At 48.6% G+C, this 130,054-nt stretch overlaps 20 protein-coding genes and 1 pseudogene across 27 annotated transcripts in view; 10 read left to right on the top strand and 11 right to left on the bottom strand.

Annotated features, from left to right (window-relative positions):
* Positions 1 to 15,150, bottom strand: part of LOC120320967 (hormone receptor 4) — a 16,116-nt gene extending 966 nt beyond the window's left edge. The window contains 7 exon segments of the mRNA XM_039371997.2: positions 1 to 951; positions 1,035 to 2,235; positions 2,340 to 2,461; positions 2,538 to 3,926; positions 4,007 to 4,155; positions 4,229 to 7,100; positions 14,643 to 15,150. The exon segment at positions 1 to 951 is cut by the window's left edge and continues 966 nt beyond it. Of these exon segments, the coding sequence (XP_039227931.1) occupies positions 158 to 951; positions 1,035 to 2,235; positions 2,340 to 2,461; positions 2,538 to 3,926; positions 4,007 to 4,155; positions 4,229 to 7,100; positions 14,643 to 14,667 (6,552 nt within the window). The 5' untranslated portion in view covers positions 14,668 to 15,150 and the 3' untranslated portion in view covers positions 1 to 157.
* On the bottom strand, positions 9,982 to 12,195 carry LOC120320969 (uncharacterized protein DDB_G0287625-like). Its single transcript, XM_039372003.2, has one exon. It carries the CDS (start codon positions 11,177 to 11,179, stop codon positions 10,178 to 10,180), a length of 1,002 nt encoding a protein of 333 aa, XP_039227937.1. The 5' UTR covers positions 11,180 to 12,195; the 3' UTR covers positions 9,982 to 10,177.
* A 27,525-nt stretch (positions 15,151 to 42,675) lies between the features above and the next one.
* LOC26536056 lies at positions 42,676 to 49,021 on the top strand. 2 transcript variants are annotated; one of them, XM_015190230.3, is made up of 4 exons: positions 42,676 to 42,828; positions 43,264 to 44,182; positions 44,242 to 44,431; positions 48,782 to 49,021. In XM_015190230.3, exons 2-3 carry the CDS (start codon positions 43,325 to 43,327, stop codon positions 44,326 to 44,328), a joined length of 945 nt encoding a protein of 314 aa, XP_015045716.1. In that variant the 5' UTR covers positions 42,676 to 42,828; positions 43,264 to 43,324; the 3' UTR covers positions 44,329 to 44,431; positions 48,782 to 49,021. The 2 variants fall into 2 exon arrangements, with proteins under 2 accessions (XP_015045716.1, XP_015045717.1); XM_015190231.3 differs by having other exon boundaries at positions 42,677 to 42,828; positions 43,269 to 44,182.
* A 7,937-nt stretch (positions 49,022 to 56,958) lies between these two features.
* Positions 56,959 to 58,203, bottom strand: LOC6524475 (protein KTI12 homolog). The gene is made up of 3 exons (XM_002100296.3): positions 57,862 to 58,203; positions 57,451 to 57,797; positions 56,959 to 57,373 (listed from the first exon to the last, which is right to left on the bottom strand). Exons 1-3 carry the CDS (start codon positions 58,124 to 58,126, stop codon positions 57,086 to 57,088), a joined length of 900 nt encoding a protein of 299 aa, XP_002100332.1. The 5' UTR covers positions 58,127 to 58,203; the 3' UTR covers positions 56,959 to 57,085.
* A 273-nt stretch (positions 58,204 to 58,476) lies between these two features.
* Positions 58,477 to 60,530, top strand: LOC6524476 (protein SMG9). Its single transcript, XM_002100297.4, has one exon. It carries the CDS (start codon positions 58,577 to 58,579, stop codon positions 60,047 to 60,049), a length of 1,473 nt encoding a protein of 490 aa, XP_002100333.1. The 5' UTR covers positions 58,477 to 58,576; the 3' UTR covers positions 60,050 to 60,530.
* On the bottom strand, positions 60,306 to 63,401 carry LOC6524477 (carnosine N-methyltransferase). Of its 3 annotated transcripts, none has more exons than XM_015190232.3 (6): positions 63,165 to 63,401; positions 62,464 to 62,722; positions 61,897 to 62,015; positions 61,685 to 61,825; positions 61,349 to 61,606; positions 60,306 to 61,285 (listed from the first exon to the last, which is right to left on the bottom strand). In XM_015190232.3, the coding sequence occupies exons 1-6, from the start codon at positions 63,296 to 63,298 to the stop codon at positions 60,871 to 60,873; spliced, it is 1,326 nt and encodes a 441-aa protein (XP_015045718.1). In that variant the 5' UTR covers positions 63,299 to 63,401; the 3' UTR covers positions 60,306 to 60,870. The 3 variants fall into 3 exon arrangements, with proteins under 3 accessions (XP_015045718.1, XP_002100334.1, XP_039229968.1); XM_002100298.4 differs by having other exon boundaries at positions 61,897 to 62,066; XM_039374034.2 differs by having other exon boundaries at positions 61,897 to 62,066; positions 63,191 to 63,328.
* Positions 63,402 to 63,547: 146 nt separating this feature from the next.
* On the bottom strand, positions 63,548 to 67,984 carry LOC26534715 (type II inositol 1,4,5-trisphosphate 5-phosphatase). Its single transcript, XM_015190233.2, has 9 exons — positions 67,096 to 67,984; positions 66,841 to 67,027; positions 66,316 to 66,577; positions 66,069 to 66,254; positions 65,672 to 66,004; positions 64,729 to 65,605; positions 64,473 to 64,659; positions 64,187 to 64,411; positions 63,548 to 64,121 (listed from the first exon to the last, which is right to left on the bottom strand). Exons 1-9 carry the CDS (start codon positions 67,201 to 67,203, stop codon positions 63,934 to 63,936), a joined length of 2,553 nt encoding a protein of 850 aa, XP_015045719.1. The 5' UTR covers positions 67,204 to 67,984; the 3' UTR covers positions 63,548 to 63,933.
* Positions 67,985 to 68,109: 125 nt separating this feature from the next.
* Positions 68,110 to 70,777, top strand: LOC6524478 (translation initiation factor eIF-2B subunit epsilon). The gene is made up of 5 exons (XM_002100299.4): positions 68,110 to 68,289; positions 68,368 to 68,492; positions 68,585 to 69,873; positions 69,941 to 70,227; positions 70,287 to 70,777. The coding sequence occupies exons 1-5, from the start codon at positions 68,197 to 68,199 to the stop codon at positions 70,506 to 70,508; spliced, it is 2,016 nt and encodes a 671-aa protein (XP_002100335.1). The 5' UTR covers positions 68,110 to 68,196; the 3' UTR covers positions 70,509 to 70,777.
* Positions 70,778 to 71,746: 969 nt separating this feature from the next.
* On the bottom strand, positions 71,747 to 83,903 carry LOC6524479. The gene is made up of 2 exons (XM_039374019.2): positions 83,596 to 83,903; positions 71,747 to 74,915 (listed from the first exon to the last, which is right to left on the bottom strand). Exon 2 carries the CDS (start codon positions 74,892 to 74,894, stop codon positions 72,066 to 72,068), a length of 2,829 nt encoding a protein of 942 aa, XP_039229953.1. The 5' UTR covers positions 74,895 to 74,915; positions 83,596 to 83,903; the 3' UTR covers positions 71,747 to 72,065.
* LOC6524480 (WD repeat-containing protein 7) lies at positions 75,034 to 83,050 on the bottom strand. Its single transcript, XM_015190234.2, has 2 exons — positions 82,495 to 83,050; positions 75,034 to 81,231 (listed from the first exon to the last, which is right to left on the bottom strand). The coding sequence occupies exon 2, from the start codon at positions 81,104 to 81,106 to the stop codon at positions 76,526 to 76,528; it is 4,581 nt and encodes a 1,526-aa protein (XP_015045720.1). The 5' UTR covers positions 81,107 to 81,231; positions 82,495 to 83,050; the 3' UTR covers positions 75,034 to 76,525.
* Positions 83,904 to 84,026: 123 nt separating the features above from the next.
* LOC6524481 (ER degradation-enhancing alpha-mannosidase-like protein 2) lies at positions 84,027 to 87,763 on the top strand. Its single transcript, XM_002100302.4, has 3 exons — positions 84,027 to 84,465; positions 84,527 to 85,655; positions 85,723 to 87,763. The coding sequence occupies exons 1-3, from the start codon at positions 84,338 to 84,340 to the stop codon at positions 87,421 to 87,423; spliced, it is 2,958 nt and encodes a 985-aa protein (XP_002100338.1). The 5' UTR covers positions 84,027 to 84,337; the 3' UTR covers positions 87,424 to 87,763.
* Positions 87,764 to 88,541: 778 nt separating this feature from the next.
* Positions 88,542 to 89,126, bottom strand: LOC26535682 (annotated as a pseudogene).
* LOC6524482 lies at positions 89,125 to 89,662 on the top strand. The gene is made up of 2 exons (XM_002100303.4): positions 89,125 to 89,290; positions 89,352 to 89,662. Exons 1-2 carry the CDS (start codon positions 89,125 to 89,127, stop codon positions 89,660 to 89,662), a joined length of 477 nt encoding a protein of 158 aa, XP_002100339.1.
* A 168-nt stretch (positions 89,663 to 89,830) lies between these two features.
* On the top strand, positions 89,831 to 91,093 carry LOC6524483. 2 transcript variants are annotated; one of them, XM_002100304.4, is made up of 4 exons: positions 89,831 to 89,980; positions 90,166 to 90,343; positions 90,537 to 90,749; positions 90,802 to 91,093. In XM_002100304.4, the coding sequence occupies exons 1-4, from the start codon at positions 89,978 to 89,980 to the stop codon at positions 91,047 to 91,049; spliced, it is 642 nt and encodes a 213-aa protein (XP_002100340.1). In that variant the 5' UTR covers positions 89,831 to 89,977; the 3' UTR covers positions 91,050 to 91,093. The 2 variants fall into 2 exon arrangements, with proteins under 2 accessions (XP_002100340.1, XP_015045721.1); XM_015190235.3 differs by having other exon boundaries at positions 89,890 to 90,067.
* A 78-nt stretch (positions 91,094 to 91,171) lies between these two features.
* LOC6524484 (armadillo segment polarity protein) lies at positions 91,172 to 100,540 on the top strand. 4 transcript variants are annotated; one of them, XM_039374024.1, is made up of 7 exons: positions 91,172 to 91,307; positions 92,777 to 92,836; positions 95,115 to 96,754; positions 96,840 to 97,040; positions 97,108 to 97,380; positions 98,374 to 98,470; positions 99,811 to 100,540. In XM_039374024.1, exons 2-7 carry the CDS (start codon positions 92,806 to 92,808, stop codon positions 100,086 to 100,088), a joined length of 2,520 nt encoding a protein of 839 aa, XP_039229958.1. In that variant the 5' UTR covers positions 91,172 to 91,307; positions 92,777 to 92,805; the 3' UTR covers positions 100,089 to 100,540. The 4 variants fall into 4 exon arrangements, with proteins under 4 accessions (XP_039229958.1, XP_039229956.1, XP_039229962.1 ...); XM_039374022.1 differs by lacking the exon at positions 91,172 to 91,307 and adding an exon at positions 91,630 to 91,781; XM_039374026.1 differs by lacking the exon at positions 91,172 to 91,307 and adding an exon at positions 92,300 to 92,436.
* Positions 100,541 to 100,668: 128 nt separating this feature from the next.
* On the bottom strand, positions 100,669 to 101,798 carry LOC120321481 (39S ribosomal protein L16, mitochondrial). The gene is made up of 3 exons (XM_039374039.2): positions 101,561 to 101,798; positions 101,409 to 101,474; positions 100,669 to 101,342 (listed from the first exon to the last, which is right to left on the bottom strand). The coding sequence occupies exons 1-3, from the start codon at positions 101,607 to 101,609 to the stop codon at positions 100,726 to 100,728; spliced, it is 732 nt and encodes a 243-aa protein (XP_039229973.1). The 5' UTR covers positions 101,610 to 101,798; the 3' UTR covers positions 100,669 to 100,725.
* Positions 101,799 to 102,027: 229 nt separating this feature from the next.
* LOC6524485 (histone-lysine N-methyltransferase trr) lies at positions 102,028 to 110,710 on the top strand. Its single transcript, XM_039370227.2, has 7 exons — positions 102,028 to 102,622; positions 102,687 to 107,983; positions 108,045 to 108,569; positions 108,660 to 109,255; positions 109,312 to 109,441; positions 109,505 to 109,687; positions 109,760 to 110,710. The coding sequence occupies exons 1-7, from the start codon at positions 102,205 to 102,207 to the stop codon at positions 109,850 to 109,852; spliced, it is 7,242 nt and encodes a 2,413-aa protein (XP_039226161.1). The 5' UTR covers positions 102,028 to 102,204; the 3' UTR covers positions 109,853 to 110,710.
* Positions 110,706 to 111,576, bottom strand: LOC6524486 (COA8 family protein CG14806, mitochondrial). Its single transcript, XM_002100307.3, has 3 exons — positions 111,422 to 111,576; positions 111,099 to 111,362; positions 110,706 to 111,024 (listed from the first exon to the last, which is right to left on the bottom strand). The coding sequence occupies exons 1-3, from the start codon at positions 111,470 to 111,472 to the stop codon at positions 110,809 to 110,811; spliced, it is 531 nt and encodes a 176-aa protein (XP_002100343.1). The 5' UTR covers positions 111,473 to 111,576; the 3' UTR covers positions 110,706 to 110,808.
* An 867-nt stretch (positions 111,577 to 112,443) lies between these two features.
* Positions 112,444 to 113,012, top strand: LOC6524487 (UPF0184 protein CG14818). Its single transcript, XM_002100308.4, has 2 exons — positions 112,444 to 112,613; positions 112,675 to 113,012. Exons 1-2 carry the CDS (start codon positions 112,535 to 112,537, stop codon positions 112,884 to 112,886), a joined length of 291 nt encoding a protein of 96 aa, XP_002100344.1. The 5' UTR covers positions 112,444 to 112,534; the 3' UTR covers positions 112,887 to 113,012.
* LOC6524488 (WD repeat-containing protein 18) lies at positions 112,944 to 114,761 on the bottom strand. Its single transcript, XM_002100309.4, has 2 exons — positions 113,867 to 114,761; positions 112,944 to 113,809 (listed from the first exon to the last, which is right to left on the bottom strand). Exons 1-2 carry the CDS (start codon positions 114,635 to 114,637, stop codon positions 113,024 to 113,026), a joined length of 1,557 nt encoding a protein of 518 aa, XP_002100345.1. The 5' UTR covers positions 114,638 to 114,761; the 3' UTR covers positions 112,944 to 113,023.
* A 40-nt stretch (positions 114,762 to 114,801) lies between these two features.
* On the top strand, positions 114,802 to 115,366 carry LOC6524489 (ribosomal protein 63, mitochondrial). Its single transcript, XM_002100310.4, has 2 exons — positions 114,802 to 115,085; positions 115,152 to 115,366. Exons 1-2 carry the CDS (start codon positions 114,915 to 114,917, stop codon positions 115,299 to 115,301), a joined length of 321 nt encoding a protein of 106 aa, XP_002100346.1. The 5' UTR covers positions 114,802 to 114,914; the 3' UTR covers positions 115,302 to 115,366.
* Positions 115,367 to 130,054: the final 14,688 nt, after the last annotated feature.

A 130,054-nucleotide genomic window follows, 5' to 3' on the forward strand; every position in this document is an offset into this window, starting at 1 on the left:
TGCATAACTAATGAATAGTTAATAGGTCTAATGATCTCCATGACATACTCATAATCGTAATCGTAATCATAATCATAATCGTAATCGTAAATCGTAAGTGGTAATCATAGTGGTAATCATAATAAAACATGCTCTATGTGTACGATTCTAAAATAATTCAGTCATCAGGTAACATTGTTTTGAACACAACTACAGTAACAGAAGCTGAGGTGGCTGTGGGCGTGCGCGGGGGCGGGGGCGGTTGCTGGCGCGGACCTGTGGCAGTGGGCGTGGCCGTGGCAGAGGCGGAGGTGGAGGCGAAGACAGAGGCAGTGACTCTGGCAGTGGCGGCGTTAATATTATTGTTATTCATATAGTTATTGTTGCTGTTGTTGAAGTTGATGTTGCTGTTTCGTGTGGTTGTTGCTGTTGTTGTTGTTGGTGCTGTTGTGGTGGCTGTTGTAATTGTTGTTGTTTTTCTGTTCATTCTCGTATTAAACGGTTGCTTTTGTTGTGGCAGTGATAGTTGCTGTTGTTGTTGTTGTTGTTGTTGTTCTGGTGTTGCTAATGTTGCACGTGATTGTGATTGTGATTGTGGTTGTGTCGTCGTCGTCGTCATCATCACTCCTGTTGCTGGCGTCGTCGACACGGCAGTCCATTGTTGCTGCTGCTGCATTGCTGCTGCTGCTGCACGTGTTGCTAATGAAATCGTCGATGGTGATGATGATGATGATGATGATGATGATGTGGCTGATAATGATAGTGATACTGCTGCTGCTGCTGTTGTTGTTGTTGCTGTAGGAGCGTCTTGTGGGGGCATGGCTAGCAGTGGGAGCAACTCATCGTCGGTCTGAGTTTGTATGTTGACCGTGTTGCTGCCGGCAGTGTTGGTGCCCCTGCTGGCCCCTGTTGCTGCTGTCGCCTGCAATCGGCCGCAACAGTTGCCGTTGAGCAGGCGTGCTGCTGTCCTCGCTGGCAGCGTTATAGGGGGAGGGGAGGAGGGGGGGTACACAAACGTTATCGCAAACACAGGGCTCACAATTCTTTCTGCTTACCATTGACCACTTGACCCTGACTCAGGCCCAGTTGACGACTGCGTCCAACTGTTGCTGCTGCTGTTGCTGTGACCATGCCCATGCCCACTCCTGCTCCTGCTCCTGCTCCTGCTCCTGCACCTGCACCTGCTCCTCCACCTGCTTCTGCTAGCACTCCCAATCCTTTGGTGGCAGTGTTGGCAGTGTGGTTGCTGCCAAAGTTGATTATCCTTCGGGGCAGTTTCGTTAGCTGTTGCTGCTGCAATGCCAGCAATTGCTGCTGTTGCTGTTGCTGCTCCTGCTGCTGCTGCTGCTGCTGACGTGCAGTGGCTATCTCACTTAGACTGGCTAAGGTCACCGCTGTTTTCAGCACATGCGCAGGCGTGGGCGATGTGGTTGCTGCCGTCGTCAACGTCGGCGTTGGCGTTCGCGTTGCTGCTGGTGATGTCGCTGGTGGCATGGAACGCTGTGACATTAAGGCCGTGTGTAGTATTGATGTATATTGTTGCTGCTGATGCTGTTGTGGTTGCTGTTGTTGTTGTTGTTGTTGTTGCTGTTGTTGTTTTTGTTGTTGTTGATGCTCAAGTCTTTTGCTCTCTTCTAAACTGTTGCTGCTGCTGCCTGTCCTGCCGCTGGCCATAGTTCCTATTGCTGCTGTTGCTGCTGTGGCAGTGTTGCTGTTGCTTCTGCTGCTGCTGCTGTTGCTGCTTTGGGAGTAATCCCTGGCAGTGTCGCAGCTGGCCGAGGATCGGGCTATCTGCTCGGCTGCCGCCGTCAAGGTGGCCAACGTGGCCGCCGCTCCGCTCAGCAGTGAAGTCTTCAAAATGGACGTGGATGCCGCGGAGGGTCGGGACGGCACATCCTGCTCTTGCTCCAGCTCCAGCTCATGGTCCTGCTCCTGCTCCTGTTCCAGCTCCTGCTCCTGCTCTAGCTCCGACTCACCTTCCTCCGGATCGCGCTGGGTACCGATCTCGATCTTGATCTTGGGCAAGTTGCGCAGCAACTGGTGCTGCTGCTGCCTGCTTCGACGCCGCTCCTGTTGCTGCTGCTGCTGCCGCTCCGGCATCGGATGTGGACCAGGTGGTTGTGGTGCCGACTGATGGTTGGCGGTGGTGGGCAGCAGTCCGTGCTCAAGCATCTGCTACCTTATGCTCGCCGAGTTGAGCACGAAGGGCACATAGAACATCTTGCTCTCGAGCAGCAGACTGGCCGCAGCCTGAATCTGCAAGGGGATCGGGTTAGAGCAGCGATGAGTCACAGGAAAATACAGATTGATGGCTTCGTTGGAAAAAAAAAGAGTACTACGTGTGATTAGTGGCCACTTACCTCGGGTATGTGGGAGAGCAGTTCACTGAGCCTCGCCTGCGGATTCTGCGGCGACGAGTTTTGCAGGTAGGATCGCAGCACCTGGACGTACCGCTCCTGGATGCTCTCCAGTTCCACTTCTGCTGGATTTACATAACGAACGAAAAACGGTAACATGAGCACTGTATGAATGGGTGTTTTGCAAATCGAACCACGTACCTTTGTTCAGCAGTATGTAGACCTTTAGGCAGACGTACTCCTCCATCTTGAGCTTGATGCGCCGGAACATGATGGTGATCTGGGTCATCTTGTCCACCATGTGCCCAACGTCCAGCTTCAGCTGCTCCATCGCTATCGGCTGGCCCATTAACGTGGTCAGGCAGGTTTGCAGGGTGCTCAGGTGCGAGTTCACCTCGCTGACAAACTCCGGGTCATCCTTGTGAAGTGGCTGGGCGGGCGAGGGTATCGGCGTGCTCAACGGCGTGCCAGTGGGCGTGTTCAGTGGCGTTGATGCCGGCGAACCATGCCTGCTGCCACCACCTCCACCTTCGCCGCGCCGCTTGCCATGCAACGCCTGGTAGGCGGCCGTGGTGAGGATAAGGATCTCGTGCCACTTGTCCGTCAGTAGTTTGGTGTGTATCTCCACGGGGATCTCCAGGTAGAAGGGCAACTTCTTTGTCCACGACACCAGCTTGTGGACTATGGAATCGCCGATGTTGCACAGTTTCTCGCTAATCTCCGACTTGTCCTCGAGGAACTCGCTGAAGTGCGGCAGTGTGGCAATGTCCTCCATCGCATCGCAGTCGATCAGCGTCTGGATCATGCCCAAGGCGTGCTCGTACGAGATCTGTCGGTCCTTGGACGAACTGACCGCCGAGTCGAGGCGGTGGCGCAGATGCACAATCTCGCTGGGATTGGTCAGGGCCGTTTTCAGTATCGTTCCGTTCACCAGGTGCGGCGGCAGTTGGGCTCCACCGCCAGCTCCTCCGCCACCACCACCTTGTTGCTGGTGGTGATTTTGGTGCTGTCCCTGCTGCTGCTGCTGCTGCTGTTGCTGCTGGTGCTGCGAGCTAAGCGAGAGATGCGGCGAGGCCTGCTGTTGCTGCTGCTGTTGCTGTTGTTGCTGCGCCGGACTGTGCATGGGTGGTGCTTGCAGCAACTCCGGCTTCAAAGCGGGGCCGAGGAACATGGGCTTCATGTCCACCACGCTGCCCATCAGCTTGGCCTGCTGCTGCTGTTGCTGTTGGTGCTGCGCAGCTGCTGCCACCGCGGCGGCAAGTTGCTGCTGCTGCGGCGAGAGCAGGTGATGCGGCGACAGCTGTGGGTGGTGCTGCTGCTGCGCGTGGTGCGATTGGTGGCCCTGGTGGTGGTGATGGTGGAGCGGCGAGTGCAACTGCTGCTGCTGCTGCTGGTGCTGGTGCTGGTGCTGTTGATGCTGCTGCTGTTGCTGGTGCTGCTGCTGCGCCGCCGCCTGTTGCTGCTGCTGCTGCTGGGCGGCCTGTTGCTGCTGCTTCTGGTTGGTCTTCTTGTGCTTCTTGTACTTCACCTTGTACAAATTGTAGACGGCGCCACTGTTGCGACCGCCTGGCATGCGATCCTCGCGAACGGCTGAAAGGAAAGGGATTCCCGGATTCCCGGATTCCCGGTTAGGCATCCGCGTGGTTTGGCCAGGGGAACAAAGTACTCACCTTGCAGCACCATGCCCTGCTCGATGCACTTCTTAAATCGACAATACTGACAACGGTTGCGCTGTGCTTTGGTTATCTCGCAGGTGCCGTCCGCCACGCAGGTGTAGACTCGTCGGTTCTGCACCGTCCGCTTGAAGAAGCCCTTGCACCTGAACACCAAGGAACACCAAGATTATTAGCCATGCTAACCATGTCCATTAAGGTTAGCGGGTGGTTACTTACCCCTCGCAGGTGATGATGCCGTAGTGCAGGCCGGTGGCCTTGTCCTCGCAGATCATGCACACGAGCGGCTGTTCGTCCTCGTCGGTTGGCTCGTGCGGCGCCTCCAGGTTGCGTCCGCCCATGCCGCCGCCAACGCCACCGAGACCCGTAGAGTTGCTGCTGCCCCACTGCTGCTGCTGGGCACTGAGATTGAGAGCCTGCAGCTGGCCGGGCGGCAATTGCGAGTAGTCGCCCGCCCACAGACGCTCCATGTTGAGGGCGTGCGGTGTGCGGAAGGGGTGTGGCCGTGATCTCATGTCCTGGATGCGCGTCTGTCCCAGCGAGAGCAGCAGTTGGGCGGCCTCCTCGTTGTTCTGCGGCGCCACCGATGAGGGAGTGAGTGGTCCGCCCACTCCGCCGCCAGACACCGAACCGCCGCCGGAGGAGGAGGAGGGCGTCAGTGATCCCGCCGATGGCGAGGAGAGGCAGTGCTGCTGCTGGCCCAGCGACTGTTGCTGCTGCTGCGCTTGCTGCTGTTGCTGTTGCTGCTGCGACTGCTGTTGCTGCTGCTGCTGCTGCTGTTGCTGTTGCGGCTGGTGGTGGGGCGACTGCTGTTGCTGCTGCGGATGCTGGCCGTGGGACTGACCCGCCGAGGGTGGCGGTGGCTCGTAGCCCCAGACCATGGTGCGCACCCCGCAGCTCTCGCCCATTATGACGGTGGGCGTGCCACGGGGCGGCGTCTGGGAGGGCGTCTGCGGCGACAGCTGTGACGATGACGACGAGGAGGATGGATGCGGCGAGGGGCACTGTACGGAGCCACCACCGTTACCGCCACCCACGCCCACCGGCCGCAGGTTGCCCAGCGGTCCTCCAATCACCTCCGGCTTCACGCCATTGATCCTGGCATTGCTGAAGCACACCATTCGCTGGGCGGCCACTGCTGCTGCGGCGGCGGCTGCTGCTCCACCCGCGGACTGCATCAGATGCGGCAGACCGGCGGCCACCTGCTGGTGCACTTCGCTCTTCACCCGAAACAGGATGGCCGCATCCCGATTGCTGTTCCTCAGCGCTAGGGAAGCGGGATGCATCAGGGCCAGTGCCTGCGGCTGCTGCTGGTGGTGCTGCTGCTGCTGCTGTTGCTGATGCAGATGCTGCTGTTGTTGTTGTTGCTGCTGCTGCTGCTGCTGCTGCTGTTGGTGGTGCTGCAGGAGCGGCGACTGTTGCTGGTGATGCGGCGACAAGTGCCGCTGGCCCACATTCGGTTCCTTCTTCACCCGCACCAGGGAGTGGGGCGAGTGTTGCTGCTGCTGTTGCTGCTGGGGATGCGATGCCTGCTGTTGCTGCTGTTGCTGCTGTTGCTGCTGGCCAAGTAAGTGATGCAGGTGGATGGCCTGCTGCTGGGTGAGATGTTGCATGGACTGGCTGAGCAGGTGCTCTGTGGGCGGGCTGCTCTTGCGCAGTGTCAGCGGCTGTGTGAGTTGCTGGTGAAGATGGTGTGTCTGCACGATGTTGGGTCCCAAACTGCCGTGCGACAGCTGAGTGGGTGGACTGGCGGAGACCCGGCTTAGGTGCTGCTGCGAGGAGCTGATGGACTGTTCTCGTTCCCGCTCCCGCTCCCGTTCCCGATCTCGGTCTCGGTCCCGCTCGCGTTCCCTCTCTCGATCGCGTTCCCGCTCCCGTTCCCTATCCCTTTGTGTGCTGGATGTGGAGGATGGTGAGGCCGGCGGCGGTGGCTCCGATTTGATGCGCGATGGCGTCACTAGAACCGTCACATGGCCCGCCGCCGCTGCTGCTGCTGCAGCTGCCGCTGCTTTGGTCTCTTGCTCCCGCTGTTGATGGAACGCCAGCATCTTGCTGGATACGTTGAGCAACCGCTCCTCCTTCACGGAGCGTATCACACTCATTCCGGCCTCGCTCAGCTTAGCGCTGCTCCCGCTGGAAATCCCCGTGCCCGCCGAGGCGGAGGACAGCACTCCATTTGTGGGCGTGAGCGTTGGACGACCGGTGGTCGTTGTGGTCGAGGGCTTCTCTTCCAGCGAATCCGGAGAGGCTCGACTGCTACCGCCGCTGCCGCTGCCATTGCCATTGTTTTGGTGTTCATTGATGGCCACTCCAGCCGTTGGTCCGCCACTGGTGGCTCCTCCACCCGATGATCCGCTGCCGGCGCCAGCTGGTCCGCCTCCCTCGGGCGTGGCTGGACTGGATCTCGTTGGCTCGGCGGGCGGCGGTGACATCACCGTTGAGGCGGCGGCCGCCGAAATTGCGCTGCTCGACGAATGGATCTCCGTGTGCTCCTGCTTAATGCTGCCACATTTGCCCACACTTCCGTTTCCGTGACCATTTCCACTGCTGCTGCTGCTGGCGGGGCAGGTGGCCGTGGAGGAGGCTCCAGCTGTCGGCGAGGCGGAGGAGTTGCTGGAGGATGACGAAGAGGAGGAGGAGGAGGAGGACGTGTGCGACAGCGAGGAGGTGGAGGATGTGGCTGCCGCTGCCGTCGTGGACGACGTGGAGACGCAGGGTCCTGCTCCCGACGCTGTCACCGCTGTTGTGCCAGCTCCACCCGTTTCGGCCACCGCCGCCACGACCGCTGCCAGCGAGACGGTGACCGCCGATGATGCCGCCGTTAGGGGCAGGGGCAGCGACATGGGCAGTGGCAGCGACATGGGCAGTGGCAGGGTGAGTGGGAGGGGCAGTGATGACCCCGCCGTACCGCTGTCGCAGAGCTTCGGCGACATGGGCGCCAGCAGGTCCGGCGACGAGGTGGACGTGTCCGCTATGGACTCGCCGTCACTGCTGCATCGCGAATCGATTTTGCGCCGTTTGAGTTTGAGGTCTTGAAAAAGGCTCATTTTATCGAGCTCGCTGTACGGGCCACGGCTCAGTGTCATAATTCCTGCTGGGCGAAAGGGTAGGGGAGAAGATACGAAGTTGTTGGTTTAGTTGTTGGCCAATATTTGCAGCAGCATCGTCTGCAGGCTAAGCGTAACTTAGATGTACATATCTTAGGTCTACAAGATCACATTTAATCGATTTCAATATATAGTATACATTACAAAAGAAATCAGCAAACTCCAACTGATACAAACATAAACATTTCGTTTGAATCAAGTTTAAGCAGATATATGTATGAATAATATTTCTAGAACAACGGCTTATGTTTGGGAAATTTTCAGACAACGCATGGGTGGTTGGCGTTGACACGCATAAATAAGTTTGCATAAATTGCTTGCGGAAGTTTCTTTTCTTTCCGAATTTTGTTATTTTGTTATTGGCTCGATTCGCTGATGATGAACACAAACAAATAACCAATCATTTGCATTCGCTTCCCCAAGCGAATAACTGGTTAACGCGGCCGAAACAGCGAAGATCTGGCCGAAAAGATATGATATGAGGAATTCGCTTAATTACACGACGAGCTTCATCGATCAGCACTCTTCGATTTGTGTCTGTTCTTTCTGCAAAATCTGCAAAATGGGTCAAAGCTAAGCTCTCCACCTCTTGCCTCTTTGGTGGCTCCCCTTTTCCCCTTTTCCCTTTGGATCAACAGGTTACACATGAGAACACATGTTGCATGTGCATTTGGATCCAGCATTCTTAAATCCTTACCACTTCTTGCGTTGAAAAGTATGCTACAAAATTGTTCAAAATCCTGAATCCATTACGACTGTAAAACGGACAATTTTTACTCAAACGCGATTCGGAAAGCATTTTTAAGCTTCTTTTTCCCCGTCAGCAAAAATTTGTAAAGCAGAAAAACAAAATGTTTTTTTTTTTAATTTTTGCAACTTTTGACAATGGTACCCCTTACAAAAAAAAAAAAATTAAAATTCGAAAAAAAATATTTTTAACTTAAATTAAATTGTTTAGAGCTGACAAACACGATTCTAAAAATGCACAACATTTTGGAATAGCTCTTCAATTAGCGAAGCTATGAGCATTCAAGTGCAATGATTGTACATACATACATACATATGTATGTATTATATACATAGCGTACAACGTACGCTGTGATATCACTACGATTTAATTGCCTATATTTTGTAGGCCAATAGGTAAGCCGATTTACCACAGTGCACCTGGGCACCTGTATGTTTCAACTTTCGATATCTCCTGCGCTCTCTCTCCCTTGCTCCCTCTCGCTTCCTCTCGCTAGCTCCGTCTCTATCGTCACGGCTGCTCCATCGCCCTTTCCGATGTCCGCCCACGAAGCCACAGAGCTCTCGATCATTCCCATTCCCACTTCCACTCCCACTCTCATTCCCGTTCGAACTCCCCCTTTCACTATCTATCCCATGGCGATCTCTTTACGCACGCACACACTCACACATACACGCACTGGCGCTGAGAGATAAACTATGCAGCTTCGGGCGGCAAAAGTTCTCTCGTCGCGCATTCGGCGGCAATCGGCAATCGACAGTCGGCAGTCGGCGGCAGCGACGACAATGTCGTTTGTGTGTGTATTTTTAAAATTTGACCTATTTTCATTATCAAGCGCAAGATTATTCTAAACAATAAAACCATGCGTGCCTCTCTGGGTCTATATCTTTTCGCCCCTCTGTGTGTGTGTGTGTGTGTGTGTGTGCGTGCGTGCGTGTGTGTGAGCGCGTGGAGCAGACTTCTACACGCAAGTGTAGAAGTATACATACTTCAGATATGTCCAGATACAGGGAGGTGTACGTAGGTACCTGTTACCCAGAAACTGCAACTGCATTCAAGCAAACTACAAATAGACCTTGCATCTAATCTTAACTCCAATCTTAACTAACTGAATAAGTTGATCATGATTATCAGAACACAATTAGTAACTAAAGTGGGATAAACTATTTCAGAATTTCAGATTGTTAAAGATGCAATGCTTATCTAGAGCACTTAACTTGAACAAGCGCGAGGTTTCGACTAAAACATACCCACATATTTTATAATATTCAGTAACATATAGTATATAGAAGCAAATATTGAATCAGGGAGAAAATTGATAGCTGTGTTTTTTGTTTTTTTTTTTGGATTAGTATCTTGTTGGGTCGTTAGGCAATCGTGGTGCTTTCAGAAGGGGGAAAGGCGGTGGTCAAAAGGAAAACTTGCAGCCAAGTTTAACTTTTTCAGCGTGTGTGTGTGTGTGTGTGTGGTTTCTTTAAGTGTACAAGTGTCTAATGTTAGTGATCTTGATTTGGGTTTTTTTTCGAATATAGTCAGAAATTTACCTATGGATGTCATAATTTCGTTTTTTCTGTTCTTTGCCGATTGTTCAAATTTGGATAAAAACAAAAAATTCTCTTGTTTGCCGATCGTTGTTGTTGTTTTGGTTTTTGATTTTGTTGTTCTTGTAGCTGTGGATTTTCTTTTCTTGCCGATGTTATTTTTGCATTTGCATTTGCTTTTGCATTTGCTTTTGTGTGTGTTTGGGTTTACTTGTGGGGGGGTTATCGTTATTTCATTGAATTTGGATTTGGATTTGAATTTGGATTTTGTACTTGTATTTGTATTTGTAATTGTATTTGCTTGGATTTTTGGTATTACTGTGACTCGTTCGGGAAGCATCTAGACTGCGTCCCTCCCCGCCCGCTGCCCCCTGAGCTGCAGAGCAGAGTGGCAGTGGCAGTACGCATTCCAGTGGGTGCTTTTTGTTGGGTGGTTGTGGGTTGGGGGGTTTTGTGGGGGTTTTGTTCTTGTTTTATTGTTTTCTTGTTTTCTTGGCCAATTGCTGGTTGCTCCAGTTTAGTGCACTTCTTTTTGCTTTTTTGGGGGTGGGGGAGTTGTGGGTTTTCGATGACTGCAATTTTGGTTGGTAAGAGGGGATAGAGAGCGTAAGTAATGCGTGTCTCTGTGTGTGTGTGGGTGTGGGAAGGGGTAGGGGGTAGGGCTAAGCCAGGGGGTGGCAGGGGTGGCTGGGCGTGGTGGGTGGTGGTGTCTTACGCATTTATGATTAGGCATGATTTACGGGGTGTATAGAGTATATAGATGGATGCAATACTAACGGCAAATGGGCGGCATACGAGACTTTTTCTTATAATAGTTATTGTAATTGTTGTAATGGTTATTATTATTATTGTTGTTGTTGTTGCTGCTATTGTTGTTGTTGTTATTGTTGTTGGCAATGGCATTGCTGCTTGTGTTATTATTATTGTTGTTGTTGTTGCTGATGGTATTATTGTTATTGTTGCAGTTGCTGTTGTTGTTGTGCGAATTGCACTTGTTGCACTTGCTGGGGCCGCACGTGGCTGCCGATGCAGTTGCTCCTCCTCCTGGCTCTGCAGCTCCTGCAGCCGCTCCTGCTGCTGCTCCTGCTTGATTGTCCTGTCCAGCGCTATTATCCTGCGCTGTGGGCTCGTCCTTGGGGTGATCCGCGTCGGACGGGGATGCAGTGTCGCCGCTCGCCTTGCTCTTATCGCCGCCATGGTGATGATGGTAGTGATGGTGGTGGTGGTGGTAGATGTGGTGATGGCGATCGTTGTTGCCAAATGGTTCTTGCTCATTGCTATTTCCGCTTTGCAAACCGGAATCGCAGACATCGTTGCTGGTCGCGATGTTGTTATTGTTGCTATTGTTGTTGTTGCTGCTGTTGCTGTTGTTGCGGAGATTGGTGTTGTTGGTGCTGCCATTGTTGGCGTGTGGCAGTTGCAGGCTGCCGTTGCTGTTGCTGTTGCACTTCTTCAGCAGCGTCTTGTTCAGCGGCGTCTTGATAATGGTCAGCTTGTTGGCCACGTCGTTGACTGGCTTGGGCTCCTCCAGCTGGTGATCCAACTGCTCCGGCTGGTCGGGCCGATCCTCCGGCTGCTCGCGTCTACAGCCGTGGTTGCCATTGACCCGCTGCTCCTCGTGGCCGCCATTCTGCTGCACGGCGGCATAGCTGTCCGCTGCAGTTGCCTCCGTGGCCGAGGCCGTGGCCGTGGCTGCCTCTAGATCGGCAGCTGCCGCAACAACACTGCTGGCCTTGGATCCAGGCTCCAGGATCAGCGGCTGCTGGGCATTCATCTGGGCGGGCAGCTCTTCTTCTAGGTGGGCAGGTAGAGACGGACAAGCGAACGATGCTGGGCCATTTTGGCTGGTTGGCGTTGGCAATCACCGAGTAGTTTTAAACACATATCAAACGACACTTAGCGATCACAATAACCATTTGTTTGTCAACTTCTTCTTCTTCTTTTACAGCATGTTGCATGTTGCGTAGTCACTGGGTTCGATTAGAAGTAGAAGCAGTCTGCGTCCATTGCCAAAACTTAAAGCACTCGAAAAAAATATGTAAACATAATGAATCGATTGATGTTGCTGCTCCGTTTTTGATCCTCGAAATGAGACTGAGATTGGGATTGAGATTGAGACTGAGATTGGAGCAGAGATTGAAACTGAGACTGAGATTGAGATGAAGATTGAGATGGAGATTGAGACTGAGAAATGAGACTGTGTGTTTTTCTGTTTGTGTGTGTGTGCGTGTGTGTGTGCCTGTGTTTGCGTGTGTGTGTGTGGGTGGTTGGTTCTGGGTGGTTCTGGTTGTCAGGGGTCTTTACTTGTAGGTCTCTTGGGTCAAAACTAGGGGCACATACCACTCTTGGCTTTCAGATTCTTGCCTATACTTTACATATACTGATGTGTTTTTCTTTATCTTTCGTTACCACTTGAAAACATTGACAAACTTGAAAAAAAAGGATTTGGCGCGTACTGAACCGCTGGCTACCGTCAACCGTTAACCGTTTCGCCCGATATCGCCGCACTTTAGCCACTGGCCACTGAAACTGAAAAACTAAACTATAGTTCGAGCCAAGTTCCGCGTCTGAGCGACGGCTGCTGCCGTGCCGTGTTATTTGTTTTTTGTTATTTGTATTTGTAGCTTCGTTTTTTTTTTTTTTTTTTTTTTTTTTACGTTTTATGTTTTATTTTTTGTTGCTGTTGCTGTTTTTGTTTCAGTTTCGGTTTCTGTTTGCTGGAGATGTTGCTCCGCGGCCAACGTGCGTGCATGCGAACGAAATAAAGTGAAATGAAAGGAGTAAGCGAGCGAAAGAAAGCAGCAGCCACGAAATGCTGCTGCTGCCTCTGCCGCTGCCGGCGTCGCAGTCGGCGCAAGCGTCGACTCCCCCTCCGCCCCACTAGCTCCACTTCCACTACTCGCTCGCACTCTCTCTCCCTCGCTCTCTCTCTCTCCCTCCATCTCTCTCTCTACCTCTCTCCGTCTATCGCGATCGAGCATTAGAAGCGTCGACGTCGGCAGCAAACGAAAATGAAAACCAATAGACAAAACGAACAAAAAACACTGAAAGCACACTCACTCTCTCACAGACACACGCAGACACACACACGAACACACACGAAGATACACAGACACACGCTCAGCAGGCAGCGGCGACGTCATAGTTATGCTTTGGCAGCGACGCAGACGCCAGCAGAGGCACTAGGCTCATTTTTGTCCACCTCTCTCTCTCTCACTCTATCCCTCTCTCTATTGCACGCTGGCAGTCTCCCCTTTCCACCTACACCTCCACCCACCTCCACCCACCTCCACCACCCACACACACACGCAATAGGGTTCATTGCAATTGCAACTGCAACTGCAACTGCATTCTAGCTGCCACTAAAAACTTCACTCTCTCCCATCGCTTGTGTGTGCCCTTCTAGCGCCATCTCTCTTGCTCCCTTATCTAAGCACTGCATTCAAATTAGAATTGACTCGCAACAGCAGCGCAACAGCAACAGCAGCAGCACATCAGCAGCAGCACAAGTTGCATTAAGTGTGTGCTGCCAGTGTGTGTGGGTGTACTTGGTGTTGCTGTTGCTGTTGGTGTGGACGTTGACCGGCGAGCTTAGGGGCGGCTTTCCAGGGGGTGGGGCACTCTGGAGGCAGAGGGGGGGGCACTGCCATTAGGGAGGAGCTTTCCTAGCTGCCCCGAAAAGCTCCAACTCTCATGCTAACTCGCCTTCTTCTCCACCACCACCACCCTTCTCCTTGCTGCCTGCCGAGCGAAACTGTGCCAATGCACTTTCCACCGGGCGCGGAGGAGGGGAGCGGAGGGGGAGAGGAAGAGAGAGTAGATTGGAGGGGGGCGGTTTGGGGCACGAGTTCAGAGAGGGGTGCTCAGCAAAAGCTTTTCCTGCCGCCACAAGAGAGCGAGCTGCCGTGTGGCAGTTGCAGCACAGATTGTTGCTTCCTGCTTTCTGAGGCTTTCTGCTTCCAAACCCCAAACCCCAAAACCCCAACCCCCACCTCCCATCCCCAATTCCCCGCATTGCCACTGTGGCAATGGAGTTCTGCGATCGGCGCGGGGTGGGGGGCTGTGGCCGTCTGTGGAAAGGTAAAAGTTAATTCGAACTAGAGCAACGGCAATAGCAACCCAACAATGGACAATGACAAGCGATTGCGCAACGTCGCGAGCGAACAGCGCAGCGGAGCTGAGGAAAAGCAAAGCAACAATAGCAACAACAGCAACAACAGCAACAACAGCAGCAACAGCAGCAACATGAGTAACAGTAACAGCGGCAGCAATGGGGATCAATTGGCGCGGAAAACGAGGCAAACGGACAAGCAAGACGAGGAGGCTTGGATGGACAAAGGACTAGTGAGCCAGTGGACAAGTTCATCATCGGCGGACAAACGGACAAGTTCATCGGTAAACGGACATGCGGACAAACGGACAATGGCAAAATTCGCGGGGCAGACAGCTTAACTGCGAGCAGTAGAAGCAATGTCATGAATTTCGACATGGCCAAAAGCAATGTGGCTCATGTCTCGCATTACTTATTTATTCGCTATTCACTGTCCCCTGTCGAATGTCTGATGTCCACTATTCACTATTCACTATTCACTCTTTACTCCGCGTGCCTTTAGCAGTGCACCCACACCAGCATTCGGCATTTCTCTAATGCCCTTTCCATACGTTCGTTGACCATTGTCTGAAAGCACTTTCGATTTCAACTGCTGCCAGCCGCAGCAGCAGCAACACTAACAGCAAAAGCAAAAGCAAAAGCAACAACGTGCAATAATTGTTTGGCGCACATTTCATTTCCTTATTGCTCACTGACATTTCGCTTCGCACTCACACAACGCAAATGGCTTACGACTTTATAATGAGCAGCCCAGCAGCGGCGGCAAATGTGTTAAGACCTGATTGCAATTGCCGCTGCTGCTGTTGCTGTTGCTGCTGCTGCTGCTGTTGCTGCTGCTGCTGCAAGCTGCAATGCCAGGAAGCCTTTGGCCAACAGCTTACGCCCCCCCCCCCATCTGCCCCTTGTGCGCACTGTGCTAAAGTGAAAGTTTATTGTTGTTACCGCTGCGTTCTGGAGCCACGGATCGCGGGCGAGAGAGAGAGAGATGGCATGCGGAAGTGCAACTTGCAGCTGCGGAGCAACTCTCGTGCCCACGATCGCGCAGGAGAGCGAGAGAGAGAGCAACGTCATCTGCAAGCTCGACTTGGCTGAGATTGGCTTTCTGGCTAAAAACGAAAACACTCACCGGACCACAAAGCCGGGCCAGGCATAGCTGGTTGTTGTTGTTGTTGCTGCTGCTGCTGTTTGTTGCCTGACGTCTTGGGGGCTGCTGTTGCTGTTGCTGTTGTTATTGTTGTTGTAATTGTTTTGCTCGCAAACTTTTATTTCGCACTCTTTTTTTCCTTCAGTGGGCCAGCAGCACGGAGGCCAGTGGCAGTGGCCACATAGTATGCCAGCACTCAAGTCTAGAACTGCTCACTTCAAAACTCACAGCAACACAAACATAAAAAAAATAACAACAAATAGATAGATGCATATACTGTTCTGCAGATTGCTCGAGATTTACTTCTTTGCGCGCCTCAAGAGCTGCGGACCACGAATAAGTTACCACTAACCACTAACCACGAGCCACGAACCACGAGTCACGAATCACGAATCGAACTGAAGTCGAAGCTGCTGGGCCAAAAGTGAAGCCAAAACAAAGCCCCTACTGCTGCCGCGTCGCCGTCGCCGTTGGCAGCGCTGCACTTGCTCCCCTCTCACCTTAACTTTTTTTTTGGGTGTTTTTTTTTTATTTAGTTCGTTTATTTGTTGTTCAAGTTTTCGGCTTTGACTTTTCTTTGATTATTGCAGTCTTGTCTTCTTTTTTTGCTCTCGTGTGTGGAGTCTCGTGATTAATTGAGCATTATTTGCTTGCTTGCTTGTTCGATTGTTCGATTGTTTGATTGTTTGATTGTTTGATTGTTTGATTTGGCTGTGCGAATATTACTCATACGCAGTGTGTGCGCTTTGGCTGCATTGGCTGCTTTGGCGACTGCTGCTACTGCTACTGCTGGCTGACGGATATAACGGAAATGTGCAACTGGCAGCCACCAAAACAGCCGCGTAGCGAAATTGTCAAGCAGACCCACAGGCCCAGAGAGTCGAGCACTCGGCAATCAGCGCTGAGAACTGAGAACTGCCAACTGAGAACTGCCAACTGAGAACTGCCAGCTGAGAAGCGAGAACAGCGAGAGCTTAAGCGAGAGACACTGCTCGAGAAACCCAACTAACATACTAATCGAAACAGCAGCAGAAACAGCAGCAGAAATCGAAAACAAGAGCCCACGAGCTCTGCAGCACAGCAGCAACATCGGCAACATACAGATTGCAATGTGGGTTTTCCTGGCTGCTGCCTTCGAAAGCTTACTGGCACACACTCGGAAAAACAACTCGCGCCCCTCGAGCAGCTGGCCCGGAAAATGAACATAGCGTTCCAGACAGTTGTCTCAGTTACCTCGATCCTGGGGCGCGGGATTCATTTGTCCGGCTGTTGGAGCTGCCAATGTGCCCATGGTGGCCAATGTGGCAGGCGTTTTTTTCTAGTGTGGCGGCTGCTGGGGCAGCTTGCTGCTCTTGGCCCACGAATGGCATCTAACACTTGTGCATCAAGTGCACATGGCTCAGAGCTTTGCTCTCCCTCTCCCTCGCTCCCTCTCCCTCGCTCCCTCTCTCTCCATCTCGCTCTCGCTGCTTCTCTGAGTGCTGCTCTCTGTCTGTGCCGCCGAATCTGAATCTGAATCGCTTGCATCATTGGCCCCCCCTGCAATTTGCACTGCACAAATTTTGCAGTTGCTTAATCGAAAACAAGAGGAAGGAAGTCTAGTGACTCGACTATCTGATACCCGCTGCTCATACCCTTACTTTCATACGGACGGAGAAACGGACAAATGGATCCCGATCAAGAGCAAGATAGTTAGTTATACCCCATCGGGTGGGGAGCGCTTTTTCCCTGCCCCCTACATACATATGCACATACATACGTCTCAACGAATCTAGAACACTCTACTCTGCGAGCAGGGGGTGCGCATAGGGTGGGCTAGTTACCCTTGCACCCGCGGAAAGCACACACCCTCCTTTGCAGAGGCGCCTGCACGGCATCTAGAGTCAACCAACTTTAGAAGGTCATGTGGACTTAGCAGCCGAATATCCTTGGCTGATATTGGAAATGCATATAGCTTATATACACACTGAGCTCTCTGCTCGCTCGCTGGTTTGTTTATTTGTTTGGCATTCGCGAATTGCGTGCACTTTCGTTGCAGCTTATTAACAGGAATCGAGTCGGGCCAATTGCCCAAGTCCACCTTGTTAGCATCGCCATGGATACCAGGAGCATGTCATGTGCAACAAAGCCTAAAGACTAAAGACTGGCAAGCGTGTGGCAGGCGCATCCAGATACCAGGAACTAAGCCTGGTCAAGAGAATGAACGAGAGAAGCTGCAGGACGAGAATGCAGGGAACGGGTTTATTGTTCAACAAGCTCCTGTGTCTCCTTTGTCGATTAGCTCACATTGGGTTGAATATAAATTGAATAGAGCCAGCAGAGGCGAGTTAATTAATACTCGGATTAATTTCCCAATTTCTGGCTTAATTACAGTCCAGCTAACTCGGTAGTTGCTGTTAGTTAAGGATAAGAATATATACCAGATTGGTAGTTGCTGTTAGTTAGGGATAAGAATATATACCGAATTTACTTCAAGTAAATGGTAAAATGCTGCCACTTCCTTGTGTGTGTCATGAATGGCAGCTCCAGCTGTGGCTCCAACTGCCACCGACTGCATCTGCAAGTGTATGTGGAGCGTATGTAGAGCCAGTGTGATGTGATATTCTAATTGCCAGTCATGAGGTTCAACAACTTTCACACAGAAATCCTTGAACGCCATTTGCATATAAAGCCGACTGCAAGCTGAACAACAACAGCAAGAACAAATATTATAAAAATAATAATAACAGCAACAGCAACCACAACAACATCAACAATAACAACAACAACGAAGGCGCGAAGCAAACTATGAGATTACGTATACGCCACCATTGCAACAGACGAGCGAGAGGGAGAGAGAGAGAGAGAGAGAGAGAGAGCAAGTGAAAGAGAGGGGAGACGAGGACTTGGCCAGCTAAGTTTGTAGTTTGTAGTTTGCTTCTTTTTTTTTTGGTGAACTGAAAAACGAAAAACGAATAACGAAACACAACAACGAACTATTGAGGGCAAAGTTAATGGCACTTTATTATTTACCTGTGCCGCGTTCTTTATTTTTCTTGCCATTGTACTTTTTCCTACCGAATATTAATTGCTTGTTCCTTCGAGGAATTGAATGCTTCGATGCATTTCCTATATCCTTCGTATTTCATACATATATGCATGCATTCAGTTTGCCCATCAAAACGCAAAACAAATGGCAATAGTTTGTTCAGATTCTGATTCAATTGGGCAAACATACAGATGCACATACATACATATATTGTGGCAACGAATGTCAAGTGAACACAGAGTTCATGAGAAGCCAACCCCATGGGACAGATAGACAGAGAGAGAGAAAGAGAGGGGTGCACTGCCATAGACAGAGAGGGGGCTAGCGAAGTGGGGAAGTGGAGAAGTGGAGAAGTGTGTCTGGAAAAGTGCAAAATGCTGACAATATTTTCGCTGCTGTTGTTTGTTTGCTTCTGTTTCACTCGCATAATGTTTCTGGGTCACACCACATACATATGTATGTACATACATACATACATACATACATACATACTCGCATATACCATATGTATGCGAACATATATACCTCTAGTTATACATTAATACATTTGAGGTGCAGGGCGCGGGGGCAGAGCAACTGTAACCAGACATCGAATTCACCTGTTGGTGCTTGGCGCTGTTTGGATGCGATGCCATCGCCTTGCTGCCATTCCATTTTGGCCATAAATCTAAGCCATCTATGTGCGGCCCATAAATCAGTGAATCAGGGGCAAGTGCCCAACTCCACTTACCTTATAAAACGAAAGTCCAACGCTGCAAAAGAAATGCCTGCGTCATTCCCTCTATGAACTGCAATTAGACAGAAGACAAAAGGATATTTAGATATATGACTTTAATGTTGAATCACTTGGAAACATAGAGTTTTGGCTTGGAACGTATGGAACTGAATGATACATTCGGTAGATTGTTCTACTTTTGGGGTACCGATAGTCTTGCATAATGCAGATATTCTATATTCAGTTTGTCTTTCGGCAAACTGGGTGAGCGTTTGTCGGTCAAGTGAAGTGTGTTCGCTTCTATGGTGGCATATGGAGCACAGCCATATAGCGATACCCATTATCTCGGATTTCCTCGGGTTGGGGTGTATCAAATTGCCCCCACCTCCCCACCTCCCCAGTTCCCCCTCCCTTTTCTGAAATTCTCATTTCGTTTTAGATTTTCTTATGCTCCTCCTTCGGTATTCATTGGTTCATTCTTTCATTCTGTACTTCTTTCATTCCTTCATTTCGTTCGCTCGTTCGTTCTCACTTTTTAGGTCAATTTTGACAGTAAGTGACAGGCGGCGCAACAACCACTGCAGTTGCCGTTGGCCAGGGATCAATTCGAAACGCTCGCATTTGACAGAGCATCGATGATTTTCCACTCCCCCGCACTGGCTCTTCCCCCTTCCCCCTTTCCCCTCCCCCTTTTCCTTCACACATCCGATGGGCGACGGGCGCTGGGCCAAGAACTTGAAAACTTGTGTGGGCTGAATGAATCCAACTGCTCCACATTTCATCTCTTTTCCATTAGGTTGGTTTTCAGAATTTCAGGCTCTACATATATCACACGATAGTTGATAGTTGCATATACTAGGCACTCTACTCTCTGGAAGCTCTGCCATGGAAGTATTTCAATACAATCCATCAATTGAATTGAGATTTTAGATTTAAGTTTTGAGGATGTATTAATGGCCCACAGCCGCTTGGTGATTATCTATTTGCTATTTTCGAACTGCTTCCGAAAACCAATAATCCCAATCGCCCTTATGCCGCATTCTTCCCATCGATCTTTCGCCTGGGAAACTGTGGCTGCGGCGTTCGTCATGCTTTTGGCCAGCTCTATTTGTGTTCAGCTGGTGACCTATATCGACTACCCCCAGCACCACCCCCCCCCCCACCAACACCACCACCACCATCACCACCAGCGATCCCCTAATTGCGTACAGGTATGAGGCATTGAAAGATTTTAAGGCCTGCGCCAGTTTCTGTGCACGCTAGCCTCGCCTTTTGCTTCTCACACACTCACACACACACGCACACACACGGACGCATTAAACAAAAGTCCACCCCCCTCCACCCGACCAGTTTGCCACCCACCACCCACAAGTCGCACTATCTTCGTGGGGCGACACCTTCAACACATCCCTGGACGCGTATCAAGTTGAAGGTTTATTTTTGTTTACAATCGTTTTTTCGGTTTATTTTGTTGTTGCTGCTTTTTCTAACAATAAGCGGCGCACAAAAACAACACACACACACACACACACGAAAGCAGCAAGTGTGTGTGTACCGCCCCCGCACCTCACACACACCGCCCCTTGATCTACGCCCGCACATCCAACACACATTCAAACACATCCAACAAGTAGGTCGCCAGCGTTTTGAAATAGAGGGAAAAAGTTGTTGCCACTTTTCCCGCTCACCAACCGCTCCCGCTCCCCCTCCCCCCTCCATCCACCTCCCCCCTCTCCGCCCAGAAATCCGTGGTTCTTTTGGCTTTATCTTATCGGCAGTCATCGGTTTTTGAGTTCTATTCCCCAAAGAGAAAAGAACCAGCAATGTTTAAACAAAAAATTATTTCGTCGTTTGCTGTTGTGTGTGTGTGTGCGTGTGTGTGTGCGTGTGTGTGTGCGTGTGTGTGTGTGTTTGTTGCTTCCTCGCACCCAGCATAAAACGTCAACAGAGAAAGAAGAAAATAAGAAAGAAAGGCGGAGCAAGCCGAATGTTAGATGCCCTGCACCGCGCTCTCTTCCGAATCCAAATCTTTTGGGTCTTCTGGATCTTCTAACTTCGTGAACTTTGGTTCCACTTCCTAGGTGGAGCTACTATCCCAGATGCAGTGGCTCCAATGCAGCCGGGCTATGGATATTTCGGATATTCCCGATCGGCGACGAGTCTCTGTGCCCCCAAAAAAAAAAAAACAGCAGTGCTCGGCGATAGAGAAAAATAACAAAAAAAAAAAAGAAAGAAATATATATACTTATAGACAAATAAGTACCAACACAGACAGCGTGCTCGGAATCTGGGTCAAACTTTTTGACGTGTATTTGCGTAGCTATCTCCACGCGTTCTTCGCTCCTCAGTCCGCAATCTACAGCCCGCTAATATTAACCATAATTGTACGAGAGTCTTTCTAATTCTAATTCGTAAAGAACTTCAAAGTACGTACGTATGTATGTACATATGTATGTATGTCTGTGTGTGCACAGCTACAGTTCCATTATAATCCCAAGTGATCAAATGTATTAGCAGATACTTGATTATCAAACACGTTGGCTATGATCCGCCTTAGCTTTCAGATACCAATGTATCATTGATTGCCTTTCGCTGAATCTCTTCTTGGATATATAGTATAGTATAGATAGTACACACAGTATGCTATATGCTATGTGCTATATACTAGCTGCTAGCTGCTAGCTACTATCTACTATATAACATAGTATATGATCTGCGTTGTTATTTATATCTTCAACTGCGCATAACGGAACTAGAACTATTGAAAAAGGGGACCCATAACCATATTTTATGATCCGATTATCCGATTATCCGATCGATCGATGGTTTAGAGCGATATTTGATTTACATGGGAATGGTCGGCATATCTAGATAGCTGCCTTCCTGCCTCAAATTCAAGCCAACTTGGAGTTGCGTGGAAACGCAACTGCTATTTTGGTGCTGGTGCATAGTGAGCATGTGGAAATGGAAATGACGGCCAACGGAGCGTATGCGCAATGCAATGTCGCTTGCTGCTGTTGTTGCTGTTGCTGCTGTTGCTGTTGCTGTTGCTGCTGCTGTTGCTGTTGCTGCTGCTGTTGCTGTTGCTGCTGCTCAAGGATAACTGCTGTCGCCGACGCCGTGACATATACGCCAAGAATGCGCCATAAAAAGTGCAGTCGAGAACAGCCGGCTATTGGATCGCAGCGCATCGGAGAGAGATGGCGATGGCGTAGGAGATAGAGATAGAGATAGTGATAGAGACAGAGATAGAGACAGAGATAGAGATGGAGATGGAGCTGGTGATCGATCGGCTGCGACGAGGGAGGGAGGGAGGCAGGGAGGTAGGCGATGCCGGCCAGACACTAATGCTAATACAATTAACGGTAGTTTATGCTAATTTCAACATTGAACTTAACTTCGAACCGGAGATGCGGAGAGGTGGGGAGGAGCGGGGGGCGTCAGCGAGTGGGAAACTGATATTTACGCCGGGAATGCCAGACAGGTAGACAAAAGCAGCCAAGAACGACGGCGATGGCGATGGCGATGGCGACGGCGAAAGGCAAGTCTCTGGTGGCTGCAGAGAAACAAAATGGTCTTGTATTCTAGACAACTTTCCAGTGGATTCTTTCCAGCTTGGCAGCTTCCAATAAGGCAGCTTCCAATAAGTAGTGACCTTTTCGAGCAGTGCTTTCGCTTTCAAAATGCTTCGGTTAGAAACGATTTTTTCCGGTGTACGATCTTTGGGCTTGGTTGTACCGCTTGCAACTGTGCAACTTGGCAACTATGGCCTAGACCTAGCCAACTGCCCAGCCAGACAGACAAAGGCCCGCATTTTGAGTCCCAACCTGATTCTACGAATCTTGATCTTGATCTCGTTCCCCATTTGGCTGCCAAGCTTTAGCCTTCGCGTGGGGCTACATTGGGGGACAGAGGATAGGATGAGGTGAGGGATTGGGCCAAGGTGAGGGATTGGGTCAGCGAAGAGAATTAAATTTCAATTTGATGAGAGTGTTTATTCCTCATGACATTGGACATATTTATATTTAGCATGTGTTAATGAGCATGGTTTTTCGCCTACAAATCTGCAGATGCATCCGCGACTTTAGTTGTTGTTTCATAATTAGGCTTTCTGGATGACATTTCGATTCGGTGATTCGGCACTAATTGGGCTAATGTAACGAGGGACGTGGTGTATCGAATGAAACTTTGTTAGTAACACAAGCAAAAACCAAACACGGCTAAAAACAAAAAGGCCAGATTCATTATACAGACCCCTTAATCGCAAATAATTTGATTCCGAACCCGAACACATTATGCATGTGGAGTGTGCAGAGCGCGCAACTGAGGCACTCAACACAAGGCAATGCAACATAATCTATGTGCTACGCTGTACATACGAGTGGTATATATATGCTGCGATGTTTACTCCTTGCTGCGTGGCATGAACTTTGCAGTTTGGCAAGGACACGCCACTGCAGGGGGCGGGGTGGCAGAAAGGGGGGGGGGGCTGCTGCAGCAGCAGCAGTTTGTTGGGCGGGAGGGCAGGGTCGGGGTCGCAAGCAGAATCCGTTCAAATTTATAGATTGAACTTGCACTTGGGCGCAAAACAAACACACACATTTACACGCAGCTGCAGATGCAGCAGATGCAGAAGAAGAAGGGGGCAGGGGGCAGGATTTGTTTTTTTCGGGGGTTCTTTGGGAGGGGAGAGGTGGTGGTGGTGGTGGTGTGGCGATGGTGGTTGGCAGAATGACGCGACTTTGCAGCGCCTGCACAAGCGAACTGCGAATGGGGTAGGTCAGGTCAGGAAAAGCTCGCTGCCAACTGACCTGCCGCAACGATTCAAGCGTTGTCCAACTTTTGCCAACTTTTCGTTAGCCCAACTTGCCACTGCGCAGGTGCCGCACAGAGCACCATGCCATGCCATGCCACGCCACCCACCGCCCACCGCCCACTTGTGCAGACCGTTCCAAGGCAACACGTAAGCAAAGGTTCAACGCACCGCCAAGGACATCGATACGCTCCGACAATGCCTGCTGCACATGACAGCCCAGCCGAGTCGAGTCGAGAGTCCTGCCCAACTGTGTGTGTGTGTGTGTGTATGCGCGAGTGTGTGTGCCATACGCCATGAGCCTGCACATGTGATTACGCCGTTAGCGTAAGTGTGTCACTGGCATTGACGGATCCAGCCCGCTGGAAAAGCCAAGGAAGCGACTCATCCCATTCCATCTCCATCTGCATCTCCATCTCCAACTCAATCTTCGAGACGGATGCCTGCTCAAGCGGAAGTAGCGACTCTAGTCTGCAGTCGCCAGTCCTCATCAGTTTCCAGGTGAAAGGAAGTCTGGCCGGGACCGGTCCACCACCTTCCACCAACCACGATCCGTAGAGGAGGCTGGCGCGGATTAACGAAAATCCAGCCTTCAACTTCGCTTCCGAGTGGGCGAAGATGGGAGTCGTGATCGAATCCACTCTGGTTGCCAGATATCTGGATAGGCATCGAGTTTCTTCAGCAACAAAAAAACCTTAGCAACATTTATGTTTGAAATCCTGTGGCAGCTTCCTGTTCGTCGAATGCAATTGGTTGCAGCATCAATACTGCTGCGATCTCCGAAATTCCAAGTACAATAGAGTTGCGCATTAAATCGGCATCCATCTGTGAATCATTTGAATCGTCCGCATGCACTCACCAATTCTATGAATCAAATCGATTCGCATTCGATTTCGATTCATCGCCGTTTTGCTGTTTTGCTAGTTTGCATGGGCGAATTTTGGAGTCTTTTGCGCTTTCGTCTCTTTCTCGACTTTGTTGTGTGGGCGTGGGTGTATGCTGATGGTGTGTGTGTGTGTGTGTGTGTGTGCGGCACTAATACAGGGACACGCTCACCCACACATGCGCACACAATGGGCTTTGATCGTTGTCGTTTGAATTTGTCGTGCGTTGAATTCAAGCGCCAAGTGAAAGTTGCTCAAATGTTTATTATGATTATTGTTGCTGCTGTTGTTGCTGTTGTTGCTGCTGTTGTTGTGTATTTTTACCTATTACTTAGCTATTACTCTGCCTGCTATTACACATTGGCCGGGTGTCAAGACTGCGCCCATCGCCATCTATTCAGCGATGATGAAGCTCATGATGAGCACGCTCATTATTGGCCATATACAAGTATGTAGTTTCGCAGTTTGGCTGAGAGGCGGAAAGGAATCAAATCCCTACTTAACTGCTTTTTTTCCCCATTGCCATGGTCACTTTGTGTGTGTGTGTGTGTGTGTGTGTATTGCTTTGGTTTTTATTCGCTGCTCGGCTGTCTCGCATTTTAAAAATGTAATTGTTAAAATGCAAACAGCAAAAATAATAAAACTTACGCTCAGCACACCATTTTTTTGTTTTTTGTTTTTTTGCACTTTTTTTCTCACTTTCTCCTTTTGTGCACGCTTTTGACATTTTAATTGCTTTTTGCCCATCATTATCAACGGCAACAGGGGAGAGGCACTGGGGTTACCCTGTAACTGCCATCGATCGCACTGAACACAAAGGCCCTAGCCCAACCTCCACATCCACCTCCATCTCCACCTCCATCTCCACCTCCATCTCCACCTCCATCTCCAAAAATCAACGGAGCTATGAACACTCCTGGAAACTCCTCCTCGCATTGGAATATCGATTTGAATATCACAGCATCGCGATTTCTGACTCGTTTCACCTCCACCAAGGTTCATTGACTTGAAGGGGGGCAAACTCGCTCTACCCCCCCTTTTTTTTTTGGGGAGCCAGCAAAGATTATGTAACATTTACCCACTAACGCTAAGAGCAGCAGGAAACCTAGAAAAACGAAGCCAGCGCAGCGAAAATGAAATGAAAATGGGAAAACATCACGAAGTTTATGCTGCACCGGCGATAGGCGGGAGGGGAGGGGAGGGGAGGTGAGCTGAGAGGGGGGGGGGGCAAGTGCACTCAGAGAAAAAAATGTTGTGCACAATGAGTTTTCAGGGATGGATTGCACATACTATATAATTGACACCACTTTTTCCATGTGTCAGTTGCAAGAGCTCAGCCGCGAGTTCCAAACTCCAGCTGCTGAGGCAATTTCCCAATGTCCAATCCCCCCCCACCGCCCCCTCCCCCCGCGGGCCAACCATTGTTGGCCATCAGTTGCTTCCTTGTATGACATAACAATCGCCTAACCCAAGCCAACTGCTGCGCCGAGGAGTGGAGCGGAGTTGGAGAAACGGAGGCGATCTTTACCTCCACGAACAGAGCGAGGTGCAACACACCCAGCACCCAGCACCCCACCACACCGCCCCCTTTTTTGCACAGCGCCCCCCGACTGGGCCAGTGTTTGTGCCACATTCCAGTTTTTTGCTTGCTTTTGGGCTGGAAAATCCCGTTTTTCCCATTCACTGATTCGATCGGACGGCGTAATGAAAATGGAAATCCAAAAGAAAATGTAAGCAAACTGGCATGTGGAGGCCGCAGCCGCAAATACCCTAAGGATGGTGGTTAAAAGGCTGCCACCAGAAGGGGTAGAACTAGTTGCAAGCTTGGGGATCCCCTTTTCAGATCATCATCAGATATTATATCAAAGCATATTTTAATTGTAAACTTCGATGTCTGATCGAATGATTTGCGTGATTAGTGCACACAAAACCATTTCCGAACCATGACCAAGTCAACAATTGAGCGAGTGAGTGGGCTTCGCTTTTCGCCTTCGCTGCCTGGCAAGAGTATAATGTGAAAATGAAAACTAACAATGCCAACTGCAGTTGCAAAAGCACAAGCACACAAGCACAAGCACACAAGCACAAGCACACAAGCAAAAGCAAATGCACATTGCATCGCTGCACCAAAGTCATCGGCGTCGTCATCGTCATCGTTGTTCGCGGCAGCGGCAAATTGCGAGTCTTACTTTCGTTTTTCCTCACGTAACAGCGGCAAAAGGAAAATGGTGTTAGCAGGCAATGTTACCGTTACCGTTACAAGCCAAGCCAGCAAAGGAGAGAGGGCAAAAGATCGGGGAAAAGCGGCGGAAAAGCAGGAGTGCAACTGTTGCATGGCAATCGAATTCAAGCGGTTGCAAGCCAGCGAAGCAGGAAGCGCCACGATCAGCTTTTCCTACCTGCCCCTTTGCTCTTCCGCGCCTTGCAACGGCAAATGGCGCGGAGAGTGGGGCATGTGGGGCATGAGGGGCACCAACACACTCACAGATAGGTAAATTGATGCCGCGAACTGAAGATCGCTCGCTGTAGTTACATTTTCGCATTTCCTCGATCGTGCGAATGAGTCAATTTCCGTCCTTTAATCGTTATTTCACTATTTAACCCAAAATATTGCAGTTTGAACTCAACTTTGTTACGAACAATCAAAGGCTTTTTCCATATTTTCCATATTGATCTGCATTTTTGTTCCTGTTTTGTTACCACAAGAAAATGCCCAATGTTTAGTAGCTTAAGTACTTGAAGCCCAGTTTTTAATCTTTTCTTGAAATTATTTGCAATTTTTAAGACAAGTACTAAACGAGGTATGTTTTTCAATCAGTTATGCAGTAATTTGTGTTTTAGCCATGTTGACTACGGCGTAATTAAGTAATTTCAAGTTAATTGCGGCTAAAAGGTGCTGTGCCTATACCCATATTGCAATTATAGTTGAAATCCCAATCTGAACTTAGATCTTATGCCTTTTTGTTGATGAAAAGTTGCATCCCAGAGTGCAGCATTGCACAGACATCCAATGCAAAGGCGCTACGACCCTGTGACCCTCCATGACCCGCCCCTATCCAATCCAATCCCAATCCCAATGCAAACCCAACTCGATTGCCCGCAGTCGACCAGAGGTCTAGGGCTCCCAGAGTCCCGCCAATCATTATCATTTACCCCGAAACGTTGCCTGCCACGTAATCACCTTGTAAGCCAAGTTTGGTGTAAGAGCCAAAAGTCGTTGGCGATCGGCGATGGAAATGCAGAAAGCAGTGAAAAACTGCACCAGACAACGACGAGCGTCATTAACATTTGGCATGGCAGCAGGGTGGAAAATGCGAAACCCGTTTTCCATCGAAAGCAATGCAAAACGAAAATTAAGTCACCGGCAAAATGAAAAACCGGCAGGCAACGGCTAAGTGCAACGACAACTGCAACTGCAACTGCAATCGCAGGAGGGAGCGGTGCCGCTGCTGGGGCAGTCGATTACTTCATCGCCGCGCACAGAGAGAAAGTGGCAGGAAAAACGCTGCATTCAATGCAACAGAAAAAAACTGCAAGCGACGATCGGCAAGATGGCGTGTTAGTCGTTAGTCGATCCCCGCTCCCCTCTCCCCACTCCCCACTGCCTTCCTTCCCCACGCTAATCCCAACAACAATTTCCCCATTTCCCATTGCGGCCAGCGTTTGTTGCAACTTCAGCCATGATTATGTGGCATTAACTTTTGGGTTACGCAACCAGCCCATGCAGCAATGCAATGGAAATTGCAAATCATATGATGTACCCCCTCCCTGTGGAGGCGCCCCCCTCCCCTACCCCTCCCTTGCCACAACACCGCGAAATGTGTTGCGCAAATGGAGTCAGGCAAGAAAACGAGCTGTGGAAAAACGACGGACGGCGGGAAAAACAAGGAAAACAACATCGACGACAAGATAGCATGGCTTTGCAGGGGGGCGGTGGTGGGGTGGTGCAGTGGGGATGGCAGGGGCATTGGGTGACGGCGATCGTCGTCGTTGAACGTGAAAAGCGGAAAAGTTTTGCGGCAGCTCTGTGGCACATAAAGCATTCGACGCGAAAGGAAAATGATATGCCGACGAAAAAGACAAAAAAAAAAAAGGGGGAAAACGAAACGAAACGAAACGAAGGAAAACCCACGAAACTGACAGGCTGAGTTGATCAGTGGTGGGCAGGCAGAATGTGCTTACACTTCCTGGACTTTCGATGTTTAGAGAATTTATTACCCTTCAATGGGTTTTCTAAGCGACAAATGAGACAAATTTTCAATGAAATTAAAATAGCATTCCGTATCACGCAAATAAGTGGTTCTAGACCACATCAAGCATACGCAGTGTTGGCTTTGCTAGTAAAATGAAAATGCGGAAAGTAGAAGTTGTCAAACTTTTGAGGAGCGAAAATAAAAATAACAAGATGGTGCATATGCAAATCGATAGAATACGAGAGAAACTAGGCAATTGCCCAAATATCGAATAACAATTACCCGCGCACTGCATGCAAAAAAAAAAGGTCCTTCATCAACTCACCTGTGTAGTGTGATCCTGCTGAACTTTGTCCTTCCTCCGCCTGGCATGTCTGCAACGAGAGCGAAAGAGATGGGCAGCTGTATTGAAATGCATGTTTACGTGCCTTTTGCAGTTATATCCCCATCTCCATTCCCACCCCTCCCCACTTTTCTAGAAGTGCATTTCACTCTTGATTTCGTTTTTGGTTCGGCTCAACTTCGTGCGACGCTCGTGTCCCGTGCATTAGGAGAGCGATAGAGCACAACATAGAAAGAGCGCAGAGCAGAGCAGAGAGTGACAAACTGTAAAAGCTCTGCGAATGCACCGCTGCTCCGCTGACGTCGCTGGGTTATTCAATAGAGCTGTGCATATGTGTGTGTAAGTGAGCGCTATCTGCCGCCATCGCAACAAATGCAGGAACAACAACATAAAAACAACAAGAACAGCAAGCACATGGGGCTTTTGCCATGGTATTGTACGTTGCCTATTGCCACTGCAACGGATGAAACGACCTCCTACAGGTCTTTGACCCACTGCTGAGCGCGCTCTCTCTCTCTGCCGCTCTCTCTCTGCCGCTCTCTTTGCAATGTCGCTCTCCCGACCCCACGCCCCCCCTGCAGCCATTCCTTGCCGTCGTTCAGCTTTTCATTTGCACTTTGTTATTATTTCCCTCAGCTGTTGTTGCTTTTTATTGCCTTGCTATTGGCTTCACACTCCACTCCGCTCTCCTCTCGCCTCTCCCCCTTTTTTTTCATTTCTCATCCATGGCTCCCCACTTGCATTTTCTATTGATGCGCCTTTTCGGGCTTTTCCTCGCTTTTCTCAGGCACACAGGGGCAATCCCTGGTTTCCCTGGTTTCCCTGGTTTCCACGTGTGGAAATGGCTTTTTGTTCGTATGGTTGGGTGGACCACCCACCCAGTTGGTTGCTGGTCATCTGTGTGATCCTAGGACTCCCCCTCCGCTGTTCTCCTCCGATTCTACATGCTCTTCTGCAAATGCTCAACTATGCCAACTTCCCCAACGGGATGCACTTCATCCAAACCCCTTTCATATACACATATGCATGAGTGTGTGTTCTTTCCAGCCTGATTCTTCTTCCGTCTTCCTGCAACTCCTGCCAGGTGGCAGTCAGGCTTTCTTCCCTTTTCTTTGGCTTGTTTGCGTTAAGCAATGCCGCATTCTTTTCTGTTTGTAAATGGACTGGTAGCTCCAACTCAGCCCCTCCTGCTCGGCGACGCGGGTTAAGCGCCGGTCGTGGGTGTCAGGTGGAGGCACAGGTGAAGCACGTTGACTTGTCTCGGCCATTAGAAACTGGCGCAGCCTTCGACCATGTAACCACTTCAACTGACATGACACACACACACACACACACGCACATACATCGCACACACACCACAGAGCGTAAACTCCTCGGAAGAGCAAAAAAGAGCAGAAAGAGACGGACAGTGGGTGCCATAGCACTGGCGATAGAGATAGCGATAGCGACAAATCACCGCATTGCTCTATAAACTTTTAACCCAATTCTTGCGCCTTATTTACACAGACGGCGATGACTTTATTTTCATGCCCTCCTCCCCCCGCCCCCCATCCACCGGCCCTTCTTGTGGCTACTTCGTCGGCCATTTCCTCCGCTTTTCCGCTCTTTCCCGTCTGAAAATAGTTTTGGCTCTTCTTGTTATTTATGTGGCTCGATGCAGTTCGAAGTGCTTTTCCTTCTCCATTAATTTTGTATTTTTAACCTCAGCCGCCCAAGCGAGCAGAGAACAGGAAGATATACTATACTATATAGCCAGAGGAATTGGGAGACTTCATGAGGAGGAACTCCCACTTTGCGGATGAGAAATTATGAAGGAAGAAGCGAACTGAGAACTGAAAACGGCAAAGGACCAAAAAACCTTTGAAAAACATAAGCTGCTTAGCAGCTTAGTAATATACGGGAAAATATGTATAGAAAACTCAATAAATCACTTTTGGTACAAGCCTTGATGTCAAGTTCCTTAATGTGCTTATCGCAGAGCCATAGAAAACAAACAAGTAGTTAAACAGATCGACTGGATCACACCCTCTAACTGAAAAAGTCTGGTTGTGAGGGTAAATAGTTTACTGTTTATGATCGTTTAATCAAAATATGTTCTCTGTTTATACATTTCACTACTGGCTATTATAACAACAAAATATTATGTTTTGAGATTAGCCCCTAAAACTTCACAGGGTAATCACCGACTGGGAACATCACGCCATTGCACTTCAATCTTATCTCGAACTCCCATTTCCATTAACCACTCACTTACTAGTCGCTCCCATTCCCTTGTCCCACTATCCGTTTCCATATATATGTATGACTTATATTCAAGGGAAAATTCTAAAGCTTAACCTGTGATACTCTGAAAAGCAAACGACTGATCGATGGCATGTTATGCTGGTGATGCTCATGCCTTGAGGTGTTCCATTAGATGCCAGTGAAGCAAACTATTGGCTATGCATTGTAATTGCCAGTTCTGCGATTGCAGGGTATCATTAAGGGCAGCGTATCATGAATTTTAGATTCGGTTAGAGGGATGGGGGTGCGTGTTTACAAGTATTTGTTTTCCCTCAGTGAGTGCCGTGTGTGTGTGTGTGTGTGTGTGTCTGGGGCCTATGTTGCATTGCATTGCGTTGCATTGCCCTCCGTCAGCAACAACAACAAGAACAACAACAATAACACTGGCAACTGGGAACTGGCAACAACTGCAGCAACTGCAACTGTCGAGTGCCGACTACTGCCCTACATTCAAGGCAACGACTCTGAGATAAGCACACACACTCACCCACACACACACACACGCAGGAACACACACTCACAGTGGGTGGGTGGGCGACGCGGTGGTGCAACGCAACTGCCACTGCCATTCAACTGGCAGACACTTCTGTGGGGCATCCAAATGCTGGATGGGGGGAACGAAAAATAGCGCTTTCAAGTTCCAGACTCTGGTTCCTGTACACACACACACACACACACACATGAGTATGTGTGCCCATGTGTATGTTTATATGTGCCCATCATGTCTGTGTTTGTGCGGACGTGGGTGTATTTGTGTAGACATTCTAAGCGGTCATAGTCCCAGTAAACTTTCGCTGGCTATATGTACATACAACATGATCAAGGGGGAGGGGAGGGGATGAAAGCGGGGTGAGGGAGGGGGGGGGGGGCAACGGGAAGTGAAGTGTGGTGAAGAGTGAAGCAGTGCCGCAATGAGCAAACAGAAACCGAATAAATTGCTACAAATGCGAAATATGCAGACACCATGTGGTGGCAACTCTATAAAGCATTTGAGCATGTGAAAAGGAGGGGGGGGTGGGGGGGGATGATGGCTAATGCTTGCCATATGTGGGTGGTAACTCTAAGGGGCAACGACAACACTGGCAACTTGCTTCATAATTGCAGTGGGTCAGAGCAGAAAGCAATTCCACCGTGTTTATTCACTGTCGAATATTGCTTCCGCAATAAGCGCACCAAGCCGCAACTTCACTTTCCTCTTCCAAAGAAGATGAAGAACACACACTGGCTAATGGGTGATGAGCAAACCGCAAGTGATGGTTACTCTATCAAGCAACCCACTGCAGCCCACACGAATCCAATCCTGGGCCAATGTTGCGCTATATGAGATGTAAGATTGCATCCTTCAAAGGATTGGATTGTGGTTTGCAGGTGGAAAAGTGGGCAAAGACTTAAATCAGAGCCTTCAGACGTAATTTGTACAATACTGCAACATCTAACTTTAACCATTACAAAATGAATGAAACTGAAGAGTCAAGAATATCATGTTGCAAACTGTCGATTCTACAAGCGAACCGAACGAACTTCGCACTTCAACAGCAACAGAATCCCAAAACTTTCCTCGCTACGATGTCAGCTTCCCCCTTCCCCCCTTTCCCCCTCCTTTCCCTTCTTCCGCTCTTGCGGTGACGCATTAAATTTCACCTAAACTTGAATTGAAAATTTTCATGATCAACGGCCATGATGGGGCCCCCGAAAAATCAGAGACAACAAAGTGGAGACTCATCCCATTCGTTTAGTAATCAAGCTGGGGCATCTGCAAGGCAATGGACATGATGTCTTCGTGGGGGGGTGAGGGGGCGTTGAGTGCTTAACTGTGATGGGAAGCAGTGACACACACACGCACACACGCTCAAAGTTGGTTTTTTCTTCGTTTTTTTGTTTTTGGGTAAAAGTGAACGGGCAAGTTCAAGTTTATTTTCTGGAGAGACAACAACGCACGGAAATTAAGCTACCCAAAAAAAAATAAGAAACAAATAAAGGGCGTCAGAATGACGAAAGGGGGCCAGAAAGAGAAAGGGAGAAAGCGCCAGAGGGCGACAGAAACAGCGATACCCATGAGAGAAAGAGGGGCGAGAAAGGGGGGGCTCCTTAAGGTGTGGCAAGTCGTCTCGCGCGTGTGTGTGTGTGTGTGTGTGTAAGATTGGGCTTGACCCCCGAAAAGAAGAGACGATGCCAGCGATGTTTGAACTGTAACTGCAACCGGTTTTCGTATCTCATCGCCAGCTGGGAGGTGCCAAAGGTGGGTGGTGTTCAGCGGGGGGAGGGGGGTGTGGTGGATGACTTGGAGGAAAGCTGTCATAACGCGAGCCCCAGTTTGACTAGGCACTTGAACACTCTATACTTAAAAGTCGATAAGCCATGGTTTTGTTTTAAACAATTACGAATCAGTTGTCAGTTGGCACAAATTAAAACTGCTCTTTATTTTGGAGCCTTTGGAGGTGGAGACTTAAGACAAGCCACACAGAGCATGCTGAGCATGACTAGACCCCCTCTCTCTCTCTCTCTCTCTCTTTCCCTCTCTCTCTCCCTCTCGAGATATCTGTCTCCGTGTCTTGCGTTGACATTTTGGTTGTCTACCAGTTTTGGTTAAACTTGATGTTGGCGTTGTTGTTTTATTGTTGTTGTTGCAAAAAGGGCGAAGAGCCATTAAGCGTTCGTTGACACCGCCGAACGTAGTTAGCTGCTCGAAACGCGACTCCAAGTGGCAGTGGAAGTGGAAATGGAAGATCTTTCCACCAATTCGTGGCATCTCAGGAGAAACAGCGCATACAATTGATTTCCTCATTTGCGGCAATGAGTTAACGATCGTCGGTAAGAGACAATTGTTCAATGCACACAAACGATCCAAAGACAAACGAATGTCGGAAAGATACAATTTCATAGATGGTCGACTGCAAGAACCGTATAGTGCTGATCCATTTTACATCGATCAAAAGTAGTAGGCCCATAAGCCGGGAGGGAAATCCCCCGTTTGTTTGATAACATGGTGAATGAGTGATGTGTATTCATTTCGTTTTCGTAAGTACAGTAAAGTACAGTACAGTACAGTGGAGTACAACAAAAACCTTTCGGCCGCCGGAGTTTCAGCGTAATTGATGTGAAAGTGAAATTTCGTTCGGATTGCTATGGCTTATTTTGTTCGTCGCTTTACTTTTCACTCTTTTCTTTTTCGGTTTTTTTTCGGTTTTTCGGACAGGGGTCAAAATCTGACGGTCATTACGAGTTGACCATAACCTTAAGTTTTTGTGTTTTTCGGGGGACGAGGTGCGGGGTGGTGTGTGAGAGAGAGTGCGATAGAGAGATCGCAGCTGTTTTTTGGGAGGCTGATCGGCGGCGCAATGTTACGAGAAGCGTGATAAAGAAGAGGAAGAAAAGAAAATGTGGGGAAGCAGAAGCCGAAACAGAAACAGAAGCAAAAGCAAAAACACAGAAAAGCGGCGGCAGAACGACTGCGCAGTCGGCGTCAACGCAACGGGTTCAATGGCTGACCCAATTTTTCAGTCACAGAAGCGTGAAAGAGAGAGCGAGAGAGGGGAGAGGGAGTGGGGATGGGTATGGCTACGGGTGATGGGTAGAACGAGAGGAGAGGGAGCGAGAGAAGTGGAGCCATCAAAACGAACGGGAATCGCGCTGTGAAAGCCAACTGAGTGAGATGGCCATATAGAGCAGCTAAGCAGAACGCAGCATAATGCAAGTTCACTGAGCGAGATCACCCCGTCTCGCTCGCTCCTTGCCGCTTTCGTTGCTTCTAACAGTGTGTTGTTGCTTTTGTTTTGTTTTGTTGATTGGCATTCCATGTTGATGTTGCCGATGTTGCTTGCGTTGCTCGTGTTGTTGGTGTTATTCGTGTTGTTGCTGGGGGATTTGTTCATGCGCAAACAGTTCGTTGTTACCTTTATGTAATTTCTTTTCATTCCATTTCATTTCATTCCGGTCTTCCCTCCTTTCTTTCTCTACGGTACTTGCCCTTTTCCACCATTCACTTTCTTTGCCCGCGAAAGGGGCAAAAATAATCCGAGTCGTAGCCCAAGCCATCCCACATACAGTATCTGTTGCGATCATAAAACCAACCCAACCACCCAAAAGTATCACTGCGATTACGTGAAAGTTTATTGAACTTTCGGTTTCGCTCGCAGAATGCAACGGTGCTAGTATGTGTATTTATGTATGTATGTATGTATGTATGTAAGTCGCTCGGTCAACGAGTCAATGGCGCCCGAACAGACACCGAACCGAGAAAAAATAACCGATCCGACCCCAAAAACCGATTCAGTTCGCATCGCATCACGAGTGCAGTTCGTGAGAAAAACCAAAGCGCAACAAAAATAGCTGAACAGGAAAATGTGGAAATCGGTGAGGTAAGGTAAGTTAAGTTAAGGTAAGGTGGAGTTGCAACGAACTGTGATCACCCTAGAATGTTTCAAAAATCACTTTTTCAATGCGCTCAAGACACACAAATGAACAAAAGGCAGGGAAACTGATCCTCGTAGAGGTTATTACGACCCCACAAAACACAGTCCGTGGCAAGACTTCACATTGATTTCGGCCTCAGCCACTTTTCATTGCATAAGTCAAAGTTGCCAAGGAGGTCTTGCTTGGAGCGCAGGAGTCCCAGGGGGAGAGTGCAGTCGAGGGGTGCGGAACATGTCGGTTTGTCGGCCTGTCAAACACTTAAAATCCACTTCCCAGCGTACACTCGAGTGTGTCCCACACTTCAAAGCCACCTCTGTTACCTTTCCGCATGCCCTCCGCATCGCACACCTCAGGTTGCGTCTTGTGTTTTCATTGCAAAGCGTGAAATTTTTGCACTTCCTTGTTTGCATGCAACATACTGTACTTGAATAGCAAAGGCAAAGGCAGCTACAAAGCAGCACTCTCCACTCTACCCCCTCCCTCCCCTGACCGACCTCGACATGGCCCGTCCTTCCTGGTATGCTCCATACTCCTGGGGAGTAGGTAACCACCGACTTGGCTGCTCCGCCTCCGTTCGACGCTGCTCGCCTAGTCGCTGATTACAGGCAAGCACACACAAATGTGCGCACACCGCAGGCCAACGCAGTGTCGCCAATGGCGAGCTAATGGAAAAGCGTATGCTGCCATAGCTTTTCCATTTCCATGGAGCACCGAATGTAGTTAGAGATTCAAAGGTGACGAAAGGATTGTTGAGCAGAAAAGCGGAATTAACGCCAAGCTACTAGAGCAGTGCTATTGGTGCGACCGCGACTGTGGCGGTGTTTGTGTCATTCGCGTCATTTCATGTTCACCAACGCATCGCCAGCCGATGCCGCAGCACCCCGCCCCTCGTCCCTCGTCCCTCGCCGCCCGTCCGGCAGTAGTCGCTCCTACTGTGCCACTGGCTCGTTGGCTCGATGGCTCTTTCATCATGGCAATTGGCGTCACTGCCTCACCGACTGCGACGCGGGCCGCGACTGCGGCTGCGACTGCGGTAGCGGCAGCGACTGCAGCCGGCTGCAGTTTGCATCATCACCTTGTGCCGTTGTCAGGGCATTGGCACAGTTTCTACACACACACACACACACACACACTCGCACACTCGCACAGGCACACAAACACACAGACACACAACGACGACAGCCGTGCACATTTGTTGTTTTCCTTCTTTTTTTTCGCAGTTGTGCTTCAGTTTGCTGTGCTTCTATTTCGCCTTTGGTTTTTTCTCGTTTTTGTTGCTCTTGCACTTTATCGATAACCAGCTGGGCAATCGGTAACGGGACTTGGCTTGATAACAGGAGTCGAATGCAGGTGACGACTGTACCCAATGCAAAGCCATGTTGAATCAAGTACGTATCCGTCATATCCCTTTGTTCAATTACGTATACTTAATATTCATTTATCAAAAACAGCGTGTACGTAATAATCCAAAATTAAGTAGACGTAATAATCAAAAATTACGTATACGTAATATCCTAAAATAACGTATACGTATTATCCAAAAATTACGTATACGTATTATTCCAAAATTACGCATACGTATTATCAAAAAATTACGTATACTTATTATCCCAAAAATAATATAATCGTATCCCAAAAACCTCGTACAAGGAATGTCTCAAAAATTACTTATACGTAATACCCCGAAAAACATACGTATACGTCACTTCGCACAAAGATTTATAGAAATGAATAGTATGTCATAAGGCTAACTCCTAATTGCGGCATAAACCAATCCCGACACTTACCACATTCACCACGGCGGCGGAAGATGCAACAAATGGGGACGGCAACAGCGAAGTTGAGGCGGATAAGTCTGGCGTTTCACTCGAATGAAAATGGCTGCAACAGAGAAATTAATATTAATTAGATAATCAAATTTGAGGAGTCTAAGAGTAAGAGTAAAAGAAATAGATGATAATATAAAAATGATAATGGTATCATGGTATCATAATGGTATCCGGTATTCCGGTTCTTACTGGTAAGTCTCGAATCAAGAATGAAGGTGTTTGAAGGCTTCTCTGCAGACTGACTTTATTAATTATATTTTTCAAATAGCAACAGCTTTTCAAATACAGTTATCTCTGTGGGGCCATGAAAGCCATAAAAAATGGAAAAGCGCAAATCACTTAGATGCCTGCTAGCCTGGGTCCTTTGGCCAAAATTTGGTTGAAAGTTGGCAGCTTTCCCGCTTCCATTTGCGATCCAGCTCCAGGAAAGCTTCGCAGCCCTGAAAAACCCCTCAATACCCCAGCCCCAGTCACCAGTTCCCAGTCCCCAATTCGCAGACCACACCCCCCCCCCCCCCATCCCCCAACCCCCTGAAAATCAATGTCTCCGTCTGCCTGTCTGTGCGGCAGAAGAAGAAGCTTTTGAGGGTCGCGGTGAGGGACAACGTTTAGCATCAGCGCTGGTTGGCTCCGCCATTAGCCAAATTGAGAGGCGGCTCTCTCGGAAAAGCTCGCGCTCGTTGCAAGAAGGCGAATGGGCGAATAAACTACATCTGTTCTGTGCGATTCTCAACCTCAAGTGAACCAAAGCAAACCAAACAGAGGAAGGGCGAGGGGATAAGAGTGGGCTGAATGGGCTGAACTCGGCTGAACCGCACTGAACCTGCCCCACGGAGCTGGGCCATTGGGATAGGTCCAAGTCCTCTGTGTGCCTCTGTGTGCGTATGTGTATTCGTACTCGTGCATACATATGTGTGTGTGTGTGTGTGTGTGTGTGAGTGCTCGACTGGGGCGGCTAAAAATAGTTAAATGCAGTGGCTCGGTCTGTCGGTCACTTGCCAAAACACCCCGACACCCCCTGTCCTTCGTTCGCGAATAACACATATGTATGTAAACCAGTCCCGCTTTTTTTTCTTCTTTTTTGAAAATCTTTGGGTTTGAAAAATACATTTCCGTGTTTGGAACATGGAGTTTTTGTATCTTTTCTCTAGTTGCCACAAATACTTTCATCCAATTTTGAACAGCTTTTTATGCCTTCATACTATTAATGCAATATAAAAGAAAACTTGAAAAGTAACAATATTTATGTTCATTTTTGCCATGTTATTGCTAGTGCATTTTCTGCCGGTGCACCCCTTTATTAACACACACCCCCCCCCCCCCTTCTCCTCCACAAGCGGGCTTTTTCACTTTTAACATTTTATTGCTATGCTGGCATTTTTTTTCATGCTTAGGTCTTTTTTTTCTGTATTTCACATAGAACTGTAACGCCCACCGCCGCGCGCCCCCTCCCCTGCTGCCCCTTGGGCCCCTTTTCTTACCGCCACGCCCCGCACCGCCCCGCCTCATTCAGCATTTTTGTTTTCATGCATAAAGGTTGAAGACCTTTCACCTACTTTTTGTGTGTGCTGCTTCTTCTTCGCTGGCTCTGCGTTTGTTGTTGCTGTTTTTTGTTTCGTTTTTGATTTGGATTTTTCGTTCGAGTGTGTGTATGTGTGTTTGGGTGTGTGAGAGTGTGTGTTTTTTTTTTTTGTTCTTTTGGGGCAAGAGAAAAGTTTGCATTTTAAATAATTCAACGAGCGAGATGGAGCGATGGAGCGATGGAGCGGCAGAAGAACTGTAAATGTCTGGCGGAAGAAGCGGAGCGCCACAGCGAAAGGCAGAAGGAGAGGGAGAGGTAGGGGGAGAGGGAGATAGAACACCGATGTTATGTGTGCGTGTGTGTGTGAGTCATTTGAGTCGTTCTGCGAGTGTGTGCGAGTGCACTTCTCATATATATTTAGAACACTTTTTGTAGTTTATTCGATTTCTGCTGGCCGTCTTTGTTGTTTTGTTGTTTAGATGTTTTGTTGCTTCATTTGTTGTTTTCCTTGGTGTTTCTGTTGTTTCGGTTGCCTTTATGCAGCGTGCACTTGTAAGAAAGAGAGGGGCCGACGCTGAAGAGAGCAGGAAGATCAACCCAAACGAGCTACATACATACGTGCGTTCAACTTTGCATAAAAAATCATGCCAGTGCAAATGGAATGATAGAAATACGGATAGTGATAAGGATAAGGCATAGATCCATCCATGGAGCAGATCCCAACCCTTCGGCCAAAGCCGTGCTCCTCGCTTTCTCCTTTCTCCTTTGCCCTTTGCGTGCTCCGCTGCTTTCTTTTGTTTTTACGCCTTTTTGGCAATGCCAATCGCAAAAATGTATTTGGGTCAATTATAAATATTAAACGCAATTAGCAATGAAATGTTCAATTTCATTATCACCGCAGCTGGCGTCGCTGCCGACGTCGTTCGCTGCCGAACGAAAAAAAGAAGGCATAAACAACACAAAAAGAACGTGAATAAAATTGGCTGACATAGCCGGCTGATAAGAGAACAAGTGTATTGGTGGGTGTGTGATTAATTGGGCTTCGTTCGACCCGAGCCAACTAAGTTCTTCGTCATCAGGGGTTTTAGCCGTATTCAGCAATGTCAAGACTGTAGTAACCTTATTTCGCACCTGTCGGGGTTTCGATCAAAGAAATCCGCAGGATATTGGCCAAACTGCAGGAGCAGAAAACATGATTATGGCTGAAGGTCGATGATATTTGCTTAGGGGCCACAGCGCTCCGGAACTTGCATTTCCCGATTAAACAGGAAGACCACCACATCTTTTAGCTGGCTTATTCGATTCCGCTGCGAGTGCAAATGCAATTGCGTTACTCGCCAAAGTCCTTGACAAATGCCAAGCGCTGACCAGGGACTGCGCCCCCCAACACCCACAACATCCCCCCGTCACAACAACAAACTGCAATGCCCCACTCTCCACCCCTCTCTCCACCCCACTCTCCATCCCGCTCTTGCAGCACGCGAGCACAGATGTTTGTCTTTGACTCGAAATGACCTTAAACTGGGTTAAAGCTTGCCAAAGTTACCTCGATGGGGCGGCTGTAAATTGAACTTTCTGTGCAACAGAGCATGGCCAACGAGCGGGAGACAAAGAGAGAGAGAGAGCGGAAGAGAGAAGCGGTTTGTTTGCCTAAATGCAACTCATGAATCATTCACACGCAACTATGAATATGCAGCAGTGAACCGATTTGAATGCACAACGAATATGCCCGCACGAATATAAACGCACTCGAAAAGAAAAAACCCAGCAGAATTGCAGTCAAATTGCAAAGTTTGTTTATGCAAACATCAAACAAAACAGCAAGCACCTGAAGGAATGCCAGCAACCATTTCCTACTGCAATCCATATCCGATCTAACAAGCTCAAGAAAGCGGCCCAAACGGAAGCTTGTGCTTAAAGTGGAGCCTCGCTAGCAAGGACAGTGGCGCATTCGAGTGGGAAGTGAGCTATTAGTTAGAGATGTGTCTGTTGAAGCGAAAGATAGACCCTCAAAGATATTGCTACCGAACATAACCTCTAACAATGGTATTTATTTACATGCATACAGTTACCAGCTGGCTGCTCTTCTAATTGCCTTGCATGTAATTCATTTTCTATTTGCCAAGAGAAAGTAAAAACAAAACCCCACACTCATGCTCATCACTCACACACCCCACACACACACACACACACGGACACTCGAGTCAATATATTTTATTGCCCATCAAAAAATCAAAAAAAGTTTGAAGCTTCGTTTTCTATTGTTGTCTCCATGCTCTTTCTCTCTCCCCGCACCGCTCCAGACCGCGTTTTCGGGCTTGCGTGTGTGTGTGGGCGTTAAGTCGGCGGCGCAGTTGAAAAGAGAGAATTAAGAGAAGTCTTTTAAGCTGAGTTCGTTCGTGGTGGTGGCAAGTAATCGTAAGTCAAAAAAGCCCCAGAGCAGAACATTTCAGAGAGCGAGCGAAAGGTGAATGACTTTGGGTATAAAAAAGTTGCGCAGTCAGCTCGTTTGCCATCTCTTTTTGGCACCTCCCCTTCTCTGCTCTCCCTCTAGTGTACCCTATATATCGGACTATTTCGATAACGAAAATGCAAGACACTATTTCGGTTTGTTCAGTTTTTATTTCATAGTTATCGTGCACAGTGCTCACTCGTTACAATGACCATCAAAGGCAATAGCTTGTATCAGGTGATAATGTATCATTAATTAAAAAAAAACATATTTGAAAAACTAAAATCAGGCTGTGTGTCCAATAAGTAAGCTACAGTTTGAGAAACAATTCGACTAGTGGAGAGATCTGCTGTGTGGAGCGACCACTGTAGCTCTGGGTACCCGCACTACAGTAGAGCTTTCAGCGAAATTTCAGAGCCAGGAGAGCGAGCTTTCTCGCTCAAGCTCTCGCGCGCGCTCTCAGTCTCGCGCCACTCAACGGCCGACTTCGACTTCGACATCGACATCGACTTCGGCAAACGGCAATGACAGTGTAGCCGTGCCTCGTACTTTACATTCTGCCGCTGCCTTAGTAGGTCAACAAAATTCCGGACAATGGCCTTTCGCTTTCGTCGGCGACTGCGACGTCGTCGTTGGCATCGGCATCGTCGCTGGCAGCGCTGCAACTGGCAGAGCTTCAGAATGTAAATAGAAGCTAAGAAGCTAAGGCAAACGCTGGCTGGCGCCCACCCAACCACCACCCAACCACCTCCCCCCGCCCATTCACCCTTCGATATGGCGATGGCGTCGCGACGATGAACATGAAGATATTTCAGTCGTCGCCGCAGCTGCAGTTGTTGTTTTCGTTGCTTTTGTTGCTTTTGTTGCTTTCGATGGCGTAATATGCGCCTGCAGATGGGTATGTGTGTGTATTAACGGACATACATATGTATATATATACTACTAGTCCCCAATTCCCCAACTGGAACCTCCCCAAGCCCGTGTAACTTGAGACACTAAGCATAATGAATGGCACACTGCAATTCCCAGGGTAGCAAAGCCGTCCAAAAGTATGCAATGCACAAAGACGTCCTGATGCAAGACATTCATTGCGTACTTTTTAGAAGCTCCTTGAGTTTTTTTTTTTTTAGATTTATTGAAGCGACGAATCCATAACATATTCAAAAACCATCATCAAAAATTATAAAAAATGTGAAAAAAAATACTTTTTTTTTTGAAAACACAGTTTGATAGGAAATTTAATTACGAACTTAACGAGGTATGACATTCCATATTCGGACTGATATTTCGAATGTTCCGATCAAAATACTGAAATTTATAGTCGCAAAAACCAGAAAAACGATTTTCGGCCAATATTCAAAAATCATCATCAAAAATTACAAAAAATGTGAAAAAATTGTAATTTCTTTTTGAAAACTTTTGAAACTTTTGAAGAACATAACACACCTGGTAACCACATTAAAACAGCAACCTTTTTTTTCTCCCAATTTTCAATGATTTGGATCACTCATCGAGTTAGCCATGAGATGGTAGGCATCAGTGTCATTGCCTGAAACCCAGTCAGTCACTTCAGTTCGATCCCAAACCCCCTGTGAGATGGTAGCTCAGATCTCCCCCTGGTGAGGAGCAAGTGAACCAAATTGAACAACAAGGCGAAACACGAAAGGAGGAGCAGCAAGCGGAAAACCCTCAGGTATGTGGGCTATGTAGGTTAAAGGGCAGCGTTCGTTGCACTCGCAGACTGAAGGACACCCCGACTGGGTGGTGGCGGCACAATGGGTGGTGCTTCCGCCGCCTTTTCGGGGTGGCCTTACATAAAATCTTCCCCCTTTGGAACGGGTAACGCTGCGAAATGTCGACGCCAGCCAGCGAAGTCACGGACTTTGGAGTGTGCTTCAGGCAGGCGGCGACATGGGCGGAGCCCCGCCCACCACACCCCCTTTGGTGGCTCGCCTACTGGCATTGCTTATGTATGAGAGGCTACACGGCAAGAAAGGCAAATCACTTTGATCAACGCTGGCCATGAGCAGCATTTGCATTTTCATCGACTCTGGGGAAAACTTCAACCCTTTTGTTGCTAGTCGAAATCCTTTCCGCTTACTTCATATTTATTATTCTCCGTCCAAAGCACAGATTCGCCCAATACCAGTGCACTTTTGGCAGAACCACCAATATCACCAATAGCACCAATGAATAGGAAGTCGAGGGATCGAGTTCGTCGGCGGCCCAACAATGGAGCGGGCGATAGAGCCGTGGAAGACTTTTTGGCCGAGCTGGGAAGGTGGTCGACCGACATGCCATCGCGCTCTAGCTCCACATCATCAGTTAGCAGCTCCACTGAATCCACTGGGGTTACTTCCTATCGCCGGGGTCTGCGCCGCGTGAGGGCCATAGTGATCAGTGCGCCGCCATCCATGGGCGAGCTTTTCTCCCAGAATGTGCGGGGGGGCACCCCGAGCACCATCGCCTGGCGCTGCAAAATCGCGTTACTCTATCTGGGCCTCGTCGTGGCGCCGGTCATCTTGGAGCTGGGTCCGCGCATCGAGTTTCCCGAACAATGGAACCAGGCCGGCAGATTCCAGTTCCTTAAGGAGCGCCGTCTGGCCTTGACATTTACGTTGAACACTACGCGCGAAGTGATCCGCTCCTTTCTGTCGGCCGCCGTGCCGCTGTATAGCATGCTCTGCATGGCTCATCCGAATCGATTCCTTCTCTGTGCCCCACAAGCCAGAAGCCGCCACATTGAGGTGCCCGCCAACGTGAGCCTGTTCTTCCTGGGCCTCTTGCCCTATGTGCTCCGTCTGCATGCCGGATTCTATGTGTTCGTCAGGGACACTTGGATGGCCTACAATGATCATGTGCTGAGCATTGCCGAGACCTTTAACTCGTGGCGCATTCTCATCTATCTGAATCAGGTCATGCAACTCGTCTACTCCATCGAACTGGTCCTGCTCATGGCTCAGGGTTTCATGTCCTTTCTGCATGCCCGTCGCATCTACAAGCTGGTCGCCGGTAAGGGCAACTTTTACGTCGCGCAGCTGGAACAGGTGAGTGGTATCCGTTTGGTATCCAGTGTGCGTAATAATAGACAACGTGCCGCCTGCAGGACAAGTCGAAGTTCTGGTACATCCCCAGCAAATACACCATGCACGTTTACCGCGCTTTTCAGGAACGTGTCTACGAACTGGAGTAGTCTCACAAATTCCCCACACAAGCCACACAAGCCACACAAGCCACCAAGCACAAGTTCTGCCAGACGACCCAGCATATAGATACAACAACTTAAAAATTATCAGGTAAGTTCGATCGAAACTCGGGCATAAGTCCTCAAATCTTCATAGTAAGACTAATTTAACTATTAATACAATTAATTCAGAAGCTTTTGGCTAACTTACTGTTGTGTATTTCCGCTTCTCGGCTTGGTAATGTTGCACTTGCTGCTGGTCTTGAAACGGTCTTTAGTTCGAACCTTCGGGCTTGTGGTCGGGTTTATGGTGTTGCGTATATGGTTAATATCAAAGCTGTCAATTTTCTTATTGACAGGTTGACTTTGCAAATAGTGGTGCACAAATTGTTGGTGGCTGCAAAGGAAGAAATGAAGTGAATTTTGTTAGCTCAACTTGAATTTGTTCATAGAAATGCTTATCTAAATGTTGCAGTGCGCAAAACTTGCGTCGACTTGGTTGGTGTCTTGACTTTGCCTTAGCCGGCGCACCAACCTCTGGCGCCCTCTATGTCTGGTGGCTGCTGCTGCGCTGCACAGATGGCGCCAGCCAGCAGCTGCTGCACTAGATGGCGTGCTGGCCTTTGTTTTGATGCAGTTTCAGTTTGTGTGCCAATCGGTTTCATTAACCCCAACGCTATATGTATGTATGCATGCATGCGCATGGCTGTGTATGTAGGGGCGTCTGTGTATGTGTGGGTGTGTGTACAGCGGCAGCGAAAGGTCAACAAAGTACGTTTCATGGACACAAACGCAGGAGCGGCCGCCTCTTTATTGTACTACTTTTCCGTTTCGCTGTTGTCCTTTTAATGGCTCACTTAACTCCAAAAGTTGGCTATTTTTTTTGTAACTTTGCTTACGTTTACGCCCATTGCTGTTGAAAGGTCCGCCCCCCACAACTTTAAGGCGTGCCTTTAGATGCCTCTAGGGGCACAAAATGAATTGGCAAAATCGCGAAATCTCAAATCCTATGTAATCTTCACAATCGCTGCAGTAAACACTCGGTTATATGGGTTCACTGCATCGAGCACGCTCTTGATTTCTAATGCAACTGCAACTGCAACTGCAAAAACGCGGAAGAATATGCAACGCCATCGCAATGCAAAGAGGGGCTGGGCATCGCCGGGAAAATGAGAACAAATAAACAGAAAACGAAAACAAAATGAACTCTGCGAGTCTAGCGATGGCAGACAGCTGCATAAGTCGTAGGCGGAGGGAAGGGAGGGAGGGGGGAAGCGCTTTACAAGTGCATTAAAAAAAGTGTATTAAAAGCTATTAGATCGTGCCCTTTGTTTTGCAACACGTTTGTGGCACCAAAAAGGACCTTCGTCGCCAGCACCTGAACAAATGTATTGCGTAAGTCCAATCCTATCAAGAGGGGGGTGGAGGCAGGTGCAACAACAGTTGGCCGAGGGCAGGTCCATCTCCAACTCCATCCTCTGGCCACCTAGTTGCAATACTCCCCCCGCCGCCACACAGCACATGCCGCATGAAATCCCAGTGAAACGAGACGAGACGGAGGGCACACAGCACAGCGCCACAGGAAGAGGCAATAGCAAAGGCAATAGCAGAGGCAAAAGCAAATGCAAAGGCAAAAGCAAAGGCAAAGGCAAAGGCAAAGGCAACCGGGCGCATGCAAATAAAAATAGATTTTTTCGTTATATAGGATAACGACCACCAACGACCCCAAAGTTGGAGCGTCGACGTCGGACGGTGACGTCGGTCGGGACGCCAACGCCAACGATGAACGATGAACGATGAACGTTCTCGGGCAACGACCGGCAAAAAACAAACGCAAACGCATCCAAAGTTTGCCTACCCCCAAGTAGCTCCATCTGGCGTTGGAGCGTTCGTTCTCTCGAAGAGAGTTTGCTTGCTTCTCTTCAATCTCTTACACACACAACACTCACACACACACACACACACACACACACGCAGCACGTAATAACTCGTAGGGGTTGCTGACCTCTTCTCAGGGTCGCCGAAGGTTGTTGAACTCGCCAGGGCGCAGTCTGTCTCGCTCGCACCCGCTGGGGACCGGCCCTTGTCTGTTTGACGAGGGTCGCTCCCCCCCTACTCCCTCTCTCCCTCTCCTCTCCTCTCATCCCCCTTCGCCATACCCCCTCCCCATCCATCGCACAATCGCTCCTTTTTGCGGCCTGAAATGTGTGCTGGTCGTTGGCCTTTCCTTTGCTTCCCCTCTCTGTCGCTCCTTCGTGACGTAATGTGGCAACAGGGCATTCCCGATGGCGCTGCTTCCTCTCTGCTCTTCCTTGTGGCACCTACCCTCCCCTCGCCACCCTCCGCCCATGGCCTCTCGCGATTGTTGACGCTGCTTTTTGTATTCCCATTTATTCGGTTTTTGTATTTAGGGGAAGCGAAATGTAGGGCTGCTGCTGCCGATGCACTCTTCGTTCGCACGTGTGTGTGTGTGTGTGTGTGTGTGTGTGTGTTGTGCTCGAGTGTTGGTGCATAGTTCAACATTGTCTGAGGTTAGGGTTGAATGCTCGACGGGCCGCGTCCGCGTCTACCCCGCTTCCCTTCCCGCTTGGTTGGCGAGCCAATGCAAACTAACTATTACGGAGGAACCCCCCACCCCCGACGTTCATTTCAATCTGCAGCGTGCGACACGTTTTAAAGGGGGTTTAAAGGGGTTTAAAGGGGAGCAGCTATCGAGTTATCCCTGCTCGGGGCACTCCAGACACCAGCCACATCGGTTCGTTGCCGTTTCGCAGGAGCGTCATATCGTGGCATCACTGTGGACTAGCAAGTACTAGGTACTGCTTAGTTCAAGATAGAATCTGAATAGATGAAGCTGAGAGCATTGTTGTAAGACTCGAAACGATGTTATTGGTACTACGAGTATTGGCCGAGTTGATTAACTCGTGTATTTATAAACGCTATCGGTTGAATACACGTTAGTTTTGTTGTTCGCAATCTTTTTCGCTTTCTACACTAGGCAACAGTGGGCTTTGGTATCTGATTCGTCTAGGCCTTTAATTCTCCTTGCCCACCCCCCTTTGCCCTTCCCCCTGCCCCTTTCCCCTGCCCTCTGCTCCTGACACTTTCTTCACTTTTCGCTGTCGCAGGTTTTATCAGTCGGATGATTGGCGCGTGGTTGGCTTTTATCGGTCATTCGCCTCCTGCGCCAAGTGCGTGAGTGTGAAAGAGGGGGGCAGCGAGGAGCGGCGGAAGATAAACCAGTGGGGCCGCGGTGGAGTGGGAGAGTGGGGGAGTGGGGGAGTGGGGAAACGGCAGTGGTAGTGGGAGTGCGAGAATCTAGGAGAGTGCGTAGTGGTCAGCAATGCGTCACCATCAATCACACGCAGAACGAGAGGGAGAGAAGTAGAGAAGTAGAGAGAAGTATAAAGAAGAGAGAAAGCAGGGGAGAGGCGGCGGGGAGAGTAAGAAGGAAAATGCCATGACCGTGAAGTTTAACGCCCTCCGGCAATTCCACAACGCCAGCGCTCGCGTTCCACACTCTGCAGTTCCACAACTGGAGTTCCACAATTGGAGTTCCACAACTGGAGTTCCACACTCACGGCAAATGCAGATCCATAGTTCGTTCTAGTTGAAGTTTTAGCCAAATTCATTGGCACTTAACCCATTAACTGATGTCGACTTGTTATTAATATATTTAATACATTCTTATATTTCGGTAGCTTGCGCTTTCGGCCAAGTTCTGCCCATGCTAATGGGTCATACTAATTACTCCAATTTCATCTAAATTTCTGTTTTTAATCTCAAAGAAATAGTATAGTATAGCTACACATTGTCTATAGAAGATAGATTGGTGAAGTGTGCTGTAATATACTATATATATGCCTTGTGTTTCTTCTGCTGCGTGCTAAGGAAAATGAAGCGTTTCCCTTTAAACCCAGCGCCACCCGCCCCCCCGCCCTTTCCCCTTCCGCACCACCGGCGACTTCGCAGCGACGTTGGCGTTTTTGTGGTTTGACATTGAACTCGAAATGGATGCGCATCGCTGAGCAACTGCGTTGGCCCTCAGCCAGCAGCCACCCACTCAATCACCCCTCTCTCTCGCACTCCCTCGCATCTTATTAGCCATTTCGTTAGCCACCTTTTCCGTTTTATTTGGCTTTTGGTGTGGAGGGCCAGTTCAGTGAACTTTCGCATAGAAAGCGCGCGGCAGAAATCTCTTTTTTCGGCTTGACTTTCGAGCTTTGCGGAATTCTACATAGATGTGTGTGTGTGTGAGTGTGTGTGTGAGTGTGTGTGTGAGTGTGTGTGTGTGTGTGTGTGTGTGTGTGTGTGTGTGTGTGTGTGTGTGTGTGCAGATAGTGTGTGTGTGTGAGATAGTGTGGGAGCAAAGGCGTGTGAGTTGGGTGAGCTAGGAATTAGCAAGTGAACCATTAAACCATTAAACACTTTTATAAAACGCCCCTAATCATTCTCATTTCAGTGTACAATCGATGGATTCCTTGCCATGGAAGAAAACCCAAGCAAAAAAGCGTACAAAACAAAAATAACAAAAAAAAGAAAAAACACTGACATGTGGCCAAGGAATCCCTGGCGGCTGGCAGAACTTTAGTATTAGTTCAAGGCGAAATGATTTCCACAAAGTCCTGCATGGAAATCATTTCGCTTGAACCCCACGTTATGAAAACATGTAAAAACAATCAAATAAATAAGGCAGCATCAATCTGAGTTTTATTGTACAGTTACGGTCGTGGGACTTCCTTTTTGGGCAGGAAATAAGCTTGAAATTTGGCCAAGAGATAAGGCCAAAAGCAGCGCACGGTGGACTAACGGAATCGCTGCGTGTACGCTTATTATGTATTTGTTATTTTTTTTTATTTATTTGTTTTTGTAGTTCTTCTATGTGCTCCACATCCATACATATTCAAAGAACCGAATTGAGTTCATAAGCGACCGAAGAAAAGACCGCCAGCAACAACAATGGCAAAGCTCAAGAGCGCCAACAACAGCAACAACAGCAGAAGCAGAAGCAGCGTCGACCAATTTTATGAAAGTCACAGTCAAGGTCAACATGCGTGCAAAGAGTGAGCGGGACAACGCAACGAGTGCGAGAGCGAGTGCGAATGCGAGTGGTGGCCGAAAGAAAGAACCGCGGATCTTTTTTGTTGCTGTGTACGGTAAATTGGGGTGGACCCGGGTGGGTGGTACGCACACCTAAGATGATGTCTTGTAATAAAAATTTAAATCCATGTGCCTTTAAATATGTATTTTTAAAAAGCGTTTATTGACAATGGGCAACAGGTGCCTCTGCTCATAGCAACGCGATTCTGAAGGTCCACCTTAAAATATATTCGCACTGCTTTCTATCTTGTATGATAAGCGCACAAAGAATTTAATATACGACGAATGCAAAGCAGAAGCCAAGGAAAGTGTGCAAGCTTAGTGTGTGTGTGTGTGGGTGGGTGCGGCGAAGGCGACGGCGGCGATCAACAAGGAAGTGCACAAAAATCGAAGTGGCCAACGAAAAAGAGCAACAATCGCAGGTTAAAAGCGGAGCCAAAGCAGGCAAGCAAACGAAATCAAATCAAAAGTAATAAAAAAAATGACTCACTTGATCCCCACGGTACACGAACACAGGCGCAACCGCGCGCACACACAGATACAAAATGGCTAGGTCGGTCGTTCAACCTGAAATCGCGAGAGCGACAGCAAGAGCGGGAAAGAGAGAGTAAGAGAGAGCTGAATTTTGTTTGCTTTTTTCTCGCTTTTTTCAGCCGGCCGGTTTTGCTCTTTATGTCATAACGCTTCTGGTTTCGGTTTCCATTGTTGTTGTTATTGTTGTTGCTGTTGTTGTTGCTTAGGGTTTAATGACATTGCCGGTCCGTCTTCTTCTTGCTTGCTTGCTTGCCGTTGTTTTCTTCTTTCTTTCGTACACTTTGTTTTTATTTTTATTCGTATTCGTATTCGTAGCCGCTGTTGTAGTTGTAGTTGTTCTTTGCGGCTTGTACGTTTGCTCTTGCAAGGCAAATACAACTACTGCAGCAACAACAACACAGCCACACTTCACTGTGCCGACTGTACAGTGAATACAAATGCGCACAAAAGCCCGGCCAGGCGACCAAAGTAACCAAAGAAATGCTGAAAGTCCACTCCGCACTTTCCCCCGAAAAAAGTCCACCCCACAAACGTTTTCGCTTCGTAACCGATTTCATGTTCCAATCCGATGCTAATATTATATTTTAAAGAACTGAATTCTAAGTTTAACAAATACATATGGAAGTGCACTAAGTTCATAATTAAAACGATTAAAATTTATATTGCAAGCTAGTTGGACTTATTTGTGGGGTGTGTAACAAAACAGCAACACTGCCTGCAACTTTCTGCTGTGCTGTATTTTTACTTTTTAGTTGTTGTTGTTGTTGCCCCAACGACGCTACTTTGCTTCCTCTGCCGACGTCGACAGCGCAGCTGTGCGGTCTTGTTTTTGCTTTTGGCTTTGCCCTGCCTTTGCCTTTGATTTTGATTTTGCTTCTGTTTCTGCTTTTGTTTTAGCGCGCTCACAAATGTGTGTTAGTTGGCGGTCATTCACATTGAACATGCCCTTTTTGTTGTTTTTCTTTTGGTTCGTTGTGCGCGCTTTCTGCGCGCGTGTGTGTGTGTGTGTGTGCGTGCGAGTATCTGTGTGCAGCAACTTCAACTTAAACTTGACGCTTAACATTTTTGAGTCTTTTTTTAAATCCTTGTCGTATATATCATTTCTACCTCATTACCGAACGTGCGAGAGCGAGAGGCAAGACGGCCGCCTGTTCTCTTTTGTATGCAGTGCAATTTGCATTTGAGCTGGGTCCATTGGAATTGACGTCATTATTGAACGGATTACGCAATTCCGCAAAAACCGACTAATTTAACCATATCAGCTCGAATACCGGCGAGCGAAAGAGACAGCACTCGAGGGGGAAAGCATGGGCGAAAACACACACACACACACACACACACTCTCTTACACACACCGCAAAGCGCGAGAGGGCGGAATGGTAATGGGAGTAGTGTAAAAGTAAAGGTCATTGAACGAACATTGTACCTATTTTCGCTATTCACACACACATCCATACATTTGTATCCGTGGCTGTGTGTGGGCGAATTGTTATTACTATTCGCCAGTTACAAAAAAACATACGAATACGTACGAATGTGCACAAAGTCAACAAATTAAAAGAGAAACCCAAACTTCCGATAGCAGTCGCAAAGAAATGGCAAATACTCTATTAGCAAAGGTATTCAACATATACATATGTACATACATATGCATTAGTACATATCTTACCTCAGGTGAAGGGATATCCCTTAAAGTCCGGGACAAACGACAAATAATATACAAATAAAATGTTGTGTTACAAAATAATATAAAATGTATAGTGAAGATTATGCACAAATTAAAGGCATTTATTGCTCGATCTACGAATCAATAGTTTCAAATTAGAGCTCAAAATTGTAGAACCAGAAGTACTTAGCCCCTCAAAAGAAATTCAAAATACTGCTCACTGTAACCACAGCCAATAAGCTTGTGCGCTAGGAAAGGGCAAACTGAGTAATGGCTCTTCGTATTCCGCACTCGAACAAGTCAACAACCGAGTGGAGAAATTTGAGCGATGAAGTATGTGGAAGTGAAATGGTGAAATGGTAAAATGGCGAACTGGCCCAAAGGGAAAGAGGCAGAGAGGCAGCGGCGAAAGATCGCATCCATCAGATTGCTTGTGTTCGGTTTGGGATTGGATTGGATTGGATTGGATTGGATCGCATCTGGGCAGATATTACGCATTCCCCGGCGTAGTTTATTAGTCAGGACTCGACTGACAGATAGCCAGGTCGTGAGTCCAAAGGTCGCAACGTGATCGTTCCGTCGCTGCTTCTGATGGCCAAAGAAAGCGACCAAAACTGCAAGAGTCGCTAAAAAGACGAAAAGACGAAGCGATGAAAAGTTGCCAACCCAGCTTGGAACACAAAAAAGGTGTCCAATTGTGACCCCGAACAGGATGATTCATCGCGGATTTGGAAAGTGCAATCCACGCGGAAGTCGATTTAAAATTCCAAAAGAACACACGCGCTCAAGGCGTTTCGTAACTTTCGAATGATTGCGGTTTTAATATGGCACATCATGATATTATACCAGATGGTATAATTGGTATTTCTGAACCAGGCAGAACTAGCATTTTCGCAATGAGGGAAACAGCTGAACACGAACACAATCAATCCAATGGCACATAATTAGTAATCATGACTAAGGATAGAAAGAAAGGCGCGTGACAAAGAGGGAGAAAGCAGAAAAGAGTGCGATACGGAGACAATAAGAACTTTATCGAGGCACTGACCCCTGTGGGAGATTTATAAGTTACGTATATGTACATATGTGCATGGCTAGCACCGACTCCCCTATTCCGCTGCCCCTGCCCCTGCCCCTTTCCCTTCCACTGTGCATAATATTGTCACAGCTATCAAATGGCAAAAGGAAAATGTCAGCGGCAAACTAGAGATAAGGCAAATTCCTCTTCATTCCTTTCAACTTAGCCCGAGATTCGATGGGGATCAAGCAACTGCGAACCGAGTGGTATTGGGCAACGGGGAACGCGGAATGAAACGGGTGAGCCAGCGAAACGGATGGTAATCGAACTGATAGGCTTGTTTACGCTTATGTAGGAACTTGGACTTCTCAGGTTGGTGGAGTTCTCATGTGGGCAATGGGCAATGCCAATGCACCTTATCCCAGCGGAGATATTGAGTACGCGCTAAATAAACTTCAAGTTCATTGGCATTGATTAAAACGCAAGGCGAAACGAAATGGAACCGAAGGCATCGAAACAAAATGAAATGAAACAAATGCGATAGCCGCTCGCTCGCTCACGTATTCACTTGTGTATATGCAACAAAAGTTTTTGCAAAACGAGCAAAAGTTTGGAAACAGTGCTTCCTTTTAATTATAAGATGCGATTTTTATACTTTACAAACCCTGAATATTTCCAACAGCAACAAACAGCGTTTAAGATGCTTTTCGGCATTTGACAGCTGCCAGAATTCGGGATACAGGATTGAAAGCCATTGGATTGCTTTCTGGATTCCAGCCTGCATGGGCATTTCCCAATATCCTCCCATAATTGGGCACCCAACGTACTTGTGTTTGTGTTTGTGTTTGCGTTGCCCAAAAACCTTTGCCACCCAAATTACCACCCCGTGCCATCGCCATCTCCATCTCTTTCGCGCACGGGTAAGCCATGTAAAACGGGGGTTACATGACATTGAAACCAATTTTGAAGGTTTCAACTTCAACGTTTGTGTCTCTGGACGGGGTAAGTTCTATTGCTTCGCCCAAAATACCCGAAAATGAAAAGAACATTAACAGAAAAAACAGACACAAAACCAGAATGAAGCGTTGCCCCTTTTTTTACGGGTTCTTCCTCGTTTCTTCGCTGTAATGGCGAAATATACACAAATTTTGGAATCTCTCTGACGCCCTTGTCACTACATTTTTGGTCATTGACCTCGCACGCACACACACACAGATACACAGAACTCGCGCAAGAAGGCCAGTGGCGTGCGGAGGGGATTCAAGTTTTGGGTGCAGAAGCCCCTGAAAGTTCAGAAATCCCAGAAAGCCCAGGTGCCCCCAAATCCACAAGAATTCTTTGAAGTTTGGCACGTTTGTTGCCACAACTATTCCCTAAGACCGATGCCCTAGAATGTCCTAGCTGCCAGGACTCATGAAAACCCCCTTAATTAACTGCCGCCTACTCCCCTGCGCCCCCCGGCACACATGTACATATAGCAATTTGGGACTTGGTAACAAGCGGCAGTCGTAATGCGAAGAAGCAGGGAGCAGAAACAAAACAATGCCCAATGCCCCCAGTTCCCCGCCACCCCCTCGCTTCCCGCACCCTGCGGAGAGTCCCCAAGTTCTAGGCGTTGTTATCGTGCGTTTGCCAACCCACCCGCTACTCACACACACACACACTCACTCACACACACACACACACGTCAACAATCAGGAAGAAGAAACCAGGCAATAAATGTTTGGCGCGGATGTCGCCGCACTTTCGATGCTCTTCTTATAAACGGGAGTCCAGGAGCAGGAGTAAACTATTTGATTTCGATATGCAGCAGCAAAATGGAATTCCCTTTATCCCAATTAAAAGTTGTAAATGAACGTTGACAGTTCAAATACTTGGAAATATTTAGCAAAATGATACAAGAAAACCACAAAACGTATACATATATATGAGATAAACAAGCGCAAACAACCTTTCATTTGCGGTCGCGTTTTTCGCGTGTTTGGCTAATCGCAAATCGAACTTCGAACTTCATTTGACATAGAATTTGGTAAATTAGCCAGAAAGGGCATCTGCCAGCCTTTCATATAATTGGTTTTTTAGCGGCATTAAAATCGTAGTCATCGACATTCAGCATCAACGATTGTTTATCAATGTGTAAATAAGCAGCGCTCGTATTCGTGTTTGTGTTTGTGTTCCTGTGCGTGTGCGTCTTTCGTATCTGTGTGTGTGTGTGTGTGTGTGTGTGTGCGTTCCCAAAAATTTCAATAGCAAAGGTCGATGAACTCGCCATCGGCAGCGCAAAAGAGAGGAAGAGAGAGATAGAGAGGGAGCAGGCGACGGTTTACGTTCATTGTTTTTGTTCCGCATTTCCCAATTCCATTTCTCTGGCCATTTCTCTCGGCTCTCTTCGCCTCTCTCTTTGGCTTTGAGTTTTGCGCGCGCTTCCTCGTTGCGTTTCATTCATAAACAGAGAGCGGCGAACTCGAGCTCGAACTTTTTTATTTCGAGTTATCTCGGCCAGGCCAACGAACCGGCCAACATGTGCTACTGCTGCTGCTGCTGCTCTGCTGCCCCACCTCCCACCCCCTCGGTGAACTTTAAGGCGCGGTGACTAAGCCCAAGAGCCCCCTAAACTGCTGAACTTAAGCTCGGCTGGGTTCTTTGGGGGGAGGGGGGACTGTAGAGCCCCGCAGCCGAAGGCCAATTATAATGCCATCACCCGGATTATTGGCCAGTGATTAAAGTGTTGCGCCATTTGGAGACATTTCCCATGCTAAGTGTATTGGTATTTATGGACAGAGCCTCGAAAACGAAGATCTACATATGTAGAATTATATGGGAAGCCGCTCTAGTCCTATCGATATCGAGCCAAGCCAAATGTATATCGATTTAGGAAAGTTAGGAAGCTAGGGAAGCTGCGAAAGCTCAAGATGGCCAAGGATTAGGGGGGTTGGTGGTCACTGCTTAAATGCTACGGAGGGTCCTTCGTGGTACTCACTTCAATTGGTCCCGTTGCAGCGGTGGCATCTTTGAAGCATTCGGCTGACGCTTCTCTAGTGGCCAGCGCTTGCGAATACCGTTGATCCTGGAGCCGAGAGCGATACGGATATCGATAATGGTGGTGGTGGAACTGGGGCGATATCCATGCTCCGCCGGCAAGCGAGTATCCGACTACCGTTACAAGTTGATTGCTTGCGGTTACTTTGAATCACTCTTCTTTTGGTTTTTCTCTTCTTTTTTTATTTTTATTTTTGTTACACACAGCACAGCAGTTGGCTTTAAAACATTTCACTTGCAATGTAGTTGTTGTTCACTTTAGTGTATTTGCATTCGTTTTGTTTTGGGGGCTTTTTGGTTGCTGCAGGATTTCAAGATCGAGCAGCTGTTGATTTTTTCCAGGACTCTTTAGTTAGATTTGCATTATTTTTGGTGGGTGGGGGGGTAACGTCAACTGCAACGGAACACACACATAAAAAATAGAATTAAAAAAAATAACGTCAGTGCCAAGGTGTCGTTATGCATTTTTCATTTTTGCGCCGCACACACACACACGCACACGTACACACATACACAAAACAAAAACAAGCCAATTTTCTGTTGGATCTTTAAAGATGCTTGCAAATTCTTGTTGTCAACAATTAAAAAAATATTTTCCTTTGCATTTATTCTTGTTGCACTTGTCAAATGGTCGCACACACACACGCAGAGTGCACCTTGCTGCTAGGGCGAGATAGAGAAAGTGGGGGCGATGGATGCCCTTAAAATTTGTTTCACATATCCAATCTCTACGAAGGTCAACAAAATCCTGGCGAGTCAACAAAAAAAACGTAAAAAAATAGTTATTTCGATTTGTGTTATTATTTCTTAGGAACCCACAACGGAAATATCGTTTAATTTTCGAAGCGTTTGCTTTCCGCGCGCGACTAGCTCGTGGGATACACTGAACAATCCACCACCGACTGGCACCACCACTCCACTTGCCCCAATCTCGTGCTGCAGCGCTGCGGTAGAAGAGAGCGGCCGAAGAGCAGCGCGCAAGAGAGCACTCTCTTCGTGCCCTCTGCGCAAGAGAAAAGTTCGTTCACTGAACTTTTTTTCGCTGTAAGTAAAGTAGATTTCATAGGCAAGGGAAATTGTTTTTTTATTTTTTTATAAAAATATCACGATTGAAATAGCTAAATTTTTAAATTGATTTCATATCATAATATTTATTTTGAACAGCCAAAAATGTATTGATTTTTTTTTTAATTATTAAAGACGGCAGAAAATCCACGGCAATGAAGTGCGCCACATGGACCCAGTAGCGTGACTTAATTTAAAATTGAAAACGATCTTCATATTAGTATTTAAGCTACATAGTTTATTAGTTTTCCACATAACATGGTTGCCGCATTAACCCAAAAACATTATCCTGCTGCCCGAAGTAAGAACTTCACTTCAGCATTTGTCTTGCCGCAATCACAGTGCTAGCAGCCGATCGTGTTGGCATTGATGAACTGCACGAACAGGTGCGGCACCTGCTCCAGCGGGGTGGGAGACGTCTGGCTGGCGTGACACGTGCTCGTGATGAACTTCTGGCGCAGGCGGTTCAGCTGGAGGGCGTTCATCGAAGTGGCGACCTTCACGGGATTTCTGCTTCCCGGGATGCGCAGCTGGCCGAAGGCCTTGATCTTGACGGCGCCGAGGATCTCTTTGATGATCTCCTTCACGATTTTGTCCAGTTCGAAAAGGTAGTTGGTCGCTCCTAGCGGTGCCTGCGAATTAAACAAAGCAGTTACTTATGATATTTCGAATGGAACTCTGGCCAGGAACTCTGGAACTCTATGCTTACATTATAAGTACTCTGGTTGGGGGGCAGTGGCTGGGACTCGTACAAAGACTTGTAGATGGCCTCCATGTCGAGCGTGTCCTCGGGTAAGACTACCACCAGAGGACTGTCCCAACGGTTGTTGCTCTGCGGCTCCTCATAGCGCTGGCACAGAGCATCGAAAGACGCTCGGGTATAGGGAACATCCGAGTTATCCACCAGCTGCTCCGTTTCACTGTCGCCGGGCAGCTCATCCGCCGCCGTTCGTAGGCTATTGAAGGTCCACGCCTGCTCCTGGGGTATGCAGCAAAATAGAGTGCATTGGGTGGTCCTCGACACCTTGGACATGCAGTACAATTCGTAGCGGTAGCCTGGATGAAATTTCGTTTGTGGTTAATGACCTCTTGCCTTGCCTGCACCGTAGTGAGAGCTCACCCTTGATGTAGTTCCCGGCGTCCAGGATGACCAGATCCTCCTGGTTGAGGTGCCGCGAGGCTTCCGACTTCAGATCGCTGCGCACCACCTTCTCCTTCTGCGAATCACCTGCATGGGAATTCTTGCCAAAGCCCGCCTTGGGCACTGCCTCATTTTCGCTGATTAGATGCACCTTCCTGCCGCGTTCCACGAAGTGATCGCGCAGCTGGCGGGCACGTGTGCTCTTTCCGCTGGCCGGCAGACCCGTAATCACCACAATGGGCATGGTCCTTAATTAATAATAATAAATAAACAAAGTCGCGCTGGTGGTTCTGTCCACGATGCACTCGCTTACCAACACTAACACTAGTGGCAGCGTGAGAGCTGAGCATCCAGCTGGTTTGTAGCTAATTCTAGCTGTGTGCTAGCCTTTCACCACTCATGCTAAAAAAATATTTGGCAATTAATACAGCTTTTATAAGGAAACTTATAATACAAAAAATGGTTAATATTGTGTACCCCCATTTGTTGGGCCAGTCGATGGTTGCCTTTGAATTGCAATATTTGTCTCCTTTAATGTCGCTGTTTTCGCTTTTTAGCTATATTTGCACGACATCGGGGTTTGTTATGTGCTGACCAGTGTTGCCAAACGAAATGGACTGACGTTGACCCCCACGAACGTGTTCAAGCGGCTTTAAATTAAGTTAAATATAAACCCCAAAAAACCGGCTTCCGAATGGCTGAGCCCCGTCGCCGTATCCGTAACAAAAAGCGGGATGATCCCTGTTCCGGCTTCCTGGCACCCGTGACCATTGCCCGGCGCGAGGACGCCGCCCGCATCATGCAGCCGAAAATTCTGCTGAAGAAGGATCGCGATCGGGACCAAGAGACCTGGGACAGAGAGCGGGACAAGGACCGTCTCAAGCTGGAGAGAGACAGGGACAGAGATACGGAGTCGAGTCCTAGTTGTTACCCAGAAACACCGGCGGCCCTCAAAACGATCATCATCAATCGCACGAGTGAGGTGCGGCCGGCAGACAGGTGCCAGATGTCTCTAGTCGGAGGTGCTCTTGCCCCGGGAAGTGGGCATTTGTCCGGCGTGCCATCCACCTCCGTTTGCGCCGCATTGGCTAGCTCGGCACCAGCTGGCCGGGACAAGGGTAACTGCAGTGGTGGTGCCGGAACAGCTGGCACCGCGTCCGGAGCTGCGAATGCTCTCCAGGAGCTGCAGCCGCCACGCATGAACCGTCCCACCCCTCTCATCGTGGCCAATGGCGTTTTTAATGCCAATGCTCGAAAGCTCTTCCACAAAACCAATACGGATTTCACCGTCATCGGCGTCCTGGGTGGTCAGAGTTCCGGAAAGAGCACGCTGCTCAATCTCCTGGCCGCAGAGCGGTCTCTGGACTACGACTACTACCAACATCTATTCGCCCCCGAGGCGGATGAATGCATCTTTGCCACGCGTCACAAGGCCAAGCCGAACAATGGGCAGAAGAGCATATTGCGTCCTCGCACGGAGACCCTGCAGTTTTTCATCACCCGGGAACGTCACATACTGCTGGACACACCACCGCTGCTGCCTGTGGGCAAGGAGCCGGATCACCAGGATCTGCACTCTCTGGCGACCATGGCGCAACTATTGAGCGTATGCCATGTATTGATTTTAGTCATTGACGGCTTGGCCGTGGAGCAATTGCGTCTGATAAACGCTGCTCTTCGCCTGAGACCGACGTTTCCCTGCAAAGGCTATGTGCGGGATCACTTGCCGCAGGTGGTATTCGTACGCACACGTGCCCAGCGAATAGACTTCGAGCCACAGCAGCGGGAACGACTGGACAAAAAGCTGGCGTATCTATACGGGCCCACGGGTCTGCCCATTTACCGGGGTAGAGGCGATGCACGGTGCCTTAACACCTTCCTGCTGCCGGAGGTGGGCAGCAACAAAGCCACCGCTTTCCACTCGTGCCTTGGCGAAATGGTGCGTCAGTTCCGAGAACGTATACTCGGATCCACGCGGATCTCTATGTGCCACACCAGCACCGAACTCAGCGAGGCCATCTGGTTTGAGATCCTAGCCGAAAGTGCTCGCAAGGGTGCTCCGCATTTCGAGAAGATCTACGCAGAGATCAAGCTGCGCCACCTGGACACACGCTGTCAGTGGCGATCGGACAATTGGCGCACCTTCTCTTCCAGTGCCGAGAGCTGATCCACAGATTGTGGGTATGCGGTTGGTACAGAACTATGCCGGTGGGTGAAGCGCTTTGTACTGGAACTCGCGAGGCACGGATTGCTGTCCAGGGCCATTCAAGGGATGACAGTTCCAGTGTCAATGCTTACCTATCTTTTGATTAAAGACGTGTACAGTGTTATGGCCAATATGTTTAGCTAAATACCGACCGATATCAAGTCTATTTTTCAAAGGAGGTGTTTAAAGTTAACATATGAATCAGAAATTGAGAAAGTGACTGATATACATATTGTTTTTATAGACATATCCATAATTAATAAAAGACTTCAAAAATAATTGTTTAGCATTCACAAAAAATAGTATTTACATTTTTGAGTTAAGGTTTAACGATTAGAATACAGCATGGGAGTTTTTATCAACCGATTAATAATACATCTATAGAATTGGTAAGGTAGTAGTTAAAGCCACTAGATGAACAAATAAAAATTATTTATCTATATTTTTTAAGTTTTTCTTTTGGTATATTTGGTTGGCCTAGTTGGGAGACACTTCCCACATTTAAGTTTGCATGATGAGCATAATGAGCGAGAAATTTTCCTAGAATTAGCAATTTTCGAAAAAATAAAACTCGCATATATAACAGTGTGTAGAGGAGTAAATAGAGGTATAAAGGTTAATCTATAACATCGAAGCAATGTAGTGTCGATTTGAGTTCCCTGTCTTGCCTGTGACTTGGTAGTTAAGATGTTGGTGATGTGATGCCATCTTTAGGTGGGTTTGCACTTGGTTTTGATTGTGGTGTTTAGATGTGGTGTGTAGATGTTGGTTTTGGTTTTGCATCACGTTGGCTGGGCCTTCATCTCAGTATCACCGTTGGCCAGTGGTTTTAATTGCTGTTTTTGTTCCATTTCATTCCGTTCTGGCTGTTGCTCCTCCTCCTCCTCGCTGTCCTCGCGAACAATGAGATCGTGTGGCTCCCTGGAGGCCTTGCGTTTGCCCCGCTGCTCCTCAAACGTATCCGGCTTGCGGCAAACCCAGAAAAGGCTCTGGTACTCGCTCTGCTTCATTGAAGACGGATTCTGGGCGTACTTGGTTCGGATGCCGGTGCGCGATGTCTCGATTACGAATCCGACACTCTCCATGATGATGCAAAGATCCTCGAACGTCGGCTCGATACTGTTTTGCCCGCTGACGTCGCTGTAATGATACAGCAGCGGTCCGAGATTCACCCAAATACCACCAGGCACGAGGATTCTGCAAGGATTATGTAAAAGTCAACATAGCTGGCATACACATAAATGCATTTGTGTAACTTACTTGTAAATTGTGCGTATGAAGTCAATGACGTTATTGGCACAATCTATGAAGAAGCACGTGGCCACGCAGTTGTAGGCGTTCGGCGTCTTGTAGACCTCCAGAAAGTCCCCAGCTGCTATTTCGAAATGTCCTTTGGGTGGATTTTTAAGCGGGCAGACGTCTGGAAACCGAACGGCGGCCACCTGATCCTCGCGCCTTAAGTTATTCACATACTGATGCACCCACGGGTATAGCACGTACTTGTTCTCGTAATCGCAGCTGCCGAAAGAGACAACAGAATACAGTTCCAATTAGAAAGCAATGTACAATGTACCGAGCTGACCGAACTAAACTCACAGGTTGAGGACAAAATTGGAGGCGATCAGCATGAAGTAGGAAAACTCGTTGCCCTCGCACGAGTATCCCAAGCAGGCAAGCTCGTAGGTGAGCCTTCCCAGTCCCGCTCCTGGCACCAGGATCTTTATCTCCTTCAGCTCGCTGTTCGAAAGAAAGAAAGCAGATGAATATGAAATCAATAAATGCAGTGAATGTGCACAGTTGTTACTTACAAATCGCTGGGCTTGTAGTACTCGACGATGCTGTCGATGATTGGTTTATAGGACTGCTCCCGCTCCAAGGCTCCTTCAGTGCTCCAGTCGCGCGCAATCAACTTCAACGTCGACTGGGCCTTTAAAATTTTTAGAGGTTCAACGTCAGCTTCATCGAATGGAATATCAATCTGCGAGTTGAATTAGAGCGGGTGCGAGATACAAGGTGTGGGTGTCGTGTACAGATATGGAAAAGAAACATAAGCGAAAGAAATTGGATTTCCAATCAGTAATAAAAAGAGAAACTGAAGATATTGTGGTGTAACCAAGCATATTCAAATATATGTGTGGTTATAGTCTATTTACATGTACAAATAAATCCTAAACAAAGGAATGACTAGTTTATAGGTAAATATTACTTATTCCTTGTTTTACCAAAAGTAAGAGTAATATTAAACAATTCTAACAAAGCGGTGGAAAAAATAGAACATCAAGTTAATATAGCTAAATTATGGGGGATTGGGATTTGAGGGAGGATGAAGGAGTGCTTCCTAGGTGTAACATTGAACCGCAGCTTTGGTCGATTACCTGGTCCATGTCACCGTGCCTCACATTTGGTGGCGGCTCTTCAAACTCCCACCGGTCCGCCGAAGGATCCCCAGTCGCCTCCTCCGCCGGATAGAGGACGCGCTCCCGCAATATTTCACGGATAACCGCCTGGTTGCGATCGATGCACGTGCGCACGCACTCCAGATGCCCTCGGTACCTGGCTAGCATGATTTGATCCTCGCCAGACAGGCTGTTCAGGTAATCCATGGAGCGCTTCAGCCGCTGGCACGCATATGGCCTGCATGGGAGAAGTTAATTGATTTTCATTATCAGCAAGCACGCTTATCACCAGTGATGGCACCCTAGATTGTTTACAAACTTTATCTCTTATACGTCATATAATGTGATTTCTTGGTAATTAGATATGTTTAACTTTTAAGAATTTAAGCACTATTTTAAAAAATAATTCTTGTTGATTTGACTTGATGGGATACGTTTAAGGATAGGCGACTTCTATGGAGTAGTAGGCCGTTTGAAAACGCTAGCCAGATTTGGCGTGAAAACACCAGCACCGTCAGCACTGGCGGCAAACGAAACGGGAGTTTGTCGGCAGCTTGTCTGCACATGTCGCTGCTCCCGCACCGCACCGCACGGCCCCGCCCCGCCCCTCCACGATTGGTCGGCAGGCGTCTGTTTGGAGCATGTGCTCCAGAGCGGAGCGCAAAAACAATAACAATTACCCATAGTAAAGGAAGGCGTTCTGCACCTTCTGAATGTGCTTCTCCTCCTCCTCCTCGTTGGCGGCGAACGCCCGGGCCAGCTGCTCGTCCATTTTGGGATGCATCGGGAACGTGGCGCAGTCCATGGAGCTCATCTGGGCGCGTCGGCAGCGGTTTCTACGATAATCTAAGCTAGTTGTATCCTGCAGTAATCTGATGCCTTTGCATTCTGTTGTCGTCTGTGTCCAACTGAATACGGCACCGATGCTCTGGTCACACTACAGCAAAGTCGATGACTTTGGGAATTTAATCGATATCATCTATGCTCACGACTCCGAAGCGCGCTTTTTCAATTTTTGAAACTTTATGTATGTAGAGGACGCAGGAAAAATAAGTTCAGAATATTTATACATTGATACTGTATGTAACGGTGTTCATTTATTTTTCAGTTGCAACTGAAACGGGGATGTAAGAGGGTCACTTCATTAATCTAAACTAACAAGCAATCGTGCTGAACGAAACATCGACTTAACGCGTGTGCAGCACACATTTTGAATAACTTATTTACACAATTCATTTATCTTCGCATTGCTGGTTCCGTGTCTCCGTGGATTTGTGATGCAGGCGGGGACAACCGAGTTGGAATGAACGGAGGGCGGGCACAAACAATTAACAGTTAAAACAGAGAAAACATAAATGCTAAGTGCCAACAAAGTACCAACAAGTAAAATAAATAGCCTAACACTATGCGTAACTATCAACAGAGTACATCTATCGCTCGCTTCCGGTTCTATGCCTGCAGACCGGCCCGGTTCCCAGATCCGGAGCCTGTTCCAGTTCCGGCGCCCTCATTGCCGTTGCCCATCGCCTCGACGTCGGTGTCGATGAAGAGCCTCATGAACTGATTGCAGCGGCTGTGGTAGTCCATCCAGGCGGCACGCTCCGTGCTGCGCAACAGAATGCGGCCAAAGGTGGAGGCTGTGTGGAGAGGGTGGAAAGGCGTTACGAAGGTTGTACAATGTTGGTGTATCTTCTTTACCCACCGACTTGATGCAGATCGTAGAACTGACTCTCGATGCCAGCGCGCAGGAACATACACAGGTGCATGAAAACATTGCGCTTGGGAGGGCTCAACAGCGAAATGTAGTCCATGGCCTGCGACTTGTTGGTGCACTCTAGCAGATTCTCGACCACCGGCTCCAGCAGCGCCTGCTCCGGCAGATCCAGCAAAAGCAGCAGCGCTTGCGCAGCCGTCTCGGCGTTGGCAGCTGCAGATCGTACAGGAATATTCAGAACTAGTATGGACACAATTATACGAAGTCTACTTACGGAACGGATCATCCGACCAGGTGTCCAACCAGTCGCGCACCGAATTAAACTGAGCACCGAGGGAGAGACGCGAGTCATAGGACGGGAAGGCGCCCACCTGCTTGGAGCCCTGCCTGTACAGGTAGTCGATCAGCAGAAAGAATTCCCGGGGCATCGTCACACGGTATTCCGGTGATTCGTCATTCATCTGCAACGAAACGTGATTCATAATTAGTATATGAATATTACAGAAATGGAGAAAATGCAGGAAACTTACCAGCTGCTTAATTTGATCTTGAGAGTACTCGCTTAGTGGTCGATCGGTGCGGCACATCGTCTCCATGGAAAGCCCAAAGCAACTGGGCTGATAGTCGCCGGTAACCGTGATGAAAATGTCCCGCCCGTTCTCCACGTGGAGGATGAGAATATCGAAGTTGTCGCTGGCGCGGATCTTGCGCAGCAACCCGGCAATGGTCCGCACATTGGCGTTCATTTTTAGCCGTATGCTTCGGGCGGAGTCGATCAGCAGCGAGTCTTGGCGCGGATCGACGTGCAGCCATGGCTCGCAGATGGCGTGTATGTCCTTCTCTTTGAAACTGAAGTCCACCGGTAGTGGGCAGTTGTTATAGACGTTGAAGTCCCGTGTGCTCGGCTCGTTGAAACGCACTGTTCCGAAATCGATGACCGTCTTCTCGACATTGATCTGCGGCTGGTTGTCGTTCTCCCGTTTGTCCACTGCCTTCAGCACCTCCTCCTGGACCCGTTTGTACTTGATCTCGTCGCGCGTCTTCACTTTCACCTGAAACACGGCGTACACGGGCTTGTGATCGCTCTGGCGAATCTCCATGATGCTGTTGTAGACCAGCTGCTCGATGCGCGTGCCCTTCCAGAGCACTCGATCGCAATAGGCCGGCGCACGCTGCTTCTCGCTGCTGTCGTAGGTGTCCGTGCCCGGATCATACTTGTACGTCGGCCGGAACTTGATCTCGCCCTCGGTGTAGCCCTCAAAGCACTTTCCACGCCGCATCTCCTGACGCAGCTGGTCGTACTGCAGGAGCAACTCGTAGGTCTGGGCATCGCTCAGTGGTCCTGGTCGCTGTTGGCCAGGCGGCTCCTGGATGCGGTAATTCAAATCGCCCAGCCAGAAGATGTGACTGAAAAAAGAGTGAAAGATATGGAGTGAAATAATACTTATCAATGCACTTCTCTTGCAAACTTACTCATGGTCACTGATTGTTCGTCCGTCGTCGAAGCGTATGCCCTCCACTATGGCATTGTAGTCCTGATTTCGCTCCTCCACGTTGCCCATGTGGGCCGCCAGGTGGGAGTTCACAAAGCAGATGTTGCCCTCGTTGAGCTGCAGGCTGATGGCGACGCCGCCCTTGTTGCCAAGCGTATTGAAGATGCCGCGGGCCACCGACTTTGGTCGGCAACGGATGATGTGCTGTCGCAGCTGCTTGCGCACAATGACCGTCAACATCGTGGCCACCAGGCGGTGCGACATAAGGATCTCGTACTCCACGTCTGGGTGAACGCTCTCCATCATATTATCGCTGCGCAAGTAAAAACCAACCAATTAAGCGCGAGCCTATACAAACATATGTGGCACACACTCACATCCACTGCTTCTCGAGGGCCTGCATCTGGGTGGAGTTCAACATAGCCTTTGTGGGTGTGTCCAGCTCCTGCAGTCCAATCGCGTAGATGTCCGGCGGCTTTTCACTGCATGCCAGCCAGGCTCGCAGTGGATTGTTGCTGTCGCAGCAGGTCTTGTTGTTCACATTCCAAGTGGCGCAGTAGATTCTGCAAGAAATGAACCCGTTAGTGAGGTGACTCTCGCTTGACAGGGCATGTGCCAACTCACATGATGTCCTTGTAGACAATGTACTCGCTCTCCCGCTTTTTTAGCTCCTGCTTCACTTCGCCGATTTGCCGGTAGTCGTTCAGCCACCTGAAGTTAAGCACCGTCTCGGGATCATGCTGTGCCATGGTGCTCTTGAAGGAAATCACCTTGGCCACAAACTCCTCGTAATGGTCGCTCTCCGTGGCATAGTAGTAGTACTTGATTGGCCCATCCTCGGCTGTGGACAGGTCAAACTGTTGCGTGGTGATCGAGGTCTTGCTGTCTGCAACAATGTTTTGAAAAATTATGATAAAGACGTGCAAACTTAAACTTCGAGGGGTGCATTCGCTAATTAGTTTGCTTTCATCACAGCTGAAACTATTTAGAATGCTCATTTAATCTTAGGTAAATGCATAGTTATTCTGTCATGTGGCCATAAGAAGTGCAAACTTATTGATTTTGTGACGGCTTGACAAACAGTCACTGTACAATTTGTTGTTTAGCTAACAACGTTAAGCTGCCCGATGGTGCATGCACCCTGCTCACCCTGTCGCAACTGGAAATTGTGGTCGATGGCGAACACCTTGTTGACGATCAGCTCGTTCGCAGCGGTCAGCGGAGTACGCAAGTAGGAGAAGGCGATGATGGCGAACGTGCCGCCCGACTGCGATGTGACCAGTGCCAGAAGGCGATTGGAGTACTCATGACCTTTGATCTGATACGCCTCGAATATCTGCAAGCAAAGGATTTTAGGTTTAATAGCAGCATTTATCGCCTGATGGATTACGGATGATTGCTTACGTATTCTATGGTTTCATCCTCCTTGAAGCGCTCCTTCACAATATCCTTGGTCGTTCTGGTGGCCGCGGTAGCGGTTCCATTGGCCACTGCCTCGCTCAACGTGTCCATTTCCCCCGGCTCCTGCTTACTGATAAAGTATCTAAGACCGCCTCCGTTTTCCCTGCCCAGTTGGATCCTCCTGCGCCGCCTGTTTGCCAAGAGATCGCTGCGCTAATCTCGGAATAAAGGGTAATACTCGAGCGGTTTCTTCTGCGGCGTCGATAAATGTATGCAGATATGGATACGGGCAGTATGGACAGTTGGCTGCGTCGTTGCTCTTTTCTATTTATAGTTGGCGCGAACGCCCAGCGCGATTTTTGTTCGTCTGCTGCGGGTGTTCGTCGGCTGGGAATGGGGAGCTCTTCGATTTTCTGCTGGACTGCGACTGGTAGAGCTGGCTGCTTGGTTTCTAATGACGAGGGCCGAGGACGATGGCGATGGTGAGCCAATGCAACTGGCCGGGTGACCCTGCTCTTGGGCAGCGCGACCGTGGCGGAATCGGAGTTGTGGAATCGTGTTCAGCGCTTATCGCCGCCGTTTGTTTGTTTTCTCGCCCCGCTTTGTTGTTGTTGTTGTTGTTTCTCTCAAGGTGGGTGTAACGCACACACACACACTCGCACACAGTCGCGCACAGAGGCACTTATTCATCGGTAATGTGATGACAATTATTGACAATCCAGCGCAATCTAGCGCGTCTCCAGCGGCTGCTGCGGCGCGGGGTAGGCGGTGCGGTGGGAACACAGCACAGACAGAGTGGCACGCGTGCTGATTACGCCGCTGTGATCATTATATTTATAAGCACTTATTTATTTTCCGGGCGACTTTTGCAGCCGTTTTCAAAGTGTGACCAGAGTGGCAATGCGCCGAAATGCGGCCATTACAATTGGCGTTGGTATTTTTGGTCCAATCAGAAATGGTTTGCGACCCGACTAACACAGCTGACAGTGTGACCAGTCTGCAAGTGCACGGCATGGGCATGCCGCAATCGCAAACGCGCCAGTGGCCAGCAAAGCAATTGTCCAGTTTTGTGGCGAAACTAGCGCCAGCAATACCAAAATAAATATGGCCCAATTCGAGAAGGAGATTGTGCAGGCGGTGCTGATCGCCGACAACAATGTGTGGAACTTCAAGCCCCTCTCCGACGAGGGCTCCACGGTGAGTAGCAAGCAGTCCACTGGCTGCCGCCACTCTTGCGAATTTCCATTCAATTCAATTCGATGCGATTCTTTACAGGCTCTGCTGCCGCTGGTCAACGTGCGGATGCTGGACTATGCGCTTATGGCGCTGAATCGCAGCGGCGTGGAGGAGGTGTTCGTCTACACCAGCCTCTACCGCTCGAGCATACGGGAGCACATCAGGTGGGTGTGGGTGTGGGTCAAGTTGCAGTGGCTACCGGGAATCATGGGATGTTGCGGCTACTGATATCCAATCGATTTTCGTTACATTGCAGGGCCGGCATTGCCACGGACGCAGCGTGGTCCTTCAAGATGACCGTCCATGTGATCGGCGACGAGGGCTGTCGCTGCTTCGGCGATGCCATGCGCGATCTGGACAACAAGGCGCTGATCCGTGGCAACTTTATACTGCTTGGCGCCGATACGGTGACCAATGCCGATCTGCGCCCGGTGCTCGAGCAGCACAAGCGGCAGGCCAAGTTCGACAAGGGCACCGCCGCCACGCTGGTGTTCAAGGAGTGTGCCAACAATGTGCGCACTGGCAACGAGCTGCTGATCGCCGTGGACCGCCGCAACGATCGGCTGCACTACCACCAGCGACTGCGGATGCACCACAAGGAGTCACGCTACCAAATACCGCTGGACGTCTTTCTGGGCAACTCGTGTGTGGCGCTGCATCACAATCTTTTGGATCCGCAGATTGCCATTGGCTCGCCCTCAATGCTGTCGCTGTTCAACGACAACTTTGACTTTCAGACGCGCGATGACTTCGTTCGCGGTCTGCTAATAAACGAAGAGCTGCTGGACAGCAGGATATATGTGGCCATGCTGCCGGCAGCCCAGTACGCGCACAAGGTGAACAACTGGCCGGCCTACCAGCTGGTCAGCCGGGACATCATCAACCGGTGGGCCTACCCATTCGTGCCGGACATTGGCCTTTACAAGCTGCAGCAGCAGTACGTCTTTCATAAGGACAACATCTACAAGAGCCCCGAGGCGCATGTCTCGAAAGTGGCTTTGCTGCAGAACGTGGTCATCCAAGCTGGCAGTCATGTGGACAGTGGGACCGTGATTAGTGACAGCGTGATTGGCGCCAATTGCCGGATTGGCAAGAACTGCCGACTGACCAATGCGTACCTCATGGCCGGCGTCACCGTCATGGACAACTGCAAACTGGAACACTGCGTGGTCGGCGATGGCGCCATCATCAACGTAAATTGCGACGTGAGCGCGGGCTGTGTGCTCGGCGCCAAAAGCGTGCTGCCTGCCAAGACAACGTTGGCGAAGACCCTCATCACCAGCACGCCCAGCAGACGACGCAGCGAGGATGAGGTTGCAGTGGAGCTCAAGAGCATCGGTCCGAATGCCTACATTGTCAGCGATTTGACGACGGGTGATCCCGAGGACTCGGATGGCGAGGACTTGTTGCCGCAGCAAGCGCTCTGTATACCTAAAATGGGAGACTTGCTGGCGCCGCTGGACGAGATCAGCTACTGCAGCGATTTCAGCGAGGACGACGAGGATGGCTCGCGAGCAGTGACACCGCTGCCCGATGACACAAACAGTGAGTGCTGTCTGCATGTGCAATTGAAAGCCATTCTAATCATGTTTTACCAATTCGCGAACCGTAGTTTTCCTGGGCGAAGTAATCGATTCCTTGACACGGGGCTTTCGGGAGAAGTCCAATCCTGACTTCCTTGTCCTCGAAATCAACTCCTCGCGCTATGCGTACAACATGTCCCTCAAGGAAGTTAACTTTAACGTGGTGAAGGCCGTTTTCGGCATGCAGAGCATCGTGGAACCGGCCAACAACAACGTACTAGTCGCCATAAACGCCGCCTTCAAACAATTGGGACCTGTGGTATCCAACTACATTAAAAGCGAGGATGCCATGATGGATTGTCTCAAGGCGCTGGAGGTGAGTCCCCATCATTTTCACAAAAAAAAACCCCATTTACCAATCTCTTCTGCCCGCAGGATGTGTACGAGGAGAATCATCTGGTGAGGGAGAAGATCTCGCAGATCGTGCACTATCTGTACGACAAGGACTTTGTGTCCGAGAGTGCCATCCAGGCCTGGTACGAGCAGTTGGACGAGGAGGAGCATGCTCACCTGCGCCAAAGCCTCGCAAAGCTCGTGGCTTGGCTGGATCAGTCCAGCGAGGAAGATGATGATGACGACGAGGAAGATGATGACTAATCAAAGACTTGGCCTCTATTTTTTATTCCCATTTTATTTAAGTAATTTCCTTGCTTATCCCAATGCCCGGGACCGAGCAAAGAAATGGAAAATAATTCTAAGGTCGCTAGATTTTTCTAGACACATATATTTGCCAAATCCCGATTTTGCGTCCAAGAACTGCTAGTTTTTTTAGCCACAACATTGGAGATAATGGTCGTAATATAAAGTCGGATGCATCGTTGAGCTTTTAATTAAATTCCAAATGGATTGGCATTCGAGCCTGAAAACTTACCTTTTCCAATTTTTTGCTAAATCGTAATTTTACCCCTTACGAAACTGGCGAAATTCGACAAATTATTTATTTTAACAAATCAGCAGGAAAGTAGTGATAGGGATCGTTAGTTGGGTTCATAAGCAACACATAACAGTATTTTATATTGCTTTGTGACGATTTAATAGAATGTTATAATACAAAATCCCAGTTAAGAAGCCATTTTTGGCCAATCACGATTTTCTGCCCAAAAATGATCGGCTTTTAGTTTATAAAAATAGAAGGAACTGTCTGAATATGGAATGTCATACATCGTTGAACTCGCAATCAAATTCCCCATCAGATGGCGTTCACAGATTATGTTCAACCAAAATGTTCAATTTTAGCCATTTTTCGCAAAAAATGATGATGGTACCCCTTATAAAAAATGCAAAATTTTGGAAATTTTTTTTTTTCAAAATTATACAAAATGTGGTAGGGAACGTTAGCTGTACAAAACAGTGTTAGTTATGGCTGTGTGATGATTTTCAAGAAAGTTATGAAGAAAACCCCTCCGAAAAATATCAATTTTTGCCTATTCCTCATTTTGTGCCAAAAATTATTAGTTTTTTGTTTACAAAATTTGAAGAAAGCGTCTAAATATGGAATGTCATATATCGTTGAACTCGCAATTAAATTCCCCATCGGATGGCGTTCACAGATTAAAATGTTCAATTTTGGCCATTTTTCGCAAAAAAATTACCCCTTACAAAAAATGCTAAATTTTGAAACATTTTTTTTTTGTCAAAATCAGTCAAAATTTGATAGGTATATTTAGCTGGTTTAATTTGATGACCAAAACAGTACTTATTCTGATTGTGTGACGATTTTCAAGAATTTTGTGACGAAAAGCCTTCGAAAAATATGTATTTTTATCTAATGTTATGCCCAAAAATATTGGTCAAAATGAAGGCGTTCCAGTCCCAAAAAAAAGCGGATTTGCCCAAAAACCAGTGAAAAAGCGTTCCTTTTTTTTTTGTCCTGTTTATTAAAGACTTTCTATAAATTTGTTATTAAACTTTCTCACAAAGTCAATGCCATACTTAAAAACATTTCAAAGTACCAATGCTTTTTCTTTGAATTCGTAAATACACTTTCTTACAAAGTCGCAGTTATTAAAAAAAAAAACGATAGAGTCAGAAAGCTATGCGGATTGTTTTGTTACATTTCCTATTGCAACGCGTTATTCAAAACTTTTCACTTAATCCTGTTCCTAGGGTAACGTCCATCCAGAAAGATGCGTGTGTTTGCCATCAGGTAATCCTCTACAGCTGCTTCTCGTACACAAACTCCTCTTCCTCCTCTCCTTCCATGATCAGGGGCTCCAAGCCGACCATGTCGTCCTCCTCGGTTTCGGGGGCCGATTGAAACTCCTCATCGGATTCCTTCATCGACTCGATGGTGATCTGCGTGTCCTCGGTGACAGCCGGATTGAGTGACTGCTCCTCGTGGTCCAGGTGCTGCTCCTCTGTGTCCTGATCCTCTGTGTCTGGCCGCTGCTGGTTCACATACTCTGCATTTTCCGACCCGTCGGATTCCAGCTTCTCATCCTTCTCAGTGTCTGTGTCCATGTGCTGGGTATCCAGCCCCTTCTTGTCAACTTCTTCGCTGTGATCCTTCGCTTCAGCCGGCTTTGGCCTGGCTTTCGCTTTCGTCTTGGAGGTGTCTGCGGCGGGCTCCTCCTCATCCTCCCCATGCTTGTGATCCTGCACATGGTCCTCATCCATCTCCTCCTCGGACTTCAGCGATTTCATGTCATCGTTGCCATCCGCCAGGCGATTCAAGCTGCTCTCCTCCAAGCTTCTGCTGATATCCATGGCTATGTACTCCAGTCGCACCTGGACACTCTTCTGGAACACCTCGCTGTTCTCGCTGCAGAATAGATTGCTGCGCACTTCCTCGAGGCAGCCTTCGAGCACCTTGTTAACCTCGCTCACGTCGCAATCGCCGCCGAGATTCTGGGTGACGATCAGCAGCGTGGTGAGGTTCTTCAGCAGCTTTATCATCCGCGTATTCTTTACCATACCCTTGTTGATTTCGTCGACCGTTTGCGACGCCTTGGCGCGGCACTCTTCGCGCAAATATGTTGGCGAGATCATGGCCTGGACATTGGGATTGCGTGTCAGGCTGGAGGACATCTCCTGCACCTTGGTCAGCTCGAACATAAGCTCGCCGTTGATGCGCTCGATGGACACGATATTGAAGGCATACTGCCGCTGAAAGTTGTCTGCAATCTGTCGGCGATGGCGATCACCATTCTCGTCCTGGCTTATCATCTCGCCCATTGCCAGCTCGGCGGTGGCGTTCATTTTGTTCAGCCGCTGGATACGATCCGCCTTCACCGCAATGTACTTCTCCAGCCGCACCAGATGCTCCAGCAGCGTGCTGGAGTAGGCGTGATGCCGCGCCAACTGCTGCCGTATGGGACTCTCGCCCACCGAATCCTGTCCCAGCAGGGGATCGCTCTTGTTCAGCTTCATGCTGAGCGCATTTCGCGCAGCCGCATTATTGCTGGCCAGATGCTTCTGTGGTTTGGAGTAGTACGATCCCGCTCCCGCTGCCGCTCCTGCGCCGCCGACTCCCTTGTCCTTCTTCTGCAGATAGTTGTTGGTCAGATTGGCGGTGAAGCCGAGATTGGTGGTGAAGCCGAGATTATTCGTTTGATAGATGCTCATCAGGTTCGGCCGGAAGTCTTTGGTGAAGCTGTGCAGCGGCAGCATCTCGTGAAAGTTCTCCGACACAATCTCGTAGTCTGGGATGGCATGGGTGCCCAAGCCGGGCCGTTCGAAGGTCACTCGGTACATGGCGTTCACTGAGTCGTAGGCGGCCACTGTGCCCGCAAAGATCCCGTCCTGGGGAGTTCTTAATCTGGCAGTGACCTTGGTGCCCAGCGGCAGTGGCATGGGTATCTTCTCCGGCATGTCCGACAGCAACATAGAGTCCTTGAACTCGCCTGGCTTCCGCGATTGCAGGGTGCGGATCAGCTGGCGTTTGCGGTCCAGCTCCTTGCGCTCCTCACTGAAAAAGTTGGCGGAACAGCGCCGCGGCCTGCCCATCCTCCGCCTAATGTTAACCCACTCGTGGCGATTGAGGCTGCGGGTGCCCAGCCTGGGCGCCAGCTCGTTAACATGGTTCATGAACTCGTCGCGGCATTCGAAGAGCGGCTTGTCAATGTACGAGTAGAACCACTCGGCTATGGCCCACTTGTGCGCCTTGGGCAGCTTGAGGAGATTGCGCAGCCTCAGGCCAATGGACTGGCCCAATCGCTTGTTCGCCAGCGCAGCAGCCTCCGCTTGGCTGGCTTCCTCCTCGGCAGCCGCTGCTGCAGCCGCCGCTGCAGCGGCACCCTTGCCAATGAAATGGGCACCCCGTCCCGTTTTCAGTCCTCCGGAGCCCAGCTTGCTGCCCACCGACTGACTCTTGGAAGGCGTCTTCTTGTGCTTGCCCAACTGCTGCTGCTGACTGCTGGCCGAATTGGAGTTGGATGCCTGCTCGCTGGAACGCATGTAGCGGGAGACCACGCCCTTGCGCTTCTTCAGCACCTTCGATGGGGTTAGCGGGATCTTCTGGGCAGAGCCTCCTCCGCCGGCGGACAGCGGTGGTCGGCCGGGCATTTTCTTGGGTGCCAAGCTCATGCGCAGCGGCTTGTCATCGTTGATGATGTTCTCGTCGTAGAAGAGACGATTCCTCTTACGTATGCGAGCGGGCATTCCGCGGGCGTTTAGGGTCAGGATGGGTGCCTTCTGGACTTTGGGCTTGGGCGGCGGTGCGCTGCCCACGCGTTGCAGTCCCAGCGTCGCTAGGCTGAAGGCCGGTGGCTCTACCTGCTCCTCCGGTTCGCTGGTCTCGTTGCTGTCCGGCTCCTCCTCCTCGTCGTCCTCTTCGTCGACGTGCTCCTCCTCCTCGTCCTCCTGCTCTTCGTCGCCGTCGTCGAGATCGAGATCATCGCGATTGATCTCATCGTCGTGCTCCATCGGCCGGACGTCAATGGCCTCGTCCTCCTCGCTGGGTGCGGACTGCCTACGGATTGCAGAGGCGGATACGGCAGCTGCTGCCTTCCTGCCCCGTCCTTTGTGGGCTACGGCGACGGACATTCTCACTGGGCGACCGGAGAGCTGAAATTCAAGAAGCACAGTTTATGAGGTAAGAATCTAGGCGACTATAACCATGTAATATATGGCTGCTGCAGCAGCAGCGCTGCCCCCCACCAATGGAAAGCACAGGGAACAGGGATTTGCAGATTTTTCTTTGACTTTATTTGTTGTATACTCCGTACATAATTGTTGTAGTTGCTTCGTTTCTTTTGTTTGTGTAATACTTTGATTGAAGGATCTCGTATATAAGTATGCTCGTGTCCCCACATATATATGCTTGTAAATATATATATATATATATAATTCGCAATCGAAATGAAGCACAAATTCAATTAACTCTCTCACATGGTACACGTGTGTTTGCTGTGTTGTATTGGATACGTAAACGAACACATATTGCAAATTCAGTTGGGTATATATATATAAGTATGCATTATTTCTATAGTTAGGATAAGTAGCTCTTCCGTACAGCTGCAGGCATTTCTGTAACCAGGTAACCAGTTGACCAACCAGGTGGCTTCCTAGGCTCCACGTTCTGCAATCCTATCGATGCACATTTGCGCTGCAACTGAACTGTGTCAGCATTATGAACAGAATGCCAATGCAACTTCACAGGACAATAAGACTTTTTACACAGGCTTTAGCAGAAATATAACATCGAAAGTATAAGTTATATGGGAGTTACAATGTGTATATAATGTAGTGTATAAAAAAAAAACTCTTCGCTCACTAGTTATTTACTCCTCGATTTTTGTTTTTTGCTCTGGTTGCTTGGCTTTCGCTTCGTTACTTTGCTCAATACATTTGTTTAGGTTTATTTTAGATATATATATATAACAATACATTAGGCATAACAAATATCAATAATAATAATAATAATAGTAGCATACAATTGTAATAATAATAGTTGTGTAATCATAATAACAGCTTTTCATTCTTTGTTTTTTTTGCGTTTTTCATTTCCTTTGTTTTTCTCGTGTAGTTGTTGTTTGCTTGCATGTGGTTAATTGTTGTTTACTTTGTTAATATTTGGATTTAGTTTTTCTTTTTTCCGCATGGGAAATTAACGACAAACAGAAACGGAAACAGAAACAGAAACAGAAACACGTGTTCTAAGAGTGTGGGTAAAAGTTAGGCACTAAAATTTAAAATGGACGCAGAAAGGGGGGAATAAGGGGCATATTAAAATCGTGTAATACATTAAAATACATACAGATACGGATTAGATACAGATACAGATACAGATATATAGGGTAAGTATATAAATAAATAACAAAATGTGTTGTGAATTTTCGCTTGAAGCAACTTCGCTTAGCTCCTCGTTTGCCCCAGCTTTGTTTTCTTTTTCTTTTTCGTTTCGACTTAATGTTGCTAAGCTTTTCTTCGTTTCCATTACCTTAACTATTCAACGAAACGCCGTACATTACCGCACTTTTATTTTCGAATAATTATTGTTTTGTCGTTTCTGCTCCCCCAGCTCCTCCTCCTGCTCCACCGCCGACTCGTCCTCCTCCTTGTTCTCCTCGTTCTGCTCCTCCGAAGCGCTGCGCTGAAGGCCGCACTGATTGCCAAATAACAGGGTTATACATCCCGCAGGACTCCTCCATCGTCATCGCTCAGTAGACATTTGCTTAGACATTAAATCGCGTCTCGGAGCCGTCGGCCAGCATGAGTGTCACCGTGCGATTGTTGATCCACACCAGCTTGGCCAGGCGCATCGGATTCAACCGCGACACATCCGGAATGGGGGCCGTGGAGTAGCCCTTCGTACAGCGCGTCTGCGACTGGCCCAATCCGAACATCCCCGTCGAGGTCTGCCAGAAGGAGAGGCGGTTCTCCGCGCAGGAGTACGAGACCAGGTACTTGCCGTCCGGCGAGAAGGCCAGCGAGGTGATCGGGTGCGTGTGGGCCGGTATCATCTGGCACTTGTTCTGCCGCAGCTCGTAGATGGCCAGGTTGCCACTGTTGGCGCCCACGGCAATGCGCCGTGTTTGGGCGCAGTGCGAGATCTGGTTAAACTTGCAGATGGCGGGACACAGCTCCGCCAGGCCGCGGCTCTTCAGCTCGTTGCCGTCCACGCAGTGCAGGGCGATGTCCATCACCTCCACCAGAAGGCCGGCAATCTCCGACTGCATCTTGTCGATCAGCATCTCAACGCACTGCAGTATCTCGCCCTTGGCCTTGTGCAGCACGGACTGGGTGAGCGGCGTGTTGATGGATTGCGCGTTCTGCTGCATCGTATTGTATCTGGCCACCTCGCGCGCCATCGTTGTGATGAACGCCGCCGGCCGAGCGGTGGCTATCAAGCGCAAAGCGTGCCTGGCGGTGCGACAGGCATCCGCTTGCGGGGTAAGTGGGAGTTTGTAGTTCAGATTTGGCACTGCTTTGCCCTCGCACGATATCTCCAGCAGGCCGAGCAGCACCTTGGACACATCCAGGTAGGGCTCCCACACGGTGAAACCGCGACCCAGCAGATCAATGGCGGCGCGACGCAGTGGCGTGTATTGTGGTAGCTTGGGAGACGGTGGCGCGTATAGCAGGTGGGCCAGGGCCATTGAGGTGAGACGGGCTAGATTGTTGGCTATGCCGAAACCCTCCACCACGCTGGATTTGCGGCGCTCCCCGCCAGCAACTCCAGTGGTTAGATTGGCTCCCGTGGCCAAGCTAATACTTCCGCGGTGATTTGGCGACTCCTGGGATATATCCTGTCCAAATTCTGCTCCTATAACGCCCAATAGGATTACGGCCGTTGTTTGCTTGCGCTTCAGCTCCGACAAGCTGGATGGTTTGCGTATAATCTCCTCTTCTTCCTCTTCGTAGTCTTCATCTTGGTGGGCATCTCCGCCTGGAACACTGCCACCTGCTCCGCTACCATTCCCGGCACCACCGCCACCGGAGCCTCCAACACCCACTCCTCCATTGCCGCCCGATCCGGAACCAGCTCCTCCGCCCGCCGGCTGACTTATCAGGGCCAACTGCTGTTGGGCACCCACAATGGGCTCCGTGTGCGTGTAGAGTGGCAGATACTGTGCCCAGCTCTCGACTAGCTGCTTGCGGCCCTTCTTGCCCATCCGGGTGAGCTCGCCCAGGAGGATCTGCTGTGCCGCCTCCCTGATCTCTATGCAGTGATGCTGCCAGCGTTTGACCATCATTTCCACCTGCGGGCGCTTGAATTTCTTTGGCTCCAGGGCCTCAATCTTATCCGGCAACAGGAAGCAATGGTGGGTAGCAAGCAGGCTCCAGGCGTGCTTGATCTGGGAGATGTGATGCGCCATCAGCTCCTCGCGCTCCTCCTCGTTGCTCAATGTGGAGTCCGTGCGCTGTGCCAAGCGCTGCAGCTTCTTGTGCTTCTCGCTGTCCGGCAGAAAGGAGGCCGCGCTCATCGATAGCAGCGTGTTGGACATGGCCACCAGAGCGAGAATATGATTGGTGGTCAACGTAGTGCTGAGCTCCCAATGCAGTCGGGATGTAAAAACAGCCGTGAGATGCTCCAGGCGCTGCAACTCCTCGGGCAGCGGGCGCTTCTTGGAGCTGGAGGGTAGTTGGATGCCCGGCGGTATGGCATAGTTGTTCTGCCATGTGGGCAGCAACAGAGACATATAGCCGGCCTTGGAAAGCACGCCGTATGAGATGGGCACAATGGGTCTAAGCAGGCCCAAGCGCGTCTCGCACATCTTGTCTAGGTGTGGATCCAGGCCCCAAGAATGGAGCAGCGAAAGAAGTAGCTGGGCTACCTCCATAACGTGCGTAACCTCCATCTTGGAGGCGATTTTGCTTTTCAGATCCTGCTGCTCCTCGTGCGGCTCCACTGCCTTTTGCAGGCTCTCCACCTTCGCCTGTACTTTCTTCTCGACAATCTCAGTTTTCTCCTTGAATTTCTGCACCAGTCCATGTTTGTCTTTGTCCTTCAGGATCTTCTCCACATCCACGGCCTTGTTCTTCACCTTGTTGAAGAAGTCACCGATCTTCTTGCTGGCATCCAAATGCATTGACTTGCCATCTTTGGGATTCTGCAGGTGGACACCAAGTGATTCCAAAGTAGCTGGTGTCATCTGTGCGTATTCCTCGCTGTGCAATTCGAAGATCAGTCCCTCGATGTCAAAGAAAAGGATGTGGCTCTCCGCATCCTTGGGATTTGTGCGAAGACCCTGGATCACCAGAGGATTACTGCGGTGCTTCATCAGGAAATCGAAGTTTCCTTGATTATGGCCCTGAAGTTGCTGGAGTTGTGTAATCCCACGCTGGGTAGCATGCCGGATTGCATTCATGTTGCGCGACTTCAGGCCACGGAAGAAGTGCACTGCAGGATTGGCCATGCCCATCTCGCTGGCAGATGCACCATTGGAACCGCCGCCGCCGCCTCCCGAGCCGCCATCCTCCGCCTGCTCATCGCAAGCTGAAAGCACTTCCTCTGCCAGCATCCCGTGCAGCACTCGATCGAGATGACCCGTTTCCATTTGCCACACGTACACGCTGCCATCGGAGCAGCCTACGATTAGAAAGTCGTCCAGGGGACGCCACTTAATGGTGACCACCGGAAACAGATGTCTGCTCGCCAGGGTCACACACTTGCGCTCCTGAAGAGACACCAGCGTAACGGAATGGTCCGAGGCCACCGAGCATATGCACTTCAGGATTCTTGGACTACAGCTCTCTGGCGGCACCAACAGTTGTGTGATCTCTCCCGCATGCACGCAAAACCGATGCAGCAAGCTGCCGCTGTACAGATCCCACAGACACACGGCGAAATCGATGCCACCGGAGAGTAGATGCGACTTCTCGTACCGCGAGTGAATCATTGAGGGGCACAGCAGGCAGTTGACCCTTCCACGATGACCGTAGAGGATCTGATGCGAGGGCCAATCGCTGAAGTTCTGCTTGATGCCCACCAGCAGCTGCATCATCACTGTCTGGGTGGCTGGCACTATGACAATGCTGCCATCCTCGCGTCCGATCACCAGGCGACTCTGCTGTGGCAGATAGATACTCGAGGTAAGCTTCACCGGCGACTCTGTGATGCGGGACAGCTGGTCCAGGATGCCCACGGGCGGTGGATCCATTATGGACCACGCCTCGACCAGCGAAGTGCACACGTGCGGCTTAAGGACTCGTGGCGGCATCTGTTTGGCCTGCAGTATGCTAATATTGTCTAACGGCACCTCCGGCACATTCCAAACAGAGATGTATCCCTCGGAGTCGCCGCGCAGAAGATTGTGCTGACCACCGGCGCCCTGAAGCAACTTCATTGCCGGGGGGCACGACAGCACCTTATCGCCAGCGTGTTGCAACACGTAGTAGAGATAGGGTGCATCTCTGACGACACTCTTGGAGTGGAACTCCTTGTTGTCGGGAATGCAGTTCGCGGGCAGCTTATACAAGTAGCCCTTTCCCTCATCCGTCCAGAGCATTACCCGATCGGAGGTGATGAAGTCGCCGCCCTGCCAACGTTCCCTTGCCGGTGCTATTACGGAGCAGAGTACGGTGAAGTCGCCGGCATCATAGATCTGCCAGTATTTAGTACACACCAAGAGCACTGTGCGCTGGTTCTGGGCGCAGCAATTCATGGTGATGGCATTCAGGCAGCGTATCTCCTTGGATTCGTTCTCGTAGATAGGCTCCGCGTGTTTGTTTTCGTTACCCGTCAGAGTCCAGACCTTCACGGTTCCGGTGGTGGTGATGGCCAACACGACATCATCCTTGCGACGCATGGGCCGCAGTACGTGAATAGCGGATATCCAATCCGGTTTGACTTTCGAGCTGAGCACGTAGATCACCTCCAGACTAAACGGGTCCATGACCATGATTTCGGCATAGTAGCCAATGCAGAAGAGGCGCACATCCTCGCTGTTGGCGGTGTGGTAGCTCTGGATTTGGGTGTGCACCTGCGGCAGCTTGACCGCCTCCATGCACTTGCCGTCCGTCAGATCCCAGGTGCACATCTCTCCGTTCTCAGACGAGCTGACCAAAAAGTTGTTCTCGGGCAGAAGCGAGGCACGCACCAAGCACAATACGGGCGCCGAATGGCCCACCAAGAGGCAGCGCGGTGACATCTTGAGGGTGGTGGGCTCCACTTGCCAAAGGCAGATCTGTCCATCGTAGCAGCCGGTGACCAGGGTGAACTGATCGTCCGAGAGGAACACGCTAGAGATGCAGTGCGTGGGCGCCGTGGGTCCCCACAGCACCACAGGCACCACCAGATTGGTACTCACCATGGTGGTGCGCTTTACCCAATCTTTGTGGTGGCTCTCCTTCTCCTCCTTCTTCTCCTCCTCCGCCGGCTTCCTTCTGCTCCCTGCTCGTGCCGCTGGTGATCGTGGTTTTGCTGCTACTGCGGGCTCTGTAAGAATTGTTATTGAGTAAGCATTTGCTCACGTCCACCTAGTGGATGTGGATTATGTGTGGGGCGGCCCCTGTGTGCGTAAGTACTCCAGTTTGGATCGGGTTTGAGTGCGTGGATACAGTGTTACAGTGAAAGCTGCTAATCAGTGACTCACCCAAGGTCTTTCTAAACTTTTTATTTCTCATCATCATTTTATTTTACTTGGTTTCCAAGCAGTTATTAGCAGCTATAACCACAGCCCACACCTATCCAATATGAACTGAAAACAGAATGTATATGGCAATTCTTATTGGAAAGGAAGAATCCCAAAGGGGTAATGTTACCTAATGTTTATTGAACAAGCTCCGTTTCTCATTTCCTGTTTGATTGTTTAAACAGATTCTTTGACAAGAAGCGAAATCTAACTAAGCGAGGTTTACATTTACAACTTATGCAATGTGTAAACATTATATGAAAGATTAAAGGGAAAACAAATTCTACCCTTGGCGACTACCCTTTTTATGTCTATAATTCTGCAAAATGTTGGCAACTAAGAACATTTATAGGAGATTTACAAATTGGTTTGTAAATAGACAAGTATTTATAGAGATTTTCTCTTAGAGTAAACGATAAGATAAGAACTTCCTATTTTTATGGATAGATTATGTGGCAAGGCTAGAGTCTGGAGTCTTGCGAGCAAGTTATCTGTCCTGATAGTGATTTATGTGTGTTATAAATGTGTCAATCTTCTAGAAATCTGACTTTATCGTGTTGATGAATTCTTCGCTGGGCTTTCCCCTTCTAGTTGGTAGGTGAATATGTCGGTCGGTGTGACCTGCAAAGCTCTCTTAAGATAAGGCCGCCTCACAAGTGACTCTCGTTCCCGTTCCCGTTCTCGTTCTTGTTCCCGCCCCCGGCACCTTATCTGCATGTGTGTCCACCTTGGGCAGCCTCCACTGTACTCCACTCCACCTCGGCACCTCGGAATTGGAGTGTCCAAAGATAAACAAGGGTTATACAATATGTGCGGTGGGCGACAGTGGCAAAACCAGAGAAGCGATCCACGGATATACACATGTATATCGGGTTTCGTGCGGTGCAGGGAATATGCAAGGCGCCCGCTGTCGCCAATTGAAAGATCAATTAATTGGGCGACAATTTGGCATCGCAATTTGAGCGGATTTTGCCTCTGCTATCGCACGCACACACACACACCCACACACTGGGCACGCACACAGGGAAGAGCCACAATAATTGTAGATAACTGGGCATTTAGCTAACATTTTTCAGCAGTTTTCCGTATTGGACTGGCTGCCGCGCGTGATTCCTCCGCTATAGATTCCGATTCCGATTCCAAGTCCAATTCCGAATTCGATTCCGAGTCCCGATTCAGTCTGCTCTCGATATGGAGAACTTTATGGTGGTTAGCTACTGGTGGTGACGGTGCTTATTGATCCTGGTCGACGGACATCGCGGTGGCGGAGCAGCGGACTTCAATGTCGATTTCGATTCGATTCTAATTTATGGACACGGGACGGGCGAAACGCACACCACCCCCCGAGCACACCAACACACGAACACCTTTCCGCTGTACAGATTGCTTACAACACACACACGTTGCGTTGCTGTTGCTACTTTGTTATTGCTTTTGCTGGCCACTTTTGCGTACTGCTCATATTTGTTGCACACACTTTCCGCTGGAATCTGCACTCCACGGGATCAAAACACTCCACTGTATTTTCAATTTACTTGCTATTTCCTATTATTTTTTTTGTACACGACTGTGAAAAAAAGCAACGAAAATATTTTATCGACCGTGGGGTAAAAATTTTCGATAGGTTTGCGTGAGCGGACAGGGTTGCAACCGCAGCTCCGGGCGCTCTGATATCGATGCCATGCGAGAGGCGACAGCCCTGGCCCAAAAATTTAATATTTTCCCTTAATTGTTTATAAATTTGCAAATAACTGGGTGAAAACACGATTTCCAGACGCCAAATGGCACACGCTTATGTCTACTGGTCAAAGCGACGGTTTCGATATGGTTTCTGCTCATCCAGAAGCAATCCCGCACGTTTTGTCCCATAATGTTATTACTTTTCGCCCAACGGACAATTGACCATACGCGATTACTTTTATAGGGAGGCCTTTCACCGGGTACAAAAGGCACATAGGCCGTGATGCACTGACCCCGCGAGGAAATAATAGACCTCCTTTCAGGGTTTTCCCCCGCGGAGCATGTTTCGAAACCGAAACAGAAACCATCTCTGCTCATCGACAGAACGCCAATCCGCAGTCGGAGCCGTAACAAAGGCTGCGACTTGCTTGGTCAGCTCATCCGGAAGATGTCCGGGTGTAAAACAGGAGCATTAGGCATTTACTTACCACTGGGTACAGTTGCTTCTATTGCAGGCGGCCGTTTCGCTGGATATTTTGAATTTAAAACACCTTTCACCCGTACAAACACACACTTTTGAATGGCCAAAAAAAAACACTGATTCGTGCTGCCAACTCGGCGCGAATAAAAGAATAAAAGGCGCGCGTGCCGCGCAAAGCAGCCACCAACAATCGGTATATTTTTCAGCACAGACTTGATAATATCTTATATTGATTGGCGTTTAACGTTTTAAGCCCGCTTTCAATACTGCCGCGCTGATTTTTAGGCCGTTCTTCACTGTTGTATTCCTTTACTGCTCGGTGCGGTGGCCACCATCCAAATGCGATCTGACCACCCTTCCGATAGTTCTTCGATCGGCAACAGCTGATTGCACTCTACGGCACGGCATATCTGATTGTTGGCGGCTTGTGGGTGAAATTTACGTGCTTAAGTACAGGCGTAGAACACAGTGTTTGCTAACATATTCGTTGTTCGATGTTACCTTAAAAAGGCACTTTGGTTTGTGCTCTTTTGTCCGTTTGTTTCTCTAGGCCGTCCACAAAAAGCACGCAACAAAAGACAATGCGTAGGGTATTCGCTGGTCGAAGCCACCTCCGAAACAGCCCTTGTTGTGATTTTGCGACAACGTAGCCGCATTTGACTTCCACACATCCCACATCCACGCTGGCTATGGAACACTGACCATGCCCATAATTGAATTAGCGGCCCTGATTAATTGACTGTCCCACGATGCAGCAGCAAACCCAAAACACCGGCTATAAATGCACTCTCATCTGCGCGGGACTCCTCCTCCTGCTGTCCACCGGCGTTGTCAGTGGCCAGAAGCAGTATTCCAAGGCAAGAAAGTTGGAACTGAGGTGGGTCTTGTCTCGAGCCTAACTCGGACATACTAATCCTAACGAGCGCTGCAATTTGCAGGGAGGATGTGCGCCGCATGTTCCAGCACGCCTACGATGGTTACTTGCGCCACGCCTCCAACTACGATGAGCTCCGTCCCCTGACCTGCGACGGCCACGACACTTGGGGCAGCTACTCCCTGACCCTGATCGACGCCCTGGACACGCTGGCCACAATGGGTAATTTCACGGAATTTCGGCGCGCGGCCCGACTGCTCGAGGAGAAGATGGATTTCGACCGGGACATCAACGTGTCCGTGTTCGAGACGAACATCCGCATCGTGGGCGGACTGCTGTCCGCGCATCTGCTCTCCAAGCGGGCTGGCGTAGAGCTAGAGCAAGGATGGCCCTGCAAGGGACCTCTACTACGACTTGCGGAGGATGTGGCTCGACGTTTGCTGCCAGCCTTTGTCACGAACACGGGAATGCCCTATGGCACGGTCAACCTGCGCTATGGCGTGCCCAAGGGGGAGACCTCCGTAACGTGTACTGCGGGCGTGGGGACATTCCTCATCGAATTTGGCACCCTAAGCCGGTTAACAGGGAACAGCATTTACGAGGAGGTTGCTATGCAGGCGGTGCATGCTCTATGGGCATATCGCTCGCCCATTGGGCTCTTTGGCAATCACATCGACGTGCAGAGCGGTCGTTGGACCGCCCTAGACTCTGGAATCGGAGCAGGCGTGGATTCGCTTTTTGAATACCTGGTAAAGGCATCTGTCCTGCTCAATCGGCCGGAACTATTGGAGCTATTTCACGAGGCTCGTGCGGCTATTGATAAGTACATGCGCAAGGAGGACTGGTACGTGTGGGTAGGCATGAACAAAGGCCACGTCACCCTTCCCGTCTTTCAGTCCCTGGAGGCGTTTTGGCCCGGCATCCTGAGCATAATTGGCGACACGGAGCCGGCTTTGCGCACCATCTCAAGGTACATTGGCGTCTGGAAGAAGTACGGCTTCCTGCCAGAGTTTTATAACATCGCTGCAGGAGAGGCATCACCGAATCGGGAGGTGTACCCCCTGCGACCGGAGCTGATCGAGTCAGCTATGTATCTCTATCGAGCCACAGGCAACGAGTATCTCCTGGAGTTTGGTGAGCACATGCTGGAGACCTTGGAGTTCAGTGCTAAAACCAAATGCGGATATGCGACGGTAAGAAGTTTTGTGAACAAGCTGTCCAAGGATTTTAAACTGTAATTGTTGTGGCTTCATTTTCCAGATTCGCAATGTTGTTACCCATGAAAAGGAGAATCGCATGGAGTCATTCTTCCTGGCGGAAACAAGCAAGTATCTTTATCTACTGTTTGACGAGGAAAACTTCCTGCACAACGATGGCTCTGGGGGCGAGCTGCTGTCCACCGAGGATGATGTGTGCGTGGTACAGGCTGGGGCCTACATATTCAACACCGAGGCTCATCCCATGGACATGTCAGCCCTCTACTGTTGCCACGCCCACAACGAGGACATTTACACCTCCCTGGATCTACAGCGCTTTAGTCCACGGGCAATATTGGAGAGGAGCAAAAAGCGTCAAGTAGCTGCTCAGGAACAGTGGGTGCCCCAGTGTCACGCAGAGAACCACGACTTTTATAACAAGGAGCAGGAGAATGAGCAGGCGCAGGAATCTGGAAAAGAGCAGGGACGCGAGCAATCCGGCACCAGCACTACTATGGCCGTAGATATCGAGGTGTTCGACGAGTTTCAACAGCCCGCCGGCGATCTGCTGGTGAGCAACTTCGAGCAGATACGCGAGGAGCGGGAGCTAAACGAGAGTCTGCACAGAAACGTGGTGGCACGAAACCAGTTGACCGTCAGCGATCTGGATGAATTCTTTGCGCAGCGGCGGGAGAATTTTGCAAGCGCCTCCGAAGCGCTTAACTATGTAAGGACCTTCATGGCCAACTATACCATGGATGTGGCCTTTATACGGGGCCTGCAAATGTACGATACTAATATGACTAGTGTACTGGGCATAGGTGCCCAGAAAGAGTATGAGTCTCGAATGAGATCCCTTTGGCAGCTGTACGAACTGGAGCAGCAATATGCGGCCAATATCCAACTGATACAAGGATTGGGCTTGCTAGCATTCCAGACGGACAGTGCTCGGATACCCAGTCATTTGACTGAGGTGCTGGACAGCCTGGATAAATCGGCTCACTTGGAGCATATGAATCCGCAAGATCTCGAAACGAATGTGTCCAATGCCTCCTCGCCCCAGTTGGCAAATATACGAGAAGTTATTCTTAAAGCACGTAATGCTTATGCCATTGCCATGGTCAATACTACGGCCATGCAGGAATTCGCTATCCGAATCTACCTCAGTGGCACTTCGGAGGCTGGCGTACGCATTCACCCACTGCTGGAAGCCGCAGAACTAAGTCAGGAAGCACGGAAAAGGCCACTTAAGTTGGCGGAGGACCGAGCCCTCTTCAGCTACGCCCGTCGAATAGTGGACTTTCGGAAACGAATGGCGGAGACAGTGGACCGATTGCAGACGCTCATGCAGGACATTCCGCCACCCAAGAAGACAGAAGCCACTGCGGACTCTCAGACCCCCAAGGCAGATGCGTCCGAGGTCTACGCTCAGACCCAAGCCCAGATGGCGGCGAAGGCACAGCAGCAGGAGCCGAGCCAGGAAGCGAAGCAGTCGACACAAATTCAAAAAGGAAAGCTTGCCGAAAACGGCTCGGGATTGGGACAAGAGGAGTCGGGCTCCGTGTGGTCGCAGTTTGTGCAGACCATCCTGCGGAAGACCACCGTGCAGCGGGTCAAGTTTGACGAGGCCGTGCTGCTGGAAAAGACGCGCAAGGCACTGGAGAAGCACGCCCACAAGGATTTGCCCCACCATCTGTTCGCCTGCCACCGGCCGGAGTACATTGAGGGATTTGCTTATCGGGACTTTTATCCGGAAGCACTGTAGCTTTGCAAGCACCTCACTAAAGCTAAACACGACTGATCTGTAGATATGTATTTAGTTACTTAGGGGTATTCGCTCTGGTGACTGGGGCAACCGTATATGTATGTAGATAAGTCCTACGCGGATTTTATTTTATTTTCAATTGCACCATTGATAAATAGGGCTTGCAGCAAATTTACCTCAATTCACTTGGAGAACCATCATCTCATACGGTTCTCTGGAATGTTACCGATCATGATATTTGTAGTGCTGGACATAACGCTAATTTTTTTTTTGTAACGATTTACAACTGGACCTGCATTTGTGTTTAAATTGTAGTCTAAATATAAATATCTTACCAGCATTCTCTGTGACTTAAACTTCTTGAGTAAACAGGCTATTCCATATCTCAGCAGCGATGTCTAATAGCTTAGTTAGCATAGGACTACCTAAGATAACCCACCTCAGAAATTAAAGTTTACGATCAGGTGCGAATACCCCTCTAGCGTGCCAAAGCTCAAGTGGTCCTACTTGTGCCCGGCAATTAATTTATTTAGCATATAAACCGACAACTTTTTGAGGTTTTCTCAATACATTACCAAGGCTTAAAGAAATTTATATATGTGTACTATAATAATCGTATTTATGGTTCGACTGTTTGTGTGCGTGTAAACTATTTGCGATGACTGTTGACTGTTGTTGGCTGTATTGTAATTAAATTGATTTATTTCCGTATTTATGCATTCAATTAGATTCGATTAGGCTGAAATTGACGACATCGAGAGCGTTGCACAACCCGAAACGAACGTTGAGAATTGCGGCGGCCAAGTGCCGGATGTGGTGGCCACCTCCTGCTCCACCTCTAGATAATTTTGTGGCTGCGATTGTTTGGACACGCAAAGGCAATCGCTCGAATGGGTTTATTTTGGGATATTGGTGTTTACTTCAAGGATTCGGGTTTTGGGCTTGTACCAAATTACGCCAACGACATGAATGGAGCCAACCTTTGGGTGTTGGAAGCAGTGATGCGAAGGCATAGTAAGCCCACATCGTTTACAATGTTCGACCTTTGCCTTCATCAAGCGAGATAATTCCCAATTGCAGCCAATCGCTGAACTTTGGTGTGTGGCCACATGGATAAACTAGCGACTTTCATCTTTGGTACCCTTGGTTGTTGGTTTTACTTGAATCCAGTGGAATCTTGAATAGTACCCGTGCACCGTCTCATCACTGGCTGACTTCCTTTCACTTTCTCCTGACCCAATCGCACACATCGTGGACAGCCCACAGCAACTGCAGGGGAAATCCGCCCGACAGGCGCCTCTGACGTTGGCAAAACTGTGATTGTGGGTCACACCACTACACCATCGACACCCCCGGGAGTTGGAAGTTGGGGAGTTGGGAGCAGGAACTTGGGCTCCTTGGGCTCCGTGGGTTGCGTCGTGGGGATGCGTGTACGGTATTGGTAACGTTGCCTGCCATGCAGCAACAATGGGAAAACTTTAATGAGTACAAGTTGCTGCCAAAACGAAAAGACAGCCAGGCAGTCAGCAGGCAGCAGGCGGCAGGCAAACGGATTGTCGGGCGGACGGACAGGTGTCCTTGCTGCAGCGTAGTCCGCAGCCAGTCAAACGAAGCGAGCACGCCACGCGTTGCGGACGGATTGCCTGGAATTCCGTAAACAGAGCACTCCTTCGGGGAGCAGGAAAGTAAACGTGGGGGAGCATGAAACCGGGACTCGAAACCACCGACGAGGGCGAGGAGAATGGCGACACACAGGATCATCGCGAGGGGGACCCACGACCGCTGCCCTATGACTTCGAAAAGGAGCTCATCCAAAGATCCAACAGACACATCCGACTTTACGAAACTTTTGTTCCAGTGAGTCAAGGTATTATTTTTAACATTGCTTCCACTACCGCTTAGTCCTGAGAGCTTTTCCTGACTTCCAGTTCATCCGCTCACCCGGAAGTTTTACGCCCAGTATGAGCAACGCCAGCCGGCGGATACCTTAAGGTACCTACGACACACATGGCCTGAGAAGCATGTGGAGCGTCAAAGGCAGCTCGCGAAGGCGGTTCCCCTCCTGGAATCGCAGGTGTACGGCTGGTTGCCGCTCAAAAGTGGAGAGCGGGCCGCCGATCTGAACTTTCTGCATGCCAAGAAACTGCGCTGCGGCATGACTGTTCACGGGGAGCGCTTGATCGCGGAGAGGATTACGGCGCGACCTCCTTTTAACGGACTCAGATTCCTGCTTCACTAATCACTTTAGTATGAGTGCAGTTAGTGTATATTATATTTATATTTGCTTAAAACAAATCAATTATGATTAAAATGCAAATTTCAACCACTTCAGATCGTTATTAAAAAAACGCATTTTGTCTAATTCGAATTTAGTAAAAAGGATGGCAACACTGCCTCGATGATTTTGTATCAGGGCTGCGACGTCGATTATTTTTTGTTTATTTATATTGTTTTCATTTACTGTTGCTTCAACCAGGCGAATGAACCTGGAGCAGACTCCTTCTCCGGGAATGAGCACAGCAACCGCCTGAAATTCTCGCAGTAGCCACGCAACATGGTGGGTGTGTGTGTGTTTGAAGTTGGAGTTCCGGCGGCTTCGGAAGAATCCGTAGAATTCGGCCGGAATCGGCATCGCAAGTCAAAGGTCGCGTTTCACGGACTCAGCGCCAGCCGGCACCTAATCACTAATGTTCTTTACGTCACATAATATTAATTATTGATCTGATTTGATCGACTTTGCAGGCTCACTCGAACAAGGCTCGCAAAGCAGCCAAAGAAGCAAACGCCAAGAAGTCTGTGGGATCAGGAACAGAGAGCAAACCGGAACACGCAAAGGTACAAGGCCCAGACGATCGTGGTGCAGGAATCCTAACTGGCGACCAGTTCCTAGAGAGCTTGCTACAGACTCTCTACAAGTCATGTATGTCCGCCAGTTAAAGTACTATCTGTAAACGCGCTTAATTGCTAATTGCCAAAATCAGTTATATGTAACTGCTTTGTACGGCTGTAAACCTGTTTGTGCATCACAGCGCTAATTTTGAGAGTATCTCAAATTGTTATGATATACGTTGAAGCTTTCAAATTGTCTTTCTCATAAAGTTTCCATTTTGTAGGGCTTCAATTGCGCCGCCTGGGAGAATATGTGATGTCTGAGCTAGGTGGAAATGATTTCCTGGAGGCCATCGCGGTCTGGTGCACCCGGAATCCGCACGTTGCCATCTGCCTGCTAGCTGGCGGTCTTGTATTCATGCTGCCTTTCCTTATAATATTTGGTTTTGGAATAGCCACCATGGTTATGACATTTACTGGTTTGCTGGTACTAGAAGGTGCGTTTGGTAGTGTTAGCTTGAGATCACGTTTTAATAGCCTTTATTTTAGGTACACTCCTAACCATCGTGTCCATGGTGTTCTTCGCCTGCCTGGGAGGACTAGCCATAATGGTTCCCCTCTTCGGTGTCGCAGCTGTTGCTGCCTATTTTGGCTTCACCCAGGTGTATGGACTATGTGATGGAATGGAGCTCAACAAGAACGCATGGGTCAAATTCTTTAGGGATCAACGAAAGGCCGTCGATCCTCCGCCATCCTCTGTGACCATAACCAATGCACCTACTCCTACGACTACATAAGCCAATATTACTTGCCCAACTAATATAGGTATTAACAGATTAAAGACCAGTGTTTGAATAATTTTGAAAATTTAAAAAGTGCGCCATGTTCTATTTTTAAACGAGTTGGCAGCCCCAGCGGTAGAGAAGTAATCGGTTATCTGTTCTTCGCTCATATACACAGTTTTCGTAGTCGGGGGATTTTGTCGTATTTAAATATTTAAGTGCGTTAAAAGTGCGTGAACCTGCCTTTGAGCAGCCAAATTTACTTCTGACGCGGTGAGTAATATTGAAGTAATACACATTTTTACAATTCAACGCCGAAAAACAATAGTTTTTTCATTTACCTGTGTTGTCATACACCCACATGTACAATCAGGTGCTTGTGTTGGTAAATGTTTATACAAGATAAACAGTGAGTTCGAGATAATAAGGATGTGGCTGGACAAAAAATACATTCGCATTGTCATAAAAACATTCGCATAAATAATATGGTGGATATCTTATAGATAAAATACCACACAAATATTTCTAGATTTCTGTGTTCTAGGAAGTAAAAAAATTTGAAAAATTCCTTTGGTCTATCGAACAGCGAATATCGAGTTATCGGGGCAGCAGCAGGCCATCGCTAGTTGGGTTTCGTCGCCATATACACAGTTTTTCTTGGGCAGACAATTCGCTGTTATTTTGTTTCTCATAGCGTTTAAAATAAATAAATCCTGCTCTAAAGCAGACTTAAATTCCTTGGACGCGGTGAGTACTGAAAGTCGGCAGTAAATCTGTTTGGAAATACGAATTTTCTGTGTAATATAAAAACTGGAAAGCCAGGGCAAACAAGTAGGCGCGGGGGCGGGCAGGGGTTTGCTGGATGTGCGCCTGTGTGTGTGTGAGCTGGATACACACAAACGGCATTTTTATGTATTCTCCCCCGTAAATCGGGCGCTTGTTTTGTTGCTCGCTGGAATGTAAACAATGCCGCAGACAGGAAATCGTTTTCCTCGAAACTAAAGGCAGGCTTATCGTTAGGTGTTTTATCTAATCGACAACTGAAACGGAGTTGGGATTCTTTCTGAGCTGCCTCCGCGAGAGTGTGTGTGTGTGTGTATGCACAATCATTCGGATGTGTGGCAACTCTGCGCAGCACTGCATTTGTATGCTGCACTGCCGCGGCCCTTTACTTTCTCTCCCTCTCCCTGTCCCTTTCCCGCTCTCCGCACGCGCCGTGTTGCAAGTGCTTTGCTTTGCTTTGCGCTCTCGGCATCTCGATTCTGTTCCGTTTAAACGAGCGTGCTGGTCGGTCGCATTTTCCGCTGCGCCTTTTTCAAGAGAAGTGAAAAATCCCTTTTGTTTTTTGTTTGAGTGCATGAGATTTGAAAGAGTGCTAAACAAAGTAATTAAATAACTCAAGGTTCGTGGCCAAAGTCTTCGGCAGGTAGACACACACACACTCGCAAATACCCGTTCTACCTGCTTGAGAGTGTGTTAGTGCGTTTGTTTGGTATACGCAGCATATTTCGTATTATGCTGCGGCATCTCAAAGCGGAAATGAGTTTAAGAAAAAAACAACAACTAAAATAAGTGACTAGCAGGCGATACCAGCGTCTGTGGATCAGTCTGCAAATACACGAAGCCCTTCTTTTCGAGCCCCCCAATTTACTGTAGTTTCGTGGTCTCCATACACAACACAGACGAACTCCATGTTAACTGTCCAGCACATTACTCATATACTCTCCGTCTCTTTCTTGCAGGTGTGGTGTAAAGCGCCTCAATCACCAAGATGAGTTACATGCCAGCCCAGAATCGAACCAGTAAGTATTTCCAGCAACGGTACTCTTCCCGTTCCCAGCTTCCAGGGCGTATGCAAAGAGCATCCAACTAAACTGTGTATCAGCGTGTTCTAGTTTGGGCTCTTTGTATACCCTATACAAATTCAGTTGAATACAGGATCCGATTTCATCAAATTAGAGATGATATGCCGTTTCAATAGACGCCTTTAAGTCATGGAAGTTTTGGAGTCTAGAACATTTGGGATAAATAGTCAAAATACATGGCCTTATGAAGGGGATGCAACAGCGCATTGTTCCTGAAAAACAATTACACCCGTATCGCAATACAATAACAACCACCCCTCTCCAAAGATAATTGAGGAAGCGATGCTTGTTTTTGACAAATTTGGCAAATGTGACATAAAGTATTTGCTTTTGCCATTTGTTTGTGATGCTCCCTTCGTTAGCTCTCTGCGGTATATAGGGTAACAACTATATCCATCCACCCCAGACGAATAATTTGTGTACATCAACATACTTGTAATGCTTGATGATCTTTTTTCTGTTGGGCTATCAACCACCAGCACGCTGTGCTCTTATCCGAGTCGTCGGAAATAGCGTTTCCATCTCCTTGAGAGTTTGAAATTTAAAATTTTTCGTTGACGCAGCAAACCGAGTGGGAAAGAAGATTCTGTGGCACTCCGTTTTGCCACTTGATTTGCAGGGTGCGTTGGTGAGGAACTCAGAGGCGCAGGAAAGGACTTCATCGAAGGGGAGGATCTAGCAAATGAATGTTGTCTTGCTGATTCATTGAATTCCCATCACTTTTGCCACAGAAAGTCGAGGAATGTCAATATACGCATACTGGTACTGCAGTAGTGCACAGTTCCAAGCCATTAAGGAAGTGGCCTTTAAATTCGACCACTATTAAATATTCATTTCATTTAGTTTCCAACTAATTACTATACAACCCCGAAATCCCCTTTCGTAGGCCGCTGCTCGCAATCCTTTGAAACTCCATTCCATCTCATCCACCCACTTACGCACACACACATTCGAGGACTCGTGTACTTGCACGTGGCACTCCAACCCATGCCATACCCATTCGCCCTCGCTCCTTGCTCCTTGCTCTTCTGCAGGACCTTGTTCTCGTTCTCCGTCTTCCGAACTCGCACTCGAGTTGGCTGCACATTTTCCTTGGCTTTTGCTAATGCTTTTGCCTTTGCTTTTTTTGTGGCGCTGCTGCTGTGCAGAATTTAATTAGTAAGCGGCAACTTGCAATTAAAGGCTCAGCGCCTCCGCTCCATCCACCATTTCAGCAGTACTCCATTCAAGTGCGTGGCCCACTCGAGGGAAACTGCGAAGAAAAAGCGCTTAATCGATTTGGGAAATGAAACGAAATGGGATTACAGTCGCATGTGCGTATAGCGAATAAAGTTCATCAACTGCGGGGCTAAACCTTTTTGGTGAACACATCTCATTTCGTTACTAGCGTTTTTTATTGCTGATGTTCAGTAATTCCATTTAAGGGACTCACATTTCTCAGTCAGCACCTTGTTCGATCTATTGAGATTTGACTGTAGTATTAAAGAGTGGATGGCGAAGAGCAGTGAAGTTTGAAATTACGAATGCAGAATACAGAAGGGGCGTGGCCGTGCTGTGTCCGCGCATAAGTAAAACAACAAAGGCGAAAAGCTGCGCCTGGAACGGCATAATTAAGACTGAAGTGGCAAACAAAACGCCCACAAATCCCTTTGGCAGTACCCTCTCATGTGTGAGGATCTGACCCCCTGTACGAAACCCACTCTGCCCAGCGCCCTGAACTTTGTGGGAATATCCTGCAGCGTTCAATTTGTCACGCTTCAAAGTTTTCCTCTTTGCATTTTTTGCGCCGGCTGTTGGGATGCTGCTCACTTTGCTGTCAGTCGCTGTCGTTTCCCATTTGGCCATCCTTTAAGGAGACGACATGCAAATGGGTTGCAGAGGGTTAAAGCGTGTGCATCCCCGCATCCGAATTCGATGCATTATATGTGGATGCCGTGGTGCACTCAGTTTTCCGTTCTTCTGTGCCATTTTTCCACTTCAAAAGGTTTTAAGAAAGGAAAGTTATCATGAATGTATAGACAGATGTAAACAGGTTGAAAAAGAACACACAAGGATTATTCTTACACTTAATTTCCGCTTTTTTGGGGTCTTTTAACACGATTATTTTGGGCTGCAAATGGTTAGAACGAAACGCAACGGTGATTCGAGTTAGCGAAGCTCGACTGTATATTTTTGTGCATCCGCTCTAAAACATTTCTCAATCAACTTTTTGCAGTGTCGCATAATAATCAATACAATCCGCCTGATCTGCCGCCGATGGTGTCCGCCAAGGAGCAGACCCTCATGTGGCAGCAGAACTCGTACTTGGGCGACTCCGGCATCCACTCGGGTGCCGTGACCCAGGTGCCATCGCTGTCTGGCAAGGAGGACGAGGAGATGGAGGGAGATCCGCTCATGTTCGACCTGGACACTGGTTTCCCGCAGAATTTCACACAAGACCAAGTGGACGATATGAACCAGCAGCTCAGCCAGACTCGCTCCCAACGTGTCCGTGCTGCCATGTTTCCGGAAACCCTGGAGGAGGGCATCGAGATTCCCTCCACCCAGTTTGATCCACAACAGCCGACGGCAGTGCAACGTCTTTCGGAGCCGTCGCAAATGCTGAAGCACGCGGTGGTCAATCTGATCAACTACCAGGACGATGCAGAGCTGGCAACTAGGGCCATACCCGAGTTAATCAAGCTGCTGAACGATGAGGATCAGGTGGTAGTTTCCCAGGCCGCCATGATGGTCCACCAGCTGTCCAAGAAGGAGGCCTCGCGCCACGCCATTATGAACAGCCCACAGATGGTAGCCGCTTTGGTGCGTGCCATCTCTAACAGCAACGATCTAGAGAGCACCAAGGCAGCGGTAGGAACGCTGCACAACTTATCACACCATCGCCAGGGTCTGTTGGCCATCTTCAAGAGTGGCGGCATCCCGGCACTTGTCAAGTTGCTCTCCTCGCCAGTGGAGAGTGTGCTGTTCTATGCAATTACCACGCTGCACAATCTGCTGCTCCACCAGGATGGATCCAAGATGGCTGTGCGCCTGGCCGGTGGGCTTCAGAAGATGGTTACGCTGCTGCAACGAAACAACGTCAAGTTTCTGGCTATCGTCACAGATTGCCTGCAAATTCTGGCCTATGGTAACCAGGAGAGCAAGTTAATAATCCTTGCCTCCGGCGGGCCGAACGAACTGGTGCGCATCATGCGCTCCTACGACTACGAGAAGCTACTGTGGACCACTTCGCGTGTACTGAAAGTGCTTTCCGTTTGCTCCAGCAACAAGCCGGCCATCGTGGATGCCGGTGGAATGCAGGCCCTGGCTATGCACTTGGGTAACATGTCGCCGCGCCTTGTGCAAAACTGTTTGTGGACACTCCGCAATCTGTCGGATGCAGCCACTAAGGTGGAGGGCCTCGAAGCTTTGCTCCAATCTCTCGTCCAGGTTCTGGGCTCGACCGATGTCAACGTGGTCACCTGTGCCGCCGGTATCCTTTCAAATCTGACGTGCAACAATCAGCGCAACAAGGCCACCGTTTGCCAGGTGGGCGGTGTGGACGCCCTCGTCCGTACTATTATCAATGCTGGAGATCGCGAAGAGATTACCGAACCGGCCGTTTGTGCCCTGCGTCACTTGACCTCGCGTCATGTGGACTCGGAGCTGGCCCAGAATGCCGTGCGTCTTAACTACGGGCTATCGGTGATTGTGAAGCTTCTGCATCCACCATCACGCTGGCCCTTGATCAAGGCCGTCATTGGGCTCATACGCAATTTGGCTCTCTGTCCGGCCAATCACGCCCCGTTGCGGGAGCACGGGGCCATCCACCATCTGGTGCGGCTGCTAATGCGCGCCTTCCAAGACACAGAGAGGGTGAGTACTAACTTAACTACTACTAGTAGTAAAAGTAATATTTTGTTCGAATAGAAATAATCCCAATATACCATTACCCTTGCAGCAACGTTCCTCAATAGCCACCACAGGCTCACAGCAGCCGTCCGCATACGCTGACGGCGTTCGTATGGAAGAGATTGTCGAGGGCACGGTGGGGGCGCTACATATCCTGGCCCGTGAGTCCCACAACCGGGCACTCATACGCCAGCAGTCGGTAATACCGATCTTTGTTCGATTGCTGTTCAACGAAATCGAGAACATACAGGTGGGATTGACGTTTATTTTGTTGGCATTTAAGTATGCTATAATGAAACTATACTTTTGTACTTTAGCGCGTGGCTGCTGGTGTTCTTTGTGAGCTCGCCGCTGACAAGGAGGGCGCCGAGATTATCGAGCAGGAGGGCGCCACTGGGCCGCTGACCGATCTGCTTCATTCGCGCAATGAAGGCGTGGCCACATACGCCGCCGCCGTTCTCTTCCGCATGAGTGAGGACAAGCCGCAGGATTACAAGAAGCGGCTATCCATAGAGCTGACCAACTCGCTGCTGCGCGAGGACAACAACATATGGGCCAATGCCGACCTGGGCATGGGTCCCGATCTGCAGGTGCGTGCTAAGTAGGCTAAGCAAATTCGACGTCTCCGGGATTCCGGCTTTTTAAACGCCCCTCTTGTGTTCCATTGAATCTGATTTGAAATGCAGCGCGAGAAGCGAAATCTGTACATAAAATTGTAAATTTGTAGAGAACCTAATTTAGTCAAGCATTATATAATGGTATCCATATTAAGTATCGACCTATATATCGCTTGCTTACGATTTCGATAACCTATTTTTGAATTTACATTTTATTTGGGTTCATTTCGTTCCGTTTTTTGCTTTTCTTGTAAACCACCAATCGATAGACCGTATATGTTAGTCGATAAGTAGGTAGCTGTAGATGAACGCCGATTACAAATACGGATTCCGATTAGTTCTGATCATATTTGATACCCTCCCCAAACCACACACCCCAACCCCTCCCCTCTCCCCTTATCCCCCGAAAACAACCCGACCATAAACAAACTTACATGAATTTCAATTTGTATTCTCGCTGCGACATCGCGATCTTTGTTTATGTTTAATTTTGATTTTGTAATTAATTCACGTTTGTTTTACTTTTGTTCTTTTCTTTTATGTTTACTTTGTGTGTGTAAAACCAAAACAAAACCAAACAACAAAATCACTATAAACACAACTGCAACGGTAAATAAACCGCAACAACAACCGAAATGACGGATAATCACTGCACCAAAATCTCACCAACAACAACAATCAAACAACGCGACTCTCACTCTCTGTCTCACTCTCACCGCCCCGATACCACAACCACTCCACTCCACTATCTTTCCCTCTCGCTCACATTCACTTGCAAACTGACGTTTGCGCGTGTCTTCTTCTTTCCTAACAACTTTTCACTTCTGATCCATCCCAACAACAAATAAATGAAAACGAAACTGTAAAAATAAACATCCACCACACAACCACACACGTACGATCACGCACATACCACGCCAACCGACCGATAAACCGATAAACAAACACGAATTCGATCGATCACAGGATATGCTTGGACCAGAAGAAGCATATGAGGGCCTGTACGGACAAGGTCCGCCCAGCGTGCACAGTTCGCACGGAGGTCGCGCATTCCATCAGCAAGGTATGTATGTCATTTGCGTAAGAAGAGACCCTCGTACCCATCGTACCCCTCGTACCCCACGAGCCACACCCCAAGAAGAAGAATCCCGCATAACCCCACTAAAAAGTAGACCAACGGAAACGTTTACAGGTTCAGACAATTCGAAAATAACCCCCGGGCCCTGCCCTAAAACCCCGCATCCATTTAATCGTTATCATGTCTGTTCATCATTCAAATATGCACTTGTTAATCGAAGCTAAGACGTTAAGCTCACTTTAATTTCTTCAGTGTGAGCGAAACCCCAACCCCCCCAGCTTCCTCGCTCGATCTCAATATCTCTGTGTCCTTGCTCGTTACCCCCTAATATCGTTAACCCTTGAATTCCACGGCTGCATGCGAAGGAAGTGAATATAACCATACTCCCGCCCGTTTCCAATTGCGGTACACATACATTGGTCGATAAATCCAAATCTTATGCAACTGAGGCACCACGTTGGGCGCCAATTACATCTATCAGATTCTTCCTTTCTAACAATGTCTGCGTTAAAATGACACAAAAAGGGATAAACGTCAGTCTTTTGAAGGATTTTTTCCCTCTGCTCTCTCATTTGAAAAAGAATCTCAGTCTCTCCGGACTTTACACGTAGCTTGAAGATTTTTGCACTACACACACACATACACACACACGAACACCGATCAACCACAAATAACCACAATGTGCAACCTTATGAAAGAGGATCGGAAATAGTAAAGAAACACGTACGTTTCTTTGATAATTTCGCAAATTTATTGTTTTGTATAAATCTCTTTTGTTTAGTTTCATTAGACTGCTTTTATCTTTCAAGTTTTCCATCGACGAAGGAGAAGTAATAAACTTTAGTTCGGTTCATATTGCATGTCACGTAGCCTGCGATAATCGCATAGTTTTAGGCACCCACAATCTTATCATATATCTTATCGTGTATATATCTAGTTTGTAAGCCGTGTGTGCATGCAAATTTAAGAGGACGATTTTCAATTGACAATAACGCGTCCATGTCGTGTCGTATTTTAGTTTTTTTTTTTTTAAGCAGCATTCAACGACCGATTTTTGTTGTTTGATACTTTAGGTTAATGTACAAGGATCGTCCTGTACGAGTGGAGTCTGCATTTCGTTTGAATCGGGGAAAACCCAATAGGGGTGATGTAAAAGTTACCTTTTTAAATGTGTTCCCGATTACACAGCGAGCAGCCATGCATCCACTTTTGCAGGACTACAAGGTGTCCATCCATCTGCCAGTTGATGGCTGGCGGAGACTGTGAATCCACGTTACTAATCACAATATTCCCCATCACTCTTTGCCAATCTCGTTTGTTCGCAGGATATGATACTCTACCAATAGATTCGATGCAAGGTCTGGAGATCAGCAGCCCGGTGGGCGGCAGCGGTGCTGGCGGTGCTCCCGGCAATGGTGGAGCTGGCGGCGGCGGTGGCAACATCGGCGCCATTCCGCCAAGCGGCGCACCCACATCGCCCTATTCCATGGACATGGACGTCGGCGAGATTGATGCCGGTGCATTGAACTTTGACTTGGACGCCATGCCGACGCCACCCAATGACAACAACAACCTGGCTGCCTGGTACGATACCGACTGTTAGACGAGCCGAGAGCTAAGGGTAAGGGTCGAGCATCCATTCGACCCCAAGAACATAAAACACAAAACACACGAATCCCCATCCCAGCACTATAGCCCTCTTCCACTGGCTTTGATTCCATCCCGGATGCCGAATTCCCAATCATGGATTCCCGATCACCCAAACTTGACTAGATCAACGAAGGTGTTGATTTTACTTGACAAAGACGAGGAGAAGCTGCGGCAGGTCAAGGTTCTGCTTTCAGAACTGAAGCCCGTGGGAGAAGGCTATGGCGCACACACCACACCCCGCGACAAAGCATACACACACGCATACATGCATAATATTATACATTTATTATAATGCGAACGAAACGGCAAGCAAAACATATTATATGATGCATTACATATTACCCACGTAAACGAAAATGGAAAATTAAACAAATGTTTGCAATAGAACTCGTACATTTCCCTTCACATGGCGTTTTTCTTATTTCCTCTACAATTGGGTGGCTGCTGGATCGCGGTTTGTAAGACCGAGCCCCTTTGGCCCATTATTTTTAATTTACCCAAGCCCGACAGTAACTTTGCGGAACACTAAACAGTTTCGTAACAGATTAACAAAGGATTTCTTTATTTATTGAACCTGTACACCTGTACGTCTACAGGTGTTTGCCGAACCACTTGTGGTCCACGGGCGAGAGCCAACGGTGGCAGCCGTTGAGGTTGTTCTGGATTACGTACTTCATGGTAAATGGGTTCTCATTCTGTCGAGCGTGCTCCTCCTCGGCGGCGCTCTGTTCGTCTAGCATCTCCTGGGAAACGACGGTGGCCTGGAAGGGCAGCTGGTTGGCCACCTGCTGCAGGAACTGCTTGACCTCAACAAACTCGCACTTGCCGGCGATTTCGACAATGACGCGACCGGCCTTGATGGGGGTCACGTAGTGGTCGATGGCTCCCTTTCCGCCGCCCATCCGCTGGCCCTGGCCCTTCTTGGTGATCGGCTGCCAGGGAGCGGGAATGCGCCATGTGGCAAACATAGTGTTGACGTTCATCTTGCGTCCGATGGTCAGACGCATCATTTCGTAGTGACCCCAGCGCAGGCGCCCTCCGCCAGTGGCCACGATTGCGTACTGCTTGTGGAGTAGGGTGTTGTGCACCATCTCCGGACCGCGCATGTATCGCAAGCGTTTCTGCATCTTCGGCGGACGGATGTTTGGCGGCAGCTGAGGCTGGCGTTCCATGATCCTCAGCTTGGGTCTCTCCGGCTGCTCCACATCTGGGGGTTCCAAGTAAGTGGTTAGTGCTTCAATCTTCTGGTGCAGACTTGAATGCAGCTACTTACTCTTGTATTTGATGGGCGGGGCGAAATACTTAAGACCGGCTGTGTTGACAATTGCTATGTTTCCCGCTGCAAATGAAGGAAAGTTTAGGTGGTTCAATGTACACTGTCCTCGGATTGGATGGATCTGAGCAGGAAGCGCCTCTGCAACTTACACGCAAGGGTTTGCTTAAAGAGCTGGGAGACTGTTTTTAGTGAGAGCATGGCGGGTTTATGTCACAATATATCATTTATTTATAATATTTTTATATGTTACGATGTGTTGCATCAACGGCCACCGTTGCCAGATCCAGCTAATAAATGTGGTACTAAAAACATTTATCGATAGAAAACGTTTGGTCAAATGAGCGGACGGCCCTGTCCAGACTATGCTTCCGTCCTGCTGTTAAAAAAATGTGCAAAGAAATGCCATATTGTATTTACAGCACATTATAATATTTTAAACCTATTGTTTTAATTGAAAACTACTGCAGTGAAGGGAAAATTAACTCTGTCGAAACTTTTTCCGATTGTAATCGCCATGGCGATATGTTTAAATGGGAAGGGAAGAGTGGTGGGTTTCTAAATGGAAAACCAGGGCTGGGTGTGAACGATTCAGGGGAAAAGGCCGTTTTACCATCTGGTAACACTGCTCTGCATACACGAAAATAAAATTTTTTTGACAAATCGTGCATGTTTTCGCTCGGTAAAAAAAAAAGCAGGCCGCGCGAGCCCTAGCTAGCTAGACCGCCGCCCTTCCCGTCCCACGAAACGCAGCGCATCGCATCCCGCGTTCCGCGTTTCCACTTGTGTGTTTGTTATGAATATACCGAAGGTGACAACATCGCTTGGTGCCGCCGAAAAGGCGAAACCCGAAAGAGTAGCATCCGTGGCCGCCGCTGCCTTCAATGCGGTCAGCCTGCAGAAGCGCAGCGGCGACGACACCGCCACTCCGGCGGAGGATCCCACGCGCAAGAAGGCCAAGACGGAGCTGCTCCTCGGAACTGGAACGCCAGCGCCCAGTTTGCCCGCCAAAGCGTCGACCACCGCACCGCAGCAGCTCCTCTTCCAGCGGAGTGGCCAGCAAACTAAGGTTCAGGTAAAAGCTGTGTCAGAGTCGCAGGATGTTGAGTCGACGGACGGCGTCTGGGACGCCCGCGATCAGCAGATCATAGTGTGCAACTTTGGCTCCGGCACTGAAATGGGTGCAATCAAGGCGGAGGACGCTGACAAGCAGAGTGAGTACAAAATCAGCACGCCAAGGAACAGTCAGTCTAATCCTTTTTTCACACCGAAACACAGCCTTTACCAGCTTTACCAAAAAGGAGGGCGCCTCCTCGTCGGCATCGTCATCCTCGTCCACCGCGTCCGTCATTTCCATCGAGCCCAGTGGCTCGGGGCAGGATCATGTTGAAAACTCCGGCAAATCTGAGGACCTCGACTACGTGCTTATGCCAGCCAGCGGCGCGGATAGCACTGCGACCGTGGTCAACTCCACCGGAACAGGAACTCCATCAGGAACGCCTATTGCAGCCACCTCCACCATTATTTTGAACGCTAACAACGGGACGGCAGGAACCAGTGGAGCCGGCACTACAACAATTCTCACCCAGAAATCCGGTCACACGAACTACAACATATTTAATACCATGGCCACTGGCAGCCAAACGCCCACCACAACATTGTTGAACCGGGTGAATCTGCACCCCAAGATGAAAACCCAGCTGGTGGTTAACGCCAAGAAGCTATCGGAAGTTACGCAAACCACGGCCAAAGTGTCAATTGGCAACAAAACAATATCGGTGCCGCTGCTCAAACCGCTGATGAGCGCCAGTGGAGCGGCCACTGCCGGAGGAGCGACGATTGTAGAGAGCAAACAACTATTGCAGCCGGGTGGACAGGTGACCACTGTAATGAGTGCTGCGCAGCCGAGTGGGGGTCAGCAGGTGCATCCACACGTCCATACGCATGGACATCACAACTTCACCAAACTTATCAAACGGGGTCCAAAAAATAGCGGCACTATTGTCTCATTCTCGGGGCTACAGATCAAGCCGGCGAACACCAAAATTGTGGCCACCAAGGTGGTAAGCAAGAAGATGCTGCAGCTTCAGCAGCACCAACAACAGATCCAACAGCAGCAGCAGATACAGCAGCTGCAGGTGACCAGCGGAGGAGGCCTTGCTCCGCCCACAGGCAGCATAGTGACCATCACCACCACCAATCCCAGCCAAACGTACGCAATGGTTCAGGATTCTGCGACTGTGGGAGCTGCATCCCATTCGGAGGAAGATGCGCCGGCGCCTCGAAAGATTACTGCCTACTCCGAGAACCTTCAAAAAATTCTTAACAAGAGCAAGTCCCAGGACACGACTGGAGCTCCGGAGGAGTTCGCCAACATTAACAGCGTGGTGATAAAGCCGCTCGACAAGAATACACTCAATTGTCCGACCAGCTTTAACATCTTTAAGCAGCAGCAGCACTCACAGGCTGCTCAAAGCCAATCAATCTCCGCGGTAGGCAGTGGAGCTGGTACACCCGTGACGTTTACCATGGCATCGGGGAATGCCTCAGATCTGGCCACCACCTCCACCGTTTCCGTTTCGGCGGGAACTATCTGCATAAACAGTCCGATGATGGGCACGCGGCCGATAATCTCCATTCAGAACAAGAACATATCCCTGGTGCTGTCCAAGACGACCATGGCCCAGCAAAAACCGAAGATGATAACCACAACCACGTTGGCCAGCCAGGCGGCGCTGCAGATGCATCATGCTTTGGTTCAGGATTCGAGTGCAGACAAGGCGGGATCTGCTGCAACCTCTGGATCTGCTACCTCGGGAGCTTCAATGCAGCTGAAGTTAACGGCCGCCAATGCGCCCACCAAACTAAGCGTTAGTCTGGCCCCGGACGTGGTCAAGCTGGAGGAAGTTGGCACCGAATCTAAGGCAAAGCTACTGGTCAAACAGGAGGCGGTTGTAAAGGATAGCATTGGGACGCCGTCCAGTGAGCAGGAGCGAGGCGAGGAGATCAGTACGCCGGAGAAGCGTTTGAACGCAAATGCCACAATGACGCCCATTAACCAGGTGCAGAATCAGTCTGCCAATCAAATTCAAATGGCCACAACTACCTCAACTGCTTCGAATCCCAGCACACCCAATCCTACAGTGAGTGCGACACCGCTGAACAACCAGCGCTCGGCAGCGGAGGACAATGCTCTTCTTAAGCAGCTGCTCCAAAACAACAGCAGCAGCCATAGCCTCAATCAGATAAGCATCACGTCGGCTCACGTCGGTTCCGCCTCCACTACGGCACCTCTTTCCGCCCGCAAGGTTATCAATGTACGGGCGCCCAGCATGGGAAAGGTCAGAAGTTTGGAGGATCAACTGGCGCGTCCGGTGATTCCGCCGGTGCCCACTGCCACGCAAGCGGCAGGTAGTAGTAGCAGTAGCGGTGGAGCTGTGCCCACGTCCACCACCACCACAACGGTGGCCAGTGGAGGAAGCAGCCAACAGGTAGCCACCGCCTCAGCGACTGCTATACCGGTTACCGCTGTCGCAATTACCACACCAGGTGTGGGTGGAGAGCCAAAGCTGGAGCAGAAATCCGATCAGCCGGCAGCAAGTATGCAGAATCAGAACCAAAACCAGGCGCCTCCACCACCACCGCCTCCGCAGCAGCAGCAGCAGCAGCAACTTCACCAGCCGCAGCAGCTGCAACCGTCACCCCACCAAGTCAAGCAGACTGTGCAGATTGTGTCCAAGGAGACGTCGTTCATCTCAGGACCAGTTGCAGCTAAAACACTGGTGACGGAAGCCACATCGAAGTCGGCTGAACTGCTACCTCCGCCGCCCTACGAAATGGCCACTGCTCCAATATCGAACGTTACCATATCCATATCCACCAAGCAAGCGGCGCCAAAGGAACTGCAGATGAAGCCCAAGGCGGTTGCCATGTCACTGCCCATGGAGCAGGGCGAAGAGTCGCTGCCGGAGCAAGCGGAGCCGCCGCCTCATTCGGAACAGGGAGCCACTGTAGCGGGCGTTGCACCTCACTCCGGAGGTTCCCTTGTGTCTGCGCAATGGACCAATAACCATATTGAAGGTGGTGCAGCCACCACAAAGATACCTTTCAAGCCCGGAGAGCCCCAGAAACGCAAGCTCCCCATGCATCCACAACTGGACGAAAAGCAGCTCCAGCAACAGGCAGAGATTCCCATTAGCAACTCACTGCCAACAACTCCGACTGGACAAGGTACTCCGGACAAAGTACAGCTCATCTCAGCGATTGCCAGTTATGTGAAGAAATCCGGTGGACCCAACGAGGCACAACCCATTCAGAACCAGAGCCAAGGCCAAGCACAGATGCAGGCGCAAATGCAGGCGACGATGCAAGGACACCTGTCTGGGCAGATTCCCGGCCAAATCTCCGGACACGCTGCTGGGCAGATGCCCGCTCAAATGCATTTGCAAGTACAGCATCAGCTCCATATGGCCGTGCATCCACAGCAGCAGCAGCAGCAGCAGCAACTGCACCAGAACCAACAACAGAATGCGACGATTCCCGTTCCAGTTGGTGGACAGGGTGCAGTGCCCATTCCCGGGCCCACCATGGAACCCAAGGCGGGTGACCAAAGAAAGCGCCGCAAACGTGAGGTTCAGAAGCCAAGGCGCACGAATCTGAACGCCGGCCAAGCGGCTGGAGCTCTCAAGGATCTAACAGGTCCACTACCGGCAGGTGCAATGGTCCAACTGGCAGGAATGCCGCCGGGGACACAGTACATACAAGGCGCGGCATCAGGGACTGGTCATGTGATCACCAGTACCGGACAAGGAGTTACTCTGGGTGGAGTAGGAGCCAGTAGTGGAACCGGTTCCTCGCCCATGCTCAAGAAGCGAGTGCGCAAGTTTTCCAAGGTAGAGGAGGATCACGATGCATTTACCGAGAAGTTGCTGACGCACATCCGTCAAATGCAGCCGCTTCAAGTGCTGGAGCCGCATCTAAATCGCAACTTTCACTTTCTTATCGGGAGTAACGAGACATCTGGAGCTGGTTCGCCCGGCTCGATGAGCTCTACAGCTTCTGCCGGATCATCTTCGGCGGGAGGAGGTAAACTCAAGGGAGGATCTCGAGGCTGGCCACTGAGCAGGCATTTGGAAGGTCTGGAGGACTGTGATGGCGCCATCCTCGGCCGCTATGGACGAGTACATCTGCCGGGTATACCCTCGTTGTACGATAGCGAACGCTTTGGCGGAAGTAGAGGTCTAGTTGGTGGATCTGCGGGTACCCGTTCACCCTCGCCAGCAGATTCTGCGGGAGCAGAGAAGATGATACCAATGTCTAGCATCCAAAACGATTTTTATGACCAGGAGTTCTCCACGCATATGGAGCGTAATCCTAGGGAACGCCTGGTACGACACATTGGAGCCGTCAAGGATTGCAATTTAGAGACCGTAGACCTAGTGGAGAGCGAGGGCGTGGCTGCGTGGGCGGCTTTTCCGCGACTTACCCGCTATCCGGGATTAATACTGCTCAATGGAAACAGCCGCTGCCATGGACGGATGTCGCCGGTCGCGCTGCCGGAGGATCCGCTGACCATGCGCGTACCCGTGTCTCCACTGCTTCGATCCTGCGGCGAGGAGCTACGCAAGACACAGCAGATGGAGCTCGGAATGGGACCGCTGGGCAATAATAATAATAACAACTACCAGCAGAAGAACCAGAATGTGATACTCGCACTGCCCGCCACGGCCTCGGAGAACATAGCCGGCGTGCTGCGGGATCTGGCCAATCTACTGCACCTGGCACCCGCCCTTACCTGCAAGATCATCGAGGACAAGATTGGCAACAAGTTGGAGGACCAGTTTATGAATCAGGACGATGACAAGCACATCGACTTTAAGCGGCCACTAAGCCAAGTGAGTCACGGTCATCTGAGGAAGATTCTTAACGGGCGCCGTAAGCTGTGCCGCAGCTGCGGAAATATGGTTCATGCCACTGGGCTGCGGGTTCCTCGGCACAGTGTTCCTGCACTAGAAGAGCAGCTGCCCCGGTTGGCTCAACTAATGGACATGTTGCCGAGGAAAGCAGTTCCCCCTCCTTTTGTGTACTTCTGCGATCGCGCCTGCTTTGCGAGATTCAAGTGGAACGGAAAGGATGGCCAGGCGGAGGCGGCTAGTCTGTTGCTTCAGCCAGCGGGCGGCTCCACTGCGAAATCATCCAACGGAGACTCGCCCGGCAGCTTTGGCACCAGCTCAACAGCCCCAGCGGAAATGGTAGTCAAACAAGAGCCAGAGGACGAGGCTGAGAAAACGCCGGGCGTACCTGGCACCCCCACAAATATACCCGTGCAGCGCAAGTGCATCGTGAAGTGTTTCAGTGCTGATTGCTTCTCCACGGACTCGACGTCCACCGAACTGGAGTTCGAGGGAACTGCGGGTGCGGGAACTGGGACTGGACCGGTTAATAATACTGTGTGGGAAACAGAGACTAGTGGGCTGCAGCTGGAGGACACACGGCAGTGCGTCTTCTGCAATCAGCGTGGTGACGGCCAGGCGGATGGACCCTCGCGACTGCTCAACTTCGATGTGGATAAATGGGTAAGTGAACATGCTAACCACAATGATTGCATCGCAGCTTAATGTACCCTTTCGCATTCAGGTTCACCTTAACTGTGCCCTGTGGTCCAACGGCGTGTACGAGACGGTGTCTGGGGCGCTGATGAACTTCCAGACAGCTCTGCAAGCGGGACTGAACCAGGCGTGCAGCGCATGTCACCAACTGGGCGCCACCATCAAGTGCTTCAAGTCGCGATGCAACAGTCTGTACCACCTGCCATGCGCCATTCGCGAGGAGTGCGTCTTCTACAAGAACAAGTCCGTGCACTGCAGCGTTCATGGTCATGCTCATGCCGGCATCGCCATGGGAGCAGGAGGAGGCAACACGACTGGCGCCGGAGTGGGAGGTTCTGTGGCAGACAATGAACTGGGCTCTCTGGTTGTTCATCGCAGAGTTTTCGTCGATCGGGATGAAAATCGGCAGGTGGCCACCGTCATGCACTATTCAGAGTTGAGCAACCTGCTGCGTGTGGGCAACATGACGTTCCTGAACGTGGGTCAGTTGCTGCCGCATCAGCTGGAGGCCTTCCACACACCCCACTACATCTACCCCATTGGCTATAAGGTGGTAAGTACACGTTCGGCCCAATTTGAATCGAATCGAATTCCGGAGTGTTAATGAAGGTAATCTTTAATCACTCTCCTCCTCCACCCACAGAGTCGCTACTACTGGTGCGTGCGACGACCCAATCGTAGGTGTCGATACATTTGCAGTATCGCGGAGGCCGGATGCAAGCCCGAGTTTCGCATCCTGGTGCAGGACGCCGGCGACAAGGAGCCGGAGCGCGAGTTCCGGGACAGTTCGCCCTCGGCTGTCTGGCAGCAGATCCTGCAGCCAATCACGCGACTTCGTAAGGTCCACAAGTGGTTGCAGCTCTTCCCCCAGCACATCAGTGGTGAGGACCTATTTGGCCTAACGGAACCGGCCATAGTGCGAATCCTGGAAAGCCTCCCGGGCATTGAGACTCTCACTGACTACCGCTTCAAGTACGGTCGCAATCCGCTGCTCGAGTTCCCGCTAGCCATCAATCCGTCGGGAGCGGCACGTACGGAACCCAAGCAACGCCAGCTGCTCGTCTGGAGGAAGCCACATACGCAACGCACGGCCGGCAGCTGCAGCACCCAGCGGATGGCCAACTCGGCTGCGATCGCCGGTGAGGTGGCCTGCCCCTACAGCAAGCAGTTTGTACATTCGAAGAGCTCCCAGTACAAAAAGATGAAGCAGGAGTGGCGTAACAACGTCTACTTGGCGAGGTGAGATTCTAGGATCTATTCAATAACCACTGATTGCTCAGGCCCGCATTTTCTAGGTCTAAGATCCAGGGTCTTGGCTTGTATGCAGCTCGGGACATTGAGAAACACACCATGATAATCGAATACATTGGCGAGGTTATCCGCACCGAAGTCTCCGAGATACGAGAGAAGCAGTACGAGTCGAAGGTGGGTTTTGTGACCAGGTTGACCTTCGTGACCTTGACTAATCAGTGATCTCTGAATCCTTAGAACCGTGGCATCTACATGTTCCGGCTGGATGAGGATCGCGTGGTGGACGCCACTCTAAGCGGCGGGTTGGCGCGCTACATCAACCATTCGTGCAATCCCAACTGTGTTACCGAGATAGTGGAGGTCGATCGCGACGTGCGGATCATAATATTCGCCAAGCGGAAGATCTATCGCGGCGAGGAGGTGGGTTCCGCAACTGGAAAAGTGATACGCATGTAACTGGAATTGTAATAACTCTTCAATCGTTTGCTTTAGCTCTCGTACGACTACAAGTTCGACATTGAGGACGAGTCGCACAAGATACCGTGTGCCTGTGGAGCGCCCAACTGCCGCAAGTGGATGAACTAGAGTCGGGAGGAGCCTCTGGCGGAGGACCAAAGGAAGCGCAAGAAGCGGCGGCGTGCACGTCGCTCCCAGTGAACAGGAACAGTAACAGTAACAGTAACAGGAACAGGAAAAGGACTTGTTGTATCTGATCAAATAGATAGATTCGCTAAGCAGTATAGTTCGTGTACATATATACAATTATATATATATGCTAAATGCAGATACGCGTATATGCTCGTGGAGAGCATATAACCTTGTAAGTTATGTATATGTGCCCACTGTAGCCAATTCGTATCCTTTATATCGCTCTTAAGTGCAAAAGTGGAGGGAGTGGAGAGTGTCTTCATAGTTTAAATTGAATGATTGCTATCGTTTCCATATAGAAAGAATATACATATAAATGTTACTGCTAGGACACGACCACCCCTGTAATGTATTTCGGACCCCCTCCCCTCACACAGTCGCTGGAGCACCTAATTTTATTTGTTTTAGCACCATCTCCACATTCATCACTACCATCACTACCATCACCATTGCAATAATCGCGAGCAAACTGACCGCCCGATGGCCAACCCAAAACTTGACTTTATGCGTGTGTGCCTTCCCCTCTGTTTACCATTATTATTATTATCATAATTGTAGCGGTTATCTTTCAATATTCGGCAACTTTACATGGTGGAGCGATCCTTCGTTATCGTTATCCTACATGTATCGTGCACAACCTTCTTTGAATATATACACTGATAAGGATATAAACACCTATTTCTATTTTATTTTAATAGTTTTGCGATTACTTTTAAGTACATTAACTAACTCCAAGCAACGTGTATTTTTCATCCCCTTAAATAGTAGCTAAGTAAATTTTATGCCACCATTTTACGCACACGATCTTTTATTTCAACTTATGGCAAAAGGCGAACGGCTAACTGGGGGAAACTGCTAACAAAATAGGGCCGACAGATATTGCAGCTTTAACTTTAGGTTCTCCGCTTGGCCAGCGCTAGAAGCCTCTGGAGCTGGACTGCTGCGGCCAGGGTGAGAATATCGAAGTTCTTCAGGTACCAGGATATGTTGTACATGATGTGGATGCGCCAGTTCTTGTCCAGGAACGCTTTGTAGAAGTGGCTCATCTGGTCCGCGGAAACCTCGTTAGTTCCGTTCTCCTTGTGCAGCCGAATGAAGTCCTCCTTTTCCTGTGAACCGAGCCAAACCGAAAGAGACGGAGTTAGTGCATTAGAAAGAGATGGCACAGTGGCCGTGGTTGTACCTCATAGAAGCGCTTGTTGTGTCTGGTCCAGAAGTCCGTGTTCCACGCCTCCACCTCGATCCGCTTCAGGCGCAAGCTCCTCGCCAGCCGCGTCTCCTCATCGCCGTAGTGCCGCACGTACGGACGTAGGTTCGATTGCGCGTCCGGCGGTCCTATGTAGTCACACTTCACCGCCTTGGGATCGGGCTTGTGTGCCAAACCGACTACGGGCTTTTCCTGTGGCGGTGGACATCCCGGCTGCACTGCGGCATAGCATCGCGGTAGCTGTATAAACTAGGTATTGAAAATCCAAATCCTGTAGGGCAACATAATCGTGGACTCACGCTGAACTGGGAAAGCAATATCCGGGGCTGGCACCTAAAACATTTGTTCATTTTTCGGTTATGTTATGTGTGAGGTCCAGTGTGGCCGACTGTGACGCTAGGTAACAGCCTAAATATGGATGCCAACAAACATTGTGGGCATTCGAATGCGATTCTCGACCGAATTTCTGGAGTTCCAGATACCAGGCGAGCAGAATCCGCAGCTAGTAGCCAGCTGGTACTTTTCGACAAAATCAAATAACAGTTGGTTTTTTCCAAAATGGCCGCCCAGTCGCCATTAAAATCGCCATTGAACCAATAGGAATGCGCCCCTTTAAAAATGAACAGTTAGATCAGAGCTTAAGCAAGAGCAGAGATGCGAAAACCATTTGTTTTTTTGTACGTGACACGCAATGAGCACGTCAGTCACGAAAAATTAGCACCCTCCCTAGTAATTTGCTTGTATCGTGAAAATAAAACGAGACACGGGAGCATCTCTGAAAACTATGTAAAAACGGCGCCTTGGTCACTTACTGCGGTTTATGCTCGCCTGGTGATTGGAACAAGAAATCTACCGATTTGCTGTCGAAATTTGTTGCTGCGAAATTATTTTTTCGGTCAAAACGGGCATGATGATCGTCTTTAAACACCAGGCGAACAGAAAACGTAGTGGGACGACAGCTGATCGCTTTGCGAACTCAATCAGCTGTTCATAATCAACCATCTTTTTGAAGGGGTCAACTCTGACCAATCAGCATCAAGCACTATGGAAAAGAACCGTTGGTTTACGGCTAGGCAACGCTTAGAGATGCGAAAACCATTTGTTTCTTTGTTCGTGACACGATTAAGAACGACATGTACGATAGACCACACTTATTACAATGGTTCGTGAATATAAAACCATGTTTTTTTTAATAAGAAACTTGTTTGTTAGTTTACATTTAACAACAATAAAAAGAAAATCGTATAAAATGAATTCCCCTATTATCTAAGATTATTAATAATATTTTTATCGAATTGGAAATGTGAACTATCGGTCTGTGCAAACCACCTCTAGCGTTTATAGCTATCCCGTGACAATAAACCCAACTGGAAAAAACAAACGGTGAAAATCCGGGGAGAATTCCGGGGAAAATGTCACCCAAAAACAATCACGATCCCTCGTCGTCCGGCGACTCTGGCAACAGCAATGTCCAGGAGGCGGACCTCCAAGGTGAGTTTCGGCAGCGCCTCGTTTCTGGTCGGGATTGGCTCTAATGGAATGACCCCTGCAGAGATGGAGGACGTGAACAACAGCTTGGACGCTCTCAGCTGTGCCCTGGACGCCGTGGAGCAGCGCACGGACGACATCATGTCCCAACTGCGGGAGCTGCTTAACTCCAACCGGGAGATCCGTCGTCTGCTTGCGGAGGAAAATGACAACGCACCTGAATCGGGGGACGACAACATGGACGGGCAGTCGGGCAGCGAAACCGCATCCAAGTAGATCCGTCTACGAGCAGTTATTGTTTTATTCACCCCAATCGTTTTTAGGCACATTGAGTGCTGTTTCTTTCTATTATCATGTATTTTTGTTCTAAATCCTAAGTAAACGTAATTGAAGGAAGGCAAACTTAAGGTTCACTAGGTCTGGCGCGCTTTCTTGCGTTTTGGCTTTTCTGCGATTTCACCCTGGACAGCGGCATCGCTAGCAATATACTTGAACATGATCTCGAACATGCGCTTTGATTCCTCCTTGAGGCGGGCGTTCTCGGCCAGCAGCTTTTGCACGTTGACGTCGTTTGTCTGTGGTGAGTCTGTTTCCGATTCTGCATCCGATTCTTCGGACTCCGCTTCCTTGGTGGTTTCCATTTCCTCGGCTTCGGATTCTACTTCTTCGACCTCCGAATCACCGTCCTCTGCTGCGGACTCGACATCTATAGCTTCGGATTCAGCTTCAACTTCTTCGTCCTCGTCCTCGTCCTCCTTATTCTTATCCTTTCCCGTACTCATGGACGCTATAAGCTTGAGTAATATCTCCTCATCCGTGCCCGGGTAACTTTGGGTGTAGTCCAGCTCTGGTGTTTTGCGTCCACTGGAATAGTCCTGCTCTATAAACAGCTCGATACCTTCGTTCTCATCCGGCGGACTGATCATCCGCTTTAGACTGTCGGCGAATAGCTGCGGCTGCTTGTGCTCCGGCAGAAAGATGGCTGGACTGAGCAGGCGGATGCGCAGGTTGGTTACGGCGCCTTTTTGGGAAAGACTCTTGATGAGCTGCCGGCTGCCCACGTCCCAGACGCATACCTGATTGTCCTCGCCCCCGGAGACCAGCGTTGAGGCGCTTAAATTCAGTGCCAGACAGGTGATGGCCTTGCCGGGTGTGTGGCCCACAAAGGCCTGGATTTCCTCCTCCTCCAGATGGTATTCCTGAGTAAGTAAAGGAATTAGTTGGCAAAGCAGTGGATGAACGATATGTGGACTCACCTTCATGCGTGGCGCATTTTCCATGTGAAAGACAAACACCTTGCCGTCACCGGAGCCCACATACACCTTGGTCTCCATCTTGTTGACGATCACGCTGTGCAGGGCCACTGGGAACACCACACTCAGCAGCAAGACGCCACCGCACAGGTCGTACACCTTGCAGCAGCGATCCAGCGACACCGTGTACAGATATGAGCGGATGCCTCCGATGCCGGAGTATAGATCGGTGACCGCCAGACCGTGATCATTAAAGCTGTACAGCGGTTCCGTGCTATCTTTGCCCCCGCCCGTGTCCAGTGGGGCGGCGGAGAATGTGAGATCCCAGACCAGCACAGCTCCGTCCTTGCCGCCGCTAATGAAGTGCTCGCCGTTGTCCGTGAAGCGCAGGCAAGTGATCGCCTGGTAGTGCTTCGAGAGGGTGTTAAGCATACGGCCGGAGTTCATGTGCCACAGGTAGATGTTCTCCTGGATGGCGGCTACCAAAAAGCTCCCATCCGGCGTCAGGGCCAAGGCGTTGACTTTGCCGGGCACCACGAACCGCAATCCGGCCATCTGCTCCTGCTTGTTGATGGGCCACACGTGGAGCAGTGGCTTCGCTGAGTTCGCCGCCATCACGTAGTTCAGGTGGATCATGTCCAGGCTGTGGTGCTGGGCGCATCCGCCGCCCTTGTAACGCATCAGGTCGGTGCCAGTCCGCAAATCCTGCACGCTGCATGTCGTGTTGTCCTCGCTGCTCGTGCTGATGAAGAGGGCTTCCACAGCGTCTCCCATGTTGTAATCGGGTCAAAATGCGAGCTGGTGTTATAGTACGTAACAATTTTTAAATTGCATTACTATTATTTATAACTTCAACCGGAAATATGCGGTAGTTTCTTATCGATACTCAAACGCGTGATTTGCTTTGGCGTATCGAACAGTTATTGCGGTAATCGGTTCGGGAGCTCCTCTAACGAAACCTGGTCACACCTCAATTCGGGCCAAAACAAAAATAATAATTTGTTATAAAATAAACAGTTTAGTTTTCAGCTAATGCAGCTAAGCTAACAAAATGCACCTGACGCTGATCAATTTGTTCAAGAAGACTGTGCCTGGTCACATATTCCGGGGCAAGCGGCGCCTGGTGAAGCCGGTCAGCCAGCGAGCAATGGACACCCTGACCCGCGAGTACGAGCGCCAGGAGCAGGTCATGCTGCTCCTCCGGCACCCGTATCTCACCCTGGTAAGTCTTGCTCGCTATACGGGCAGCCACACGACCTAATACCACACTGCAACTGTCCGCCCTCAGGAGCAATCTTCCGGTCACGCCAAGGAGCTGCAAAAGCGCGATAAGCTGGTGGCCAAGTGGACGGACGAGCAGACACTGCGCAAGATGAAGCCACACGTTACCATTGAGGAGCGGCTGAACCAGCTGAAGATCAAGGAGGCCTGGGACTAACTATCATTATATCTATATATAAGCCGGCGTTACTTGTTGAATAAATCTAGATGCTATGGAAATTATATAATGCCTGCTGGACTAGAGTATGTCGTTTTGTCCGCCGATTAACATCCATATTGAGCTTGGCTATTTCTACATACAAGTTATTCCATGTTGCAATGAGTCCTGCCAACTTGCTTTTGGACACCAATCGAAAATATCCGATTTTTTTTACAAATTTTTTTTTTCGATTTTTGAATAAAAAATATTCCGTTTTTTTTCGATAGCAGTAAAAATATTTGTCCAAAAGTGGAATGGCATACCTCGTTGAATTCGTAATAAAATTCCCTATCGATCTATGTACATACATAGAAATGCTAATTTTATGCCATTTTTCGCAAATTTTGCAAAAAATTGTCAAATTTTTTTTTTTCGAAAATCAAAAAAGTTGTGATAGACATAGTTAGATATGTTAATTAGCAGCACAAAACAGTTTTTATTTTAGCTGTGCGTCCATTTTTGACCAAATTATGGCGAAAACGCCGACTGAAAATATCAGATTAAAAAAAAAAAATTTTTTTCAATTTTTGAATAAAAAATATTCCGTTTCTTTTCGATAGCAGTGAAAATAGTTGTCCAAAAGTGGAATGCCATACCTCGTTGAATTCGTAATAAAATTCCCTATCGATCTATGTACATACATAGAAATGCTAATTTTTTGCCATTTTTCGCAAATTTTGCTGATGGTACCCCTTATCGAAAATGCAAAAAATTGTCAAATTTTTTTTTTCCGAAAATCAAAAAAGTTGTGATAGACATAGTTAGATATGTTTATTAGCAGCACAAAACAGTCTTTATTTTGGCTGTGCGTCCATTTTTGACCAAGTTATGGCGAAAACGTCGAGTAGCTTGGCCATCGCATCGAAGCAATTGTTGTTATTACCTGTTGACTGTATTTGTTTTCGATTCAACCACCTCGGCCACGCATCTAAATGCTGCTGCTGTTGCAGCTGCTATTAATGTAAATTAAAATCAAAACCCGAATTCCATTTCCGTTTTAACAAGACACTTAATTACATAAGTGTGTCAGATTATGTGTGCTGGGTGTGCCGTGGACTGAGTTTATGGGGTGATGGACACATTTAGTTTAAAAGGCAGTCGTTTGCCGATTGCTTATTGCTCATACGCCATGTATGACGGGGCAGAAGAGAGATGCGTATGCGAATGAAATTAGGAGTGAGGCAAGTTTTGGGGCGAGTGGCACTTAGTTTCGGCTTTCAGCCTTAGCTCCCCGGCTGTCAGGTATTCCGATTTCACATTCACATTCACATTGGCAGTGGCAGTGGCATTTGCATCTGCATCTGCATTTGCATTTGCATTTGCATTTTGCTGCTTGCCAGTCGGCCACGAGTTCGTAATTAAGTTTCAAGTGCAATTCCAGTTTATCGGCTAACCGAATTCACATATGCATCGCTGTATCACCACGTCAGTATCCTGGCAATGCCAAAATAGACATAAGGGAACATAATATGCGATTCACGAGCTCTGTCACTCATTTGTTGTGTTTTCAGTTAGAATAAAAAGGATTTACCTGAATGAAAACCTTGCATTAAAACGGGCTTACATCAAAATAATTTATTATATAGTGGAGACTTAGCATTGAATATTTACTATTACATTTAATTCGTTTTATTCAATATACAACCTAATAAGAAGATTGTTAATTACAATGCGAAATTCAAAAATATTTATATATATACATTAATTTACAGAGGTTTTAATTTCCTTTCACGCAAATAACTATAATCTGAAGGAGAATCACAGGTGCTCAGTTTTTACAAATTCAGTTTGTAATTCTACATTTGCTCAATCGACGTTTAGTCAGGCTTCAAACCCGCGACAGCAGCATTTATAGCAACTTTAAGCGAGAGTTATAACAGCTCAAGAGAGAAGCTGCAGAGAGAGTAAGAGAGTGTACCATGAGTATGGTCAAAAGGAAGGAGATTGTGGGTACGGGTGGGTATGGCAGCTCAAGAGAGAAGCTGCAGAAGGAGAAAGCAGCATTTATGGCAACTTCAAGCGAGAGTTATAACAGCTCAAGAGAGAAGCTGCAGAAGGGGAAAGCAGCATTTATGGCAACTTCAAGCGAGAGTTATAACAGCTCAAGAGAGAAGCTGCAGAAGGGGAAAGCAGCATTTATGGCAACTTCAAGCGAGAGTTATAACAGCTCAAGAGAGAAGCTGCAGCAGGGGAATGCAGAGAAAGTGGAAAGAAGAGAGTAAGAGAGTGAAAGAGATTGTTCTTTTTCGAGGCATTCCCAGCAACAGTAAACAAAAATCGCGAAGCCCACAAACAAAGTGAGTTGAATGAAATTCAAAATAACATATCTTACACTTTTCTAAAAATTTCGAAATTAGTTTACAAACATCCCCCTTTTTGATTTCCAATCTCGTTCCTTTGCGGAGGAAATTTAACCAATATTTATAAGGCCTACATATATTACCTAAATTTGAAGCTATAGTAAAATACACAGATATTCGCTGGCAAGGGAAATAAGCCGAAATAAAAATAAAAACGCTGCATACAACAAAACCAAAAACCAAAACTAATTTTGTCAGCGACGTTGGCGTTGCGACTGACAAGTGACTTGGACTTGGACTCGCAGATCCCCCCCACCCCCTCATCCCTTGGCATAAATAAAAATTCGTTTGGCAATATGCGCGCCGCGTATTTTGTTGCAAAAGTCTTGCATTAATCTAAATATTTGCATGCTTACGTTGCCTCGTCGCTGGAGTGAGGGGGGGTGGTGGCGGAGAGGGGAGAGTTCCCTAGAAAAAGAGGGGAACAAAAAAGTGGGGGGGGGGGGGGGGTAAAACTTTGCCTGCTGCCGCCTCCGCCTATTTATTTATTTTCATCGTCGCCAAATTGTCAACGACTTTTCGGGAAAGCGAAACGGACCGACGCGATCCGGTTTTTCGGCTGGAGTCGCGTTTAAAATGCATTTCGCATGCGATGATGATGACGGCGACGATGGGCGCCATTCCCATGCCCATTTCCATTGCAAATGCAGCGCCAGGGGCGACGGCAGCAATACTTGCAACAGCAGCAGCAGCAGCAGCAGCAGCAACATAAGCTGCAACAGTAACAGCAGTAGCAACAGCAGCTGAGTTTATAGACTGAAGGGTACCCCGCAAACAAATACGCACTGCATTGTAGCTTAAGACCAAGGGTAAATACATATACCTTAAGAATTCTATCAATTCATAATATGCATATGTATTATTACTCATAAAAGTGGATGCATGTTGAATTAGGTGATTTTAACATTTGGCTTTGGCTTTGAAAAGGAATCATAAATTCGTAGCATACTTTTATGGGTTCAAAGTGCCCACTGGATCATTTGCAATTCTAACTTGAAGCTACAGGGTATCAGCATTCGGAAAACGTCATCCGGCGAAGACAAAAGAAGCGCCAGAAATAGTAATGATAATCATTGGGGGAGCTGCTGCGGCTAGCATCTTATTTATTTTCATATATATTTATTTATTTGTACAGCGCTTTCCCGCTTTCCCGCTTTTCCGCTGTTCTCCGCCATTTAATTTGCGGCTGCATTTGAAGTTATCAAAACCATTTAAACGAATTTCCTCGCATTTGCATTTCCCTTCGCTGGCGCACAAAATGCAGAAAATAATGCGGAAAAGTGGCGGTTGCTCTGATCGCCGCCCTTCGAGGATAATGACCCGCCAAGAAAAGAGATTTTTCCCGAATATTCGGGCTTTTCCACACACACACTTTCCAATGTTTTTTTTTTTTGTATGTATACAATTTGTTTTTCGTTTTCGTTTGGCTGCTGAGAGGAACGATGGGCAATGTCAACGTCTATATGTATGTCAAATTAATTGATGACCAATTTGCGTTTTCAATTAAAAGCAACGGTGCACTTTTTTGTCCAGATACAATTTCATGTCACTGCCACGCCCCCTTGTTTTCCGCCCACCTGCAATATTTGTTGCAGTTGCAGTTGCTGCTGCTGCTGCTGCTGCTGCTACGATGTTGTCGCCATCAACACACACGGAAATTGCTCTGCTTTTTTCACTTTGAGTGTTTTTTTTTTGCTTTTTGTTTTTCGGCCTGTTTTTTTGGTTTTTTTTTTATATGTATTTCGCTTTATTTCTGCCAGCTTATGAAGTAGATGCAATGTTGCAGGCGTGAGCGAGACAGCCAGCTGTTGGCGTCTCCTTTTTCCCTGGCAAATCGAAAACAGCCGCGGGCAAATTGGCTGACCTGGAAATCACAGCTGTTATCTCTAGATTTCGCAATGAAAATATTTGTATTTTCCTGATTAATTAATAGTTAAATGCAAGCGGTTCGCATATATTTTATTTATGTATTATCTATTATATTTATCAAATAAACCTTTTATTTCTGGAGCAGGCAAAGTAGCTATCGTTTTCCCGTGGATGATGTATGTGCATCAAGGCTTTATGCGGATTTCGAGATCGAAATATATTAGTGGCCGTAACTGTGCGCATTACGTACACACACATATACATGTGTGCTCTGTTGCGCCGGTAGATGGCGCTGTCGTTCAATCACAAAGTAAGACAGCGTTTCTTTAATTGAGTTGGACAATTTGTAGCCAGTCGTTGCGAATGGAATGGAATCAGCATGGAGGTTTCGGTCCATTTGATGGAATCCTCGATAGCTGCTGGACATCTGCAATGTGTGTGTGTCCAAAAGCGACATATTGTGGCTTAGATTTCAGCCAAAAATGGAACATCCTTATCGATTTGTTAATGGATGCGGTGTACAAATAATGATAAATGGTTACAAGGATATTTTCTGCATTTTACAGGAATATGTAAGTGCTTTGTATGCACATATTTATTTAATAAAACATATGTACTTTCCATCATCCATTTATTTTTCAAGGCGAAAGTGATCCTTTTGGCTGCTCGGACAAAGACTGATTGGAGTTGGTCCCGGATCCTTTGGATCCTGAGTGAGGATCCGCAGGACACCTGTCCGCTTGGTAAGCCTGAACCCTTTGCAACAGAACCCAGGCCAAACCAAACTAAACCAAACCAAACTGAATGGAACCAAAGTGCTGAAGTGCTGAAGTGCCGAAGTGCCGAAACGTGGACTCGAGTGGCGAGTGGGTCCTTGGGAGACAGACTGGGGCGCCAAATGAAGTGACAGGCAACTTAACGCATTTAAATTAATTAAAAATGTGCTTAAGATGTTTTCGACTCGCGACTCGCGACTCGCTGCTTTGGCGACGATGCGGCGACAAAAGGCGCAGTATGCGAGTTGGCCTCGCATTTTCCCGCTGCTCCTGACAGCGCCGCCTTTTGTTTTCCCCTGCAGCTGGCAGCTGTAATTAGACAATTCACTCTCGCCCTTCCACTCCCCCTTTCACTCAGGCCCCATCTTCCCATCTTCGCATCTTCGCATCTTCGGATTTGCCACTTTCCCGGACTCGGACTCCAGGTCTCCGACTTGGACTTGGACTTGGTCTTGTACTTGGACCACCGCCCCACGTTTTTTGGGCTCGCGTCGAATATTTTTTGTTGACGGCACAGATTCGGGATGCGCCGCATTGGCGGTAAAGTTTGCGCCACCGAACTTTGTCGTCGTCTCCGGTGACTCTACTATTTTCCCAACCCCTTGATTTTCCACCCGACATCAGTACTGCGACACTGGCTTGTTATTAGCCAAATTAAACGCCAGAGAACACGAAAATCCAAACGAATATTTGTATTACAGTAACAACTGTGTGGCAATACATGATACGTAATAATTGAATAAATTATATACTGGCTCTACTGGCAAATTACCTATTTTGTGTTAAATGTCTAAATTATTATTTATACTGGATACTTTAACTACAATGTAATACTCACTATGGTGCATTGCATAATATATTACCATATTTCAGACTTTGCCTGCACTTGGCTACTTTCCAATCTATTCCAAGTCGCGACTGCCTACTTGTTGTGATCCACAGTTGGTATCTCCATCAGCCACCCACTTTCCCACTTTTCCCACTTTTCCCACTTTTCCCCCGCCCCCCCAAATTTCCCACTGGTCGTCTGCATTGTCACTTGAGTGACTGCAAAAGTGTTTTAGCCTTGCTTGCGCATCGACTTTTAAGTAGTTGCCCCATTCCCGCCGACACCCGAGCACTTTCCCCGCCCACTTTCCATTCGCCCCCCATTTTCCATTTCCCAGCCAAATGCAAGTGCAGGGAAGTGAAGGGGGGGAGGGGGGGGGGTAAAGGCGAGGGAGTTGCTCACTCGTAGGCGTTAATGAAAACGCTTGTAATTAGTTTTGTTTGTTGGCAGCGAGCAGCGGAAGTGCTCCAGAGCAAATAACGCCGACGCAGCGCTCTTCACATGCATTGAACTAATTGATTCGCTAGTGCCCGTGTACAGAGGATCCAGGACTTCCGGTTCAGGAGGTCACACACCGCATCGCAGCCAGGACATCAACTGCGCCCCGAGGCCAAAGGAGTGGCTCAAGTTGCTGCGGGTTGTCACTTTTAATGGAACTCTAGCTCATGGTAACCCTTTCCTCAATGGTTAGCCCTATTCTAATATCTAAAAAGGTGTCATTATAATTATAAATAGTTTACTTATTATACTATACTGCCTATTTACTTATTAATATTATACTATTTACTTATTTATTTTTTATTACCTATTTACTTATTAAGCCCACTGGCGTGTAGAATATTTTGCAATTCAGAAAATTGAAGCCCAAAATGATTGTGTGGCAACAGGAATGAGTTGCCACTGCTGAAATTTGCCAACAATATATTTTAAGACAGTCAGCACACAAAAAGCGAAGTGGAAACTATGCAAGTCACACCTTTTGGAAAAACAAGCTGTTGCCATTTCCACTTTCGAGTGGAACAATGCCGGGCAGACACCTTAATTGCCCCAAATTTAATTTCCGCTTTAAGTTTGTCACACACTCACTGGGCATTAATATGCAGCAGTGGCAGCAACAGCAACAGCAACAGCAGCAGTGGCAGCAAAAACAAAAGGATGTTTTGTAAGGATGGTGGCCAAGATAAGAATGAGGACGGGAGTTGGTCTGTTGGTTAGTTGGTTGGTTGGTTGGTCCGACGGTCGGTCGGAACAGGAACAATTCATCATCCATATGACAAGCAGTCGAAAGCAATCGTTTTGTCATCTTCTCGTGTGTTGCTAAATTGAATATGCCCTCATCCCAACACCCATTCATATATATGCCTCTGCGGCGCTCCTTTTTCAATCCACCGCTATCTGAGTGGAGCAGAGCGGAGGAGAGCGGGTCCTGATATCCAAATCCGGGATGTTCCAGGAGCTGGATAGCTGGATAGCTGGGTAGCTGGGCTGCTAGCAGTTCCCGGGTTCCGAAATGAATGAATGAATGAATGAGCACACATGTGGGTGTGGATGCGATGAGGCCGTGGCTGTGTCTTGTTGTCCCTGCTTGAAACCGCATAGCCAGGCACTGCGAAAAATACTCTAATCCATCCTTGATCTAAACTAGAATTATAGAGATCATATCATGTCCATCCTTGATAGAAACCAATATTACAGAGATCATGTCATGATAGTGATCAATCTACTATATTACAATCGAATCAAGCGCATTCCCTAGCATTTTGCGTGCTGTTGTGATCTCCATTCGAATGAATACTTTTGAATTTAAGTTTGATACTCTAGTTTTCTGCCAGTGCAAAGCCCCACATATGCATATCAGTCAACGCATTCCGAAATAACACTGAACACTGAACGATGGATGGTGGATGGTGGATGGTGGATGGTGAGGGGCAGACACACGCATTGCCGCACGTTCGCTTCTGGAGGACAGGAAGGAAGGAAGGAAGCTCTGCAGACTGATAGATGCTAAGGATGCACACACTCCACACACACTCTACACACACACTCGCACACACACACACGCACGCGTTCTGCGAGACACGCATACAAAGTAAGCCCAACGAAGTGACTTTAAAAGAGGCCTACGAGGAGCAGCTGCCTCCTCCCCACCGAGGAGTCCAATCCAATCCCCCCCAGAAGTGCCAGCCCACTTTGACAATAGATCATCAAATTCATTACGTTTCATTCCGCACATATGTATGTATGTATGTATCTGTGTGTGTGTGTGTGTGTGTATGTCTGGTGTGCGGTGTCCTCATTTGTGCACCTTTCGTCTGCCACTTGGTGGGTGGTTTGGGGTGGAGTGGGTGGTATTGGGTTGGAAGGTTGACTTTTTGGGGGCTGACATGTGTGCGTGACCAATGCAGCGGCTCGTCGAAAAAGTCGATTGCAAGTGGTCAAAATAATGCACGGACACCGAGACTAACTCACATATGTATCCATGACATATTCTCCTATTATCAGCCACAAAATCAGAATCGGTATAAAGATAAATAAGCCATAAAGTGTACAATTATGTGCATGATACCATAAAGTGGGGCAATCAAATTCCCTTTTTTAAAGCAGTTGCTACCAAGTTTATGCTTGAATTTTACAGTGTAGCGTTTTGCAGTGTAGCGAAGCAGCTGCATTGGTGGCCAGCAAGCCTTTTAAAATACAGCTCCTTTACGCGCTTGTTGACAAGAATTTCTGGACTCCACAAATGCGACCATTAAAGCCAGCTCACCACTTTCCCATCCTCGAAGCCAGTGGCTCTTGACCATGGCCAGTTTATGGAGAGGGGGGAGATCCGTCTAGATCCACGGAAAAATCAGCGAGTGAATGAGGGAGTGAGTGTTGCACATGGCGTATACGCTATTCGCAGTCCGGCGAGGATGCAAAGTCAGGTGGTGGCCCAAGATTGAAGCAGATTGAAGGACGCAAACGAGTCCTTATGCGAGCAAGGAATACTCGTATGTACGTACGTGAGCGTACGCCAGAAATGAATGCAATGAATACACTCGCCTCGGCTCATATGGTAATTGAGTGTGCTGCCCTGATTCGATTTGGCCTTTCTCTTCGATGGAAAACTGATTGCATTCGCTTGATTAGAACCATGCATGCACCTATGCAATGCAAAGAAAAACTACCCTGTACTTGAATCTTACATAAATTCCGAATTAGAGTGGCTCAGAGACCATTTCCTTTTTATTTCGTATGAATTATAAAATATGCAATGGTTTGATTTTAAAATTCCAAACTTATCACTAAGCGATAAACAGTTCAATTAAATGCAAGTAAATTGAAGATGTTGTGATTATTTTCATTTTCGTTTGTTCTTCTAAGCAGATATGCCAACACAATATATACGATTTCACCCCTTATGGCGATCAAGAGCATTCGAACTCCCTTTTTATCCACAGCATCCTTTTTCCTTTCTCCTTTCTCCTTTCTCTGCTTTCTCCCTCCTTAAATTTCAGCTTTTATTGTATTTTTTGTTCGCCTTTTGCTGGGCGTGACAGTGCTAAGTGAGTTGACCTCGTGGCAACCCCGAAAAAGTCGCAAATTATGAAAATTGAAGGCGCCCCGCCAAGGATGCGGGCAAACAAGGACACGCAGGACACCGAAGTGGAACTCGAGCCCCATAATAGAGCAAATTATGCGCGAAAAATGTTGGCCAGACGGTTGTGTATCGATGGGGTTTTGTTGCCGAAGGACTCGCTACTCAGCCAGGATGGCCGCGATGGCCAGACATCCCCATTTCAGGTGGTGGCAATCGCACTGCTGCTGCTCGAGGAAATATTAAAAAAATATATATATACATACACATATATATATATATATATATATATATGTATATGTATGTAAAAAGAGAAAGAACAGAGCCGGGCAAAGTTTTACCAATGCGAAGTGGCGGCTCGGCGGGCAAACAAGGATAAATTATGCCGACGCACTCGAGTGCTTATTGTCCTGCCACGCCCCCTGCTGCCTGCTCCTGTTCCGCCCTGTTCCGCCCTGTTCCGCCCTGTCCCGCCCCTCGTGCCAATACACAAATCGAAGCCGTTTTGTTTGCCATATTCAAAGTCATAAATCATAAAAAAGGAGCGAGCAGAACGGCTCGAGGATATTTTATCATAATCACATCAGGAAGCGGAAAGCGACAGGCCCAATAAATGTGGATGTGGATGTGGATGTGAATGTGAATGTGAATGTGTGGGGGTTATGTTCGATAGAAAAATGACATTATCCATATTTTTGGCATCAAGTGTTTGTTGGTTGGGTCTTTTAATTTCTGCCAGCATTATTCGCACTTGGATTTAGATGGAGATTGGCTTTTAGCTTCACTTTAGCTGCATTTGACAAGTGACTTTGTTATGGCTATGTTGTGATGCTGATGCCTGAAAGTCTGAAAGTCTGAAAGCCTGAAATCAAAGTCAATGGCGGGGTGCATAATTTAGCGTTTGTTTGTCTGCCAAATTGCATATGAAAGTCAATAAATAATTTTCACGCACACACATGGACTTATAGATCTATGGCACACTCTCTTCGTTATTTTATTCTGCTCATTGGGCATTCAAGGAGTCGCCTTAATAAACGCAGAGTCCTTCCAATTCGCTGGCAGTTCAATAAGTGAATTTTGATTTCGCCATTCGAGCGAAAGAGTTCTCCTTGGGGTATAACTTCCCTCTCTCTTTGGATTTATAGATGGATATGCATAATGCCAATTTGTAATTAATTAAAGCAAATCAAGACTGCATTTGGTAGCCATTGTATGGAGTGTGATAAAATATAAATAAACAATTTCGGAAATATTTACGATTGACTGCGAAATAAATAAGAGATAATATATACATATGCTTGTCATTCGAGTGCTTACAAAATGCTGCTCCTTAAACTTTAACCGATTTATGCAAATTCCATGCTGCCATTTATTTGATGATTTTCGCATTATTAAATCCCACAGGACGAGTGACATTTTGTGCCCAAAGTGGTCGACCATCCTCGTCCTTCTTCCACCATTTTCCAGCTGGAGGTTAAGTCGACGACAAAGACGAGGACGACGAAGGCGAAGGCGATGGCAGCTAATGCCCGTCTGCCGGCATATGTTTTGGCCAAATGCTGTCATAAATTTCTGGCGCCGACAGGACAAACCTGCCAGCCACGACAAGGAGTCAGAGTCAGAGTTGGTGCTGCTGCCGGATGATCGGCAGAGTCCTGGCAGAGTCCTGGCAAATCCTGGCTGGGCAACAATGTGCCGTGCCAAACTGCACGGGACAAAGGCGCAATAGCAAAAACAAAGGCACAATGAAAAGCAGTGCGGTTGTCTGGCCAAAAAATGGGATGGCAAATTTACGCAAGGGATGTGAGTCGTAAGGTGGCTCACTGGCTGACTGGCTGGCAAAGTTGGCAAATGATCTGGCAGAAATCGGGAAGGTTAAAAAGTATCCTTAACCGCCGCTTCGCTCGCTCCGCCTCCAAAGCGATTAGAGCCAAGCTCGCAAGACACCAGACTATGGAATTGGACACCCAGCAGACGGGTGCAATCAGGCAAAGTGCCTCCATGTTCTTCTCCATGCTCCATGCTCCATGCTCCACTCTGCTCCACTCTTCTGTACTGTGACTTCTGGTTATGCTGCTCCAGTGTCCGGCGATGGTCACCTGCCAAATGGGCGTGGATAGCTGGCTAGGTGGATAGCTGGATGAGTGGGATAGCTGGATGAGTAGGATGAGTAGCTGGGATAGCTGGGATAGGTGGGTCAGGTGGAATAGTGGGCGATAAGGACGCACACAGACGAAGCTAAAATAATTGCATAATTTGCATATTATTTTCTGCTAAACATGCAAAAAGCTTCGCGCAACGTGTGCAACATGCACTCATGTATGCACATACCCCCCATCCCCTCACCCCCGCCCCCGCCCCCTCTCACCGAACGAATTGTGTGTGTGTGTGTGTGTGTGTGAGTGTGTGGGTAGGTGTGTAGTGTGTGTATTAAGTGCAAAGTGTAAATAACCAACTCAGCATAAATCGTGATTACAACATTTTGTGTGTGCGGATATTTGCGGACTTGGTTTTGTGGTTTTAATTTAATTAATATTTTCACCCTTTTTTCTCCACGTGTACTTTAGCTCCGCCAGCACAGATTTTTAGCTCCCACCTTTTCTATTCTCGGCTCTTTTTTATATTTTATGCAATATATTTCATATTAAACTTATCTCATAACAAATAGGCAAAAATTTGATTTATTAAAAATATATTATATTAAAGTATTCAACTATGAGCTTAAAAGCCATTTGTATTGTAATTTTTATAGTAAGCTGTACATTTTTGAAGCCCTCAAATTTGAGAAATTAGTTTTACACAGAAAACAATACATTTATTATTTCCATTTTATTATCACGGATTTTTGGCGCACTGTAAGCCATCGCTTGAGCGCTCCCATGCAACAATTTGTGTTTACCTTTTGCACGGCAGCCAACCTGCCACACCCGCCCTCAGCCACGCCCCCTTAACCAACACCGCCCACCCGCCTGGCTGTTTTTTGCACAGGCTGGCTTTTCATTTCGAGCTTCATTGGCGGCGGGAACAATGCGGCCATGTAATATAGTGCAAATATTGCGAAAAACTTAGATAAATACGTTTTGGCAATAGACTCGCATGGCCAGCAGATGGGTTCAAATCCGTTGATGGGCTAACTGAGTTCGTGAATACTGTTAGCCTTCTGATCGTAAACAGTTGTTTATTCAGCTCAATTTATTTGAACAGCATAAACGTAATTTCAGTTAGTGAATTTCAGTTATATGCTTATAACTATGATTAAGCATGTACTTTCAGTTTCTATATATTTATATGACATTAATCGATCAAAATTAGTATTCGCAAGTTTCAACCTGCCATAAACTCATCACAAATGTCCACCTTTCAGTGTGTGTGTGTATGGGTGTGAGTTCCTGTGCTAGTGCGTTAGTGTGTGTGTGAGTGTGTGTGTGTGTGTGTGTCTAATAGAAAATGCAAACGTGCGAAATCGCATTAAATGAGCATTAGCGCATTGTTGGTTTAGTGCAGCGAGCCCTGCGCCACGCCCCCTCAACGAGCTGCCCATCTACGCCCCTAAAACGGGCTAAATTAAAGCCGCAATTTAAGCCCCGCCATTAGGATGAGGGGCTTCATCCGTGAACAGTGGATATTTGCAGGAATTGGAATCCTTCATGGCTTCCAAGTGCGCCCGAATAATAAAGTTGCTGATTTTGGAGCAAATTTTAATGGGGTTTATTCTACAAGTTTATAGGTTTTAAATTGAAGATGCAACCACTTCTCAGCGTTTTTAAATATGAAGCGAGCTTTTCACTTCTTATCTACTGCATTTCGTTGGAAAGTGAATTTATTGAGCGGCGGCAACGCTGCGTATGAGTGATAAATCTCAAATACGTGCATTTAATGGAATATTTGAATGATTCGCGCTTTATTTCAGTTAATTAGTGAGCACTTTGATCTGAAAGTGAAGTGACCGCGGGTCAAAGTTCATAATCCCCTTACTTTTTTTCGTGTTGCGTCGCTACCTTTGCCTGCCCTCCAGGAGCACTTCAATAAATTAATTTAAAGTTTAATTAAAAAATTGGTCTTTATTTTCAATTAGTGCCGCGCCAAGTGACCCACCCACTATCCCCATCCCGTTCGCTCGCCCACTTCCTGCCCCCGCTCCCACTTGCAGCTTTTCTTAATTAATTAACCAAATTAAATTTATGCACAACAACAGCAAGATGGGCAGAGTGGGGAGGGGGGGGGAGAAGTGGGCGGGTGAGCGCCAAAAGGAAGCCGGGCACAATAATTATCAATAAACCTGACCGTTCCACCATTTCGTTTTCGTTTTTGTTTTCCTTTTTTATTTTTTTGAGCAGCGCACCGAGATGCAGAAGGGGAGGGGGTGGTGGTGGGTCACGGGCTGGCAGGTGGCAGGTGGAAGGTCGTGGGGCACGAGGGGCACGAGGGGCACGAGGGGCAAGGGCACAACAATGGCTATTAACTTACATTACCTAAGAACCTAAGAAGTGCCTGGCTATGACTTAAAAGGGGCAGGGAGTCGTCGCTGTGGGCACGTAAAAGAAACATTAACGCGCCATCTCGCTCGCTCTCTATCTCTCTCTCTCTCTCTCACTCTCTCTATTTCCCTCTCTCTCTCTGTCTTCCTTGTGGAGGACACCATTCTGTTACCAACGTCCTTTGGCCTCGAAGCTCCTTACTTGTTACTTGTTAACCCGAGGAGCGTCAGCATCCTGCACGTGACCTGGAACCAGGAAGCAGGAACCTCCAACCTCCAACTTCCAACCTCCAAGAATCCAAGGACCACCACCCCAATGGAGCAGCAGATATAAGGACATGCTGTCGCTCCTTACACATCGCCCTACACTGGAAGTTGCTTTGAAATCCCCGCAGTTATATATTATCTAAAATAAATACCAAAAGAAGGAGTAAGTAATTCAACTAATTGCAATATAAACTTGATTTTTAACGAATAGCATTTATATTTGGCAAAAGATGGGAAAATCCCAAGGAATCTCGCTTAACTGGCCCAAAAATGCCATTCGCTGTTCGATGACCTTTGGCTCAGATGTCAGACTAATGTAATGCCAAACCCTTTGTGTCCAACCAAGCCATTATAGTCACCTTCATCTCTCGCAGCGCCAAATGCCAGTATGTGAATGTATGTACGAGTATGTACGAGTATGTATAAAGTCGTACATCAACTTGCTTGCAGGCCGAACTTTGGACTTGCATGTCCATTAAGATGTCTCAGGTAACTAACAAAGTGGGCAACTCTCCTAGTAAGGGAATGGGAATGGGAATGGGAGTGGGAATGGATT

This window comes from Drosophila yakuba, chromosome X, assembly GCF_016746365.2.
Source record: "Drosophila yakuba strain Tai18E2 chromosome X, Prin_Dyak_Tai18E2_2.1, whole genome shotgun sequence".
In the NCBI taxonomy this organism is placed as follows: domain Eukaryota; kingdom Metazoa; phylum Arthropoda; class Insecta; order Diptera; family Drosophilidae; genus Drosophila; species Drosophila yakuba.

Bases quoted from the DNA above. Each gene is read 5' to 3' on its own strand.
- LOC120320969 (XM_039372003.2), bottom strand. From the start codon at position 11,179: ATGAATGCCCAGCAGCCGCTGATCCTGGAGCCTGGATCCAAGGCCAGC.
- LOC26536056 (XM_015190230.3), top strand. From the start codon at position 43,325: ATGAATAGGAAGTCGAGGGATCGAGTTCGTCGGCGGCCCAACAATGGA. The intron at 44,183-44,241 runs GTGAGTGGTATC...TGCCGCCTGCAG, and splicing joins ACGTCGCGCAGCTGGAACAG to GACAAGTCGAAGTTCTGGTA.
- LOC6524475 (XM_002100296.3), bottom strand. From the start codon at position 58,126: ATGCCCATTGTGGTGATTACGGGTCTGCCGGCCAGCGGAAAGAGCACA. The intron at 57,798-57,861 runs GTGAGCTCTCAC...AATTTCATCCAG, and splicing joins CGCCGGGAACTACATCAAGG to GCTACCGCTACGAATTGTAC. The intron at 57,374-57,450 runs GTAAGCATAGAG...TTTAATTCGCAG, and splicing joins CCAACCAGAGTACTTATAAT to GCACCGCTAGGAGCGACCAA.
- LOC6524476 (XM_002100297.4), top strand. From the start codon at position 58,577: ATGGCTGAGCCCCGTCGCCGTATCCGTAACAAAAAGCGGGATGATCCC.
- LOC6524477 (XM_002100298.4), bottom strand. From the start codon at position 63,298: ATGAGCTCCATGGACTGCGCCACGTTCCCGATGCATCCCAAAATGGAC. The intron at 62,067-62,463 runs GTAATCGACCAA...TTCAACTCGCAG, and splicing joins GGCACGGTGACATGGACCAG to ATTGATATTCCATTCGATGA. The intron at 61,286-61,348 runs GTAAGTTACACA...TAATCCTTGCAG, and splicing joins TTCATACGCACAATTTACAA to AATCCTCGTGCCTGGTGGTA.
- LOC26534715 (XM_015190233.2), bottom strand. From the start codon at position 67,203: ATGGACACGTTGAGCGAGGCAGTGGCCAATGGAACCGCTACCGCGGCC. The intron at 67,028-67,095 runs GTAAGCAATCAT...CTTTGCTTGCAG, and splicing joins AGGATGAAACCATAGAATAC to ATATTCGAGGCGTATCAGAT. The intron at 64,660-64,728 runs GTAAGTTTCCTG...GTTTCGTTGCAG, and splicing joins AAGATCAAATTAAGCAGCTG to ATGAATGACGAATCACCGGA.
- LOC6524478 (XM_002100299.4), top strand. From the start codon at position 68,197: ATGGCCCAATTCGAGAAGGAGATTGTGCAGGCGGTGCTGATCGCCGAC. The intron at 68,290-68,367 runs GTGAGTAGCAAG...GATTCTTTACAG, and splicing joins TCTCCGACGAGGGCTCCACG to GCTCTGCTGCCGCTGGTCAA. The intron at 70,228-70,286 runs GTGAGTCCCCAT...TTCTGCCCGCAG, and splicing joins ATTGTCTCAAGGCGCTGGAG to GATGTGTACGAGGAGAATCA.
- LOC6524479 (XM_039374019.2), bottom strand. From the start codon at position 74,894: ATGTCCGTCGCCGTAGCCCACAAAGGACGGGGCAGGAAGGCAGCAGCT.
- LOC6524480 (XM_015190234.2), bottom strand. From the start codon at position 81,106: ATGGTGAGTACCAATCTGGTGGTGCCTGTGGTGCTGTGGGGACCCACG.
- LOC6524481 (XM_002100302.4), top strand. From the start codon at position 84,338: ATGCAGCAGCAAACCCAAAACACCGGCTATAAATGCACTCTCATCTGC. The intron at 84,466-84,526 runs GTGGGTCTTGTC...TGCAATTTGCAG, and splicing joins GCAAGAAAGTTGGAACTGAG to GGAGGATGTGCGCCGCATGT. The intron at 85,656-85,722 runs GTAAGAAGTTTT...TTCATTTTCCAG, and splicing joins CCAAATGCGGATATGCGACG to ATTCGCAATGTTGTTACCCA.
- LOC6524482 (XM_002100303.4), top strand. From the start codon at position 89,125: ATGAAACCGGGACTCGAAACCACCGACGAGGGCGAGGAGAATGGCGAC. The intron at 89,291-89,351 runs GTATTATTTTTA...CCTGACTTCCAG, and splicing joins TTTTGTTCCAGTGAGTCAAG to TTCATCCGCTCACCCGGAAG.
- LOC6524483 (XM_015190235.3), top strand. From the start codon at position 89,978: ATGGTGGGTGTGTGTGTGTTTGAAGTTGGAGTTCCGGCGGCTTCGGAA. The intron at 90,344-90,536 runs GTATGTCCGCCA...TCCATTTTGTAG, and splicing joins ACAGACTCTCTACAAGTCAT to GGCTTCAATTGCGCCGCCTG. The intron at 90,750-90,801 runs GTGCGTTTGGTA...CCTTTATTTTAG, and splicing joins TGGTTTGCTGGTACTAGAAG to GTACACTCCTAACCATCGTG.
- LOC6524484 (XM_039374024.1), top strand. From the start codon at position 92,806: ATGAGTTACATGCCAGCCCAGAATCGAACCA. The intron at 97,381-98,373 runs GTGCGTGCTAAG...GATCGATCACAG, and splicing joins GCATGGGTCCCGATCTGCAG to GATATGCTTGGACCAGAAGA. The intron at 98,471-99,810 runs GTATGTATGTCA...GTTTGTTCGCAG, and splicing joins TCGCGCATTCCATCAGCAAG to GATATGATACTCTACCAATA.
- LOC120321481 (XM_039374039.2), bottom strand. From the start codon at position 101,609: ATGCTCTCACTAAAAACAGTCTCCCAGCTCTTTAAGCAAACCCTTGCG. The intron at 101,475-101,560 runs GTAAGTTGCAGA...CTTCATTTGCAG, and splicing joins CTTTAAGCAAACCCTTGCGT to CGGGAAACATAGCAATTGTC. The intron at 101,343-101,408 runs GTAAGTAGCTGC...TGGAACCCCCAG, and splicing joins CCCGCCCATCAAATACAAGA to ATGTGGAGCAGCCGGAGAGA.
- LOC6524485 (XM_039370227.2), top strand. From the start codon at position 102,205: ATGAATATACCGAAGGTGACAACATCGCTTGGTGCCGCCGAAAAGGCG. The intron at 102,623-102,686 runs GTGAGTACAAAA...ACCGAAACACAG, and splicing joins GGAGGACGCTGACAAGCAGA to CCTTTACCAGCTTTACCAAA. The intron at 108,570-108,659 runs GTAAGTACACGT...CTCCACCCACAG, and splicing joins ACCCCATTGGCTATAAGGTG to AGTCGCTACTACTGGTGCGT.
- LOC6524486 (XM_002100307.3), bottom strand. From the start codon at position 111,472: ATGAACAAATGTTTTAGGTGCCAGCCCCGGATATTGCTTTCCCAGTTC. The intron at 111,363-111,421 runs GTGAGTCCACGA...TAGTTTATACAG, and splicing joins TATTGCTTTCCCAGTTCAGC to CTACCGCGATGCTATGCCGC. The intron at 111,025-111,098 runs GTACAACCACGG...CTCGGTTCACAG, and splicing joins ACAACAAGCGCTTCTATGAG to GAAAAGGAGGACTTCATTCG.
- LOC6524487 (XM_002100308.4), top strand. From the start codon at position 112,535: ATGTCACCCAAAAACAATCACGATCCCTCGTCGTCCGGCGACTCTGGC. The intron at 112,614-112,674 runs GTGAGTTTCGGC...TGACCCCTGCAG, and splicing joins CCAGGAGGCGGACCTCCAAG to AGATGGAGGACGTGAACAAC.
- LOC6524488 (XM_002100309.4), bottom strand. From the start codon at position 114,637: ATGGGAGACGCTGTGGAAGCCCTCTTCATCAGCACGAGCAGCGAGGAC. The intron at 113,810-113,866 runs GTGAGTCCACAT...TTACTTACTCAG, and splicing joins AAAATGCGCCACGCATGAAG to GAATACCATCTGGAGGAGGA.
- LOC6524489 (XM_002100310.4), top strand. From the start codon at position 114,915: ATGCACCTGACGCTGATCAATTTGTTCAAGAAGACTGTGCCTGGTCAC. The intron at 115,086-115,151 runs GTAAGTCTTGCT...GTCCGCCCTCAG, and splicing joins GGCACCCGTATCTCACCCTG to GAGCAATCTTCCGGTCACGC.